At 40.0% G+C, this 144,179-nt stretch overlaps 2 protein-coding genes across 3 annotated transcripts in view; one reads left to right on the top strand and one right to left on the bottom strand.

The window, feature by feature from the left end:
- The first annotated feature begins 31,073 nt into the window (after positions 1 to 31,073).
- Positions 31,074 to 132,896, top strand: LOC135704042 (beta-1,3-glucosyltransferase). 2 transcript variants are annotated; one of them, XM_065225457.1, is made up of 9 exons: positions 31,074 to 31,218; positions 45,175 to 45,521; positions 100,071 to 100,177; positions 100,299 to 100,514; positions 117,817 to 118,149; positions 118,636 to 118,819; positions 119,052 to 119,214; positions 131,813 to 132,167; positions 132,270 to 132,896. In XM_065225457.1, exons 2-9 carry the CDS (start codon positions 45,362 to 45,364, stop codon positions 132,813 to 132,815), a joined length of 2,064 nt encoding a protein of 687 aa, XP_065081529.1. In that variant the 5' UTR covers positions 31,074 to 31,218; positions 45,175 to 45,361; the 3' UTR covers positions 132,816 to 132,896. The 2 variants fall into 2 exon arrangements, with proteins under 2 accessions (XP_065081529.1, XP_065081530.1); XM_065225458.1 differs by having other exon boundaries at positions 31,200 to 31,218; positions 45,182 to 45,521.
- A 10,772-nt stretch (positions 132,897 to 143,668) lies between these two features.
- Positions 143,669 to 144,179, bottom strand: part of mtm (myotubularin) — a 23,351-nt gene continuing 22,840 nt past the window's right edge. Inside the window, exon 5 of the mRNA XM_065225459.1 lies at positions 143,669 to 144,179. This exon is cut by the window's right edge and continues 666 nt beyond it. The gene's annotated coding sequence lies outside the window, so the exon portion shown is untranslated.

The following is a 144,179-nucleotide window of genomic DNA, read 5'->3' as shown; positions in this document are numbered from 1 at the left end:
AAACCTTTACTCAACCTCTTTACAAGCAAATCTGGTGAACTTAGTCAGCTACTTATGGCTGTTGGGACAGTTGGATCAAGCTCTTATTGCATTTCCATTCACGCTTCTAAACAGCTGTTATCTTGCTGTTTAGTTGTGTGCGAACTTGAAAGGCGCTTATTCAACCTTTTTCCGGTTTGGCTACTACACAGCTTTCTGTTGAAGCCGCTTTAAATATTGCTTACGCTTTTTTTTTTTGTTGGAAGAATTGATTGAGTCTATTATGCTGTGAGAATCAAATTAATCGAAATAAGTTATAAGCACACCGGGCAGCACGAGCCGGGCTCAACAGCCGGGGTACGATTTTCACGAAATCCGGTCAATTTGTATGCTTTGCGGACGACATGGATATTATCGCAAGAACATTTGGAACGGTGGCAGAACTATAGACCCGCCTGAAACACGAAGCAGCAAAGGTCGGACTGGTGGTGAGTGCGTCAAAAACAAAGTACATGATAGTAGGCGGAACCGAACATGACAGGATTCGTCTAGGAAGTAATGTCACGATAGACGGGGATACTTTCGAGGTAGTGGAGGAATTCGTTTACCTTGGATCCTTAATGACGGCTGACAACAATGTGAGTCGTGAAATACGAAGGCGCATCATCAGTGGAAGTCGTGCCTACTACGGGCTCCAGAAGAAACTACGGTCAAAAAAGATTCACCCCCGCACCAAATGTACCATGTACAGAACGCAAATAAGACCGGTGATCCTCTATGGACACGAGACATGGACTATGTTCGAGGAGGACCTGCAAGCACTCGGAGTTTTCGAGCGACGTGTGCTAAGGACGATCTTCGGCGGTGTGCAGGAGAACGGTGAGTGGCGGCGAAGAATGAACCACGAGCTCGCTGCACTCTACGGCGAACCCAGCATCCAGAAGGTGGCCAAAGCCGGAAGGATGCGGTGGGCAGGGCATGTTGCAAGAATGCCGGACAACAACCCTGCAAAGTTGGTGTTCGCTACTGATCCGGTTGGCACAAGAAGGCGTGGAGCGCAGAGAGCACGATGGGCGGACCAGGTAGAGCGTGATCTAGCGAGCATTGGGCATGACCGAGGATGGAGAGCGGCAGCCGCAAACCGAGTATTGTGGCGTACTATTGTTGATTATGTCTTATCTTAAATGTGATGTTGTACAAATAAATGTATGTATGTTATAAAGCACACCACCAAATTATTTACCCTGCACCGGAGAACCTGGAATCGAACTCGAGACGACCGTATTGGCAAACCTTGACACTACCAACTCCGCTACGCCAACACTTTGAACTGACGTAAACAAATATACATGCCCTTCTACAATAATATCGTTGAGTAGAGGCTTTATAATAGTGCACATGAATCACTTTGCTCGACTAGTTTCTTCAGCTTTGTAAACGAGCAGAGTAAAAGCTGTAAAACTGCACACGTCTAAAAATAAACCTAGCTGACTGTAAAAATGCTTCCGAAGTAGCGCTAACACAGTTTATTAGCTGAGTACAGATTTTTTAGTCGTTGAAAAAGCACTTTTGATGTTTATGTTATTCAGCAAGAGTGGTTGGTTGTATAGAAGCCATCAAATGAGTAATATATTCACTTTATTAGCTTTGTTTTGCAGCTACCAGTTGAAAGTTGATTAATATTTGCATAGAAGTGACATTAGTGTTTATTGGCTGCTGTTATTCAGTGCGACTGACAAATTGAATAATGGTTGTGACAAAGTTGAGTAAACGCTCTCCAAAACTATTTTGCTAGCTTCTGCTTTTAACTGTATCTGCAGTTTTTTTTTCTACTACTTCACTGCACCATGCTGGAAAAGTTGGCTTATAAAGCTGAAAATGTTAGTTGGGTACCGCTTCGGACGGCGTGACACTTGGTCCTGTAACAAGCAGGACCAAGTCAGCGGCTAAAGGTGGACGGCGTGATCACCTTTCACTATTAGGAATGAGCCTTGGGTCCCGTTTCACTAAACCGAAACGCGGAAAAGTTATATGTGCCAAACCGGTTCATGAGTTGAAGGGTCGATATGTAGGGTCCAGGTGAGGGAGTTGCCTCCCTGGCGTCGGTAGCATTGGTGCTCAGCACGGAAAACAAATCAAGGAAAAAAAAGTGAACCATAACCGAAAGATTGAAATACTTGAAAAATTTAAGATAATTTATAATAGTCAAAAATGCATGACATACATCAATTTAGCGTAGTTTTACGTCATACTGCGGCTGTGTTTAGGACACAACCCTTTAATTTTTTTTTTTTTCAGAATTCTGTATTAGCTGCAATGTAACATAGTAGCCATGGTTTTTAGCTCTATTCAACACGTCAGAAACACTGAGCAGTTGCTTGAGCATAATCATAAGACATTAATGACTTGAATCATTAATAACTTTTGATCCTCAATGAATGGGCTGTTCATAAACTACGTAGACAATTTAGTAGGGGAGTTTGACAACTATCCATGGCTCATACAAATTTAAAAAAAATGTATGGACAATTGTCTACGCATGGGGAGGGGGTGGGGGGTAAAGAATCCCAAAAAAATGTCTACATAGTTAATGAACAACCCCAAAGTTGTAGCTCTAACGGCGCCGGTGGTGTAGTGGTAAGCGTGATTGCCTCTCACCCCAGCAGGCCTAGGTTCAATCCCAGTCGGCGCCGCCGGGATGTTCTGAGTCATAACATCTCTGATCACGCCTTCCTTCGGATGGGAAGTAAAGCCGTTGGTCCCCGGTTCATGAGTTGATGGGTCGATAGGTAGGGTCCAGGTGTGGGAGCTGCCTTCCTGGCACGTCGGTAGCATTGGTGCTCAGCACGGAAAACAAGATCGACGGAAAAAACAAACCAAAGGAAAAAAAAAAGTTGTAGCTGTGAAAGTTTCCTACAAGCACAGCTATCAATATTTACAGCAGAGCAATAAGGTGAATTGTTAGGTAGATATGAACAAACAATTTGGTTTTCCCATAATAATTTCCATATAAACTTCAAATGGTTTGGGCGAAGTCAGTTTCTTACTAAATGACTTCAAATTTTTGAAGCCTAATCAGGACCCAATTTGGAACCGTTTGAACACTGTGGAGCGAAAAATTTAAATTTTGCATAAATCTAATGATCATAATTATACTGATTTTTTAAAATAATCAAAATTATTATAGCCTGCCCGCACTCGAATTTTGAAGAAAATTATTGTGAGAGACTTGTAACTTTTTGCATATCTTAATTTTTTTGAGCCTTCGGAATACTAAAAAAAACATCTTTAAAAATGTCTTATGCTTGATACTCTTTCATCTTATGTTTCCATTTCCTCACCAATATTGGCTACCTATGGATCGAGAAACAATCGATCAATTAATTTCAATGAAATTTATGAAATTTTAAAGGAGTTCCGAGAAACTCAGGCAATTTCCGAAAACTTCAGCAATGTTCCGAGGGGCTTATGCAAATTAAGAAAACGTAAGGAAAGTTACATTTACATTAGAACACTGTGAGAACATTTTATGGGAAGTTCCATGCCTTATAAAGGTAGTAAAAAAAAAATTAAAAATCGAGAAAATCAGAAAACTTTAATGCTAATGTTACAATAAATTCAAAAAAATTGTGAGAGCACTTAAGAAATTTCGTAACCTTCAAGAAAGTCCAGAGACATTCAAAGATGATTAGAGATATTGTGGTAGCCTCATTATAATCAGGGAAGTTTCGAGTACTTGGAGGACGATCAGAGAACTTCAAAACATGCTCATCAACTTCAGAAAAATTACAAGAACTTTTGAGGAATTCCGTGGAATTATGGAATATTCCTCAGTGCTTTTCAGGAATATTCGGAAAACTTCAGGAAAATTTGCTGGATCAATAGAACATCCCCCAGAAATCTTTTTCTTCCGGAATTATTTTCTTGTTTCTTTCAACTGTTCCGTAAGCACTCTGGCTTCCGACTTTCTCCAGAAGTTTTTGCCAGCGTCTCCAGGAAGTTTCTTCCGTCTTCTCCAGATAGTTCAATAAAACTTCTCCCAGAAGTTTCTTTCGTCTTCTTCTGGAAGTTTGTCCATAAACCAAAGGTTTTTTTTTCAACTTCTATTGGAAGGATTTTCCTAGCTTCTTCTGGCTTTCCCTGGAAATGGCTACCTCAGGAATGTATTTCCGATTTCCGAAACCTTGGTGGCCTCCTTTGGATGTGACATACGATTGTTTTTCTCCGATAAGTTCTATAAATTTTCGCCTCAATTCTTGTCTTGAGAGTTACCCGGATGTTTTTCTATGAACTTTGAACTTTCCTCAAACTTCGTCCAGGAGAGATTCTTTCTCTGTATGTTTTTTCAGCATCCTTTAGAAGCTAATTATAACAGCTCCCGAAGTTTTCTTCCAGAAATTTCCGATCATAGTCCAAAAGTTAAAATTTTAACGTTGCTCCCTAGGCCCATGTCACCCCGTCTTACGGGAATTAAAAAATATTCTATCATAGCTGACCAACCAAGTTATGAGCTACAATTTGACGTACAAACAACATCGTGATGATTTCAAACATTTGTCTCCGACTTTATCCCTAAAAAAATGTGACCAACCTCTTCACCGGATACGAATCTATCAGATCCCCCCATGAGAGGTGTAATGGCGTGAAAACCACAAACCAACAGGGATTGACAAATTCAAGGCAGAGGTTATCAAGAAGGGCTCTTCATCTTTGATGAAATTTTTGATTTTGTGTTTGTACATGTCGTGTTTTACTGTTGTAATGTTTTACAATTCTCTTCTTGTGAAGAATGTTTGACTTTAAATGTTTTAATTTGTTATTCTACACACTTAGAAAATATCATGTAAATTTAGGTGCTCTGAGAGTGACATATAGAGCGTCAATTTTGACATAAATTTGAGTCATAACAGACGCGAAATATAGCTCAATCAAACGTATATGTCGTCGAGCAACGAACATTTCAGTCTCGGAACACTTAATGACATGTTTGTTTACGTCTCATCTTTTATGTCAAACATGGATTCCGTCACGTGTAAAATTAGTTATTTCTAATAGCGAATTCGTTTATTATTCAGTTCCAACCTGGATCGGGTAACAGGATTGGGTCTGCTTGTTTTCTGACAAACGTCAGTTTGCTCGTTTGTTTTTAAAACCTAGCTCAGGTTGAGGTTCGCACTGACAAAAAGTTCGGTTTCACACTGACACCTAACTTAGCTTAACCTAACCTAACGTGATGATGATCTGTGGATCGGATCGCCTACATCAATCTCTGAACCTAGCGATGAAGTCAGCTCTCCGTAACTCCAGTGTCTGAAGACCAGCTAGGCGGTGGACCTCATAGTTTCTAGTCCGCGATTGACGATCATTCTCAGGATCTTATTCTGGATCCTTTGTAATTTGAGATGTTGGCTTTCTGCGCAACTCTCCCAGATTGGCATCCCGTATTCTATTAGGGGAAGGATGATTTGTTTGTAGACAGCAAGCTTATTTTTCGGGGACAGGGTAAACCTCCTGTTGATGAGTGGATACAATTATCTTATCAAGATGTTGCACTTGGTTTTGGTTTTGTCAACGTGCTCCCTGAAAATCAGCTTGCTGTCTAATATTAGGCCTAGGTAGACTACCTCTTTCGACCATTCTACCACTGTGCCGTTCAGGCAGATCTTATTATTATCCGACGGAACAAGTCTGGGAAATTTAGAGTGTGGAAAGATGATGACCTGGGTCTTTGCCGCGTTGATACGGATCTTCCAGTTGTTGAAATATTCAAACAGGACGTCCAGGCCTCTCTGAAGTTTGGCAGTCAGAGCTCCGATGACCCTATCCTTGTAGACGATGGATGTGTCATCTGCGAACAGAGACAACGATCCACCATCAGGGAGAGCCGGCATATCGAAGGTGAAGGTTGAATAGAATGGGGCCAAGGATGCTTCCAATGTTGAAAGCATCCGATGTGATGGTATTCAGAGAGACTCGGAACGTCCTGTGCGATAGATTGTTGTTTATTATCTTCACTAGGAAGATTGGAAGACCGTACTGTTGCAATTTGATGTTTTCGAAACAGACTTGTTCCGTCTGAGAATGTTTGTCACTCGAGTCAGCTGGTGGACGGTCGAACGACCTTTCCGAAAACCAAACTGTTCCTCGAGTAACAAGTTGTTTTCTTCGGCAGATGTTAGGAGCCGGTGGTAGACTGCTCTTGCGAACAGTTTTGATAACCTTTAGAGAAGGCTTATTGGTCGTTAACTTGAAGGAGAGGACGGATCCTTCAGGTTTCCGGATGGGTATGACTTTAGCAGACTTCCAGCACAAAGGAAAGTAGCCAAGTCGGAGGTACTAATTAAAAATCAGTGCCAGATGGTTGTAGAATCTGGAACTCAAGTATTTGAGTTCCAGATTCAGAATGTTGTCGAAACCTGGGGCCTTCATGTATTTAGATGATTTGATATAAGCCAACAGTTTGTCAGCAGAAATCTCGGATTTCTTCGGGAAAAATGTTGGGAATTTGATGAAGACTGGTTGCATTTTCAACAACCTCAGCTTCGTGAGAGCAGCTTTCTATTCAGGAGTTATCAGATGAACCACTGGGTCAGTGGTGGAATGGGTCTTGGCTTATTTTTAAGGATTTTCGTTAGTTTCCAGAAGGGCTTTGCACAACCTGGGAGACAGCGGATCTTGATAGCAAAATCCTGATTTCTAAGGTCCTGGCTTGGATGGTTTTTGTAAGATGGTTGCAATAGGTCTTCAAGACACGTAAACCAGAACGCTGGTATTGCCTTCGAGTGGAGCTACGGAGTCTGATGAGATTTTTGGTAATTCTATCAAGCTTCAGAGTATTGTTCACCTGTCTGGATACTGGCACGTGTTGTTCCCTGGCCCGGGATATCGCCTTCTCGATGGAACGCAGACACCGGTCAACGTTTTCGGGCGTCTCCGAAAGAACATCGTAGTCGACAGTGGAGTCGACACAGTGTTGGAACTGCTCGGTTGACGGATGATCCTACTTCAGCCACCACCGGATAGTGGTCCGGACTCAGCTCCTGGTGGGTCACAGGTAGCGAGATGTTGTCTCACATGTTGCTGATGAATATGTCGAGAATGGAGTGTACGCCAGACCGGCTCAACCGGGTGGGAGAGTCCGGCGCTAATATGGTGTAGCGAGCCTCATGCAGGTCGTTGTTTAGGATTGTGCCGTTTTGGTTACGTCGACTGTTGCCCCAAGCCTGGTGTTTGGCGTTTAGGTCACCCTGTACTTTTCGCGCCGTCGAGTTAGTCCGATGATATCCCTCCGTAGGTCTGCTGCCGACCCGTCCCTGATGGTGATTTGCTTGGGGCAGTAGGTCGCAATAGTGTAGACTTCTACCCCTAAAGCTAAAGCTGGACGCTCGGCAGAAAGCTACAGCAGATGTTTCTCCTTACAGCAATGGCCGCTCCTCTTCCCCCGGAGCTTGTTATTTAGATCATGTCTTAGAAGCCGAAAGTCAGGAAGGTAGACGTTTACCTCCGGTTTCAGGTGAGTTTCAGTGATGACGGCAATTTCGATGTTTCGTTCGTTGAGGAAGTGAACGAACTCGATGTTCTAGCTCTAGCGAGCAAGCGTTCCAGTTGGCGATCTTGATGGCTTCACGGTCCATAATTGTCGATGAAACGTGATGCAGCAAGAATCTGCTCGGTTCTGGTTCTGCAGGAGCGCTTGATGATGATTGCTTCTGCCAAATGAGTTCCTCTGTTGTGAGCAGCTCTTCGTATTCGTTTGATGGTGGGGCGTCATCTCGACGCCACGATAGTCCCGGGGGAGGGGACGAAACCGTAGTCGCATAGTACTGACGGCTTGGAATCGGACGCCGTTGGCTAATGGCGGGAACATTCTGCTCATTGCGTGCCGGAACCTTTTTCCGACCCGGCTAGTTCTGCGTGGAGGCCCTTTTGCGGATTTCCATGAATTCCGCACGCTTCGGACGATGTAGAAAAGCACCCGAATACACTGCAGGTCCTTCAAACACGTTGTGTTTCGCTCGAGGTGGACCAAATACTGGTCACAGTACCTACGAGAGACGTCATGCCGATTCATCTTGAAGACTTGCGACGGCTTTAGGCCGTTCTTCTTCAGCTCATTCGTTCAGTAGTCATCTTCAGCAGACGAAACTGGACTGGACTGCTTGATTTTTAGCCGGCACCATGCATAACATAAGCAGTTCTTTGATGTTGATGATCCAGTAATAATTGCAAATGCAGCTTGCCATCAAATTTAGAAAAACATATATTTTAATAATTAAACATTAGCAATTCTTTTGAAATTTGATGTTCAAGTTGTTTGTTTGCACAGCCAATGCAGTATGTTATAAAACTAAGATAAATTAGCATTTAAAATTTTACGATATTTTTCCTTCTTTTAAACAAGGAGTTTAATGTTCTAGTAATTATTGAGACAACAAATGCAGTATGCCATATAATTTAGAACTATTAAAAGTAAATGAATTTATGCGATTAATCCTTTTGTTCGGGAGCAGCGTGAATACCACCCACCTAAGAATACAACCCTGGGTAGACAAACTCTCTACTCTCTGCGGCGGACACCAACACTTAAGAAAATACACATGTTGACGATAGACGTCTTGCCGCACTAGAAGGACTTTCTTCGCTAGTAGATCACTAGCACCGAGACGAATTCTGCCCAAACCGAATCACTGATCACAAGAAAAATTTGTCATCGACCGACCAGAGAAACAGACGACGTAGGTACTGTTTCCTTCAACGTGTATTTTGTTACTGAACTATTTACATAAATTTGCTCGTCCCTTATCTCCTACTGTGGTAGTGACCATCAGCTATCTATCGGTCGGTATCGTAGTACAAAATTCTCTCCCTCTCTCTGCTCGCAATTCAATAACAGTCCGTATCATTTGGAATGGTAATTTAACACTTAACTAATTGGATTGATATTTCTTATTCAAATCTTATTCCTATCTCCAACAACACATCATCGATCGGTTTGGAGAGATCGGTGGCTTCATAGATTCATAATTACAGGGTGATCTGGTAGATCTTGGAAATTAGATAAATTGTTGCAATCTGCCTGGTATGGCAAACGGATCCTAGGGCCCTACTTGGACGCCAATATCAAATGTTTTATGTATAAATGTAAATACGTTGTGCGTTAAATTAAGTAGTTTTATTGTGAAGTGTCAGTGTAATGTAAAACCCGTGTTTTGTGTAACCAACGATGACCGAAACATTCCCGTAAGACACCAGGAAGGATAGGATTCACCCCAGGCAAAATATAAGTTCAACCAGAGGCTTTTACCCCCCTTTCGATGTTGTGGGTTAGATGGAAAAGGCCCCAACATTATGGTATCACCCACCCTGAAATCCCTGATTTCTGAACTTTTATCATGGCCCGCCTTGACTCTTGGTTGGTCCATCCGGTATTTAATCCACCCTTGCAATTTCCAATCCCTATCCTTGTCCTTGATCCTTGTTCCTTGCTATGTCCTATTCCTGTACTTCCTTCAATCTGGTTCAGTCCATCCACTCCTTGGAGATCGGAAACTACCACCCACCCACCTCTCGAATTGGTTTCAGCTGTGATTACTTGAAGATGGTTCGGTTGATTTCACTTGAATATGTCTACGCCAACTGCAACGAAAATCCTTAGCCTTCTTAGCCTTGTAGGTTTTTTGGTGTGGTATTGATCACGATCGAGTTATTATCGAGCGTTGGTTGGATCATATTGACATTCGTGTACCTATTATTCTGACTCCCATTGTCAGTAGATGAACCCATAAAATCAACCATCCCAAGTAACAATTCAGTAATTATTTAGCATCCACTCTACACGGATAGAAATCTCCTTATACCTTTTGGCAAATTTCTATTGCTGATTATTCATAAAATGTATAAGTCAACTAATAAGCAGACGCCTTGCAAAAAGTTAATGAAGCTCATATGTCAAATGAAATGTATAAGCGGTCACACATACCTTTTATGCATTCTTATAGGACCTATGTGGTTTATCTTATGGAATGTATAAGGCTGATGTTTTGGCAAAAATGTATAAGTGAAACACATGGATAAAATAATTGATTTTCGTTTAGTGTAATTTATGGTGGTTTTATAACGGCAATGAAAAATTCATTAAGTTTAAATATAGCATTTCAAAGTGTAAAACATTCCTGCTTAGTAATTCAGCTTTTAGCTGTTTTAAAAACCTTTTATAGCCTGGCAAGAATGTCAAAACTGTAATGTTTTAAAAATAAATTTAAAACAGTTATCAATCCCTCCTTAAAACTGTTCTGTAATTCAAGCATAAACATCATTAGCATTTTTTTTATTAATGTCTTGATAAAATACTTTATAAACGTGTTCTATCATTATAAAAGCAACCATAAAACCATTAGGTTTTGCATTAGAGCAAAAAGCATTTATTATCCCCAATTACTCTGTTTACAAATTGAGCTTAAAAGATGGTTCCTCATAGTTAATAAATGCCAAATTTATGACAAGGAAATCTCGAAGGATAGACTAAGTAGGATGAAAAATTCAAGTCGCAAAATTTACTTCTTTAGAAGAACCAGCACACCATCAACGACTGACCATGTGGTGGAGAAGCGTAAAGTGAGCGGGGCCCTCGAATTAATAAAACATTGTCGAAAGTTTTAAAACATACCAGCCTTTTCCAAATCTTGCGAATAGATAACAATCGAAATAACAACCGACAGCAAACCACTGAACTGCTAGTTAGTGGAGATTAACTGGTTTCCGATCCATAGCAGCGATTTTATTCGGCGAAAGAATCAACTCTTCGGAAAATTTCATTCAACCGTACATCCCTGCATCGTTGGATGGTGCACTTCTGTAACCATCCTGAAGAAGGGGATCTTTTTCGGAAACGGTTGCGCTTCCAGCTGTTCGAAATGCGAAATGTTGTAAAACAGTATCGCAAACTATCTGAGTAACTGCTCCCAATCCATTGGGAGAAAATCGCCTGGAAGAATCCTGGATCTCACAGCGCAACTATCGAAAGATAAACAAACTTTGACATTTAACTTTTTGCTGGCAACTTTTCCTCCATAAATGCTGCCATAAATCTGAACGGGTTAGGATCAAGCAAAATGGCTTTAGATAAATACAATTCAGCCTGCATGTTTTCTTCATAAAAGCCATTTCAAAACCTTATGAATTTGTTAAGGAATTCTTAAAAGCAAAACAACTTTTTCACAAATGACCCATGAAAATCAACTTTTATGCCACCGCCATGTTACAATAAGTTTGCTTGTTTTTTTACAATCTTCGATTTTCAATCAATATTTCCTTAGATATAACTTTGTTTGGTAATTTAGCAATGAGCAAAAAAAAAAAGTTTCGGCCAAGCTCGATCTGAAGAAAATATTTTTTTTTTCAATGTTAAATAATTAGTCAAATCGACGTTTTACGAGGGTGGACTTAATTTTTTCGATGTTTTCACGTGCATTTCACATAAAATTTAATATGGCACTTAAAACTAGGCCACTTTATGAGAACTATTGTAATAAATTTGGATACCATCAGTTTCTATTTTAATTATTTTGATAAGATCGGATTCATAAATCCTTTTCTATCTTGATTGATGCTTTCCTAGTGGATTCAGCATGCGGCTAGGGGAAATGGCTCGGAAAGGGTTTTTATTGTTGCTAAATAGCTTTTATTGTAGCCTTCCAATGGTTCTCAATGCGTTCGTCATACAACCTTTTGTAGCAATCTCAATCAATCTTGAAGAGCTTCGAGAATACACCCTTCAGAACTTTCTCCAGGGTGGGCCAACTAGACATATTCTAGTCTTAATGAGGTTTTGGTGGATGCATTAATGAAAAAATAGCCGTGATCAAGGTTTTATGAATGTTGTTTTATAGTTGCTTTGTAGTATTTCATAAAACTTAAAATGTTACTTGGGATGTTGTTGGTGTGTCCGTATGTTTTTCCTTGGTTAATGGAAGCCATGTACCATTGCTGTAGGAAGCGAACACGCCTAGTGTCCTGGTCCGTAGGTGAAGGAAACGGTCAGCCTTTGTGCCCGTGTACCATAGGAGATGAAAACAGACGCCCTTAGCGTCCGTTCGGAAGGGTATGGATCGGACACCCATTGTATACGTGTACCATAGTTGTGTATAGTGGATACTCATATGCCCACTTACCGATGGAATTGGAATCGGACTTTCCATGTCCGTAATCCATTGGATTGGAGTCTGACACCCTGTGTGCTAGTGACCCATAATAATGAAAACAGACACCTTGTGTGCCCGTTGTCCATTAGAGGGAAGTTCTTGGAACTGTGGATTGAAGTGGGAATCAATGGAACCGTAGATTTACTGCCAAATATTCAAGACTGCCCTTTGCGTGCTGAAACCGTTAGATGCTGAATGAAACCGAAGATCTAACCTTGCCAGTGTCCAGTGAAATGGTTGATTGGTTGACCTTGTTGTGTATTGGCGACCTTCCGTTGTGATGAGTTGCCCTGCACATCATCGTGAACCGTACAGTTTCTTGTCGTTGAAGTGTTGGAGTATAGGTGTTGGTGGCTATCGTAGCTGTGTCCAGCGTAACGTTGATCGTCGGAACCTTCCGAAGATGAGGGATGACATTCCTTCTATCCGTATTTGGTTTGATGTCTCCGAGGCGATGGATGGCATAACAGCCGATTTGGTTTGTATAAAAAAGAGAGGTGTGTATGTAGTATTCTGCCGAGTAGTCCTAGCTTGGCAAAGCTGCTTACCTTACAGAGAGGCACAGCTGGCCAATCTAATTTGATTTTCCTCCGTCCATTTGGGTTGAATAGTTGTGTTGGTGCTATTTCGGCAATCCGGGAAGTCCAAACGTAGTGGGAGTAAGTAACATTTAATACGAGCTGCTCCGAAGCTTGTTGATCCGAGATATTCCGAGGATGATTGATTTCAATAACCCGAAACTTCGTGAATTCGTGTACGACGTCATCCGACTTCGATCGAACATGAAACTTCGAGATCCAAGCGACGGTGACCGTAGCTCGTGGGTGTCCTTCCATGGTTCATTAGTATCGTTCCAACCGATGGATGTACTACAGTCAAGATTCCTATAGTACGGTTAAAAGGGATCGCACTATAGGAACCGGCATTAACGAATACACGTAGCATATGGGATTAGAGCTAATTGGGGACAAACTCTTATTGTAGGGTAATTCGAAGAGATAACTTCCTGGTGTCTTCTGAAAAGTTATTAAACAGAATATTTGCCACCTTTTGGGAACATTTAGCATCCGGAACGTCAAGAGCCTGATCCTCCGGAAGACCCGGAACATCCGTAAAAGTGGTCAATTCATGAATCTGGTCCTAGAGCTCCGCGGTTTTTTTCGAAACCACTCCTAGACATCTTATCAGAATTAATTCGGAGTTGTGACTGGAATATGGACACTGGAGACCATGGGATAGTCCACCAGAAGATCCGGAACATCCGTAAAAGTGGTCAATTCATAAATCTGATCCTAGAGCTCCGCGGTTTTTTCGAAACCACTCCTAGACATCTTATCAGAATGAATTCGAAGTTGTGACTGGAATATGGACACTGGAGACCACGGGATGGTCCACCGGAAGATCCGGAACATCCGTAAAAGTGGTCAATTCATAAATCTGATCCTAGAGCTCAGCGGATTTTTCGAAATCAGTATTAGACATGTTATCAGAATGAATTTGAAATTGTGAGTGGAATATGGACACTGGAGACCACGGGATGGTCTACCGGAAGATCCGGAACATCCGTAAAAGTGGTCAATTCATGAATCTGATCCTAGAGCTCAGCGGATTTTTCGAAACCCACCCATTCAAGTCAAAATTATCACACGGTTACATGTAACTACTCAAACGTGAATCAAATGCCACCTGATTGACATTATAAACACTCATATTAATATACCTTCCATATTTTTTTTATTTCCATTCATTTCTATAGTTCGTTTGGATAAGTCTGCTCTCATTGGTAGTTCAATAATTGAGATCTGGTTATCCACATTTGAGCTGAATTGATTTTATTAAATTTCAAGTACACATCGCTCTCAACATGAGTTGAACATCCACGTATTCTAGAACAAATGCACACGCTAAAATCGGTGTACCCTTTTTTGCGTGTTTTTTTTTTTTGCTCAAAAAAGTGCACATGATGGGTTAAATTTGTAATCTATAAACGAATAACTGTTACCAACAAATGAAATCAAAAAATTATATTCCATCAAATGAGTGATTTTTATCCCTAAAAAGAGGTAACAAATTACTCATTTGAGGGAGCAAAAATTTAAACCAAAACGCGAAAACTGAGGTACCAATTCTGCTTTTCACTGCACTTTTTGGAGAGATGCACACTACAAAAAAGGCATGTAAATTTCGGTGCTCTGAGACCGATACATGCAAGTGGCCCCTTTGACGAGTTGCATATGTTTCAGTTTCAGGACACTCAATTTTACATGACATGTTTGTTTACGTTGCATGCTTTACGTTAGAGATGAATTACGTCACGTGTAAAAATAGTAATTTCTAAGTGTGTGGGTACGTCTTCATACAAAATTCAAAATAGAGTATATCGTTTTTAGCGTGTATAAAGTTAGAAAAATGGGTTCAAAAATTGAGTATCTCGTTTTAGTGTGCACACCCAATTCTGATTTTTGTGTGGTACCCATCTATCAAAAAAGTTCACATACTCAATGTATGGCAAAAATGAATACCTGTTACCCACATTCATCAGCGTTCCTCGTGAAACGTATTTTTAAGTTACTCGAATGTCTTTGCGTATGTGGGTAACAGTTGCTCATTTGTGCGTTAATAATTATTACCCATCCATTGAGTATGTGCACTTTTTGGAGGGATGAGGTATTCCTCATACAAAACACAGATTTTTTGTTGCCTCAGTTTTTGCATGTGCACGCTTAACATGAGGTACCTAATTTTAGTCAAAGCTTGCATCGAAAATAACCTATAAACAACTTCCATTATTTTTATGTTGGGTACCGTTAAACGGGGCAATTTTAGTTTGGGCATTTTTTATAGTATTTTTTAAGCATATTTTACAATCATGGATTTTTTTGCAAATGTATTTTTTTTTTATAAACAAGTTCTGTGTATCCTAGAGTCAATTCATTAGTAATATGTGTAACAGAAATTATTGCTTTTGCAACATATTTTTTTTTGTCTTGTGACCGAACATCAGTTTTTTGTTTTGATAATACTCGATTAATGTAGAGAAAACAAGCAGAAAACTCAAGCAATTTAGTTGAATAAATATGAAACTTTAAATTAATACATAATCAGAAACATCACAAACAATAAGAAGACAACATTGAATTTGTGATGGCCACATCAGAGTTACATTTAATAAGTGAGTGTTTGAGTGTCTTTTAAAACAAATGAAAAACATAAAAAAAATTTCACATATTTGTAAAACATGTTACACAAAATATACAAAAACTCCATAGCATATCAAAGGTTATACCGTAAGCTACAAAATAGAACTAATGTTTCCAATTGGTAAATAGTGCAGAAGGTAAATTTAATCATTATATTCTTCTTTCAAAGTTACCTACATTTTACGGTACCTTCTTTTAGTGTCCACGTTACCAATTTTGTCGATTTTTTAAACCAATTGTACACGCTAGAAACGAGATTCTAAATTATTGCACATATTTTTTGATTTTTGAATAACAAAATACAAGATCGCACTATACACATGGCCACAATCTTTACAATCACAAGGGATCGGATGTAAAGTTTATCAATCATCTACTTAGAAAGGTGAAGGGAACCCATACTACTTATAACCATCTAAATATTGAAGAGACCATTGGATTGTGCACTTTTTGGAGAATTTGATATTTTTTTTAGAAATTGAAATAGTAAACATATTTAACAGATTTTACTATGGTATACTTTACGTCCATTTACTGGTCACAACTCTGAATTAAGAGTTTCGAAAAAAAAACCGCAGAGCTCTTGGACATTTTCAAGCATTGACCACTTTTACGGATGTTTAGGATCTTCCAAAGGACATCCCGTAGTCTCCAGAGTCCATATTCCAAACACAACTCCGATTTCATTCTGATACGATGTTTATGACTGGTTTCAAATACACCACGGAGTTCTAGGATCGGTTTCATGAATCGATCACTTTTCGGATGTTCCGGATCTTTTAGTAAACCATCCCGTGACCCCCAGCATCCATTTTCTGGTCACAACTCCTAATTCATATTGATAAGACGTCTATGCGTGGTTTCGAAAAAACCGTGGAGCTCTAGGATCAATTTCAATTATGGACCAGTCTATGAGTGGGTTCGAATTAAGCGCGGAGCTCTAGAATCTGTTTCGTGAATTGACCACTTTTACGGATGTTCCGGATCTTCCGGAAGACCATAGCATAGTCCCCAGAGTCCATATTCCATTCAAAACTCTGAATTCATTCTGATAAGACGCCTATAAGTGGTTTCGACAAAACCACGGAGTTCTAGGATCGGTTTCATGAATTGACAACTTTAGCAGATGTTCCGGATCTTCCAGTGAACCATCCCGTGGTCCCCTGTATCCATATTCAGGTCACAACTCCGAATTCATTCTGATGAGATATCTATAAGTTGTTTCGAAAAAACCGCGGAGTTCTGGGATCAATTTCATGAATTGATCACTTTTACGGATGTTCCGGATCTTCCGGTGGACCATCCCATGGTCCACAGAGGCCATATTCAGGTCACAACGCCGAATTCATTCTGATAAGATGTCTATAAGTTGTTTCGCAAAAACCGAGAAGTTCTAGGATTAGTTTCATGAATTGACCACTTTTACGGACGTTCCGGATCTTTTAGTGAACCATCCCGTAGTCCCTAGCGTCCATTTTCTGGTCACAAATCTTAATTCATTGTAATAAGACGTCTATGAGTGCTTTCAAAAAACCGCGGAGCTCTAGAATCTGTTTCATGAATTGACCACTTTTACGGATGTTCCGGATCTTTCGAAGGACCATCATGTAGTCCTCAGAGTCTGTATTCTGGTTACAACTCCAAATTCATTCTGATAAGACGTCTACGAGAGGTTTCGAAAAAATCACGGAGCTCTAGGATCAGTTGCATGAATTGACCACTTTTACGGATGTTCCGGATCTTCCGGTGAGCCATCCCGTATTCCTCGGAGTGTATATTCCAGTAACAATTCCAAATTCATTCTGATAAGACGTCTACGAGCGGTTTTGAAAAAACCGTGGAGTTCTAGGATCAATTTAATAAATTGACCACTTTTACGGATGTTCCGGATGTTCTGGAGGACCATCCCGTAGTCCGCGGAGTGTATATTCCAGTAACAACTCCAAATTCATTCTGATAAGACGTCTACGAGCGGTTTTGAAAAAAAAAACCGTGGAGTTCTAGGATCAGTTTAATGGATTGACCACTTTTTCGGATGTTCTGGATCCTCCGGAGGGCCATCCCGTAGTCCTCGGAGTGTATATTCCAGTAACAACTCCAAATTCATTCTGATAAGACGTCTACGAGAGGTTTCGAAAAAACCACGGAGTTCTAGGATCAGTTTCATGAATTGACCACTTTTACGGATGCTCCGGATCTTTCGGAGGACCATCCCGTAGTCCGTAGAGTCTATATTCTGGTCACAACTCCGAATTCATTCTGATAAGATGTCTAGGAGTGGTTTCGAAAAAACCGCGGAGCTCTAGGATCAGATTCATGAATTGACCACTTTTACGGATGTTCCGGATCTTCCGGTGGACCATCCCGTGGTCCTCTGGGTTCATATTCAGGTCATGTAGGGATAAAACGTCTATGAGCGGTTTTGAAAAAACCGCGGAGCTCTAGGATTAGTTTCATGAATTGACCACTTTTACGGATGTTCCGGGTCTTCCACAGGACCAGACTTGTGACTTTCCGGATGCTAAATGTTCCCAAAGGTGGCAAATATTCTGTTTAATAACTGTTCAGAAGACTGTTGTGGTTGTAGCAGTGCGACGTGAACGTTGCTCAAATGTTTTGAGTGCTCCGTGTTCAATTCCGAACCATTCTGTAATAGATGATCGAGTTGTGGATTTCCATGTATCCATTAGGATGACTGTTGTCGAACAGTGCGGTTGATCGCTCCGGATCGGTGAATTGCAGTAGATTGGAAATCGTAAAATTTCGTGTTAGTGTGGTATTCCGTGTAGCTGGACAGACACTAAATAATAGTTACCTGTGGAAACAGACATTCCGCCTGGGTTGAATCGGTCGGTTCCATATGCCGTGTGAGATCCAGCAAATGACGTAATTTCAATCCGGACGAATGTAGTGGCTGTTAAGTCATCGGTGTACGGTGTGAAGTTTGCCAAATAAGAATGGCTTGCGAGTTTCCTTAGTTCACAACCTTGCAGTTGCAAATGATGCCTTCAGTTTCTGTGATCAAATAACAAACCCGTTTGACGAAAAATAGTGTCCTCAAGCTAATCCACATGGATGAATCCAATCGCTCCTATCCGCCAATGCTATTCCGTAATGCCATCCGTATTGTTGATCGGTTCCAGTATCGGTGGAAATCGTGCAAGTGTCGATCGGGGTTGAATTTTTATTAATGATTAGTGGTATTAATTATTCAACGTGATCTTGAGTTGCCAGCGCCAATTGCATCCAATTAGTGTTGATTGGTATACAGCAATACCGATCGTTGCAGTAAGTCCCAAAGTTTGTTCAAATGGTCCCCGATGAGCAGTGTCTTTTGGTAGATTATCATGGTGGATTTTGCAATGGCTTTCCAAAGGTTAACGATCCCGAATAACCTTTCCTCGGGTTCGTCGACGTGATAAAGGTTTTCCATTTTTGGCCCATTGCACTATTCCATTGTGCAGATGCCGTTATAATGATGGCGATGGACGGTGATGTTGCCATGGCGACAGCCATTCTGCGCACCATCAGGTAAGTCCTATCGCACTGCATTCTTTCCGTATTGACTTGCATGCATTCCGTGGTTATCCAAATCGATAATCCGTTCCCAAGCCTAGTCCAGGTACACACTATCCGGCTGGAAGGACCAAATGTTGGGATGGAGTTCTTGGGGAGTTGGTTCTTTCGTGGACTGTATAATGTAGGTGGTGCTCTACTCCTCCAACACGATGGTGGTATTGATGGGAACGGTTGATGTAGGGAAAATACTGCACTCCCGCTGTACTCCTTAGACATTAAACACATAGGCAACGGTAATTATCCACTAACTATATTTAAACATGAAAAAACTACATATATTTACATTAAATTACATGTATCACAAGTAACAAAGAACCCGTTAAAGTTCTGCACGGTAGCGTATCTATCTTTTTTTGGAGGTCTAACCGGCACTGATGATCCTATTAACTACCTTGATCGTCACTGTCTTTGGATGCTGGGATGGCTTGGAGCGAGAGAACCTTGTTTCTCCCATCGCTCCTGTTGCCGATCGATGGTGATCGATGATCGGTGATCTTCTCCTGTCCTGTGATGTGTGAGTGCACCTCCGTTGCTCCATGTATGGGTATGTCCGAAGAACGATGCCCAAAATTCGTCTCGTAATCATCCCATATGGCACAGTGGGGTGATATATTCTTTGGTCGCGTTTCTTCAATTTGTGCTGGGCTACGCTTCAACATATCTATCACTGAAAATCATATACGTGATAATTAAAAGTGCATACCATAATGATGCCGGTGGTGAATTTTCCCCCGGATTACGGTCAAATCTTTAAATTAACTTCTGATTGTATGCCTCAATATATCAAACAACCGCTCAGCTCGTGGTAGAATGCGAATGTTTGATCGAAAAATGGCCATAGGATCTATTCAAAAAGAACCCAGAATTGATTGTTATGGTTAAACATTCACATTTGAGCCCAAATTAGGCCATATTTTTACTGATCCAATTAATTGCCTTGATCGTCGCTGTCTTTGGATGCTGGGATGACTGAGAGCGAGAGAACCTTGTTTCTCCCATCGCTCCTGTTGCTACTCTCAACACCTTTTTTAAAACATGACTAGGGCTGCCCATTAGACTGATGCAAAATTTTAAATTTTCGCTCCACAATGCTCAAACGGCTTCAAAACGGCCTCCAAAAAAAAAATCCCAAAATTTTACTCATTTGGTAAGGAACTGACTTGACACCAGAAATGCCAGATTTACAGAAATATTTGTGAATTTAAAGGCTTTTTTTTCACAGACATTTTTTTCGTTACAGACATTTACAGACTTTTTTGAATTGTTATAGATATTTACAGACTTTTGTAATCAAGGGAAAATTTAAAAAATATTTGGTTACACTGTTTTACATCTTACATTGAAAATGGTAGATGAACAGTGCATTACTACAACAATTGTTAAACAAATCGATTTTTTGTGTCCCAGCTCTTTAAAGTTACCCCGCTAAAAGGCGGACTTGCGAAGTAGAGGGTCAATTGTCCGTATCAAATGGACTGTGATGAACATCGTTTATTTTAAAATTTATTCTTAATCTGCTTGCCAGGTGGAATTATTCTTCAATCTCCTGTTCGCTCAAATGCAATGAAAGGTTCGTTCCTCAATGGCCCGGAAAATAATTTCGAATTAAATAATGATGCTGCATTGACCCATTTTCCTATACCTTCTTATGTTACAGAGCTGACAAGGCTAAAATCCTAACACCAATCGAAATATGCATATACCAAAACGTGATAAAGAATAATTTTATAATAAAGAATAAAATCGACTGAAAATGAGAACGGTAATGCAATTCAATTCATCTGAGAAATCAAGCTGAATTATTGAATTGAATGTGAACAGTGCCGACATTAACCGGGCTGTCAGCTTTAAATTGGATGATTGGAAAGTAGACTGAATGCAAATGAGAATAAAATCAATTTAACGGGTGGAGGAAAAATCAACTTAACTTCTCCTCAAAACCACCCGCATTTCTCCTTCCGACAAAATGGAAATTTTCACATTAAATAAGTACCAATCCATGAATCACTGTCTCCTCTCCGGAGAAAATCATAACCAAATATACATCTTCACCTACATTTACCCGCTCGAAATAAGGATCCTACAGTTTGCACTCCACAAAGGAATGAAATCGCATATCTATAGTAGGTACTTACACTCTTTTGCAATTCCGCACATCCTCCGAACGTGTACTGCTCGTGGTCTTGAGGCAAATAAAAAAAAGCAAAGATAAATGTTTATTTTATGCTTCATATTTTTCCATATTTACCTTGTCTATACAGAGCAGCATAGAACTCCTGTGAATCAGGTTCACTGCATAACATCCGGGTGGCTCCTTTTCTTTTACTCCATTCAACAGTACATGCTCCCGTTTGCTCCCAACTATTGGATGAATGGAGGAAAACGCCTTTCATCATTACTCTTTCAAAATCCGCCCATGCCGACTCGGCTCAGTTCATTCGGCGTTTTTTCCCCATCGGTATGAAAATTGATTGGATTGGTTCTGTTCTGAATTAACAACGTTCGTTGTAGTTGAAATTCTCTGCGAGCGGGGTGTCGATGGCCAGTCAACAAAACATTAAAGTACAATAAAACTCGAGAAGAGAAGCGTGATTTATTGCGGGAAAAGTTTTAATACACCTCCCCCCCCCCCCCTCCCACAAACAGAGACTATGGGGAAGTGTGCTAAAAGTCATCGGAAACCGAAGGCACTTGCAGTGATTTTCGGTATGTTGTCACGATCTTCGCCCAGGCAGCATAAGTGGTGAGATATAAATAATGGAGAATGTCGATAAAGTTCCTGCTCCCCTTCCCGTTCCCTCCCTGGAGGGTGAAATAGAAGAGCATGGTGAATAAGTAATTGGTGGAAACTGTGGAGGAAATGGCTGATAATTGATGCTTGGAGTGGAGTTTGCTTGGAGTTGATTTGTCCGTTATGTCTCGTTTCAATGACACTTTTTGAAGTTGCTCGAACACTGGGGCGTTCGAAAATTGGGAGCATATGTTTATGGGTTAGAAAGGCAAATTTTCTGATTCTTATGGTGTTAAAACATTTCCGCAAGAGCAAGGAAAACAGAAATCGGATGGAGCATAAATCAACGGAAATAATAGGAAAGATATGACGCTATTGCGAGTGGTTTACCTTGCATAGAGCTACTAGAATTACTTTTATAACCCATTGTTCTTTTACAACAAAGACATCCAGAACACACAAAGAACAACATGACGGAGTACAATAATGTAAAATGGAGGATAGGCATAATTTATGGCACAGAAAGATTGTTTCTTTTCACATCGACGCAAAAGATGCACACCGTCTGATGGAATGTTTGTATCTTGAGGCTCGAAATAATGAAATTTCTATTAATATCAACTATATGGGGAGAAGCAAGTCTATTTGGTGCTATAACCTCACTTTAACCAACTGTTTCCAATGCAATGCATAGAGTTTCGCAACTTACAACTTACATCGCTATAGGGTGTTCCAGAAAGTATCCGCATGGTTTAATATTGAAATAAACGCACTATTTTCAATGGACGTGTCCGGCGTAGTGATTAAAATGTAACCCTCTCACGCAAAATTAACAAGTTCAAATCGAGATATCATAACGAATTTATCTTCGTCAAGTTCATCGAGAGCTTTCATAAGTTCCTCCAATACAGTGCAGTTTTTAGTATCAGTCATTAACAGATTACAGAAACCAGTAACGCTGGTAGATCGACTTTTCCTGGTGTGTTACTGGTATAAGATCTCCCTCCAAACCCTAGCCCTGACAACTTCAAACTAGGAGAGCAGGATTTTTCGGGAAGCAAAGAACACATTCTAGTCCTTGTTACTTTCTATGTCTTGTTGATAGTGACAAGACTCGGATAGGTAGCCACAATACCTGTTGAATTGTGAAGTTTAAACCAAATTCAAAATCAAAATTCAAAATTCTTGAAACAAGGGATACTTTTGGTTGGTTTTGTATTAGGAAGTGCTATGCCAGGTAACAATTTGATGCTTAACAAGTGTTGTTCAATCGATTTTAGTTCAGCCTTAGTTTGAATAATTGTTGTACATAGACCACGTTAACTTTTGTTCAGCTTTTAAACATCTAAATCTGGTGATTTTAATCAGCCGAAAGCTTAACACTTAGCATTAAATAACAGTCTTTTCCAACCCTTGTTCAGCCTTCTAGTTTTATTTAGAAAAAAAATAAAATAATGGAAGACCGCTTCATATCTTATATATTTTTTTATGGGACTACAACAAGGTGCTGATTAATTGAATGTACATATTTGTATTGTTATTATAAGTCTGAAAATTACCTCTGCATTTCGGGATTCGGACCGGCAGTCGTTGATTCACAGGCATCAATCATACCTACTAGACCACTCAAGCATATGTGTGGCAAAATATATGATCATTAACTTGAAACACGTCAAATTTAAGTTGAATATTTAACAGCAACCGGAAGAGTATTATACAGCAATGCAGAATTGTAAACAACAATTGGAGACAGTAAAAAATTCCTCTCATTATCAAGTGTAGTTAACACAATGTGGACACAAGTGCCCGATTTATTTCGATGTTCATGTGGAAGCTATTTTAGTTCCATAATTGAGTTATATATTTGGAATGCTGTTTGAAAATTTAGTGCAATATATCAATTAAAACACATGAATACAAATGTTAATTCTTCCTACGTCGTCGCAGCCCACTTCTAGCTGGAGCTATTCCTGAAAAGCTCCCCTACTTTGTCTATACTTGTGCCGCTGTTTGAGATTAGAAAGGTAGTCAGTGAATTTAGAAGAACTAAAATGCCGGAAATGCAACGAGTGACACTGACTACATTTAACCAATTAGGCTATCAAAATATTTGTAGTGCATTGCTGATTTGTGGAGTAGCGTTAAGCTTAAATAAGGCTTGTTAAAAGATTGATTAGAACAGCTAATTTATTGAGGTTGAATTATGGGGATACAATTAGCTTCATGCACTACTAATCAACTATATATTCAGCCTGCTGTTAATCAGCTTTGTACACCTTTAAATCAACCAATATTCAGCTTTTGTTCTTACTGTTCAGCTTGAATTGTTACTTGGGCAGCAATATACATAAATAACAGTCTTTTTCAACCCTTGTTCAGATTTCTAGATTTATTTCAAAAATAATAATGGAATAATGGCAAATCACTTACATTCATTTACTTCATTTTCCTCTATCTTTTTTCATCAACATACTTCCGTAAAATGATGTTCGTGACTTTTGTAGAGTTTGATATTAGCTCAATCTTTTGTCAATGAATTAAATCTGTACATGTGCATGACGAATTACAGCGGACAGAACTTGTTATTAGTGAATAAACTTTACATTCACTGAAAAACAATGATGGGTTCTGTTCGCACTGGTTAATCATGCATAAGAGATGCAGATTTCAGTTGTATGCAAAAGTTGTAGCTAATATTAAAACCTACAAGAGCTTCATATACAAGTTTCCGTAATTCGGTTGATTAAATAAGTTAGAGGCAAATGAATGTAAATGAATGCACGAAATGACTGTAAGTGATTTGTCATGCCTGGACACAAGCACGCGATTTATTTTGATGGTCATTTGGATGCTAATTTAGTGCCATAGTAATATTTTTGGAATGCGGTCTGAAAATTCAGTGCAATATAAAGTAGTGAACAGTCAAAACACAGAAGTACAAATGTTAAAACTTCCGACATCCTCGCAGACCGCTTCTACCTGGAGCTATTCTTAAAAATCTCCTTTTCCTTGTTTCTACTGCTGCCACTGAATGCCTGTAATTAGAAAGGTGAATTTAGTAGAACTAAAATGCCGGACATGCAACGAGTGACACAGACACTGACGACATTTAACAAATCATGCTATCCCAATATGTGTAACGCATTGCTGATTTGTGGAGTTGTGTTAAGCTTAAATAAGGCTTGTTCAATCTTTGGATCAGCTAACCTATTGAGGTTGAATTAAGGGGATACAATTCGATTCATGCACTACTAATAAACTATATATTCAGCCTGATGTTAATCAGCTTTGTACACCTTAAATCAACCACCAAACAGCTTCTGTTCTTAATGTTCAGCTTGTATTGTTACTTGGGATGTTCCCTGTTTATGTGTTTTTATGTGGTGGTGTATATTTTTGACGTGAATGAAAGCGTAATATATTGGATAGTAGAAACGTTATCGAATCGTGAATCGTGGCTGTCCTCAAGGAGGCGTTCTCTCTCCTCTTCTATGGTCGCTAGTAGTAGATGAGGTTCTTATTAGTCTTGAATAGCTAGGGTTTGAAATTATTGGGTTTGCGGATGATATAGTGATACTAGTCCGCGGAAAATTTGATGAAATCATTTCAAGCAGAATGCAGATGGCATTAAATGTAACTACACTGTGGTGCAAAAATGAAGGATTGAAAAAAAATCCTTCAAAAACAACAATTGTACCCTTTACAAAAAGACGAAAAGTCTTATTTTCAAAACTTTCTTTGGAAGGAACAGAATTGAAGTATTCTTCGGAAGTTAAATACTTAGGAGTAACTTTAGATAGCAAGCTCTATTGAAATGTACATTTAGAACAAGTAATAAAAAAAGCAACCAATGCTCTTTGGATTAGTAAAAGGACGTTTGATAAGAAATGGAGACTCAAACCTAAAATGTTACATTGGATTTATTCGGCTATAGTAAAACCAAGAATAATCTATGCATCTCTAGTTTGATGGCCAAAAACAGTGCAAAAAACAGCTCAACAAAGACTTGAAAAACTGCAGAGGTTGACCACTACCTCAGACGAACAAAAGAGCTCTTTGAAGGAGATCTGAAAAATCATATGAGCATTTTGAAAGAGATTCAATTAAGTCCACTAATATTAAAGAATGAAGATGTTATGGCAAAAACACGTGAATTCAACCATCTATTTAAGGTATTTGATACAACACGCAACGACTGGAAGACTGGAGGGCCGTTGATTCGTCCTGGGTCTATAACATTCTACACGGATGGCTCAAAACAGGATAACATGGTAGGGGCAGCAATAACAGGTCCCGGAATTAACTGTTCTGAAGCAATGGGTAAATGGCCAACAGTATTCCAAGCAGAGATATTTGCGATTCTAGAAAGTGTAGAAATATGTTTAAAAAGAAATTATAGGAATGCAAACATATGCATTTTTTCGGACAGTCAAGCAGCATTGAATGCCCTTAAATCAATGATCTACACTTCAAAGTTAGTGTGGGAATGCTATAATCAACTTCAGAAATTGTCCTGTCGTAACAAGGTAAATCTATATTGGGTTCTTGGTCCTTGCGGCATTGAAGGAAATGAAAAAGCTGATCAACTAGCAAAGCTTGGCTCATCCCAGTAATGTATTGGTCCCGAACCGTTTATTGGTCTATAGCCTTCTAATCTGAAAATGGAATTAAAGAACTGGGAAAAAATCAAGGTACAATCCAAATGGAATAATACCTCAAAAGCCCGGCAATCAAAACGATTCATTAAGCCCAACGTTTTGAGTACGCAAAGGTTACTCAATCTTTCTAAAAAGGATTTAAGCACCTACACTGGATTAATAACAGGACATTGTCCTAGTAAATATCATTTTAAAAAAATGGAAAACTTAGCGACGATAAATGTCGCTTTTGCAATTTGGAGAGCGACAGCTCTGAACATTTATTGTGTGATTGCGCTGCACTATTTAATGGACCAGTATACCCAATAAAGTTGTAAACTTCATTCGAAGTGCAATTCCATATTGGGATAATGCCGATGATCAATGATGAAGACCACTCTACATAGTGGTTGATCATCAAAACACACGGCAAACGGTAAAAAGAGGATACACCACAATAGATCAAAACACTGGTCGCAGTGGTAAATGTCCACGACACGGAAAGAATTATGATTACGTTTTTTGGCGACATATTGGGGGTGCAATTTAAAAAAAAAAACCCAAGATCGCTCGCGTTACGAAAAGTGCACAGGTTTTTACCACTTATAACTCTGTCAATGGCGGATGGATTTTAATTCTGAACAAGCTAATCGACTGGAAATTTTTCTACCAATCTGCTGAAATGAACACTTTATCAATTTCCAATGAGTCACATTTGAAAATTACACAAATGTCCAACTGTTGCAATGGTGATCAAAATTATCACCGATGGCCTGCAAAAAGAGCTTTCTCTAGCACAGATTTCAAACTCTAATTTCATCCTGTCTCGCTGAACTCCAAGCAAGTGATGCACCGAAGAAGGAGGAAGAAGGCGCACCGCTACTGATCGGATTCAGTAGCTCTTCGTAGCTGTGGGCCATCTATGCCAAGCGCGACACCCTCGTTCCATACAGCATACAGCTCGCTAGCCTCATCCGTTTTGAACACCCTGATAGCTCAGCATTACTCAACCATCACGACAAAACGGTCCTTTTCAGGAGCAGCATTAATTATTTTTGTTTAAGAGTTAATTTTCATTAAACCACAAATTCCATTCCGAAAACGAGAGAAACGTGATGGAAAAGTGGTTTCCCACTGTCGCCGAATATTGATACCGAGCACGTAATCCTACGTCAAATCTACAGTCGTGTCTTGGATACAACCTCTTACTTTTCCTTTTCTTTCTTTTCGATTTTTTTTTCCAAAATTTGTTGAAGGTTGTGTTGGTGCTGCCATGGTGATTGTATTTGGTGAGATTGTTCCTGTTAAAAAGAATCCAGGACATAAAAAATCGTCATGTCGGTCACAACTTGTTATGAAAGCCTGAACAATGTGTAAATATCAAATCGAAACATTGAATGTCGCGTGCATGTGGAACTTAATGAAGGCTTAAATGCTTTTTTGTAGCCTTTATTTTACTTTGAAAGATTGTCGGTTGCATTAGCTTGCTTACTGATCAGAAAAATGCGGTTCCAAGTCCTTTCATATTGAAATAGTCAAATTACTTGTTTACCTGTATTTTTCGAAACTTGGCGTCGTCGACGGTGCCATGTTTGAATGGTATTAGCAACTCGAGTAACGGTATGATGTGATATGAGGGGCTCGATGGCCTTAGTGCGACCGTTTTTGCTTATTGAGCAAAACATCATGAGTCTAATGTCCGGCTTATTCGCATTCAAGATTCGTCAATTGTTTTATTTTTTAATATGACTACATGGTAATAATAGCAATTCAATGATTAAAAATGAGCTCATATTCCTAGAAGCAAACTTTTTTGCTTACTGAGCAAAAGACCGTGGGTTCAATCCCAAGCTCCTTCGCGTTGTATGATCGTTAGGACATCAATTCAGCTTATCGTTTACCAAAACGAACCCTAATGCAAAAAAAAGAAACTTAAGGGAAGATCTGAGAACTTCAGGAACTTTTATGGACATTTCGGTAGCATCTCAAATAAGTTAAGTTAGTCTCCAAAAACAAATGGAATTTCAGGGAAGTTCAGTTCCACTAGTTTCACTAAATTAGCGGGAAAGTTCAAGAAGTTCCCAGATTTTCAGAGAATTTAAGAGATGTTAAGAGAGTTATTGAAGTTTTCACATAAGTTTAGAAGTTCACGCAAGCTTATTTTTTTTTTTTAGAACAGTTCAATTAAATTCATGGTAGTACAACAAGCTTCATGAGAACTTCAAATTCTTTAGAGAAAATTCGAGAACTTCGAGAAAGACATTGATCTCGCTAATAAATCTCTAACAAAAAATATTCAAGAAAATTCAGATATCCTCTGAGCAGAGATAGTTCAGAGCAGGGAAATAACATGAATTTTAAACAAGTTTCGAGAAATTCAGTAAATTTTTAACACTTTAGAGAAATTTCATGATCGTCAGGAAAATTGTGGGAACTTTAGGAGATCCAAAAAAGTTTAGAGAAGTTAAAAAAATGATGAGAATTATTGCGAGTATCAGGCTAGTTTCTCAAACTTCAAAAGAACATCAAGGCAATTTAATTGACTTCAGGAATATTTTTGGAACTTTCAAGTAGTTCTGAAGACCTCAGAATAGTCCATTCCATATTCAACGGAGATTTCTCATAAAAATTTGCTTGGAGTTTACTATCTTAGGCTTTGGTTTCATATGAAGCCTAAAATACCATGAAAGCAGATTGCAGTTGATGTTTTTCTCATAGATTTTTTCCCCAGAACTCCCATGGAATGAGGTCCTTAGCAATAATAATAAAATTCCATGAGCCTTATAACTGTGCAAAGAATTTGACTTCAGAGTTGAGTTCTGCATCAATTATTTTGACGATTCGTTTCACTGTATTTTCCATCAGCGCCTGGAACTTCATATTATTGATGTTACATTGATTAAAATATGTTGACATCTTTTGTGTAAAAACTCATGCCCTTTTTTAAAGTTGGTCCTGAAATATTGAAAAAAGATTTAATTTTTAAATATTTTTTTAAATAAATTTCGCAATTGATTTTATTTTCAAACAGCTTTTAAGACACCCTTTCCTATTATGCATCTGGTAGTTATTTAAGAAATAGTGATTAAAATTTAATTGAACGGTAGCGTGATTTTGCGGCAAAAATCACACCTTTCTTACCTTTTTTGAATTTGACATAATAGCATTGTCTACGTTCGTCATCTGCAAAGTAATCTAAGGCTGGGATCCTTCTAAAATTTTCCAAGCCAACGATATTAAAATTTGATTTTGACCATTCGGCGTTATGTCGTGATAAATGTTGGTGTCTGTAGTAGAGTACCTGCATAAAGAAAGAGAGAAAGATCAGCACCCTAAAGGGTGTTACGATCAAAATTTGGTGAAACAAGAATGAGTGTAAATTGATTATTTTTCTTTGTTCATATAAAATACAGCAATAAATATTTAGCCAAGCTTCCGGTTGACCCGTTCCGAATTTCTGGACCTTAAGTTCAACTCCTGCCATCAGCTTCTGTACAGCCACCTCGTCCACTTTGTTCTCCGCAGAACGCAAGTTTGCCTTAAACTGCTTCTCGCTTCCAACAGTTTTTTGATCTTCTTCAGGTTCCGCTTGACGTTGGCTCAATATTTTTCGATTGGGCGGAGCTCTGGCGTACTGGGAGGGTTCTTGTCCTTGGGCACCATCTGTTGTTGACCTTTTTCCGTAATGGCAGGATGCCAAATCCGGCCATAACAGCACGGAACATTCGTGTTGCTTCAGGAAAGGCAGCAGACGTTTTTTTTCAGACACTCGTTCACGTAAATTTTCTGGTTGACGGTCCCCGTTGCAATATAAATGTCGCTTTTCGAGCCGCAGGTACAGATAGCCTGCCAATCCAGATATTTTTTAGCGAACTTCGACGGTTTCATATGCTTGAAAATGTCTGCCGCCTTTTCCCAGATTGTCTTACAAAACTGTCGGCGTGCAAGTAGTTCAGATTTTCGCGGGGGGTGTGTAAAATTTTGATTTGTTGCTTCTCTTGCTTGGACGCCATTTTGATAACTGAAGAGCAAGTGTCTAAAAAAATAGAGGCACCATTCTGCATGTACACAGCTACAAAATGAGGGGTGTTCAGGTTTTTGGTCGATTAAAAGAAATGCGTCAAGTTAAAGTCATCCAAATTTTGATCGTAACACCCTTTAGTAACATTGCAAGGTTTATGGAGGCTTTACACAATTCTTCAAGTCCAAATCAAGACTATGATAAAACCAAAATAGTTACTTGTGTAATTTCCTTCAAATTCCACTACCTTATTTGCTTCACCTTGGCAATGTGCAGACTGTCGAAATTACTAATCCTTCTCTCTTTTCGATACGCTAGATGAACATATCGATAGGCAATGAGCATAGAATCAAATCCACACAACGATGAATGTTATGCTCCCATATGCTCCGTTGTAAACAAACTTGCCTTTACGTAGTTTTCCCAGTAAACAACTGGAAAATCATTCCTTCCACACCACGTTGTATTGTTTTGGTTCATCCAGTCAACCGGCAACCCGAAGCATTCCCGCCTTACGGATTCGTGGCTTTCCAACGTCTGCGCATTTCCTGCCGCTCTGTAGCTAAATGCACCAAACAGAAGCGGCTGCCGTAAAAATGAACTCATTTGTTTACAAACGAATCGCGTTTTCCCATTTTTCCCGAGCCTCATCACTCTGACCAGCTGATTTTCCAACACAAACCCGAACCAGTCGTCGAGAAAGGTTGGTTCGGTTCGGACGCGTTTTCCGTTGCTCTCTTTCGAACGTGGTGGGAAATTCTGCCTTTTGAAAGGAAGACAACAGATTGATTGGCAGTGAAAAATTCTTGTGTAATTAAACGTGACTCCGGAACTCGCGGAATGCAACGCACTTCTTCTATGGGTTGACAACGTGTGTGACTTGGTTGTTGTTAGGTTGGAAAATTGTTTGCATTCGTTGTGCTGTGCTAACTGGCATTTACTGCCGTAAAGATACCGGATCACGCAATAGTAAATCGGTGTGGGATGCGATTCTCCTGGGATACCCATCGTGGCATGGGTGCACTTGCAGCCGCACTCACCCCTATTTGTGCATCTACTGCAGGTGGATGTTGCCGGCTTAAGCACCGGGCTGTTATTGTTGGCGGTGAAATTAAAATGTATATTAATTAAAAATGATTGTTAGCGGTGCAACAGGGCAGCGGTGGCGGTGGCATTCGTTGGAGCCAAACTGCGTAGTGGAGTGCGATGAGTGCGGGCATGGAGCACATCAGAATCATATTGCCGACCGGGTAGCGTTAGCTACAAAGCGAGAAAGTCAATTCGCGAACTCGAATATTGACTTATTTATTATTTACATATATTTTGCGGTGCAGGTACTACGGATGCAGGACCTTTGGGACTGTTCATAAACTACGTAGACCGGTTTTGAAAGGATTTAGACCACCCCCTTCTCCTGTGTAGACAATCGTCCTTACAATTTTTTTTTTTAATTAGTATGGACCACCGACATTTGACAAACCCCCTCCCCCCTAAAGTGTCCACATCGTTTATGAACAGCCTCCTGGCACGTCGTCCACCGTCACTATCGGAGTAATGTGATGTTGCTGCTCTAGTGGAGTGTGAATGAGTTAATTTGAAAGTGTTCCTACTGAAGTCGTACTGAATATTGGAAAAGCTTATTTGACGAAGCGATGTTGAAGTTCAGTGGAATTTAATTATTTTAAAAATAGAACCATAATTTTAAGCTTACCTTGATTACCGCACCGTAAAATGTTCAAATATTTATTTACAGATTTAATATTATAAACAATGCTGGTAAACCAAAACCGGCATTATCCTCGGATTTTAGATGCTGTGATACCGATCAAAACTGTTGTACCCGAGCACACTGAAAATGTATTTTCGTTATATCTCTGAAAACTGTTTCGTAAAAACTAAAAACTGAATATCCAGGGTTGCTTCCACTCACTTGCTATAAAAATTTGTTTTCCTGAATTATGAAATTATTAGATGATGTAACAATTTGTTGTACTTGTAGTAACTAGAAGAGGGTGTTAAAGTGTGTGTTTGACTCATACAATCTGTCAATTTCGCTTGCAGAGCGTCACAATCAGCGATCGTATGATTCGTGAGCGTTCACTCAGAATGAGCGCTCACGAATCGTAAAATCGCTGATTGCGACGCACTGAAAGCAATATTGACAGGTTTTATGTGTCAAACACATACTTTAACACCCACTTCTTGTAGCTTACAAGTACTAATTTTAGAATAAGAATGTGACATAAGAGAAATTTAAAAAAAATCTGCTTTCCAGCTGCACCGATTCTCAATCTGAAGTACCCGTCTCTCTTATTTGAGTAGCTATATTTGAAATAGTATTTGAGCAAACACACTTTTTCTGTACAAGTTCATTATAATATTCACTCTTATTCCCTATTGGTTTCGAAACGGATTTGTCACAAACATTTTTATTGAAAATTGGTTTCGATCAAAATAAGGTAGGTAGGTAATACATAAATAGATAGAGGGCCTTATTACGGGTGTCACTACACGGTGATAATGAAGTGATACTCAGAATAAGAGCCGTGATTGCCGTACAAATCAAATGAGAATCACTTCACCGTGACGACAAGTGACAAGTTTTCACCGTGAAGTGACATCCGTAATAGATAAGTGATTAATTTGAATCCATTGATCAAATTCAGTATTAGGCAAACATGTGAAAGACCGTGACATGTGTCAAAGCCAAGGCGTAAGTCACTCAGCCTATTGTGCCGAAATTATAGGGCCTTATTACGGGTGTCACTACACGGTGATAAGCAAGTGATACTCATAATGGGGCTTATTACGGATGTCACTTCACGGTGAAAACTTGTCACTTGTCGTCACGGTGAAGTGATTCCAATTTGATTTGTACGGCAATCACGGCTCTTATTCCGATTATCACTTACTTATCACCGTGTAGTGACACCCGTAATAAGGCCCAATAAGAGCCGTGATTACCGTACATCCGTAATAAGCCCCATATTCTACACAACTTGGGCAAATCCATCGGCACATTTTCGGCACACCTTCGGCACAATCTCGTAGGCATTAGATTGTTGTAAATAAAATGGGAGCACTGCTGGACAACTGTCATTTAAGTTGTTCAGAACATTACATGCTGTTTGACTGTATGTTCAGGAACATCTTCTAATTAAATATATCATAGGAACTCAGACCAGCAGTTCACTTATAGATCTAAATACGAAATGTAGGTTCTAGAGTGGACTCAAGAGGAAGAGGCAGTTAATCAGACCTCATTAGTACCCTTAATTCAAATAATGCCAACTCACACAAAACAAACTAAAGAAGTCTATTCATCACCCTCTATAGTTGGTCTCCAGCAATGCTCCCCACCGGTTCCAACTATTTCCGGCCGAAAGGCTACGTTTCTGGTCTGTCTTTGAGGGCATTATAAAACACTAAACCATAGGACTTTTATTACCCTATAGATCACAAAACACAGAAATTTTGTACACCCGCCACTTCCCGCGTCATCCTCAATCCGATAAATCCTTGCGATTTCAAACCAAAAGGTCAAGGTGTCAGAATACCGGGTTGCCGGGATGGGTATTTTTTTACAAACAATCGCAGCTTGCTCTATGACCGGCACAATCGGCATACTTGCGGCACACTGACAAAAAAGATAACCCAAGATTGGTGTGCGGAGTGACCTACTTCTTGGTCAAAGCTCATTTGCATTAGCTTCACAAAGCTGAAGTTCAATTTTGTATTAACAGAGTTTTCTTAAACTTACTGTTAGTGGAACGAGGACCGATTACTCGTGGCATGCTCGAGGTTAGGGGTAACAATGGGGTAAAAAGGTGGAAGTTCTCGGGGTTTCACTGAAGTCCCAATACAGGTCTGCATAGTTGACGTCCTGCCGTTTCCAAATTGACTCTGTCATCGTCATCATGTCCTCTTCCAATTGTGATGTAGCTTCAGACTTCAAGAGCGCTATGGTTAGCCTACCTGGAATTGTCAGTACGTCCAGCACCTTTTCACCTTTACAGGGAAATCACCAAAGCCCCGTTGGATGATGACTGCAAATAAAATATTTTATATAAAATGAATAACAGCAATAGTCAATTAAATGATATTCAAATCATCAAACTAGCTATTTTATCGTATCAGTATGAGTACAGTGAATAAATAGATATTTTACATACCGTACACGAGACAAACTCTTCGGTAGACATTTTGCAAAATTCACGTGTAATGTTTGACATCGACATAAAAAACAATTGCACTAGAAACCGATGTTGCAGCCAAGACTTACTATGACCAAAATAACGTCAAAATAAAAATATTTGAAAATACCGTAAAACGTAAAGTATATTCTAAATATTTTTTAAAGAAATGAAGTTTGTTTCAAATTTTATATTTTTAAAACAAGTACTGAGGATCCAAGAGTTTATTCTTTAGTAATTTGTTTAATGGAAATTGAAATATTTGCACATTTTTTTTTAGTTTTGTGGCCGAACTTCAGTATTTTGATTTTAGGCTACTTTGATAGTGCTCGATGAATGTAGAAGAACATGAGTGAAATTCAAACAAATTAGTTTTTTTTTTCCTTTGGTTTGTTTTTTTCCGTCGATCTTGTTTTCCGTGCTGAGCACCAATGCTACCGACGTGCCAGGAAGGCAACTCCCACACCTGGACCCTACCTATCGACCCATCAACTCATGAACCGGCGACCAACGGCTTTACTTCCCATCCGAAGGAAGGCGTGATCAGAGATGTTATGCCTCAGAACATCCCGGCGGCGCCGACTGGGATTGAACCCAGGCCTGCTGGGGTGAGAGGTAAAACAACAAACAAATTAGTTCTTTCAATATGAAACTTTGAATGAGTATATAATCAGAAAACATCATAAGGAAAGAGAATACAATATTGAATTTGTGATGACTATATCGGAAATACATTTCATAAGTGATGGTTTTAGTGCTTTTTCAAACAAACCAAAAAACACAAAAATTGTTTTTAAATATCTTTGTAAAATATGTAACACATACTTTATAAAAACTACACACGATATCTAAGGAAATACCCTTAGCTACAATACGGAGCCAATGTTACTAATTTGAAAAAAGCGCATCGAGTAAATTTAATATTTATATTATACTATCAAAGCTACCCGCGTTAACAAAGATACCCCGCACAGCAAAAAAATAATTTTGATATCACGTCAAAGTGGATGCACTACAATCATGTCGAAAATATGGTGTAATATTACTTGCTAAAAAGGACAAAATTATCATTAATACAATGCATGAACTGACATTACGCTGCTTTTACTGCATTTGTTTATTTATGTGATCATAAAAATTACATGAAATTTTCGACATGATTGTAGTGCATCCACTTTGATGTGATATCAAAATTATTTTTTTGCTGTGCGTTACGGTACTTAAAAACACATAAGAGGGATTTAACAATACTTAATGAGTTTTGGAACTAAAGTTTACAGTGGGATGCCCCTACACAGCAAAAAATAAATTGTATAGTACATCCAAGAGGATCCACTTCAACCACGCGAAAATCTCATATAATTTATATGACCACAAAAATGATCAAATGCAGTAAAAGCAGCGAAATGTCTGTTCATGCACTGTTTTAATGATAATTTTGTCCTCTTTGGCAAGTAATATTACACCATATTTTTGACACGATTGAAGTGCATCCACTTTGATGTGAAATTAAAATTAATTTTTTGCAGTGTAGTACAAATCAATTTCGTTGCAGAAAACAACGAATAAATTCGTAGAACAAATGAGCAATTTCGTTATATAAACGAAATTTTATTTTGAGTGTGCGTCCAAACTTTTCTTGTCACTTCAAGACCAACAATTGAAATGGCCTCAACTCCATTTTGTAAACAAAACTTGTAAGGCCATTTTCTCACGAAACGAAACCTGCAAAAAAATTTCAATATTACATCCAAGATTTATCGAAAATCTCGAAATTAGTCGAAAATCTCATGTAATTTTTATGGCCACAAAAATAAACAAATGCAGTAAAAGCAGCGTAATGTCAGTTCACGCACTGTATTTATGATAATTTTGTTCTTTTTGGCAAGTAACATTGCAACATATTTTTGACACGATTGAAGTGCATCCACATTGATGTGATATCAAAATTGTTTTTTTGCTGTGTAAAGCACAATCTGTTAGTTTTGTTGGCTTGCGTTGCGTTGTTATTTACAAAATGGAGTTGAGGCCTTTTCAATTGGTAGTCTTTACTTTGTACCCCACAACTTACGAAGATTAATACGATGACTAATGGAGCACGTACGGATGCGATGGACGGCAAACAAATGACAGCATCGACGCAGCGCAGGTTGCTATGATTTTCATCCAAAAATAAGTTAAAATACCTAACATGGCAGTTGAGTACTTTTAACTGAAAATTTAGTTCTTTTTTACTTTGAATTGCAGCGTGTTATATAATCGATAATGCAAAATATTAAGTTTTGAGCTGAACAATCTAGTATACTCTAGTATTACTCAATAGATTGTCGTGAACCGACGCAATCCACAAAAGCCGGCACTACACATGCCACACTACACGCAGCGTTACCTACAACATATTTTATATCTACAACATCTTTTATACCCCGTGGCTTATATCATGTAATATAAGCTGTCTTGCAATGAGCACTCATTCATCTAGTTTTCACTGGAATTCCTATGTATGAGTGCTCAGGGGGGGAGGGGAACCACTGTGCATCGGCTGCGCCATTGTCGTGAACAGACGCAATCCAAAAAACGCTTCCATCACACACTACATAGCCACTAAACATGCAACACAACACGCAGCGTTACCTACAACATCTTTTACAAGACTCACTCAACCGAACCATGCACAAGGAGAAGCACTCAACCCAGAGCCTCACTCGTTTAAGCAAGCATGTGTGCGTGTGTGTGTGTGTAAGTGCACGTTTATTTACATCATACTACACGCTGATTTGATTTCACTCAAGTTTAGAGCAGATCGAGTAGATCAAGTTATCCTGATGAATGTGGGCGTCTTAGTGGAAGTGGCGTCTCGTGAGAAAATTCACTAGTTGTGCACCTATTTTATTTATATTTTGTCTGTAACAGTAGAAGCCAATTTTGATGCAGAATAAAAAAAACGGGATGCAAATCTTTCGACGGGGGTACCTGTATAAAAAATACATGAAATGATGATGATGGGAAACAGTTCTGCTACCAGTTTCGCTTACTCTTGCATAGAAACATTGATTTTCTTTTTAAGTCTCATGTTTATGATATTTGTAGTAGCGTAGAGTTGACACCAATTGCAATTTCCTCGAAATGCTCCACTTCCCACGTAATTTCCTCGAGCATGACACAACCAACAATTTCCACTTGTCCATTTTCGGCAAAGTTCTGCGTTATGATTTTACCATTTCTTTTACATGTCGTTTTCAAGTTGTCCAACTTTGGCCGTGGGACGTCCATTCTCGCAATAAGCATTTTTTCCTTCATGGATCTTCTGGCATATGGTCTTTTCAGGAGGTCATCAACAATATCCTGTTCCATGATTCCTATTTATGCGCTGAGGCTACTGAATAAAATGCAGCCAGGTAGTGAGAAAATTTAAAAATTTAAAAATTCGATGTGTGCGTGTATGTAGGTATACAACGAATGACGGCTCTCCAAGATTCAATCAATTCAGAGAGAAACTCAAATGCGACGTTGCCTATACGTGCCAATTTATTCTCTTCTCTTTAAACTGTGCAAAGATAGAAGTGCACAAAATAAACACTAACACATCGGCAATTATGCTTACGGGACTTCAATACATATACAACTGATCTGGTTGTAAATACGAGCGTTTCTGGTGCACAAGCAAAAGTGCTCAGACTGGGAGAACTAAGCATGCGGTGGCTTTGGTAGAACGAAGGCATATTTTCCTTGCGTGTTTTGTGTCGCATATTCGTCACACCATAGAAGCCCAAAATGAGTTGTCTGCACGAGGTAAAATCCCAGCGTACCCGTACGTGAAAACAAGCTCGCTATACATCGCTTCTGTGTTTACTTACTTTTCTTTCAGTGGCGGGTAAAACGGAGGTTGAGCAGCGATGTGGTAAGCAATTCAGCTACTATCCAGTGATGTGGTGGACAATTCAGTTACTATCCATATGAAACCAACAAATAGGGGGGACAAAAATGGTTTTGATTGAGCATTAAATTTTTGTCTCTTAAATTTTATGAAATATAAATTTTACTTTTTGAAAATTCGAGACTGTGCGGTGCACGAGGTGCACATATGGACGAGACGCCACTGGGAATAGCTGTTTAAAGAGAGAGAGAAGGATTAGTAATTTCCATTTAAATTCACTACCTTATTTATTTATCCTTGACAGATACGCGTATTTCGTCTACAATGTGTGTCGGGATTTTCTGATGCATAAAATCTCTGATCACGCCTTCCTTGGGAAGGGAAGTAAAGCCGTTAGTCCCCGGTTCATGAGTTGATGGGTCGATAGGTAGTGTCCATGTGTGAGATCTGCCTCCCTGGCGTCGGTAGCATTGGTGCTCAGCACGGAAAACAAGATCGACGGATAACAAATCAAGGAAAAAAAAGTGTTGAAAATCTCGGAACATTATTACGTCTGGTTAAAATTTATGTAAGTCTGGGTAAGCTGGAGACCATTCAGCCTAGTGACCATTGAGCATAATGATGTTCAGCTCAGTGGTCGGACACCGTTTCATGTTTTATTAAATTTATGTCGATACATAGTTTGTTACAGTTCCCCGGTAGCGGTAGAGCAGAACTATCATAGGGCGGACCAATCATAAACACTTAGGGCAATGTGCACCAACAAATCAAACAAAGTCATGAGAACATAACTTGTCAACAAACGTGTATTCTCATTGCCCACATATTCTCCCCTCCTACCCGAGCAAAGTCGGTTAACAAAATGCAAGCAAATCGATATTAAAGTTTGCAGTTACTATCATAATGAAAACTTTCAATTGTCGCGACAGAAGTCTCATATCATATTGTGCTTTCATTATGCAGCCAAGAACTTTTAAATGAAAGCAACTTAACTTCAAATTCTGCTGTTAACGTCTTGTTGAAAGTTTAATATAAGTTCATCTGTCGTGTTGAACTAACAATTATTGTTAATTCGTTTTGTTTAACACATTTTAGGTCATTTGTGACTTGTCCGGGTGAGATTTGAACTCAAGTCTTTTAGCGTGAGAAGCATGGATGCAAACAATTTAAACCAGACCCGTATTCAGTTAAATATTATGAATGCAAAATCAGTAATCTAATTGATTTCATTGAAAGCAGGATCAGTTTTCCTTTTGATTCAACAATGTAAAATTTTGCTCTCAAGTCAACCAAAATGAGATCAACTGGAGTATTCAAAATAAGTTACATCATAACAGCACATTTTGATTTCAATTTGATCTCCAGCTTTGCTCCTCTCTCTCTCTCTCTCTCTCTCTCTCTCTCTCTCTCTCTCTCTCTCTCTCTCTCTCTCTCTCTCTCTCTCTCCTCTCTCTCTCTCTCTCTCTCTCTCTCTCTCTCTCTCTCTCTCTCTCTCTCTCTCTCTCTCTCTCTCTCTCTCTCTCTCTCTCTCTCTCTCTCTCTCTCTCTCTCTCTCTCTCTCTCTCTCTCTCTCTCTCTCTCTCTCTCTCTCTCTCTCTCTCTCTCTCTCTCTCTCTCTCTCTCTCTCTCTCTCTCTCTCTCTCTCTCTCTCTCTCTCTCTCTCTCTCTCTCTCTCTCTCTCTCTCTCTCTCTCTCTCTCTCTCTCTCTCTCTCTCTCTCTCTCTCTCTCTCTCTCTCTCTCTCTCTCTCTCTCTCTCTCTCTCTCTCTCTCTCTCTCTCTCTCTCTCTCTCTCTCTCTCTCTCCCTCTCTCTCTCTCTCTCTCTCTCTCTCTCTCTCTCTCTCTTCTTCTCTCTCTCTTTCTCTCTCTCTCTCTCTCTCTCTCTCTCTCTCTCTCTCTCTCTCGCCCTCAAAAGGCTTTCTATTAACATCGACAGAGACAATACTTGTGCCGTGGAACTCACTCTCGGATCGGTACGCTTCTTTCTCCTTCCAATTCAGTCGTTTTCCGAGCGGTCCGTGTACCGACCGGTTCATCACTGTTACTGGCTCGAGCCGATTTGAAAAGTGCCTAATTAAAACGAAGACGTTAGAATCATCGTCCCCATCTGCAGCAAATTACCTTCGACTACGCTGAGTTCCTGACCAAGAGTCCGTTTCATGACCAGTGCGTGTGCACGTCTTCTGCGGGCGGTTTGCCGTTGGAAGTGGTTTGGCCGGCTGTTTTTTCCACCCGGCCTACTGACACCCGTCTACTTTGTCGGCACTCTGCACTCGTACCGGAACTTTTCTACCTGTTGTGCCAGATGCCACTATGGCGCACCACGTGTCAAACACGAGAGATTAGCAAGACATTTTCTTGTGTACTTACTTTTTCAAGCTGTAATATTTCAGGGCTATAAACTGGCGTACTACCCAACAAACAATGTGTGCTGATTAAAGGCTGAATAAGCAATTTTTTAGCAGAAGCAGCATATTTTTATCTGAATAAGCTCTTATTCCGCTTCCAATGTTTGTTGGGTAGTGCCAAAACTGACACACAAACCCTTAACTGTTAAACAGCACTCAATGTTTTGACGTAGCACTACGTCTGTGATTTCTATATGGGGGTACACATTTCAATAATGTTATCACCAATCGATCAGAAATATTTAAACGCATCTGTTTAATTCAAGACTTTATCATTTTTCAAAATGTCACTATTGAAAATTGCATGAATGTGCAACTGTTGCTATGGTAATAAAAATTATCAGCGATTACCTGCGAAAAGCGATTTCCCTAACACAGATTTCAAAGTTGAATTCCATCCGGTCTCAACAAACGGCCCGAAAAAAAATTACAACAAAAATACATTTTAAAACAATGTAACAATAAGACAAAAAATATTGTCTTAACAATGATGTATATTATATTTACCTTGATTTATGTTCTATAAAACAGTAAATTTCATTGTAAATGGAAAATTTTCTAAAAAAAAAAGGCGGTTTGTTAAGTATCTTAACAATGAAATTTTTGTGATTTCCCCATATATATTTTTTCAATAACATTATATATTATTGTTATTTTACTGTTGGTTGGCGAATTTATTGATTAAAAAAACAGTGTACTTTAGAGTGTATGTGTTGGCTTGACAGATCTACTTTATCGACTTTAAAAAGAAAGGGGTGGTATGTCTGTTACGAGTGAGTCCTTTTTTACTGGTTATGGATTGAGATTCGATCCGGAACTTGTGATAAATGGAGGCCAACTCTCCTGCACTCGATCTCCCTACATCACGTCTCCTTGGTGGTTGAACGTCGTTGATAAGTTAATGCATTCGACTGGAGAAAATCGCCCATGAAATATGCTTCCACCTGAGAGTTCCTTCCTGACATCTTCAAGTAGGGAGTTTTTTTATTATTATTGTATGATTATTGATTGCACGGAAAAGATCTGTATTAAGCGGGATTTAGATGAAGCAGGTGAGTTGAATTCAACTCAAACCGATCTGGTCGTAGGCGTTCAACTGACTTGGCAACGAATAGAGCAAGTCCGATATCGGTCAGATTTCTGGACGTTCATTTCGCAGTTCAAGTGAGTTGAACGCTGAATTGAACCATCTTAACCCAGCTTTAGAGAGGGTCTAGGATAAGAGACGCGGACTGGCTGGTTTTGAGCCAAACGAACTGTCAAAGCCAGAGCCATACGAGCAGCACCTATCTTGATTTCATTGGCAGTGTCGCTGACCCTCTCATAGTCTGCATGCTTCAATCAGATTTATTTTTATTGTTCGTGAAGTAACCCACAATGAAAACACACCAATATTTAATGTAACAACAATTTTTATTGTAATAGAGTTGTTCATTATTGTTCATGATCGAATCATGTTAACAATAAAATAAATGAAAAATACCATAAAAATCAACAACATTTTATTATGAACATTCATTGTACATCTAGGTAGCAGTTTTGCCGTTTTCGGAAGGGTACAACATTATAACAATAATTTTTATTGTCGACAATAAATATTAATGTTAGAGCATTGTTTCCAGTGAAAATTTCACTGTAATTTTTTTTTTCGGGGTGTTTATTCAATCACCGCGTGGTGAAGGGTGGTATTCTACAGTACACAACTAACGTACACAACTATTGATTGGAATCAGTAGCTCTTCGTAAGTCGCTGTGGGCCATCTTTGTCAAGCGCGTCATGCTAAAGAGTACAAATAGAGAGAACCCTGCTCAAATTCCTATTCCTACACTAAACACAAGCTCTTGCTGCAGTTTTTTTTTTTTTTTCCTTTGGTTTGTTTTTTTCCGTCGATCTTGTTTTCCGTACCGACGTGCCAGGAAGGCAACTCCCACACCTGGACCCTACCTATCGACCCATCAACTCATGAACCGGGGACCAACGGCTTTACTTCCCATCCGAAGGAAGGCGTGATCAGAGATGTTATGCCTCAGAACATCCCGGCGGCGCCGACTGGTATTGAACCCAGGCCTGCTGGGGTGAGAGGTAATCACGCTTACCACTACACAACCGGCGCCGTTAAATCTTGCTGCAGTTAACAAATAAGATTTATTATATAAGATCACGTAGTCCTACATCACCATTGCGTACAACCTCATAGGGCTGTCCCTGGTAGTTTTTGAGTCCCTTATTAACATTCATTTTGTGGCTCTTATGCGACACATTTGTAGTCGAGTGTAAATGTTCCGAACTGGTCAAGACCAAGACCCTCTCTGACCTAAAGTATTTTCCAACCCATTAATCTAATATGATTCTGAAGCCCTGGCTTTGGCCTACTACAGTCCGACCGTAAAGTCGAAAGTTCCAGTATAAAGGGTTATACGGTCAAAATTTGGTCAATATCAACTTGACGTATTTCTTTCAATTTTGCATTTAAAAAACCTGAACACCCCTCATTTTGAAGGTGTGTATGTGTAGAATGTTGCTCCTATTTTGATTTTGGAATTCACTCTTCAGTTGTCAAAATGCCGTCCAAGCAAGAAGAGCAGCGTATCAAAATTTTGCTCGCGCATCGCGAAAATCCGAGCTACTCGCACGCAAAGTTGGCAAAATCGCTAAAAGTTGCTAAATCAACCGTTACAAATGTAATTAAAGTGTTTGGGGAACGTTTGTCGACAGCCAGGAAGTCTGGATCGGAGGGAAATTGAAAACCGGAAGCCGCTGAGACGACAAAGAGAGTTGCCGGTAGTTTCAAGCGAAACCCTAACCTCTCTCTCCGAGATGCCGCAAATAAGCTGGGTGTATCGTCTACAACCGTGCATCGAGCCAAAAAACGAGCAGGACTATCGACTTACAAGAAGGTAGTGACTCCAAATCGCGATGATAAACAAAATACGACGGCCAAAGCGCGATCCCGGAGGCTGTACACGACGATGCTGACGAAGTTTGACTGCGTGGTAATGGACGACGAAACCTACGTCAAAGCCGACTACAAGCAGCTTCCGGGACAGGAGTTTTATACGGCAAAAGGAAGGGGAAAGGTAGCAGATGTTTTCAAGCACATGAAACTGTCAAAGTTCGCAAAGAAATATCTGGTTGGCAAGCCATCTGTACCTGTGGCTTGAAAAGCAGCATTTTCATAGCTTCCGGGACTGTCAACCAAGAAATTTACGTGAAAGAGTGTTTGAATAAACGTCTGCTGCCTTTCCTGAAGAAACACGGTTGTTCCGTACTGTTTTGGCCGGATTTGGCATCTTGCCATTACGGTAAAAAGGCCATGGAGTGGTACGCCGCCAACAACGTGCAGGTGGTTCCCAAGGACAAGAACCCTCCCAACACGCCAGAGCTCCGCCCAATTGAGAAATACTGGGCTATTGTCAAGCGGAACCTAAAGAAGACCAAAAAAACTGCTAAGGGCGAGCAGCAGTTCAAGGCAAACTGGCTTTCTGCGGCGAAGAAGGTGGACAAGGTGGCTGTACAAAATCTGATGGCAGGGGTCAAGCGTAAGGCCCGGCAATTCGGATTTGGGAAAGCGGAAGCCTAACTGAATATTTTTCCTGAATTTTATACTAATTGAACTTGAAAAAGAAATTTAATTTGATTTTTTAAATAAACGATTTCACCGATTTACACGCGTTTTCCCTTGACCAAATTTTGACCGTATCACCCTTCATGGTACGCCACATCATCCGTTCGAAAATATCAAGGGCGCGTTGGATCTCCTCGTGGCCATAGAGGACTACCTTCTACAAAGTGACGTACAAGGCATTATGGTCCACTTTCACTTTTTTTGTATTTTCTAATTCTGCACATCAAACAGCGTTTACTGATGCAAAAAAAAACATTATTCATCATAGGAAAGTTTGTACGCCAAACGTTTCTTTGTCAATTTTAAGGAAGTACTCAAGAAGACTACTAAGTCAACACTCAACATTCATTTGGAGCACCTAACAAGTTCGGTGACCGAATACCGTGGCAGCCAAACATGCACCACCAATACCGACCAGCGTTAAAAAAAAAATACAAAGATCGCTCATTAAAAAATAAATGCGATCCAGATAAGACCTCTATGCTACACAGTTCAACCGCGTGTTCGTTTTCATAGATAACAAACATCATTACCCGGCATCGATCTATTGCGGTACCGCAGTAGAACGTAAATAATGTCACTAGTCGCTCTTTAGTCGCTAGCCAAAGTAACAGCAGTTCCGCCGTGATGATTTTTTTTTCTTTCGACGAATGCAAACAATTTCACGGCAACAAATCAAAAGCTTTCACCAGAACAACGACGAGTGATTTTAATAATTCATTAGTTCCCAGAAGCAGCACTGCCGGATAATAATGGAGAGAGGCGTCTATTAATCGGTGTGCCATCGTGAAGCACCAACCTATTTAGCTTCTAGAGAGTGCTGAAGGAATGGAAAAAAAAGTGGCAAACAAACAGAACCGAAGAAATGTACTCGAGTGAATCGTAGCCGAAAATGAATCGACGACTGTTTAATGAAATTAATTATGTATCTGTCAATGTCAATCTTTCTGCAACGAGCAGCATCCCCATTGAACAGGGCAATGGCACTGGTGGCAGTCTTGGCTACTCTAATGCTTCCAGTTGCGTCAGTTCCTGAAGTGACGACAGCCTCCACGGGTGCAGCAACGTTGGGTAAGTGTTGAGCTTGAACAATATTCCGGAATCGTTTCAGTGTGACGTGTTTTTCCGCACCAACAGAACGAAACTAGCTGTTTTTTGCTCTGGGGGAGCAAATTAAAAAAAATATATATTTTCCCCCATTTAAGTGACCGTTCTGGCAGCGAAATTAAAATAATTTTCATTTGGTTTTTTGCTTAAGCAAAACTATCCAGTCAGCTAAAACTCCTATCGTAGTCACAGAACAATGCATTTCGCATACACATTATTCAGATCATTAGAACTAGTCGCTATTAATTTGTTCGAAATTTAAATGAATTCATTTTCCATGCTGGTAATCCGCAAACACAGCACAAAGCTAAACACCATAGTTTCGGCTCCATAAATCAAAACAACCCGAACCACTCTCGCACCACCATTAAGGATGGGATTCACGCCGATGTTATCTCTTCCCACCTCGGACGTTTGCAATTAATTTAATTTTATTTATACTACGAATTATGGTTATTATTCATGGCAATACACGCATGTATGGCATCATCGCCTCGACCAAAGGATAAATTACGGACCTACTACAATGCCACACTAGGGTGGTTCAATTTGGTAGATTTCTAATAGCCCTAGAGGGTGACCTCTAAACCTTCATCAATCTTTACCATTTTTGCACAGACTCATATTTCGGGGTAATGAATCAAACTGTAGCGTGGCCTATAAGAAATCTAACACCTTTTTCCATAATGTACCACCCTATGCCATTCGTTCCTGGTTTACGACGAACGAAGCTTACCACCTCTCCCATATTTCCCATTACCTTTGATTGCACTTTTCCCGCACATCCCACCTCACCCCCGCAACGTCCCCCTTAAGTATGGGAAATCGAGTTTATAGGTACCTAACGTACATGATTTTTCACAGCACCTCACCAGAATACATGTTACCCACCATCATTGCACATATCCTCTGACAGCCCCAAGCCTCATGTGGAAAACCCATTGACAGGCGCCATCAGCCGTTGGTCCCAGGTCGTCGCCTGTCGTGATGAAAAACATGATAATAAATTTATTCAAATTAACATTTACCGGTTAAAATACCTTTTTTTCTGTTGTTGGAAGGCTGGTTGGTTGCATGCAAAATGATGTTGTTGCACTGGAAAAGTGACGGTACTTACGAGGCATTCATTCTGCGGGAGGCTAACGGCGGGTGGTGATGACATTGTTTGGATAATGCACGTGTCATTTTAAGAAGGAAAAAAGACATTCAATGCAGCAGCGGGAAAGTGGTGATGATCCTTTTTGAATTTAACAACCTTGCTCGTGATTGCCTACAACGCTTGAAAATGTCAAAGTCCAATTAAAGAAACACACACATGTAACCATACACTTTCCAATACAACAGGTAATTATAATCCCTGGCTCATTCCACTCTATGATTATCAATAATGTATGGTCAACCGTAATCGGATGCCCACAGCTTTACAACCGTGATTCTCAATTCCATACATCCTCGTAGGTTGGGATGTAATAAAAATTATAAAATAAAAATTAAGGAGAATTCTTTTTTTTTTTTAATTTGCATAAATTAGTGAACATTTACGAAAACTGTTAACTCACGCCATATTTTTTTAGATACACAAATACATCTGCCAAATACATGCCTTCGCAATGCATAAGCATGAGCATGATTGACCGCCCACAGTTGCCACTCCGTTATTGCCAGATCGGCTTCAGCTACACAGAGAACCAACGGATGATGATATTTACTTGGGACCAGTGCTGATAAATATCATTCCTTCTACCTACCAACTACCTGCATGAATCTGAATATTGAAATAACAACATTCTCTTGATCAAGGCAACCTATGAGTATCGTATTTAACATTTCTAGAGTACCATTTGAAATGGGCCTATGTCCATAACGAAAACAAAACAGAAAATGAATTTTAAATTTTGATCGCCACTATTCAATTCTTCTTCTTTCCTTTATTTAACGTCGGTCTCTGTTCCGCAACTAGTGCCAATCACCGACGGACATCGATTGCCATCCATTGACGGCAATCGAATGTGCAGGAAGGCAGCTTCCACACCTGCGTAGGATATCGCACCCATTCAACACACATGGGCCGGGACCAACGGCTTTACTTCCCTTCCGAAGGAAGACGTGACCAGAGATTTTTATGCCTCAGAAAAATCCCACCGACCTCGGCTGGTGATTGAACCCAGACCCATCGGGGTGTTAGAAAGCAGTTACGCTTACCACTACACCACCGGCGCCGGCGGCTATTCAATTCATATTTAAGAAAATTGAAGTATTTTTGGCATTTATATTGTTCACAACAACAATAGTAACTGTATCTCAGTATACAACATCCAAAATATGCGAAAAGCTTTCGATAACAATATAATTTCATAAATTAATAAGCCTTTTTTGTGAATCTTTCAATGGATAGGCCCTTTTTGTTAAGCCGTTGTGCTTGTCATCAGAAATGGTAGGCCCTCTGCTAAGCCTTTTTGCAACGTTAAATAAATTTAAAACAAATCATCGGCCCTGCCTCAAGCAGTAGGGCCTAGCTTTGGTTTGAAATTTTTCAATCATCGGCCCTTCTACGTCACTAGGCTTATCAATGAAATGAAATAAATTAATGGTTGGCCGTTTTAGCGTGCGGGCCTATTAATGAATCGAAAAATTTTGTTGATCGGCCGTTTCGAAAATCGAGTTATTTTTAACGATTTTTCTCGATTATGCGGAACTTTCCTACACGATTAGTAGCTATCAAGCGGTGCTAAAGAATGGTATCAAAACCCGATTTGTTTACGTTTTGGACATAGGCCCTTTTCAAATGTTACTCGAGATTTGTTTTTCTTCATTCGTGGCTGGATGTTCATTATCGTTGTTGTCAATATTAATATTCGTCTTCATCTTGGTGGGGATGATTTTGAGGATCAAATCAAACATGATTATTTTCATTTTATTCAAAATATAGCGCTGGAGAACGTGTCGTGTTAGTTTTTACACAGTTCGAAAAAGTAGTGTAAATTTCTGTTCAATATGATGCACATTAATGGAGCGTTACATATCATGAAAGTTTACATTATAAATCATGTAAAGTTCTGAGACATTTCATGCAATGTAGCAAATATTGTATACAAAAGTGCATCTTTGTAAACAACATTGTTTACAAGTTGCTCGGTTGCATGAAATTAAATACAAGTTTACGTGAATGAATGTTTACATTAATTAAAATTCAGAATTTTTATCTGTGTTCACACCAGTGTTCGGAAAAACTCAAAAACTCAAATCTCATGCATGCGTTTATGTGCCTATGAGTTTTGCCTTCCAAAATGTAACGTCGCAAAAATCGCTGATGAGTTTTCAGGTTCAAAAATTCATGTCTGTATATGTTGGCGCTTATAATTGTTATTACTATTGTTTGTGCATCAGGGGTTGGCAAACTAACACAACCTGCATAAGCATGCTGTTCGCGCACGAGGCGAACGTTTTGTGTGATTTTCTTGTATTCATTCCTTTTAGTGCTGATTAGATTGATCCCCATTCTCCGCCTCATATTATCTGGCAAAGTCCCATCTCGGGGAGCCGACCGCGGGTAATCGGTCACCCCACTAACTTCAACCCTTTTCCTCTTCAACACACGCACTACCGAAAGTGAGCATGTTGACGCAAGCTTTGGCTCCTCCCACTAGAAGGATTTCATAGCTTAACACAGCAGCCACAATAGCAAAAGAGGAAAATAAGAAGAAGAAGAAGAATTTATCATATAAAAGTAGCCACCTTTCACGCAAAGCGCATACATCATTCTCTGCTTGATCGTCAAGCAGTTCAGTTCGGTGTTAGCTCGCTCTCTCGAGTTGTTTGAAAAGTTCGTGGCGATAGTGTTCGCGCTCTCTCTTTCGCGATTTGTCGTGCGTGTGTGTGCCCCGAAATGGGGAAGCATCGGTCGCGAAGCCCGGCGAAGGTCCAGAACCCCGGTGAAGGAAGCTCCGGTGTGCCTACCCAACAAACATTGCATGTTGAATAGGAGCTTATTCAGGCAAAAACAAGCTTCTTCAGCTTATAAATAGCTTATTCAGCTGTTGATCAACTCAAATTGTCTGTTGGGTACCTCGAACAGGTTTGCTGTTCTCCCCATGGATGAGAATATCCAGCCAGCTGTGTTGAAAAAACGCAGCAAGAAGAGGAAGAAGAATCGAGGCCAGTCCGATGTCACTGCGACGAACGCCAGCGACATCGGTGATTTCGGCGACGCCATCGGCAACGAAAATTCTGCCGGCCCGAGTGCGGCAAAAGAGAAGCTACCTCCATTGGTAGTGAAAAATGCTCATCTTAATGGACTCATCGCAGATCTAGCGACGCTAGGCGTTAAAGCCGAATACAAGTTGGGCAGAGTCGGCACCAAGGTGGTGCTCCGTACCAAAGCGGAGTATGACTTGGTCGTCGCCCACCTGAGAACTTCCAAGGTGGATTTCTTCAACCACGACATTCCCGGTGAGAAGCCATTCAAGGTCGTCATTAGGGGCCTACCAAACTTCGACCCGAAGTTTATCGAAGCTGAAATCAGAGAACTTTCTGATCTCGAGAATTAGGTGCATCCTTCCACTCTTGTGTAGTGTTCTTGATACGACGCAGGAATGCATCACGGTTGTTATGCCAAGACGACCCTGGTTAGCTAGTTTATCAGCAGACTCATTCTCTGGTATACCTGCGTGTCCAGGTACCCATACAAAGGCTATGTTAGCGTACTGTTGCACCTCTAACAGCCACGGGTGTCCAACCTGCCCATGCTCAAGGGCAGAGAGACAACTCGCAGAGTCAGAAAATACAACGGCCTGAGACCCATTTGCTAGCCTACAAGCTTGCAGGAGAGCATAGGCCTCAGCTGAGAAGATACCACAGAGACCGGGTAACCGGCCGCAGCGGCTTATGTCCTCCCCAGACACCCCATAACCAACCTCCTCTTCGATTAATGAACCGTCCGTAAATAGCTTGAGCCTTCCCTCGTATGAGGCAGCAACCTTCCTACATGCAGCTTTCGCCACACTAGAGCTAGCCCCCGCCCCGCACATAGCTTTAACCCTCCAATCAACTTTCGGGGCAGTAGCATCCCATGCCCGTTGCCACAGCCTAGCTCGCCTCGCTGGGCTAACGTGGGAAAATCTACTCCCGTCAAGTCGCTCCACCATTCTCGCGCCCTTGCAACCGTGGGCCTGTCATTGAGAATGGGATCCCTTTCTAGGAGCCTTAGCGCCTTGGTGGCCAGGTCTTCGGTGACAACATTCACCAAAGGAACCTTTCCATTCTCCACCAACAGAGAAGCTATCGGTGAAGACCTCAACGCTCCGCTACAAATTCTGTACGCCTCATTGTACTGAGGTTCCAGAATCTTGAGCAGGGAGACACCACCCCTGCTCCACAGTTCCGCCCCGTAAAGGATGCTAGGGACAACCAGAGCCCTAGCAACCTTGGTTAATGTACGGCGAGAGGCTTCAGAGAAGCGACCATTTAAGGTCCGAAGGATATTCAACTTGTTGTTGACGTTATCTTTCACCAACTTGGCGTGCTTAACAAATCGGAGTTTGTTATCAATAGTCACACCAAGCAGTTTCATCTCGCGTACGGCCTTGACTGCATGCTCAACGATACTAACATATGGCAGGCTTGGTCTGTGATGATGACCAAAGCAGACGTGCAGCAGTTTGGACTTCTCGGGGGAAATCACAAACCCAACACCATCTGCCCAGTCAACGACAGACTGAACTGCATCCTGCATCTTGTGCCTAGCCACCCTACCGTATTTACCTAACACGATAAGGGTAATATCATCGGCGTATACAATAATGTATACTTCCTTGGGAATGCGTTCAAACACTGAGTTCATCGCAATGAGAAACAGTGTAACCGAGAGTACAGACCCTTGCGGGATGCCATTCTCCAGCAACCTCGAGGAAGAGGTTGCGCCAGCGTTCAATACTCGGAACCTACGGTTCTGTAGAAAGTTTTCTACGTAGTTAAACATACATCCTTGGAAGTCCCAGCTCTTGAGGGAAGTCAAGATAGGAAGCTTCCATGTCATATCATATGCCTTGGACAAATCGAGGGAGACTACATCTACATGCAAATCTTCCGACGAGGCCTTGTCCAATAAATGATCGAGCTCAGAGAAGAACGTCTCCGACCCATAGCCGCATCGAAATGCGTGTTGCCGTGGGTGGATCCGTCCTTGCCTCTCCAGCTCAGTTGACAGACGACGGTTAACCATCCGCTCGAGTGTTTTTCCCATGCAGCTCAGCAGGGTTATCGGTCGATAACCCTCTGTTAGGGGTTTATCCTTCCCAGGTTTGGGAATAGGAATAACCAACCCTTCTTTCCACTCGTCCGGTATCTGGCCGAAAAGCCAGACTTCGTTCATAGTGTCAAGAAGAGCCAATCGGCCGACAAGGGGTAATCTCCTAAGCAAGGGATACCCGATGTCGTCAGGGCCCGCAGCCTTACCAATGCCGCGGCGTAGGGCCCAGTTGAGCTCTTCAAGCACGAATACCCTGTTGTAGTCTTTAACTAGACTACACTGCCTGTCACGGGAGTAGCGGTACTTCCCCTCAGCCAATGACTTTACACGCAGGAACTCATCACTGTGATTGCTGTTTGCCGACACCTTGGCAAATTGATCAGCAAAGGCCTCACTGATAAGTCCTGGGTCTTTCGTGTAATCGCCATCCAACTTAATCACCCTCTCAACATGTCTAATCTTACCACCGACAGACTTTACCTTTCGCCATAGCTCACCAGAGCTAGTGGTTTCCGATATGTCCGCGGTGAAAGCAGACCATGTATCCCGCTTTGCAGCTTTGATTACGCTTCTAGATTTAGATCGGGCAAGCTGAAACTCCCTCAATCTATCGGCCCTAGAAGGATCGTCAAGCTGCAACCTACGCAGCGCCCTTAGATATTTACGTCTAGCCTTAATCGCTGTATAACTTCTGTCCCCCACCAAGGGACAGTTTTCATACCTCCTCTCCCTCCAGCCTTTGGGATGTGACGATGAGCGGCCTTACTCAAGATTTGGGTCCAGTCAGCTGGTCTCAATATCCTGTCATCACCAGGCAGTTGGCGACAGACTTCTTTGCCAAAGCTGTCCCAATCTGCCTTCTCAAGGTTCCATCTAAGTCTTGTCACAGTAGACGGGAGGTCTACAGCCTGTGACAATGAAATAGGGAAATGATCACTTCCGTGTAAGTCATCGTCAACCCACCAGATACACTGGCTGGCTACATCCCAAGAGGCTATGGCCAGATCAATCACGGACTCTACCCCGGTGGTGGGATCGAATCGAGTCGGTCTGCCATCGTTCAGCACTGAACAACCCAACGTTTCCAGTAGCTGATACAACCTCTCACCACGAACGTCAGTCTTATGTGATCCCCAGGAGGGGTGATGCGCATTCAGATCGCCCACTATCACATAAGGGACAGGCAGCTGCGAGATAAGATCTTGCAGTTTGCCGATGACGTTCACTTCCTTGCCAACCCTAGTCCTCGGAGCCATGTATAAGCTAACAACAGTCAGCTTATACGGAAACTGAATGGTGACCGCGGTGACCTCCAATTCAATATCCAACTGCTCTACCTTATGCACAGCAAAAAAATAATTTTGATATCACATCAAAGTGGATGCACTACAATCATGTCGAAAATTTCATGTAATTTTTATGACCACATAAATAAACAAATGCAGTAAAAGCAGCGTAATGTCAGTTCATGCATTGTATTAATGATAATTTTGTCCTTTTTAGCAAGTAATATTACACCATATTTTCGACATGATTGTAGTGCATCCTGTAGTAGATATAAGGGTTTTGGAATAAAATTATTAAAATTTGTTGGGCAGTTAATTATTCTTCTTGTGAGTTATTGTAGTAATAGATTGGTCTTCCCCTTTTTCCTTTTCGATGCGTACATACCTCTCGCCTCTCGCAGAACGCACAACAGAGAAAACGACATTCTATTGGTGGCTCTTTTAGAGAATGAACTACCAATAGTGAACAAGCAGTAAAAAGCTGCAGCAGACCGACGGTATATAAGAAACGAACAGCGGAAGCAACAGTCATTCGATTGACAGATTTTGCAGCGAGCAGACCACCTACGGAAAAGCAGTTTACCTTTACCAGCGAAGCGAGCCGAGAAGAGTCAGCACCGGCGTGGCGGACCAAGCCGTATCGCAACCATGTTGGGTTACGACACATCCATTTTGACGTGATATCAAAATTATTTTTTTGCTGTGTGTGGTAGGGTATACGTCCCTAACCTCGGTCTAATATGCAGCCATAGATTACGTTTTTAATCATAACTCATCAATTAATTTACCTGCAAACGATATTCTACTGCTAAATGGTATGCTTAGATATGCTTATCATGTCGTTTGCTATCAGGAACCGCAAAAAGTTGAAAAACTTACTTTTTTTAAGACAAAAACTCACCAGGGAAATGTATGTAATATCGGTCTATTGTCCCCAAATTGGGTCTATTTATGGATGCAACTTCGTCCTATCCTGTTTGATTCTCAAAAAAAACGCTCTTGGTAACGTTTTCTTATGTATTTTTTTTTTATCACTATCACTGTTAACTTAATACTCTTCATTCCTCAAAACATTTCTTAGAGAAAATTTTACGAAAACTACATTAAATCACTCAAGTTAAAAATTAAAAATTAAAAATTTCGCTTATCGTCTTTCGACCGCAGAATATCTAAATCAAAACATTGTGATGTTCATTATACAGATTTGGCAGAAAAAATCTCCCTTCCTGTTCGTTCCTTATCATCCAAATGCAAACCACATTGTTGACGTTACTCTTATTGCTATATGCTGTCAAATGAATTTCATGGGCCAAAGTTAGGAACATAGAAAAGAAATGTGTCCCTAAAGTTGGGTCCATGATTTACTTGTGAAAACGTTGTTAAACAATTAAAATAAACATAAAATATTCAAACAGTAACTGTGAGTTTTACGTCTAGTGTGTATTATCAGGTAATTCCATTCAATAAATGCCATAATCAGGCCATTTGATGATCGTCAGTGCAACCTTCCCATCTTAACCTTAGAAGTCATGGCGGCTAAAAACTCCGAACAGAGTGATATTCTCAACCAGTTTTATTACTTACGAGAGCTGAAAATGTATTGAAATGTTGTGATATAAATTGATTTCTGTGTGTGGTACACATTTATCAATCATCAGTGATCAATATTTTCCTTATTTTTTGTGTAATATTCCTTAATTAATTATTTATTTGCGTGATAGGCCGAATGAAAGGACTAGACCCACATTACATACCGTAACCCTATATCTCTAATAGCCAATCCAGTGCCGTGGATGTAGGCATAAATGTGAGGCTTAATATACCACTTATATCTACCACCGAGATAGTTTGGAGGTAGATCTGCTACCTTGGCCATCGTTTCTTGGAGAGCGACGACACAAGGGTTCAGTTTCTTTGTCAATAGCTGGATCTCAGATAACTTTGATCGCAACCCATGGACATTCCATTGCAGTATTACGTTCGATGGCTCTTTACCATTCTGTTGTGGGACATCAGACATGCCCCCCTATTCTGCGAGTCACGTGACTCTCTCTCACCGGTGAGGTGACAATAGTCACCTCGTGTGAGGTGACTCTCCATTTGATTTGCATGGAGAGTCACCTCACACGAGGTGACAATTGTCACCTCACCGGTGAGAGAGAGTCACGTGACTCGCAGAATAAGGGGGATGGTAACTACCCAGATGTGCCTGGTGCCGATACATCCGAACGGAAACATTTGGAAAAAAAAAGGTTTTGGTGTGGCAAGCCATTTGATCCTATGGCTTGAAGAGTTCTTCGTATTTCACAACTCATGATTTATTGAGATAAAAGTAAAATTTTGTAAAGTGATATTCATATGGATAGTAATGTCAAAACCGTACCGCCGGATATCATGCTTTCTATGAACATCAGTGTCGGTAGTGAAATTCAGTGCTGGACCAATATCTTACGTCAATTGACATTGTTGACAGCACGCAGCACTGCCTTCAATAACACTTCAGTGCCAACATTTCAAAGGGGCGTAATTGCATTTGTAAACAATGGCTTTAGCCGTCGATTTTTCGGAAATAAAAGCTCATGTAAATTTTAGTGGCTAGAGACCAACTCGGGGGCAACTTGACAGTTCCAGTATATTGCCAGTGTACCCCGACAATTTGGTGCTGGTGGTTCTGTCAAACTCACAAATTTCAGAAGTGTTATCTGAAAAGGGCGAATGCTGAAATGATGTACAGTAAACAAAATTAAAGTTTAAAATTCATCTTATTGCCGCGCGCTCACCAAACCAGACACGCGACTATAGCGACACAGGAGCTCCAGTGATGCCAGCTAAATGTTTCGTTTTGATTCTCAGTAGTATGCACAATACATAATCAGTTTATGAAACTTTTTTTTTTACATTGAGTAACATATGTATTTGAGGAGTGCAAAACCAAAAGCTTAAACATATGATTTGTAAAACGAAAATATATGATTGTCATCGAATCAATTGGAACAAATAAGAATTGAACAAAGATACTTTCAGTGTTTTTAACGCTATTGCTATTATCGTCGATAATCAACTAAGAAAGAATGGTTTGCATTGAGTAAGAGTGTACTAATTATACGCAGCTAGTACTGCAAAATGTACAATTTGAAGTACTAGCATACAAGAGTACAACGTTAGAGTGTGATTTATTATTCAATTTGACTGAATTTTAAATATCTTGCAACAACGGATCTGCGACCATTACTCATGTGCAAAAATCGCCAGAGCTCAGTTTTAGCTGATATTCTAGAAAACACTACATTTTTCAGAGTTCTTCATGGTATTTGTGTTGTCATTGTCACTTTGCCCATAACTGTGTAACTAAATAATATAACATACAAATTTATGGACTCATCTGTTTCTTGAGGCTTCAAGTTTGGTGAGGAATAACGTTAATGATAGGGTGTTACAAAAGATTATCACTTTAATTTATTCGTTTAAGATGCTCAATATTATTTTTTTGAGACCGTTATTTGATTTAGTTCATTTAATTGTATGTATATCTTCAATTTTAAATGGATCTACAAAATGTTCCTCATCACCCAGCAAAGCTGCTACTCATCGCGAAATATAATAAAATTTGTAAGTTTTTGCGGATAGAATTCTTCATTCTTCCAAAGTTTTTGGCATATTCTTCTAGCCGGATGTTGCAGATGCTCAGGATTCTATTTTCAAGCCGTTCGTAATATCTTCCAACGATGAAATATTTGTGGTGATTAATGAGTATTTACAGTTTAGTTTCAGAAGTCTTGCATGTTAGAAGAATATACAAGATCACAAGAATAGAGAAACACAGGAAAGTAAATTTTTTGTTTATTCATACAGCCCATGGCAAGCCTTTATCGCACCACTATAATAAAAACAAATCTTTAGGCTGATAATATTCAAGAGCAAAGTAAAATAGAAGACAGCAAAGTATTTTATTGTTATTTGATTATTTAAGAAAATGAACCTTCTTCAATCGGTTTCAATTTGTTTGGATTATTTCATTTCACCACGATCAAAATAAATTCGCTCTTATCATATACCATTCTTGCCTGTTGTTTGACATCCACACATGGAGAAACAAAAAGTTGTATTCCCATAGAGAAATGCCATTACGGCGGTGAAGGACAATCCCTTTGTTTATGTTGTGTGGCGACATCGACTATTTGCAAGTGGGTACGTGAAACTAATAGCGAATTCGTTTATTATCGGGGTTGGAACCAGTTCCAACCCAGTGCGAAACCGAACTTTTTGTCAGTGTGAACCTCAACCTGAGCTGGGTTTTAAAAACAAACGATCGAACTGACGTTTGTCAGAAAACAAGCAGGCCCAATCTTGATACCCGATCCAGGTTGGAACTGAATAATAAACGAATTCGCTATAAGGTTATCTGTCATCTTGCCGGGGACTTGCTAGAGACCGACACGTGCAAGCGGCCCTTTTGACATAAGAATCGGTTGAAAAGGACGTCGAGTTGCATATGTTTCAGTTTCAGGGCATTCAATTTTACATGAAATCTCGATGAACATTTCAAATGGTCCTATCTGCTTTGATCGATTCTCTTCATCGACTTTCTCTTTCGTTAATAACTCAGCTGCAAAACCTTTCCCTGTTGTATTTGACGTTTTGGACGCTAGATAAGAACCTCCTTTATCAAACTATGTGGTAGAATTAGCGCGAAATCTGTTTGCATAGCAGGGGTTATGAAAAGAGAAAGTCGATGAAGAGAATCGATCAAAGCAGATAGGATCATTTGAAATGTTCATCGAGAAATGTTTGAGTCAATATTAGACAATATTGAGAGTAGGCTGTGCGTGTGTTCGAACCTGACGTTTGTTTTTTTTCCAAGGAGGTTTTTTTAATCTATAATCGGTTGCTGATCTGACCATAACCAGGCCCAGGAGACAATTTCTAGTTCCTCATTCTAGGTCCCTATTATTTGCCGCTGAGAAGCTGTTCCGAAGCCAAGTAGAACCTCCACGTAGCGACCCATCATTCGTCCCATAATTAGTTCCATCATTCGTTGAGTCGCAGCGTTGAACAGTCAGGTTCAACGCTGCGACTAGTCAGATTGGCCACGAAAAGGCTTGCCAATGCACATCAAAAACCGACTACATACATCCGATTTGTTTATATCAAATCAAAGGAAGATATTCCCAGCAACTACCATAAACCGGACTAGTTCATGTTGATCTTCGTCAAGCTTCGTCTGCAATTTCGGCTTCTACATCAACACATGTCAGGCAGCCTTCAGGTTCAATTGGCTAAACTTGGTGAGTTCGTTCCATTTTGTAAATTTTTATCTTTTCAAACCAGTAACGTTGTGAGATCACCCTTTTGTGGTGCGTGACTGGTATAAGATCTACCACCAAACCCTAGTCGTTACAACTTCAAACTAGGGAAGCAGGATTTTTCAATAATCAAAGGATCACATGTTTGTCCTTGTAACTTTTTATGACTTGATAATAGTAACAAGACTCGGGTCGTGACCACCGCGCCGTTATCTTCTTCTTCTTCTTCGCATTTCAAGCTCATTGCATATCGCATATTAGCTTATAGCGTGCTCTCAACTTAGTGTTCTAGATGCACTTCCACATTTATTAATTGAGAGCTTTCGATGCCTGTACCATTCTTGCATTGGCATAATTGTGTGGCAAGTCCAATCATACTTCTATGCCCAAGGAAGTCGAGAAATTTTCCAACCCGAAAAATTCCTAGACCGGACCGGGAATTGAACCCAGCCACCTCCAGCATGGTCTTGTTTTGTAGCTGCGCCTTTACCGACTGAGCTAAGGGAGGCCCCGTGCCGTTATGCATTTCTATATTGTGTATTTCAAATCAAAAATATTGATTATATTCATAGATTTCACATAACCCTTTTCCCTTTGTCCTTCTCCTTTCCTTTTTTTATAGTCACTTTAACACTCTTGGATCATTCGTGACTTGTCCGGGGGTGAGATTTGAACTCGTGACTTTGGCGTGAGAGGTATGGATGTTAACCACTACGCCGGGGTCACCCCCTTTCCCTTTTCTCTTTTCAGAAAGCGATTAATGGTGCTATAGCCATAAGTCATAAAAGGCTAGGACAAGAGTTAGTGCTCATGCCCCAACCGTCAGAAGTAATTGGAACATCTTTTAACCTTTCTAGCTTGCCTTGTAACGTGGGTAGATCACCTTTTCGTGGTACGTTACGGGATGTAAGATCTACCACCGATTCCTAGTCCTGACTTCTTCAAGGGGACAAGGGGAACAGGTTTTTTCAGTAATCAAAGGAACACATCTTAGTCCTTGTTACTTTTTATGCCTTGTTGATAGTGATAAGTCCTCGGGTTGCCTGGACCGAGCATGATCTTGAAAGAAGGAAAAAATGAGTTAGTTAGTATTAACCTATGTATGTGATTCCTAATCTTCTATTCGTTGTTCCCTAGTTTGAAGTGGTTAAGACTAGGGTTCTGATGCATGGTCATTATCGGTTTCATAGCTTGTTTTTGTTGTTAAGGAATCCAATTTTAACTGACAAAGGGGCGCGCCTTTGGAGGGTGTTTCAACACTCCGAAGGGTATAAATAGCGGAACCTTTCAGTTAGAATCGATTCCGTGCGATGAAGGCAAGAATGACAACTGTATCAAAACCGGATACTTCATCATTTCTCAATAGTGATGGAGTTAAACGACATGCACTAAACTAAGGACACGGGATATACTACAATAGATCAAATTACTGGTCGCAGTGGTGTTATGTCCCGAACAGAGGAAAAAAAAAACAACCTTTCTAGCTTTGATGCTTCCAACGACCAACCAATCATATAATTACCAAAATCGGAACGTACGGTACGAGATGTCCACGTTTCATTCATTTATTGGATTCTGAAGCATCGTGTTTAAATCTTCGATTTAATCAGGCCCGATGTTTTCTGAATCATCTTGCCCCTTAAATGCTGCACAGTAGGCCTGGCCGTTTTGATATGTGTGACGCATCTTCGATGTGAAACATATATCAAATAGACAAGAAAAATAATGTAGGTATACATATCATTTTCCAGGATGCTTTCAAGAACAGGCTGTGTTGGTGTTAGATTAGATTAGATTCAATTTTACATGAAATGATTGTTTACGTTCCATGATTTACCTCAAATCTGCATAACGTCTCGTGTAAAATTTTTGAGGCTTTTTGGGTTCAATTTTATGCCATGATGACAAAGAAAAAATACTTGTAAATTGTCTTAACAAAAAAAATTAAAAAAAAAACTGAGTTTATTCGATTTTCGATCCCTAATAAACGGGTACCATACTCTAACGATATCATAGATGGTACGACTATCCCACATAAAGTTGGAATGATATCCCGAATTGGTGGTTAGGCGCTTCTTATGGTTATTTTTTATGCGGGATATCTTTTCTAGTATTTTTAGAATAAACAAAACTCAATTTTTATTCGAGACGACAAGCATCCCCTTCGACCTAAATAAGTCACATACATTCATTGAGGTTAAATTTTAATGGATGGACATATCTTTTTTTAGCGTTGGGAGGCATTTTCTCAATAATGTAGCCTTCTTCTTCTTCTTCTTCTTCTTCTTCTTCTTCTTCTTCTTCTTCTTCTTCTTCTTCTTCTTCTTCTTCTTCTTCTTCTTCGCATTTTAAGCTTGTTGCTTATCGCATATTAGCTTATTTCGTGCTCTCCACTAAGTGTTATAGATGCATTTCCACAGTTATGATTGAGAGCCTTCGATGCCTGTACCATTTTTGCATTATAGAATTATTGTATGGCAAATACAATCATAATTCTATTCCCAGGGAAGTCGAGAAAATTTCCAACCCGAACAATTCCTAAACTGGACCGGAAATTGAACCCAGCCACCTCCAGCATGGTCTTGCTTTGTAGCTGCGCCTTTACCGACTGAGCTAAGTCAACGGTCACACTCGATATGGATTTTCTAAAATTCTAATCCAATTCACACCGGGAAATCTGGTGCACGAGCGATTCAAATTGCATCAACCAGTAAATATGCTCTATCCGCCTTCCGCTTGGTGCATCTGCGTGCCCGCCCAATGATGACGGGAGGTTCTGCAACGCGATGATGCTCACGCTCCATCTACATGGCACTATTCCACCTGTTATGCAAATTTGCATGCCAACATTAATTTTCACGGAAAAGCTTTCAAACCCGTTACAATTGCAACAAGACCCCCTCCCGTGGGTTCTACGAAAAGCTACACGTAGAATTCCTGTGCAGTGGAAAAACGCACCGGGAGTGCTACTCGAACCATGCGAAATGGTATACAGCTAATTATACTTTTTTAGTTTTAATTACATATTTTATTACCCGCCATAATTAACATCATAAATGTCTGCCGCAACGTGGATACGAGCGAGCTTTGTACTAGTTGGCAGATTGCAAACCGCAAGCACACATTTGACGGCATCACAGAAAGTGGATATCCACCGTGGAATCAAGTTTTATGAGGTTTTCCAAGACGGAAAATTCAATCCTATTCGTCACTATGTAACAATTAACAACCCATGCCTTGGAAGAAACGGCTAACGACTTAACTGCAACTGCAAATTTGCAACAACTCTATTACGTTTATCGCTGGTTGAACCGATCCTTCCTTCGGGCCAGACTGCAGTATAGATTTAGACCCTTCAATTAGATTCCGAGCGATAAAAGCATGTTTCCGTCACGAGGCTTACACAACTTAACGAGCGTTGATTCCTGTCATCAAACACATATGTACACTCGGAAAATGGGCCCACACGAGACCCGCCGCCACGCTAGGTGAAAAGTGTTTATATCCGCGCAAGGCTTTAAATCAGAGCCTGGTCATATTTCACATCGGCTTTATGTCTCTCAGCAAGGGCATGGTTTTGCGGCAACTCTACCGTAGAAGCTACATTCGTGCATTCACTTGTCGACGGAACACAAAAGCTATACCTACCAGTGTGGTGTGACAACAATAGCAACAGCTACAACATGCTACAGTGACTGCAAGCTTATGATGGTGGTCTATTTTGCATTTAACATGATTGCATGCATCCATACACACTCGCATGCGGGGGATGAATGCATGCGCCAATTCTATACTGGAGCCTGAAAGGACTACCAAGTACCACCTAGAATGGAGCCCGTTTTAATTTTAATAGGAGACGAGTGCCCCGCTGAACGCCTAGGTATCCGCAATGAGTATTATCGGTAACAGCATCAATGCAATTGTTCGGTATTTGCTGGAATTGATGTTTGGCTAAATTGCAGGTGGTCGAATCTGTGGGTTTTCCGTAGAGCAAACGATTAAGATTGTCTATATTTACTGAATCGGTTTACAACGTTTGATAGAGCAATCATTTACAGGCGTCGGTAGCATGGTTGAACGATGACTTGAACGCGGGGAAAATTGACGAAAGGCTAATTTATTTAGAATAATTACACTGCAAGCATGCACCTCCGCTGTACACTCTCAGTTCTTACCCAGTGAGTAGTTTGCTCTTCACACCTGAACTTCCATGAAACTTCTATGGTTGAAGAGCTTTTTTTGTTCAAAATTCAAAACAAATTACATTTCATTTTAACCTAGGTGCTCCAGCTACTACAGTAACTTACCAGCCTTACTTGATATGATATATATCTAAGTGTTTTTACATTGTTCGAAATTCTATTCTCAACTGGGCGGAATTGAGGGCAATTGGGTGGATTGACGTCCTTTTCGAAGAAATCCACCCCGTTGTCTCGATACCACCGTATAATTTTTCCGCTGTAGTGGCAGCTTGCCAAATCAGGTAAAAACTTTATAGGTCCATTGTGAGCCTTAATGTACGAAAGAATGCTAGGGGCATCCCACTCTAAACTTTAGTTCTAATAGCAATTAAGTATTTTTAAATTTGTCATGTGTATTTTTAAGTATTTTAAATCCTGCATAATTTTCATCGTAGTGACCGGTTGCTAGTTTAGTTGTTTGTTGTTTAAACTTGGACGATTTATGTCTCGAATTTTGTTGAATAGATACTAATTTTACCCTGTTTTAATTTAAATTTTATGTGTAATCATGTTAATTAATGCGTTTCATTTCAGTTTACCAGGCAGAATATTCATTGGACTGTTTTCATTTATCCGATTCGAATTTATTGACGTTGACGGCACCGTTGAAAAATCGTCTCTTCTAGCAAAAATTGACAGTATCTTACGGAAAATTTCATTCGAGTAAAGAGATAGTACAAAAGCCGCCATGTTTCACGCACAGTCTGACGTTTGCTTGGGTGATTTTCCATAGGAGTAAAGAGCTACAGAGTCGCCGTCAATGCCAATTCTAACTGGCTGTTCCATGCGCTACCAAACATTTAGTTTCCGAAGGCATTAAAGGACGTCAAACTGGCACTATTCTAACCTGTCCAATCAAATCACCAAAAGTTTCCTTCATATTATTTCGCCTCAGAATTGTATAAGTTCTTGACAATGCTCAAGCAGATCAAATCAATCGAGGCTATGCTGCTCATTTGCTAGGGAGCCACGATAGTACCATTTACAGTTGCTGCAGCATGAACTATTCGTGGGGATGGTGGACCTCCCCATAGTGCCACTATTTGAGGAGTATATATTGCTGGATTACGCCGTACTGGCGAGAAAAGATAGTATCCTACTAGAAGTCAATGATTTTTTTAAACTCTACGTATATTTCGTTTTTTTTTTAACTCTTTATTTGTTTCAAATTCAAAATAAATTACATTTCATTTTTAACCTAGGTGCTCCAGTTACTGCAGTAACGTACCAGCCTTAATTGTTATGATATATATCTAAGTGTTTTTACATTGTTCATGTCTTGGCAATTAAGTATTTTAAACAGATTTTAAACCTGCATGTCAGTATAACAATTGATATCTTGAAACTAAAAACTAAAACTAAATCTTATCTAAGTATAAAGGGAATTAATCGTTGCAATTGAGGATTGCAACGATTTTTGCCTGAAATTATTCATTATTTTGTTGGACATTTGTTCTAAAGTCTCAACATTCGAAATTCTATGTACTTCGGTAGTACTGTACCAGGGAGGCAACTTCAAAATCATTTTCAGAACTTTGTTTTGAATCCTTTGAAGTGCTTTTTTCCTGGTCGTGCAGCAACTAGACCATATTGGCACAGCGTAAAGCATGGCCGGTCTAAAAACTTATTTAAATATTAGAAGTTTATTCGTCAGGCAAAGTTTGGATTTCCTGTTTATAAGAGGATACAAACATTTAATATATTTGTTACATTTAGCTTGAATGCCCTCAATGTGATCTTTAAAAGTTAATTTTTGGTCAAGTATTAATCCAAGATATTTCACTTGGTTTGACCAGAAAATTGGAACTCCGTTCATAGTGACTATGTGACTACTACTAGGTTTCAAAAACGAAGCTCTAGGCTTATGTGGAAATATTATAAGTTGAGTTTTGGAAGCGTTGGGAGAAATCTTCCATTTTTGTAAATAAGAAGAGAAAATATCTAAACTTTTCTGCAGTCTGCTGCAAATAACACGAAGACTTCTTCCTTTAGCGGAAATGCCTGTGTCATCAGCGAACAAAGATTTGTGGCAACCCTGAGGCAAATCAGGGAGGTCCGAAGTGAAAATGTTATACAATATAGGCCCAAGAATGCTACCCTGAGGAACTCCTGCCCTAACAGGTAGTCGATTAGATTTGGAATTTTGATAATTTACTTGAAGAGTTCTGTCAGTTAAATAATTTTGAACTAATTTCATAATATAAAGTGGAAAATTAAACTTTTTCAATTTAGCAATCAAACCTTCATGCCAAACACTGTCGAATGCTTTTTCTATGTCTAGAAGAGCAACTCCAGTTGAGTGGCCTTCAGATTTGTTTGAACGAATTAAATTGGTAACTCTTAAGAGTTGATGAGTAGTTGAATGCCCATGGCGAAATCCAAACTGCTCATCTGCAAAAATTTAGTTCGTATTGATGTGAAGCATCATTCTATTCAAAATTATCTTTTCAAAAAGTTTACTTATTGAAGAAAGCAAACTTATTGGACGGTAGCTAGAAGCTTCAGCTGGATTTTTATCCGGCTTCAAAATTGGAACAACTTTTGCATTTTTCCATTTAACAGGAAAGTATGCCAAATGGAAACATCTGTTAAATAATTTTACCAAGAAAGACAAGGTACTCTCTGGGAGTTTTTTGATGAGGATATAGAAAATTCCATCATCACCTGGAGCTTTCATATTTTGAAACTTTTTAGTTATAGACCTTACTTCGTCCAAATCAGTCCCCCAGGAATCATCAAAAATATTTTCCCGAGAGAAAATATTCAGAAAATCCCTAGCAACCTGATTCTCAATAGGACTAGTAAGACCCAAACTGAAATTATGGGAACTCTCGAATTGCTTAGCAAGTTTCTGAGCTTTTTCCAAATTTGTGATCAAAATTTTACCACCTTCTTTAAGCGCTGGAATAGGCTTTTGAGGTTTTTTCAAAATTTTTGTGAGTTTCCAAAAGGGTTTGGAACTCGGGTCTAATTTAGAAATATTATTTTCAAAAGTTTTGTTCCTCAGGGCAGAGAATTGCTTTTTAATTTGTTTTTGCAAATCCCGCCAGATAACCTTCATGGCAGGATCGCGTGTTCTTTGATATTGTCTCCTACGGACATTTTTAAGACGGATCAAGAGCTGAAGATCGTCGTCTATTATAATTGAATCGAATTTAACCTCGCATTTTGGTACTGAGGCAGCTCTTGCTGCAACTATAGAAGTAGTCAGAGATTCAAGAGCATAATTAATTTCATCTTTGGTTTGCAAAGGAATGTTTGGATCGAAGTTATATTCCATAAATGTTCGATACTGCTCCCAATCAGCTCTATGGTAATTGAAAGTAGAGCTGTTGGGATTACAAATTATTGCTTGGTATATTTCAAAAGTTACTGGAAGGTGATCAGAACCGAAGTCAGCATGGGTAACCAGTTGGCTACAAAGTTGACATGAATCAGTTAAGACCAAATCAATAGTGGAGGGATTTCTTGCAGAAGAAAAGCATGTTGGGCTGTTTGGATATTGAATAGTTTAATAACCTGCAGAACAATCATCAAACAGAATATTACCATTGGAATTGCTTTGAGCATTATTCCATGAGCGGTGTTTTGCATTAAAATCACCAATAATGAAGAATTTAGACCTATGACGGGTAAGTTTCTGGAGGTCACCCTTGAGAAAATTCTTTTGCTGGCCTACGCATTGGAATGGCAAATAGGCAGCTATAAACGTAAGTTGTCCAAATTTTGTTTCAACAGAAACTCCCAAAGTTTCAAAAACTTTGGTTTCAAATGATGAAAGAATTTTATGTTTGATTCGTCTATGAATAATGATGGCAACGCCACCACAGGGTCCATCAAGACGATCATTTCTATAAATCAAGTAATTTGCGTCCTTCTTAACCTTATGGTCAGGTTTAAGGAACGTTTCAGTTATAGCGGAAATATGCACGTTATGAACTCTCAAAAAGTTAAATAGCTCGTCTTCATTATCTTTAAGAGATCGAGCATTCCAATTTACAATATTTAATGCTTTAAAATCCATTACTGAATTTTAAAGTCATGACAATATTATTTGCAAATTTTACTCCAGTTTGAATAGCATCAAACATGGAGTTAGATTTAAGCATATCAGAAATCATGTCAATTAATGATTTCTGTAAAAATTCCATTTTAGAGGCAGTAATGCTTCCTATGTCAAAATTGTCAAAATTTCCGTTAGAATTACTTTGGTTAGTATTTTGATTTCTACCCGCTGCAATAGCAGCATAGGTAGCTCCATTAACTCGCTGAACATTGTTAGCAGCGAGGGGAGTAGGTACAGATGAAAAATTTGAAGCAGGGGTGATATTTGTACCTACGGGTACGAATGTAGAATTTGTTCCTCGCTGACCGTTGTTAACAACAGAGGAATTTGTACCTGGCCGGAAACGTGGAGCGTTTCTTACCTGTCGGTTAGAACGAGATTGTAGGATCGCTTTGCGAGTCTTACATTCCCAAAAATTGGATTTGTAGTTTTCACCACAATTTGAACATTTAAATTTCTTAGGATCTTCCTTCACAGGACAGTCGTCTTTTGCGTGAGAGGAATCACCACAATTCATGCATTTAGCTGGCATGTAGCAATTTTTAGTTCCGTGACCCCATCCCTGGCACTTACGGCACTGAGTGAGGTTTTGGAAATTTCCTCCAGTCTTCCTGAAGTGTTCCCACTTCACTCGGACATGGAGCATAAGGCTAGCTTTTTCTAAGGCCTTAAGGTTGTTTAGTTCACTAGACTTGAAGTGAACTAAATAAAAATCATTAGAAATCCCGTTGCGCGAATCGCCAGGACGGGATTTCATTTTCATTTTGATTACTTGGAGTGGCACAACTCCAAGTAATTTTGCCAGTTCATCTTTGATCTGATCCAGGGATTCACCACTGGGCAGTCCTTTCATGACAACCTTGAACACACGTTCAGTTTTGGTGTCGTAAGTAAAAAATGTGTGCTTCTTCTCAGTAAGATACTTGAGAAGACATTTAAATCCGTCCAAGGTTTCAGCCAATACACGGCATTCACCCCGACGTCCAATTTGTAGAGAAAACTTAACTTTCACGAAGTTCAAAAGTTCCATGCGAAGAGCATGGAAATCGGAAGTGGTTATCACAATAGGGGGAATCTTTTCCTTCTTGGCATTAAGCCGGGAAAGTTTACTAGAATTTTCATCATCCGTGAGCAAATCAAATTGATTACTCAAATTAATTTCATCAGAAGGGGGGTCAAGAGTTTGCCCCTTTCTTTTGCGTTTAGGCGCCATGGCGGCAGTAAATTTTTATCCAAATCGACTTCCAAGCAGATTACTATAAGAATCTGAAGGATCGAAGAGGAATTTTCCAAATCGATATCCAAGAAGGATTACCTCGGGTAGGGTCCAAACAAGGATCGAAGAGGAATAAAGTTGAACAAGGTAGAAATTTTACAGGTTGAGCACTGAAAAGTGCTGTTTAAATTTGTTGTAGCTTTAGGTAGTAGTAACACTTCCTTCAGCAAAAAGCAAATAGATCCGCACGGCAAGAGAGCACGATGCGGACTGATACGTATATTTCGTGCTTTTAGGTTTCGGATGACGATTGAGGATTGCAAAACACTCGCTTCGTTACCCTTATGTTCTATAGAGGCAACCAGATGACTCGTGCGACACGATGAAATAAAGAAGAAGTCTGTCCAGTTTTTCAAGGGGGAATTCACATTTTAATATTGTGAAATAATAATTTATGCATTTCTCACAATATATTAACATACCACAACAGTTTCTGAAAGTTGACAGCAGGAGCATGCTCACTAGACTGATGCAAAATTTGAAATTTCCGCTCCACAGTGTTCAAATAGTTCCAAATTGGGCCCTGATTAGCCTCCCAAAATTTGAACTCTTTTAGTGAGAAACTGACTTGGCACAAACCATTTGATGTTTATATGGGAATTACTATGGAGAAACCATAATTTCGGTTCATATCTATCTCAAAATTCACCAGTTCACTCTACTTTAAAAAATGATAGCTCAGCTTGATGAAAAAATTTTCAGCTACAAATTTGTCGAAGACCACTTTTCGATCAAATGTAAGGAACAAAAATTATTAATGATTCAAGTCACTGATGTCTTATGATTATGCTCAATCAACTGTTCAGCAGGCAACATTGGTGTTTATGGCGCGTAGAATAGAGGACACAAATCATGGCTACTACGTCACACTGCAGAATACAGTGTTGCCCACAATACAGTTGCTTAATCTTGCCATAAGATTATCAAGCTCTTGAACAATTAATAACTATTTGATTTGACGTTTGACTGAACAATGATTTTCTGCAAAGTTGTAGCTGATAAAAATCCCCATAAGAATAGCAATAGAATTTTTTAACAGTACAAAATGTAAAAAGGCTAGAAGACAATGAACAAACAGTTTTGTTTTCCCATAGTAATTTCCATATAAACTTCAAATGGTTTGTGCCAAGTCAGTTACTTATCAAATGAGTTTAAACTTTCGGAGGCTAATCAGGACCCGATTTGAAACCGTTTCAACACTGCGGAGCGAAAATTTCAAATTTTGCATCAGTCTAATGCTCACTGATCTCATATACGCGGTACACAATTTGAAAACCTAGGGCTTATAGAAGCAGTAATTATTCCAAAATTATCAAAAAAGGGGATATGCCGTTTCAATCTTGTCCAGACTTGATAATCGTTTCGAACATCGATTCTCAACGTTGCCCCACCGATCAGTTCGGTCTAGATCGCCAAATTCCTTTTCGTTCAGTGGGGGTTCGCGAACTCTAGGTTGAAAATCGATGGTTTAGAATAAGAGCGTCGAAGGTTCCAAATGCTATAAATTATTCTCCACTTTAAGATAAACACATTCGGCTGGAAGCTATGAGATGTGATTCTCGGGATGCTAAAGTAAGGTGCGAATGGTGTGGAAAGCCTCCACAACTTCTAATTCAGCTCCGATCAGCCTAAATTACTTCAGTTAGTGTCACACTGTCAATAGCCTAATTTTCACCTATTACACAATGATGGAATTCAAATCAACGAGGAACGGGTGGAAGATTCCCACGACTATCAGCTAGACAGAGCTAGACCATAACGGGAAAAGTTTGAGCCCTACTGTGTTACCTGACTTATAACTATTATACGTTGTATACGAGTACCCCGAATATAACGTACAGTTCGTCTATTTTTACATTGCAAATGCTATGCACAATTACACGAGTCATACGTTGTATTCGGGGTATTCGTATACAACGTTTATTCGTTATAAGTCAGGTAACACAGTAGCATAATGCTAGCATTATTCAATTTTTTTCGAAATTGAAGCCATAATCGGGATAACATTTCGTCACTTCAAGGCATTAGAGTGGGATGCCCCTAGAAATAATGCGTTTTTTTTCAAGCACTCCTGCTCGTACATATTTTTTTTTTGTTAATTACTTTATTTGTACAGGCTTAATCGAATAAACTTTACAGAGCCAAGTTATCATTTTTTTAAATACATTATAAATATCTTAAATCTAAAATTAAAGGATTTGAACCGATTACTCGCGCTCTTCTTGAGGTTAGTTGATGACAACTGTTTGGATCGGGAGAGGGAAAAGGAGATTTGGAATATGATTCATGATTCAAAAATTTCACTATTTCTGAAACATATACTTAATCCTATCGACGTTATATCAACTCTGTAATTATACAATTATTACAGAAACAAATATACAAAAAAACACACACACACACAAAATACAAACTAAACACAAGGTTAATCAAACTTACAATCTATGGTTAATATTCTTAAAGAAAACATACATGAGTTGCATAAACTCCAGATCGCGTCTAGCCAAAATATCCCGAACTGGAACATTAGGTTGTCTACCTCGAGCCAGAAGGGAATCGTACAACTTGGATCTGACTCCACGGTGCTCAGCACATGACCAAATAATGTGGTCTGCGTCCTGGTAACCTTGTCCACATTCACAGAGATTGCTGTCCCCCAGCCCAACACGGAACAAGTGAGTGAATAGTGATTGTCTCGACCCACCTCCAAACCTTTGAACCAAGGACACTTCGACACCTTAGGGATGATTGAATATAACCATCGTCCCAAACTCCCTTCACTCCATTTATTTTGCCAGCTGGCGAGTGACTGTTGACGATAAATGAAGAAAAATTCGTCGTAAGCATGCTGGTACATTTTGGAATCTATAGTCTTGTTTGTCACGAAAATCTGGGTTTTTTATCCGCAGCTGCAAATACCTTGCCAGATCATAATCTTTTTTGCAAATTTATCGGTAAAAACAAATTTGAACTTGCAAGGAACATCACCTCGACCAGTGGCTTTCTAGAGCTTTTGTCCGGAAAGCTGCCCACAATCAAAGAAAGGAACAGTAACTTTATGCAAACGCTGATCCAGAAAGTGTTTACTCTGATGATTGAAAAATCAACATGGATTTTTTCGTCCTCAAACCATTTTATATTCAGCGTGTTCGTTTATGCCAATTTAATCTGGAATAAAATGGTATAATTTCTGACTACGTTTTGAAATGATCGTTTGCTTTACAGTTCATGTTTTTTTGTATATATGCATATGCAGGAATTTCTAGAGGTCCTGCAGTCATCTATTAATTTCAGGATTCATTCGATATTCAAATTAAGTAACAACAGTTTTGCAAACATGCTTCATGCTATTTGTGCCAAATTGTTTAAATAAAAATGTATTCTCTTCTTTCTTTCTTTTTTCTTTGGATATTATGCCCCAAATAGAACTTTACGCTTGCTCTCAACTGAGGGTATTAGAGGCAAAAGGGTGCAATTGGTTGGTTGGTTGCCTTTATTAAGGAGATTTTCAGCCAGACGCTGATTCATCGCCGTAAGGTGCCATTGATTTTGATTGATTCTCTTCATCGACTTTGTATTTCGTTAGCAAAATATTCTTTGATGCGTTTGCTATCCTGCATGACATATGATAACTTCCTATATCAAACTATGTAGCGGAAATAGTGTGAAATTGGTTGGTAAAGCCGTGATCAGTGATGCAAAATATCATGACACTCACGTAACACTCGTCTACGCATCAACCGACTATCGCTGACAGAACGTTTTGTCACGCAGTGAAAGGTAGAGCCATGACCAACAACAATCACCAGTAGTGGCCGCTGCTCACAAGCAAAACGTTACACTCGCTGCTGATAATGAAACGCAAAACGAAAACAGTGGAGACTTCTGCAGTACGATCATGAGAAAAAGCGAAACGACAGAAGAAAATGAAAACAATGCCTACGCATTCCAAGTTCGTCTCGGCAGGCGCGACTGTGTGAGTTACAAACAAAGCAGGCAACATTAAACGGAAGCTGTTGGGCTCACTCACCAACACACTCACATATGCAAGCAAAGCAGCAACTGCTTCAAAAGAAGCACAGATGAGTGTCGTGATTGTCGGGAATGACCAGATCGGTGATGGATCACAACCGAAGACGACATTCACCAGTTGCTTTTTTACTTCTTTTGTCAACTTGATGGATGGTCATGGAGAGAGCTTCGACGAGCACGTTGATAGGAATGTACAAAGCGTTACTACCATCAGCTGTTTGATGATCGTGATTGTGATAGGTCGCAACTCTGGCCGTGATTATCAAAAGAGAAAGTCGATGAAGAGAATGGATCAAAATCGCTTGTACCCCTTTACCTCTGACCCCCTCTTAGTGTTCTTTGAGCACTTCCATTGTTGTTAATCGAGAGGTTTCTTAACCTGCACCATTTATGCATTCGTGGATATTGTCGGGCAAGCACAATCATACCCTATTCTCAAGGAAGTCGAGAAGTTTTTCAACTCGAAAATTCTTTGACAGTAACAACAATCCCAGCAGTGAAAGATTTTGCAACGATATAACAAAATGGTGAAGAGAATCGATCAATGAGACGTATTGAAATGTTTAATACAAAGATACTGTATTCGTTGAATTAGCTCAGTAAATCACAGACCAAAAGGCGATTCAAATATAGCACCCACTATTTAGGGAGAGGGGCGCGGTCTTAGAATTCAGGACGGCACATGTAATAGGTATTAGAAAAAGCGTGACGCAGTGGGAAGGGAGGTGATAAAATTGATATGTATGCGGACTTCATTATTGAATCACCCTATTATGATAAAGTAACAGTTTTTGAGAAATTTGAGACCCCTAAAATAGAAGACACATGGTTCCTGAAAGTTTTCGGAATCCTTGGATCATTAACTTGAAACTTGAGTATCCCTAGAAATTCCTATATATCATGTTTCATCATGTGCCTTCCGCGAAGTTCCATGCGTGAATCTAAACGTGGAGTCCTTTTTGATATTTTTTGGCCCATTTAGTTGCAAAAGCAAAAGTTTTTTTTTTTTTTGATGATGAAACGAACAAAGCGCTTTTTTAAACTAAAACTCAATCATAAATTCGATGAAACTCTTTCCACTCCGATGCATACCAATACCACCATCAGAGAGGGAGTTGGAGTACCAGGAGGTTCGATGAAGCGGCGTTTGATTTTTTTAAATATAAAAACTCGGTATGAAAAATCATCCTTGATTTAATGTTATAGATAGAGCATTTTACAAGATGTTTGTGCTCAGCAAACTTTTCAATTTATTATTAATAATTAGAAATTTCTTCTCGCTACCGATCAAACTAAGAATAACATTGCAATTTGGAAAAAAATTTGTTATTTACAAGAGAAAATAATAAATGTTTAGAACCGAAACTAGAAATAGGATCGTTTTCTTTGTGCAGCTAGACTTTTGTTTTCATTGTGCTTTATTTTCGTCGATGGACTGTCAGCTGCAGGATCAGCAACCAAAACTATATGCCCAGTTATTTGTGTTCTCGCAGCAAACCAGAGTAATCCAGAGTAACTATGAGTAAATCTGAGTACAAGAGGTACTCTAATGAAAGCTGACTTCCCCTCGGTAAGATCCATTAAAAATTTCACACGGAAATGAGAAATTGTCAACCAATTATGGATCGTCACAGTTTCCAGACACCCCCCCCCCCTCGTTAAAAGTTGGGCATAGATAAAGGGCTGTTCAATAACTACGTAGACAGTTAAGGTAGGGGGAGGGGTTGGCAATTATCCACGGCCCATACACATTTTAAAATTGTTGTATGGACAATTGTCTACGCAGGGGGTCAAGAAATCCAAACAACTGTCTACGTAGTTAATGAACAGCTCCTAATGTACTTTTTCAAGCGGAATAATTAAATTTAATCGCATTGTAAAAAAAAGTTTCAATGATTATTTTTCCATAAATTCTAAATGAAGATACCATCAGAATTTTGGAACAAATATTTTTTTCTTTAGAGTTAACTACTTGGTACATTAATGGCGGCAAACTCCAACCCGGATTAACTTTTAATACCGTCCCTGTTTGGAAAATGTGCTAAATGTTTGCCAATGATTGTATTGATTAACACCAACGTCGATACCAAATAAACCTGACATTTGAGATCGGGATTTAAAAATTGTCGTTCCTCTTGAAAGCAGGGAAATCAGACTATCGAAAAACGATGTTTTCTTGTTTGTAATCACCCAATGATGCGCTAGTCAGTGCACTATACGTTAGGTTTAACGTATAAAATAAAATCAAAGTAAAACATTTTTCGTTAGTTATTTACAGCTTCCAAGTGGAACGACAATACCGGTTGAAGGTTACTGCTATATCCATGTTTCAATTCGACAGATTGTACAAATACAACGTTTTGCCAATACAGTGCATTTTGTCTGACGTTAAGTTTTACATACAGATCGAGAGCAAAATCAATTGGCCCGTGTCGGAATTTTCGGTTTTCTACTTTACCGTATACGTTACTATACGAAAGAGTTGTATTGGTAGAAAAATATTTCATTTTTTTTACAAAACCGCTTTAAAGCAGCCAAGCTGTACTCGTACCTGTCATTGAAACTGGTATAATGCTACGAATATTTTCCGTGTAAAAAGCGTATTTTCCACTGGGGGGGGAAGTGCTGTCAAATCAGCCTACTGATCATCTTGTATGAAACTGGTTCCAAACGTAAACAAACGCTGTAGGTTTCTTATGGCTTGTTTACGTTTGGAACCAGTTATGCGAGGTAGGCGACGATTGTTCGTATTTGACAGCCACCTCCCCCCCTTGGTTTTCCACCGCTAGGTGGCACTCTAAAGTACATCGATTTTTTTTCAGCTTCCTTTCTTTGCCACAATCCATCATCACGTACGTTTCGTCGTCCATGAGGATGCATCCTTCGTTGGACTGGCCAACAAAAATAAAAGTTCTAATTTTCCACGGGCCAACCTCTAGATTTGTGCCTTTTGGTGAGAAAATCATTTTCTGTAAGTTTTTGCTCATTTGGTTGTAGTTTGAATTTTGTATGGGGAATTTGGATAAAATACATGAAAAAATTACACTCCTACACTCTATCGATCATAAAAAGTTTCCTTATTCTCGATTTGATTCAGATTTTCAAAAATTGTAGTTCAATTAATGAGTAACCACTTTGCTGAAGATTGCATCATGAATCCAGTTAGCTTGATTGAGATATTCGCTTTTGAATGTACATGAGCATTTTGTATATGAAAATTTCAACCAAATCTCCTATATGAACATCAAACATAAAGCGCCAGCCCTTGTAACGTCAAAAAAGCTGAAACATTCAGAGAGTGGTCATCTCACCTAAATACATGAGTCTGAATAATGGTCTGCAAAAATATGAACTTTTATGTTTAGTGGTTATCTAATTTAAACGTTGCCAGTATTTTGTTTTTTTACGAGCAAAATGCACATATTAGTAAAATAATTAATATCTCTACAATACTAACTTGAATCGTGATGCTGTCTTGAGCAAAGTTGCACCTTATAGTTCAAGCTACTTGTACTGAAATTCTGAGATAAATCGAGTTAGCTGAACCAGCTCAATGCACGAAAGAGTGAAGTAATGTTATTTCTCCATGCATTTCAACCAATACCCATATAAATTGTAAATCAAAAGCGCCAGCTCGTGTTACATCCGAATGAGCTGAAGTTTTCAGAGAATGGTTTTCTCACCTAATGGCACAAATCTGGGGGTTGACCCGATGAAAAAATTAATAAAAAAAAAATTTCCCATATAAATGTGGGCCAGTCTAATCCTTCGAACTTTATAAGAACCTCATTGTACAACTTCCGGGCACGTCTTTTGGCCACTAGATTCTACTTCAGTGTTCTGTTTGAATGCTTGTTGGTCCGAAAAGATAGAAATCCTTCTGACCGTACTCAAAATCTTCAAATGCAGCTTCCGATCCTTAGTTCCACTACGACGCTTGGTATGATCCTGCCGCTCACGTCAACGTTTGAAAACACTGCACAAAGCCGATTTACCCAATTTCAACGTCTTCGCGATTTTATAACCTGACCACGTTGGATTTTCCAAGTGGGTGTCCAAAATTAATTTTCGGTTCGCGGCTTCCATCAAGTATAACTTCTTTTAAACAAAATGAATCATGACGAACTTTTCAGCACTGAAAGAAGAAACATTGCAAACCCAACTGCTGTCAAAACATTCCAGATCCGACCGCTAGGAGCACTGCAGTAAAATAAACAGTGCGTCCGGATATTAAATGACTCAAGCTTTCGGCTATATTGGCATGGCCGGTCTAAAAACTTATTTAAATATTAGCAGTTTATTCTTCCGGCAAAGTTTGGATTTCCTGTTTATAAGAGGATACAAACATTTTATATATTTGTTACATTTGGCTTGAATGTACTCAATGTGATCTCTAAGAGTAAATTTTTGGTCAAGCACTAATCCAAGATATTTCACTTGACTTGACTCCGTTCTCCGTTCATAGTGACTATGTGACTACTACTAGGTTTCAGAGAGGAAGCTCTTGGCTTATGTGGAAATATTATAAGTTGAGTTTTGGCAGCGTTGGGAGAAATCTTCCATTTTTGTAAATAAGAAGAGAAAATGTTTAAACTTTTCTGCAGTCTGCTGCAAATAACACGAAGACTTCTTCCTTTAACGGAAATGCCTGTGTCATCAGTGAACAAAGATTTGTGGCAACCCTGAGGCAAATCAGGGAGGTCCGAAGTGAAAATGTTATACCATATAGGCCCAAGAATGCTACCCTGAAGAACTCCTGCTCTTAACAGGTAGTCGTCCAGATTTGTAATTTTGTTAATTTACCTGCGGAGTTCTGTCAGTTAAATAATTTTGAACTAATTTCATAATATAGAGTGGAGAATTAAACTTTTTCAATTAAGCAATCAAACCTTCATGCCAAACACTGTCGAATGCTTTTCCTATGTCTAGAAGATCAACTCCAGTTGAGTAGCCTTCAGATTTGTTTGAACGAATTAAATTTGTAACTCATAAGAGTTGATGAATAGTTGAATGCCCATGGCAAAATCCAAACTGCTCATCTGCAAAAATCGAATTCGTATTGATCTGGAGAATCATTCAATTCAAAATTATCTTTTCAAAAAGTTTACTTATTGAAGAAAGCAACCTTATTGGACGGCAGCTAGAAGCTTCAGCTGGATTTTTATCCGGCTTCATAATTGGAACAACTTTTACATTTTTTCCATTTATCAGGAAAGTATGCCAAATGGAAACATTTGTTCAATAGTTTTACCAAGAAAGGCAAAGTACTCTCTGGGAGTTTTTTGATGAGGACATAGAAAATTCCATCATCACCTGGAGCTTTCATATTTTAAAACATTTTAATAATAGATCTTATTTCATCCAAATCAGTCCCCCAGAAATCATCACACTGAAATTATGGAAACTCTCGAATTGCTTAGCAAGTTTCTGAGCTTTTTCCTCATTTGTGATCAAAATTTTGCCTCCTTCTTTAAGCGCTGGTATAGGCTTTTGATGTTTTTTTTTTCAAAACTTTTGCGAGTTTCCAAAAGGGTTTGAAACTCGGGTCTAATTTAGAAACATTATTTTCAAAAGTTTTGTTCCTCAGGGCAGAGAGACGCTTTTTAATTTGTGTTCGCAAATCCCGCCAGATCACTTTCATGGCAGGATCGCGCGTCTTTGATATTGCCTGCTATTACATTTTTCAGACGGATCATGAACTGAAAATCATCGTCTATTATAATTGAATCGAATTCAACCTCGCTTTTTGGTACTGAGGCAGCTCTTGCTTCAACTATAGAAGCTGTCAAAGATTCAAGAGCATAATTAACATCATCTTTGGTTTGCAAAGGAATGTTTGGATCGAAGCTATATTCCATAAATGTTCGATATTGCTCCCAATCAGCTCTATGGTAATTGAAAGTAGGGCTGTTGGAATAAGAAATAATTTCTTGGGATATTTCAAAAGTTACTGGAAGGTGATCAGAACCGAAGTCAGTATGGGTAACCAATTGACTACACAGCGGACATGAATCAGTTAAGACCAAATCAATAGTTGAGGAATTTCTTGCTGAAGAAAAGCATGTTGGGCTGTTTGGATATTGAATAGTGTAATAACCTGCACAACTATCATCAAACATACTATTTCCATTGGAATTGCTTTGAGCATTATTCTATGAACAGTGTATTGCATAGAAATCCCCAATAATGAAGAATTTAGACCTATTACGGATAAGTATTTGATGCTCACCCTTGAGAAAACTCTCAACGCCACCTCCGGCTCCATCAAGACGATCATTTCGATAAATGAAGTTATGTGCGTCCCTTTTAACTAGTAATCCTATACAGGGTGTCCGAATATAATCCGTACAACAAAATGGCGTTGAAATTATCTTTTATTGACAACTTGCATAATCAATATAAATTGTTTCTTATAGCAATATTTATAGAAGAAAATAGTCTTATTTATTCATTTCAAAATGGCCACCCTGTGCTCAGATACACGACTTCAAACGTTTCGGGAAGTTATCCACGATGGCCACAAGTTCTTCTTCAGATAGTTCTTCGAAAACCTTTAGAAGAGATGCTTTCAAATGTTCCAGTGGTTTATGCGGGGTTCTGCAGGCTCTTGAATCCAAGATAGACCATACCGAATAGTCCATTGGATTCAAATCCGGTAAAGGCCATTCCTCTTTTGTCAAAAAGCTCGGAAAAAAGGCGTTCACATAGACTAATTGCCCCATGAGCCGGTGCCCAGTCTTGCTGAAAAATCAAATCCAGGGAGCTACAAAGTCAGTCAGCAGCTTCTGATACACTGCTTGGTTCACTTTTACCCATTTGTCTATGAAGATCAACGAGGTTTTATCGGTGTGAGTTATTCCAGCCCAAACCATGACGGAAGCAAGATGATGACTCCTTGAAATACTTCCTCGATTTTTAGAAGTAACAGGAAGCAACTGCCGATCATTCTGGTGGTTGTGGTGCTGCTCGATAGTGAAAATTTTTAAATCGGTAAACAGCACTGACCGATGGTGGCCCTCGGACAACCGGTTCAGAAGAATCTCAGCTTTTCTGAACCGATTTGTTTTCATGGTGTCATACAAGTAGTGGGTTTTGCATAGTTTATATGATTTAAGCTTCAAGTCATCATGAACTATGACATCAGTGGAAGATTTAGACATTTCCAGTGATTTCACCAACTTTCGGATGGAAATTGTTGAATTTCGCTTGACTCGTCACCGGATTGCCTCACGCATTTGTGGAGTTCGAACGGTGCGTTTTTTCCTCTAGCGTTCCAAGCTCCTGGAATCGTTTTATTAAGTCACTCACAGTAGATTTCGCCATATTCAGCGTCTTTGCAATCTCTAACACAGTTTATTTTCGACGAAAAAGTTCAATAACAGCTCCGCGCAAACTATTCGGCATTATTTTGCAAGAATTTGAAATCGAAAACTTTACCAAACTAACTGCGTATAAAATCATATAGGTATGCTTAGTTTAATCCGTTTGGTTGTATAGAGGCATGCTGTCAAAGTCTATACGGATAATTTACAGACACCCTGTTGTAGTGTATGTGATATGATTGATATAAAATAAAAATTAATTTACTTTCATTTCGTGTGAAGTCGACAAAGTGCATTTGGCAACACTGGGAGTCGACATAACTAGACGATTCATATACGTTTGATCGAAGTGTTTAAACACTTGATTTTTTAAATGCACAATCACATTTACTTTAAGTGTATTTCACCTTGGTTCAATGTGTTATACACGTTAATTTATAGTGTTTCAAATTTTGAAATGTTGAAAATCTTTCACTATCTATTCAAGTGTATTGCACATTGAATCACACTACTGTTCAAAACAGATGGATTTAAATTGTTTTGCATTTCAATGCGATGTGAATTGCTTGCTCAGAAAGGTAACATCGAAAACAAGACTTGTGACTTTATCCTATCAACCTGCCTCATATATGAGAACAACCTTGGCACAGTGAGATCGAACAAAGAATCCGGTAGCAGCACACCCCAACAGTCCATGATCGAGTCCCAAATCAGACCCATTAAAAAGATATGTGAAAGCTCTGGCCTCTGGCAGTTTTGTTTATATATTTGTCGATTCATTTTTGTGGTCGGTAAAGTAGAAGTCGATAAAGTAGAATATTGAACTATGATGTGCAAAGCTATTGATATCACCAAATGAGGCACATAGAATCCAAGCGTGTCACAATTCAAATCCATAGTGTTCAGGCATGATTCATAGCATAGGATTCACACATGAAATGGATGTGTTTCACAATAAGCGCAAAATTAAGTGTGATGACGTGTGGAATTTTTTGAGTGTACGTGCCAAGAGCAGTTGAGTATGAGCTTCACAGCGAATTTGTTTATTATTCAGTTCCAACCTGGATTGGGTTTCAAGATCGGCTCTGCTTGTTTTCTGACAAACGTCAGTTCGATCGTTTGTTTTTAAAACCTACCTCAGGTTGAGGTTCGTACTGACAAAAAGTTCGGTTTCGCACTGAATAACGAAGATCGGCTTCGAGACGACATCAGACATCAATCGAGGGAGATAGAATAAATGATTGTTATGATGCTCTGGGATAGAAGAGTGCAAAAGGATGGATCAGTGAGCTGGTTCAGGCTGGCTAGTCGAGTCGCTCGTCTCGCATTTTTGTGTTTAATTTTAAAGCGGATGGACGTATGTAGCTGATGAGCGCGGGATGGTTTGGCTGGCGTCGTTCCAGTGACAAAAGATCGAGGCTTGCAACCTCGATCTGAATTCACGACACCTGTATATAAAGATTCGCGGAACTATTCTCAGACGATCTGGCACCGTTATTTGTTCTGTTTACAAAAGTTGCCAACACTTGCGTGACTTTATCGTTGTTTTTTTTTTTCCTTGATTTGTTTTCCGTCGATCTTGTTTTCGCCACGGAGGCAGCTCCAACACCTGGACCCTACCTATCGACCCATCAACTCATGAACCGGGGACCAACGGCTTTACTTCCCATCCGAAGGAAGGCGTGATCAGAGATGTTATGCCTCAGAACATCCCGGCGGCGCCGACTGGGATTGAACCCAGGCTTGCTGGGGTGAGAGGTAATCACGCTTACCACTACACCATCGTTGTATACGTTGTTTGAATTCTCTGTGAACTGATGAACTATTTTTGCCCAAACCACGGTCGTGAAAGTGCAACGAAGTGTAACAATGTAAGTTTTTTGTCCGGTTTCCGAAAAACGCTGAACTTCGCAAAAAATGGCTGAAATTTTGTGAAATACCGTCTGATTTTTCCCCAGGAAATTCTGTGCGTTTGTGAAGTGTATTTTTTATGATAAATATTTAGTTAGTTATCTAGTTATCGCTCGTTTATGGTATTTTTATTAGGGTTTCCAGTTGCAGATGTAATCAGCAATATTAACCGAACTGAAAAATCTATAAAAAAAAACCATTCACAATTTATTATATAATTGTTAATTATGCTTAAAACTCTCGTATTTTAACATACGCATTTTTCTGCTATCATTCTTCTTTATATATGTACCATTGATTTGAATTTATTTCATCACGATTACAATACTTTTCAACTGAATAAGAAATCCTTTGAATATTTTCTCGTAAGAATGCTGGTTTTTCTTATATTTTGACAGTTATCGCTGCTCAATTGTCTCAAAATGGCCGCTTCCGCGAATCTCTATATAAAAAATTACTACTTTTAACCATATGGTCGCACTCATAGGTTTAAGGAACGTTTCAATTATAACGGCGATTTGCACGTTATGAACTCTCAACAAGTTAAATAACTCATCCTCATTATCTTTAAGAGATCGAGCATTCCAATTCAAAATATTTAATGATTTAAAATCCATTACTGAATTTCAAAGTCATGACGATATTGTTCCCAAATTCAACTCCAGTTTGAGTAGCATCAAACATGGAGTTAGTTTTAAAGCATAACAGTAGTCATGTCAATTAATAATTTCTGTACAAATTCCATTTTAGGAGCAGAAATGTTACCTAAGTCAAATTCATCAAAATGTCCGTTAGAATTATGTTGGCTAGAATTTTGATTTCGTTTTATATCAGCTGCAATAGTAGCATAGGTAGCTCGATTTACTTGCTGAAATTTTTTAGCAGCGAGTATAGATGAAGAATTTGAAATAGGGCAGTTGTTTATGCCTACGGGTACGAATGTAGAATTTGTTCCTCGCTGACCGTTGGTAACCGCAGAGGATTTGTACCCGTTCGGGAACGTTTCCTACCTGTCGTTTAGAATGAGATTGTAGGATCGCTTTGCGAGTCTTACATTCCCAAAAAATTGATTTGTGGTTTTCACCACAATTTGAACATTTAAATTTCTTAGGATCTGCCTTCACATGACAGTCGTCTTTTGGGTTAGAGTAAAAACTACAATTCATGTATTTAATGGCATGTAGCATTTTTTGGTCCCATGACCCCATCCCTGGCACTTACAGCATTGGGTGATGTTTTGGAAATTTACTCCAGTCTTTCTGAAGTGTTCCCACTTTACTCGGGTATGGAGCATAACGCTAGCTTTTTCTAAGGCCTTAAGGTTGTTTGGTTCGCTAAACTTGAAGTGAACTAAATAAAAGTCATTAAACATCCCGTTACGTGAATCGCCAGGACGGGATTTCATTTTCATTTTGATTACTTGGACTGGCACAGCTCCAAGTAATTTTTCCAGATCATGGAAATCTGAAGTGGCTATCACAATAGGGGGAACATTTTCCTTCTTGGCATTAAGCCGGGAAAGTACAGTGGAATTTTGCCTGGATGATGGATCATTCTCATCATCCGTGAGCATATCAAATTGATTACTCAAATAAATTTCAACAGAAGGGGGATCGAGAGATTGCTCTTTTCTTTTACGTTTAGGCACAATGACGGTAGAACCAAATTTCGTCAAATCGATTTCCAGGCAGATTACTATAAGAGCCCGAAGGATCGAAGAGGAATTTTCCAAATCGATATCCAAGCAGAATTACCTCGGGTAGGGTAGAAGAATAATAGTCGAACAAGGTAAAACATTTGCAGCTAATATTGAGCACTGAAAAGTGCTGTTTAAATTTGTTGCAGCTTTAAGTAGCAGTAACACTTCCTTCAGCAAAAAGCAAATAGATCCGAACGACAAGAGAGCACCATTTGGACTCACTTGCAAACTTCTTCAGTGTCTCATCATATTGATTGATTTTAATCAAATTGGTGCCTTCAAAGCCCCTTCTGCTACGTTATCTGCTTTGAACCGCTCATATTTTAGATTTTTTCATATTTAGGCATGCTGAATCTGAAAAAAATAGTCACGCCTGAAAATTCTGAAGCATTATCAGGACTTTCCCTTGTTTGATTTGAAATTAGACATTCAAATGCTTATACCAATACACACAAGATCAGCTGCTGAGCAACCTTCAAATCAATTGCCAGTATATCAACATAATCCTATAAAGCTATCCTTGCAACATCAAACGTCACAAATAGCACGCGCTTCACAATCATCCATAGTATAATTTGCCTTATGAATGGTAATTAAATACATCACAAAGGTTGTCTCATACACCCCGTCACGGTGGAAAACTGATGGCACACGCCATATACAAAGTTTCGTGCACGGGAATCAAACCCGCATCACATCCTCCCACGCTTAGCGAAGCAAATTATTATTATCGATAGAGCATAATTATTATTCCTCGCGTGCCACTCGGTTTGAAAGCAAACGATAGTTGAATCATCCACATCCAAACGAATGAACGAACGAAGGATCGCTTCGGGACAAATAGGATGCAAAGTTGCCCCCCACACCCCCTCGCCGCCCTTCACCATTCAATATCCAAATTTGCTCTTCTGTTCTGCTTATAGCAGTGAAGTGATGGTGAAGTAGATAAAATTATCATTTCGCTTGTTGGTTCGTCCTGCTGGCAATGTAGCTAAACGATGTCACACGACACGATGGTATTGGTTTTGATTGTACACTTTTCGGTTGGGGTGAAAATTCCGTTGTCCTTTTGCGGGTGGTGGTCGCTAGTGAGAAGCGCTCAAGGCGGGGTGGAAAACGATCGTCTCTAAAGCGTGTATTAAATAAGCTTAAAAGTCAAACGAACCGAGAGTCCTGGATGCAGATGAGCTGAACGCTGGTGGAATTATCGATGAGTTTGATGGGAGTCGCATTAATAAATTTGACATTGAAGTTTAAATTTCTTGATTGGATTATGAATGACTGCAATTCTCTCGAAATCGTGTTTGCACCACCCTGGTTTTAACCACTGCGCCGGCATATTCCAACAAAAGGAGTTACTTTCAGAGAAAAAAAAACTGCCATGTCAGTAACCGTAGCGACCTTCCTGAACGAGTGGATGAGCGAAAACTTTTCAAGCGAGCATTACCCAAATTACGAATCCTGCCGCGAAATGATATGATCCATTCGAAAAACTGACAGGCTACAAAAGTTGCAGGCAAATCCTCAGCCTAGGCGCACCCCCGTGTGATCATTTGGATTCATCCTGGATGGTAGTCGAGATTGGATTATGTTACCATTTTTGTTTGTTTGACTGTTGAAAAAATTCAACAATTTCCCGTAATGGATTAATTTTTTCCCGGAGCTCCGTTAGCAAATAGTAATCCTGCTGCCTGGAAAAAAAATGGGAAAATGGGATTGAAATGAAATTCTCGAAAAAGCTTTCACGGTACGCTGCTGATTTGTGCCCACCAATGAGTAGGTAATGCTCATAATCTTTATTGATTCATCAAAGCAACCCGGGTGGCGGGATTAGTGACTCGTCAGAATCCATTTCCGAAACACAAGCTCACTAATTCCTCACTGCTACATGTCCTCATTGAGATCATACCGTAAGCGAGCGCTGCCATAGAACGAAAGGCGAACGAAATGACAAATTAATTCTATTCGGAAAATTATTATCAGCATCATCAAGGCAAGGGAGTAGCTTCTTCCACTCACAGGTTCACTTTGCTATACGTGCCAGGATGATGCCAGGAAAAATCCCTTCAGGCAAGTCAAACCCCCGTCCGTCCAAACCGGGTAGATACGTTCGTTGCGTTGCCTTCGAAGCGCACCACAGACTAGGTATATTCATATTATAAAATATCAATTTCAGCATTGTTCTCATTAATGATTTGCCGGGGTATAATATCTGAGAATTGAATATTTTATTATCTCGTTTGGCCATTAACGAACGACTTGTGTCAGACAGAACCGGAACGAGTCAGGCGGGCAAGCAAACAACGAACGCTTACAAACGAACGAGACGGTGATGTGCCTTCGAGGGACGACATCCCATCACGGTGGTAATGTATCACAAAAGATGACATTTTGAGCCGGTGACGCGATTGGGTTTGTAGCGAAGGCGGTAGATGTAAGCCTCCGTACTTGCATGATATCATTTCAATTTTGAATTGATCTAGATAGGGTTGGGTGCACAATTTAGGACTGCTCGACATTGCTCTTTCGGTTTCTATTGAGAAGTCAACAAACTGTCCCACATTTTTAGGGATTTTGATGTGATTGGCCACAAGGAATATAAGCCGAATGAAGGCAGGTATATTATTGAGCACTCATCAAATATCACCAATCTATCCAGAAATAGAACGTGTAAGGCAAAAGTTTGTTTTGAGGTTGCCCGTGCAAAATAAAACTCATTGATTTGACACTTGTTGAGAAGATCTTTTAGAGCCAGATTATCTCCAAAAAAAAACAAAGGTTGGTGATATGTATACATGAAGTTTGAGCAATTTTAGTAACATGCTTATTAATTGACTATCCTTTTCCAAACTATTATTTCTTTAAATACTGAATCAACAGAAATTTTGCACATTTGTAGTTCAAATATTGCACGGTGCACACTTCGAAATAACTAATTTTACACGTGACGGAATCCATCTTTGACTTAAAAGATGAGACGTAAACAAACATGTCATGTAATATTAAGTGCACCGAGACTGATAAGTTCGTTGCTCGACGAAAAGAACGTTTGATTAAGCTATTTTTCGCGTCTGTTATGACTAAAATGTATGTTAAATTGACGCTCGTATATGTCACTCTCAGAGCACCTAAATTTACACGATTTTTTTTCTAAATGTGTGTCTCTGAAAGAAAACCTTATTATTAAAAAAAATCACTCCCACCACACGAAAGCTTATGCTCACCCTTTTCATATGAGTCTATGTGTGTGTGTGAGTGTGTGTGTATTTCCTCTAACCCCCACTGACTGACCGGCAGTGTTATTATGGAAGAAATCTCTCTACAATGTCGCATTTATGGTCATTTTAGACAGCTTTAGTTCGGGAGTTAGAAGGTGATAGCTCTATTGCAGATCCAGCAACCCATTTCATGAATAACGAGAAGTCTACCGCGTTTAAACAGTTTCGTAAATACGGTACCCGCGAATACTTTGAGCGGTATACGGAGCTAGAGAAAAAGTTTAAGAGCTTGGTCAGGGCCAAAAAACGCGGTTACTGGCGTCGGTTCGTGGAAGGGCTATCGCGAGAGACTTCCATGCAAACGCTCTGGAATGTCGGCAGGAGAATGCGTAACGCGGCATCGTCGGTCATCGAGGACAAGGAGTACTCTAACAAGTGAATTTTCGACTTCGCGCGTAAGGTTTGTCCCGATTCGGTTCCGGTTCGATGCAACACTCGCGATCCGCCGCTGGAAAACGATGACATGGACTCCCCGTTTTCGTTGGTAGAATTCTCAATTGCTCTTCTTTCATGCAATAACTCGGCTCCGGGAATGGATCGAATCAAGTTCAACCTGCTCAAGAACCTCCCAGACGTCACAAAGAGGCGATTGTTGAACTTGCTCAGTCGATTCCTGGAGCTCAACGTTGTTTCTTCGTCTGGACAAGTGGGTCGAGGCGAATGGCTTACTCTCAGATACGCAATTTGGATTCCGTAGGGGCAAAGGGACGAACGACTGCCTTGCGTTGCTTTCAACTGAAATCCAATTAGCCTATGCTGAAAAACAGCAGATGGGTTCAGTTTTCTTGGACATTAAAGGGGCGTTTGATTCTGTTTGCATCGACATCCTTTCGGACAAACTCCATGCGAGTGGGCTTTCTCCGATTATCAACAATTTCCTGTTTAATTTGTTGTCCGAGAAACGAATGAGCTTCTCTCATGGCAACTCGGAAATTGCACGAATCAGCTACATGGGTCTTCCACAAGGCTCATGTTTAAGTCCCCTCCTGTACAATTTCTATGTCAAAGACATTGATGAATGTCTGGCCGAAAATTGCACGCTAAGGCAGCTTGCAGATGACGGCGTGGTTTCCGTGGTTGGACCAACAGCACCGGACCTGCAAGGACCATTGCAAGATACATTGGATAATTTGTCTACTTGGGCAATGAATCTGGGTATCGAATTCTCTCCGGAGAAAACAGAGATGGTTGTTTTTTCTAGGAAGCTTTATCCAGCACAGTTTCAGCTTCAACTTATGGGTAGAACAATCACTCACAGCATGTCGTTTAAGTATTTAGGTGTCTGGCTCGATTCCAAGTGCACTTGGGGAAAACACATAGCGTATCTGAGGCAGAGATGCCAACCGCGAATCAATTTCCTTCGTTCCATTACCGGCACTTCATGGGGAGCCCATCCGGAAGATCTGATAAGACTCTACAAGACCACCATTCTCTCGATTTTGGAGTACGGTAGCTTTTGCTTTCAATCGGCGGCGGGGACGCACATATTGAAGCTCCAAAGGATTCAATATCGTTGCATTCGAATCGCGCTAGGTTGTATGCAATCGACCCATACCAAGTTCTTGCGGGCGTCCTCTCCTTAACAAATCGTTTTGCGGATTTATCGTTCCGGTTCCTCATCCGCTGTGAAGTCATGAACCCGCTGGTGATCGAAAACTTAGAGAAGCTGCTAGATCGGAATCCTCAAACACGATTCATGAGCTTGTACTACGAGCACATGACTCTGGACATCAGCCCCTCCTCGTTAAACCTCAATTGAGCTGTCTCCCATCATTTCAGCTATTCTTTCGTGAGATTCGATCTCACAATGAGGCAGGAGATTCAAGGAATTCCAGAGCCTCACCGTTCCCTGATTGTCCCAACTATTTTTGCGAACAAATACCGCCACGTCCCCACCGAGAAGATATTTTTCACAGATGGGTCGGTGATAAATGCGTCCACTGGTTTTGGAGTATTCCACGATCTTCATAGCGCCTCATACAAGCTTCAAAAGCCGTGTTCGGTATACGTTGCTGAACTAGCAGCTTATCGTACACGTTAGAGCGTATTGGCTCACTTCCACCTGACAATTATTTCATTTTTACGGATAGCCTAAGCTCCCTGGAGGCTATGCGTTCAATGAGGCCGATGAAGCACTCGGCGTATTTCCTCCAGGAAATACGATCGTCATTGAGTGCTTTATCAAACAGCTCGCACATCATCACTTTGGTTTGGGGCCCTTCTCATTGCTCTATCCCGGGCAATGAGAAAGTGGACTCGCTGGCCAAGGTGGGCGCTATTGAAGGCGATATTTACGAGCGACAAATCGCCTACCACGAATTTTTCACGATTTCTCGTCAGTAAGTCCTCGCCAACTGGCAACAAAAGTGGAATGATGGTGATCTGGGAAGATGGCTACATTCTATTGTCCAACAGGTGTCGATCAAACCCTGGTTCAAAGGGTTGGATATGAGTCGTGATTTTATTCCAATCACTGTTCGTTAAACGCCCACCTCTTCCGTATTACGCTTGCCGACAGCAACTTGTGCACCTGTGGAAACGGTTATCACGACATCGAGCATGTTGTTCGGTCCTGCTCCTTGCATCATGAGGCGAGATTCGTTCTGTGTGATTCCCTTAGGGTCCGAGGAAAACAACCCTTTAAGCCAATTAGAGACATCTTGGCTTGCCGTGATATCGACTTTATGAAGCTTATTTTTGACTTTCTTAAAGCTGTTGATGTATGTGTTTAATGTTTTGTGTTTTAGTCATCCTTTACGTTTAAGTTTTAAATTAGTTCAAAATGCTTTCCCTTGTCCTCCCTCCAAATGATCAATAAATGTAATCCCTAATCTCGAGTAAGCCGTGAGTAATCGGCCCCCGTTCTACTAACATTAGTTGTAAGAAATGATATTAATGTAAAAAATATTCGGCTCCGCAAAGCTAACGCATTTGAGCCTTGACAAATAAATGGATTATAAAAAAAAAAAAACCTTTTCAGAATGTCTGGAGAGTCACCCCCATGCCGCGGTTACTTCTAATTATTTACAATAAGCCCCGCGTGTATGTGCTACCGATATATTAAATATTAAATTAAATAATGTATTACCGATACATTGAATATTAAAATCGGGTTTCACACGCCTTGCCGCCTATGACCGATATAGCGATTAGAATGGGTCATCGTTATATGGAAAAACGCAAACTTTACCGCACCAATCGAAAACAACCCTTTTTTGGTTCCATTTGGAGTCCCAAACCACTGTGCAAAATTTGGGGACGATTGGTTGTAACTCCGCTTTCCGCATTGCGTTTGAAATTTGTATGGATATTAGTATGGGAAAACCAACTCTATTGCATTTTTATCCCTAGAGATCACAATTTTGCATGAGCCGTTGCTACTAAGTATGTACAAATATAGTCCAAGAAGTGCCTAATAACTTTGTTAAAGGAAGTACGGTGCTAGAATGTATCTAAAAAAAGTAATAGCTATTCAAATATTTATGGTTTGAATTAAACCCCAAAAATAATTTTTTCTGCCAACACTGCCGGTGTTCCAATGGGAGTCAGATTCCAAACTGAAATATTTTCGGAGTTTCTTATCTTGCCGATTTGGTATGTTCAGATGAATTATTCAACAACAATTGCTCTATCTCATATGTGTAGTTGGAGAGGGAGGGGGGGGGGGTTAATAATATACCCCATCCATCCATCCATCCATCAAAACATTTGCTCAATCTCCTAAGCGTTGTTGAACAGCGGGGTGGGGGAGGGGGAGGGCTTACTGTATGCAGTTTTTAAAACCGAAATTGTTGTAGTGTAAATATTTAATATCCACTTGTCGGTTCATTAGTTAGTGAGGAGATGTTGTTTGGATTATTAGCAGCTGGGAAATTTTAAATTTATATACTAAGCTTTATTTGAAATATAAAACTGCCATTCGGGCCATCCGCATATAGAAAACACAGAAGTAGTCGTACGTCAATAACCAAAAACAAGAGAAAATGAAAACTGTCTTCACCAGTTTCGTCTCAGACACAGGTACAGTCGGATTCCGCTTGTTGGGCTAACTTTAAGTGGCCTAAGTTTCAGTTGGGCTCCCAAGCCAAACGTCACTTCTAACAGTGCTGATTCCTTTTCAAAATTTCGACCGGCTTCATGCAAGAACCGGCAAACGAGTGGAGTAATAATACAGATTATTTCAATGCGATACAACGAGTTGCTTTCTTGATGGTTGTAAACGGTATGGCTGAATGAGGGGTGAAGCTAATTTCTGACTTATCAAGAAATCTACTCGAGACCTAGTTCAACAGCAATATTTGCTTCAAGGGATAGAACAGCATCGAAAAGAGTACCCTGAGATATCGTAGAATATATTAAAATTAAATATAATCATTACAATCCAATGACATTTGTGTGAATATATCTGACATTGTATATTGCACCAAAAGAGTAGGGAAGAGAATGGTAGTACTCGTTTTACAACTGCTCTTACGAGTTTAAGCAAATGTTTTTGAATAACCCATCCGAACAACTCGAGAGATGGAAAACTCCAAAGTTATTTCAGTCTTTATCTTTTTTTTTTTTTTTTCCTGTGTTGGGGACCACCGCGACCATAACTTTGATCTATTGTATCCTCTTTTGATTTTTCCGTAACGCAATGGCAAGATGCTATTTATATGAGCAACCACCACTACTGTTGTTGGCAATTATCCCAAACAGGTAATGCATTCCTTATGAAATGTATAACTTGATTGGGAGAAGCAGCCCAGATTTCCCAGGGTTCCATAAGCCCCTTATCTAGATATATACGTCGTTTGTGAAATAGTGCAACGCAGTCACACAGCAAATGTTTAGAGCTCTCACTCTCTAGTTTACAAAAACGGCATCTGTCTTCATCAACTTTTCCGATAAGTTTAAGGTGATATTTACTAGGACAGTGTCCTGTAATCAAACCAGTATATGTACTCAAATCGTGTTTCGATAAGGTCAGCAGTTTTTGTGTGTTCAAAGCGTTGGGCTCTATGAAACGTTTTGATTGCCGGGCATTTAAGGTATTATTCCAGTTGCACTGTACCTTTATTCTTTCCCAGTTATTGAACTCCATTTTAAGAGCACAAAAAGATAATCCTAAAAATGGTTCAGGTCCAATAAATTGCATTGATGATCACACTTTAGCCAATTGATCAGCTTTTTCGTTCCCTTCGATTCCGCAATGACCAGGAACCCAGTATAGGTTAACCTTATTACAGTAGGACAAATGCTGCAATAGCTTATTGCATTCCCAAACCAGTTTTGAAGTGCAAGTTTTGGACTTTAGAGCATTCAACGCTGCTTGGCTATCTGAACAAATACATATGTTTGCATTTTTGTAATTTCTTTTTAAGCAAATCGTGGCACATTCTAGGATGGCATATATTTCAGCTTGAAATACTGTTGGCCATTTTCCCATCGGCACCGATAGGCTGATCCCAGGACCACTTATTCCAGCCCCAACCATATTAGCTTGTTTCGATCCATCTGTATAGAATACTATTGACCCAGGACGAAAAGATGGCCCTCCTGTATTCCAATCATAACGAGTCACTTCAGGAACTTTGAATTGGTGATTGAAGTTGTTACGCTTTAACATCCAGTCTTCATTCATTAAAATTAGTGGACTTATTTGAAACTCTTTTAAAATGCTCAGATGTCCAAAAAGATCTCCATCAAAGAAATTCATGGACCGTTTGAGCCTCAGAGCACTTTTCATTGCATCCATTTGAATAAATTGATGTAAAGGAAGAATATTGAGTAGAGCATCTAATGCCTTCGAAGGAGTACTACGCATTGCTCCAGTAATGGAAAGAGTAGCAAGTCTTTGTAACTTGTTCAATTTAACTTGTGCCGTTTGTTGTCTGGTCGCATTGTCAAATGCACCTTCAATATCCAGAAACGCTGCTAATATAATTTCCTTTGCTGTGAAGGTTTTTTTCTATTTTAGTAACTAGCATATGAAGAGTTGTTATGGTGGATTTGCCTGACTGATAGGCGAATTGGGCTCTACATAGTGGGTTACCACGAAGAACATCTGATTTGACATATTCATCTATAAGTTTTTCTATTAACTTCAAAAATATTGATGAAAGACTTATTGGTCTAAATGATTTCGGTGAAGTTTTGTCTTTTTTGTTTGCCTTAGGTATGAGCACCACCCGGACTTGCCTCCATATTTTTGGTATGTACCCTAGAAGAAAGCTCGATTTAAAGAGCTTGATTAAAATAGGAATTATTAAGGTTTTGCACTTTTGGATATGTGCTGGAAAAATTCCATCTACACCTGGGGATTTAAATGGGCTGAAAGAGTCTATTACCCATTCAATTCTAGAGTCTGTAAATAGAATGTTTGCTAGATTGACAGCCTCCTTGTTGAACACTACTAGTTCACAAGAGTTATTCATTCTAGTAGTACCATTTTGTTCTTCACATCAGTAGTAGAACTCGACCCTGGAAAATGAGAATGCATCATCATTTCCAAAGTTTCTGTTGCATTTATAGTAAAAGAGCCATCAGCTTTTTTAAGAGCTCCCAGGCCATAAGAATGGTCCTTTGAGAGAACTTTATGAAGCCTTGCAGTTTCAGGAGTGCTTTCTATGTTTTCACACATGTGCCTCCAGTCTTTTCGCTTGGATCTTCTTATTTCTCTGTTATACTCACTTAGAGCCTCTTTATACTGAGACCAGTTTGCTGTGCATTTGGCAGAATTGAATAGTTTCCTAGCCATTTTCCTTAGTTTTTCTAATCTATCATTCCACCGTGGCACATTTCTGTTAGTCGTGCGCACCTTTGCAGGGCAACTAATATTATAAGCCTGATTTATATTACTTATTAAGCAATTAGCAACTTTTTCTAGCTTAGAAATTGAATCAAAATCCTGTAAAATAGGCTCATTTTGACTCTGAAGACTGAAGCTGTATAGTTTCCAATTTGTTTTACGAGTATCTCTGTAAGTTTCCTTTAATACATCATTAACCGTGAATTCAAACATAATTTGCATATGATCAGATAAAGAAATTTCATCCGATACATGCCAATTTACTATACACGGAGAAAAAATACTACCCAAAATTTGAGTTCTTTTTACTTAATATTGACTTCAGCCTCTCACTTGCACTCGTTATTGTTGTCAAAAAAGGAACAAGAGATTCGACCCAACGATATAGTTCAGCCCAATAACCTACTTTTGAGTAAAATGCATATACTCAAATTTACGTGAATTAAACTTAATTTTGGGTAGAACATACTTAAGAGTAGGTATTTTTTTTTTGCTGGTGTTAAATGGAAACTACTATATGCGATTTACTCAAATTTGGGTTATTGGGCTGAACCCCGGAATTGAGGGAAAAGTACTTAATTTTGGGTAGTTTTTCATCTCCGTGTACGATCTGAGATTGTTGGACTGCAAAGTATTAGATCCAACACCTCTTCCCTTATTGAATTAATGAATGTTGGCGAATTACCCTTATTACATATATCAATATTTCGCTGAGAAATGAAATCAAAAAGTGACTCACCCCTTTTGTTGATCCCCGAACTACTCCATATCGTATGATGGGCGTTGGCATCACATCCGATGCTAAAGGTTTTATTTTGCCTTCTGCAGTATGAGACAAAGGCTGCAACATCAAGAGGAGGTACATCATCAACGTCGCCAGGAAAATAAGCGGATGCAATGAAAATCTCCGTTTTTCCTTTCGTAGTTGGCACCTCTAACGAAATTGCAGCAATATCTCTGTTGATAAATTCTGTAATAGATGTAATTTTAGCATTACTGTTCACAAGAATTGCAGCTTTTGGTACAAGCTGAGTATTGTCATAGATTAACTTACACGATTGTGTAGGCATTCATAAATCCTACTTTTATATGTCCAAGGCTCTTGAAGAAGCGCTACGTCCAGTTTGCCTTTGATGAATGTCTTACATAGAATTGCGGAAGCTGCCTTTGCATGATGAAGGTTTTCTTGTATACATTTGATACTTGTTCCGGTCATTTCTATTTCTGTGAGTTACTATTTTTACCAAAACTGGCATTATTGTCTGCCTTTATTACAAAATCAGGTCGATTACCCAGAGGATCCGTGAACTTGAAGCAAGAGGTGGGCAACACAGAATTTCCATTATTTGTTGCTCCACGTCAAACTCAACATCTGCAGAAGCATTACAGCTTTCACCACTAGCTTCTGTTCTTTGTTGGTTAGTATCACGCATCTCAGCGTCCTCAGTATTTACACAGATTGTAGAACTTGAACAGGACTGTTCTGCATTGCCCTTACTCTTATTGTCATCAGGTTTTTCCTCTTTGAGACCTTGTTTATCGCTTGTATCATCTGATTTCGTGGAGGATTTTTCCCTTATATAGGCAACTCCAAATTTGTAATCCACAGTAAATTTGCAGTCTTCCAGAGTCTTCATAGAAACAGCATCAACAGTGAAGACAAGCTCCACGTGATGCTGTTTGACCGTGTATCTCTTAATAATTCTCCAGGATTCAACCATTAACCCTTCATTTTGACTTTCCACATATGCAAGGATGTCCTCATTTGTGTCCTCAACACTGCGTGGAAAGAAGCCAAGTAGTATTTCAGGCCGAGGAATATCTTTCTCATCGACTGCAATGAGACGAGCTTCTTCCCATGGCTTAATACTGTGAATTGTAGCCTTTAACCACTTGGCGGTATCGTGATTCTTACAGATGATAATCATGTGACCCGACCAGAACAGGCAGCTTCCGAACTTTGGTTTTGTTCTTTCCTTCCTTTGTCCAGCTACTTTTGTTAAGATTGCCTTTTGGGTGGCAACTAATTGTTGTGTGGTTAACTCAATGCTTGGATAGCCATCGGGCAGAATTCCAATCCTAACAAAGTTTAATGCCTCACTGTAAGACGGTTTTGGGGAGCCATTGTTACTTGTTGGCTCCTTTATGTTTGACGATTCTCGATTGCCTTGTTGTCTGGCTTTCTCCAGCCGAGACTGAACCGAGGACTTTGCATTTCCTCTATCAGCGTTTAGAGCAATCCTTTTAGGTGGATTGGTATCGCTACAATTGGATTCGCTTAGCTCTGCATTTCTGCGACGCTTGTTTGGATCCGAATACGGTACTTTGAAAGGCTTCTCAGCCAATACACGAGCATCATCATAGGAATGACCATGAGTATTTGAGCCTCTTTTTAGCAGCTCCATTCAGACGCTTGGCCTTTTTTGGGACTGTAGCCTCAATCGGTGATTCGGTATCAACTTCAGCACAGTTACCGCTAGCAGCAAGCATAAGAGGAGCATTTACCTCCTTTCCAACTTTACCTTCTTGATTCCAACATTTTCCTCGTTGGATTCAGTAGTAGCAGCTGTCGACAACAGAGTCACATTTATGCCGTCCTCATAATCGTCGTCATCATCGTAGATGTCATCGTCATCTCCATGTCCGGAGGAGTTAAGGATCGAAGAGGAACATGAATTTACTTCCTCCCACGAATTATCTCGCAGCGCAGCTGATCCTCAACTTCCATCAATTCTCTATTAGTCTCCAATACGTACTTAAAGCCTATAATAAAGGGAATAAAACAGTTTTTGACACCCTTAGATCTTGGCATAAAGCAATCATGGTTGCTTGATATGTTTATACTAAGCGATCTCAATTATTTAAGTGAGATTCAAAAATGATAAAGATAATACCAAAAAGGTGAGAGGCGAATTGGGTAGATATTTTATTCAGAAATAAAACTATAATATTTCAAGAACTTATTTTCTAACTATATTCAGCGTCATGCATGTTCAACCGAAGTGAATATTATAAGGCACACAAAAGATAAATCTGAGTACAGTATGCACCATTCAGGATCTGACCCTGGTGCTCCGGAATAAATTATCAACTAACAGCAAAAACATAATTTTACTAAAATACTCCATACCCTAGTACAAATCGTTCGTGGCAACTTCTATACGACTGGTATCAGTCATAATCAGGCTGCTTCAACTTTTCGAGATGGAAATGTGCTACTTGGGTTGAGTGTGACACGTTAAATTTCCATAGCAAATCAAAATTATTAAATATTATTACGATGCCAATATAATATGATCCTGATGATTACTGCCACCTGCCGGGATCTGATTCAAAGGCCTCTTTGGGGAAGTCGAAATTAATCGTTTTCCATACGATCGCTTGTATGAAAGAGTAAATCCCTGTAAATCATTCCAGATCAAGAAATCAAAAATATCTACAAATGACAACGAACCGAATGATAACGCTATGTCATATGTGGAAAGCAATAATGATATAATCTTCTTCCTTCTTTTTCATGACAAGCAGCCCGTGCGACACAGTTCACTCGGAGCGGTAGAAGGAAACGAGCGAATTGTTGGCCAGCTGCTTCACGAAGTAAAACCGAAGATGATACACGTGTGTTTATGGGAATTTTTTTGTTATGGCTTTTCGCGATTCAGATCAAGCTATGTCCTCATCCGTGTATATTGCAACAAAGCAGGCAAGCAATATTTCATTATCCTTCTACCACTCCGATCGAGCTATGTTACAGAGTGAGTTTGTCATGGTAGGCGTAGCAACAGTTTTGTCTGTATCGTTGGTTGCTTTATGTGTTTGGATTCGCTGTTCCAGATCAATGAGTGCGCCATAGAGTGCGACACATCAAATCACTATAGAAAGTATATTGTCTATTGTGAATATTACGTTTGGTGAGCAAAAAGAGTGAATCATGGATTAAACCTGGCAGAATATTGTGGAGCGTAGAGAAGCAAAAACCGGGTGAGAACCAGAGGAGCCAACAACGAAGCCTGTCAACGGTAGTCAGCTCTAGAGAAGGAAGTAAACCACAATTGCAGACGGGACAAGCGAGTGTGGGTGGACTCCCTGACCGACGAAGGAGATAATGCCGCAACAACCGGCGATATGCACCTCCTCTGCGATATATAACGACGTCTGAATGGAGCAAGGATGAATCCAAAGATGCCTATGAAAGATGCGATTACTGACGCCAGCAATAAGCTGAAACGTTGGAATTGTAATAATCACTTGGGCTTGTTATGTTGCACTCCATGGAATATTTCAGCCAGGACCATGTGTGTGTGTGTGTGTACAATCTAACCCCTACTGTCCGGCAGTGTATTATGGAAGAAAACTGCTTTTTATTACCCTTAAATTAAAGCAGGTTTAGTCCGGGAGTTAGAAGGTGTTAGCTCTATTGCAGCTCCAGTGACCCATTCCAGAATGCCTGGTAATTCACGACCACTCCGAGGTCACTTTTACTTACAATAAGCCCCGCATGTTAACTCTACCTTTATCAAATGGATATTGGTATCCATTGGCTCCCACACCTGAACCCTACATATCAACCAATCAACTCATGAACCGGGGACCAACGGCTTTACTTCCCTTCCGAAGGAAGGCGTGATCAGAGATGGCCTCAGAACATCCCGGCGGCGCCGACTGGGATTGAACCCAGGCCTGCTGGGGTGAGAGGTCATCACGCTTACCAATACACCACCGGCACCGCTACCTATCTGCGTCAAAATTTCAAATCAAAACTCCTTGCTCACCCACGCAAACTAACACCAAGAAATACTTTAAACTAGGTCAGCGTTTTTCAATCTTCCTTTTCTTCTTTTTCATATTTTGAAATTTATCGATATTGAATATAATTATATTGCATGCGTATACATATGACTACCTGAAACTTAAAAACAGATTGACATACCAGCGCACAATGGGGAAAAATGGAAGGAAAAATACATTTAATTGTGTATCACTTAAATTCGCTGGATCAAAAATATAGTTTTTATCATTTCTGTAGGTAAACAACTTGCGGGATCGAATGGAAATGGTTTCATCCTGGGGAGAATACAGGAAGTTTGTGTTTTTTGCTTTTTCATCCTAAAAAAAATCCCTTGAGAATAAAAAAAGCAAAAAACTCACACTTCCTGTATTCTCCCCCGGATGAAACCATTTCCATTCGATCCCGCAAGTTGTTTACCTACAGAAATGATATGAACCATATTTTTGTTTCACCGAGTTTCGGAAATGCTACAAAATAAAATGTAGTTTTCCGTTCATTTTTCCCCATTGTGCAGCGGCTTGAAAAAGACAAAATTCCCGGGCTCCATAGATTCAGAAACACTGCCCTAGGTCACAAACCTAGGTGTTAGTTTCCGCGGGCGAGCTAAGAGTTTCTACAAATTGACGATTGAATCTATAATTACGTGATTACGGACAGTGTCGATTTTTTTTTAAACTAACACTTGACTCACTACACTTTAATACCTAGAACTACTGACTGGGCATCCTCAGTGTGTGGTTGCTGACGGTTGGAATTTGTCATCGTTCGATCGTCGATTGTTGTTAACTCCGCTCGGTACGAAGTCCGGTGTTAAGTCTATTTTTAAAATCCAGATACACCCTTTAGAAAGTTCATCCTTGAATTTTACAAAACACGCCTAAATGATTTTTAAAACTCATAGACCAGCGACCCGTAGCTTGTAGCCCAATTCAATAATTCAATAATGAAATTTCCACACAGGGAACGCCAAACCAATCCAATAATAACCGGCATTCCAAACCATCATTACCATCCCCATCGACGATGGTTAAAAGTTTACCTTCCGAGTAGAAACAGTGTTGTAAATGTTTGCAAAACTAAATCCCTGCACCGACCCTGTTCTGTTTTGAGTTGTTTGAATAGCAACAGCAACTACTAGAAAACTGTAACTAGTACCAGAACAACTTACTCAATCCCTGGTTCCGAGCGGAGTTTGAAGGGGAGAACTCTCTGGTGTGCACTTCCTGTGCCTCTGTGCTACATTTGTTCAGAGGGCCCGCGCCATCAAGCCACATCGCTGTTAAAATGCACAAAATGTGTTCGTATGTACGAGCGAATCGACTTTAATTGGTTAAACTTTTTTCGACAACGACTATTGTTTCGCCAACTAATTTAATGTTGTATCCAATTCGACCGAGAAGCAACGAGCCAAACTTTAATGGTGCTTTGCAAACAGTAGTTTCTAGGTTGTTTGTTCTGTTACAACATATGGTACCTCAACCGCGAGTGGGAGAGTGGGGGAGGGGGGACAACGAATTCTAAATAGTTTAATCTGGGGCCTGGACAAACAATTCCGTCCGTTGGGTGAAGATGAGACTGGAAATTGAGTTACCCCTAGCCTTATTACCCAGATTGCAACCTTGCAGAAAGACAAACAGTGCCCATCCGACCCGACCAAACCAACCAACCAACCGACCAACCAGTCAGCGTCAGTGCAGCAGCAGCAATAGCAGGGCAGATGCAACAAACGAGATTTACAGCGTTTCCCTTCTGGCGGAGCATCGAAAATTTCTCAACGAATAAAAGTTTCCACATTTCAACTTGGCACCAGCGCAAAGCCAACATTCGCATCCTCCTGAAGCCGTTGGCATGTAAAGTTTTAGCACCAGTGACGGTTTTAAACACCTCCGGTAAAGATTTTCCACCCAAATCCCTCGGAATCCCCGACGTTTGACGGCGGTGAGGCTTGGGAAAAGTTAACTTGGCTGGTGCGAATGCAGTTGCAGTTCAAGTGGAACATCGCTTTTCCGGTAGAATGGATAACTGTGCACTTTCACCTGAACCCCAGTAAGACCTTGAAGTCGTAAAAAGGTAACGATGGTGGCTTTTGGCTATCAGACAATTGTAAGGTACTTTACCAGTTTTCCCATATAAAGTACCTATGAGTTAAGTATCTTAAAATGGAGTACCTGATTAATCTTTGAAACGCCGTGAATGTTACCAAACTTTTAACACCCGAATGTTTTAACCTATTGAGCTTGATTTGTAAAGTGATTATTGTTTCATTCCAGATCCCCATCAAATCTCCTACCTTATACTAAGTCAATCATCCGCGCTTCATTTCAAACGGGCAACTGTACTGCGAAGAAGTATTCTCGAACAGCAATTGAAACTAAATGTAAGTAACCCAGTTGACAAACATTGCCAATCGATACCGCACTCTTGAATTCAGTGCACCGACTGTTTCCGTATATGCAAATCGACCCCATGTAATCTTTATTTAACGAAAAAAAAAACAGTCTCAACCACCCACCAGCGAGAATGTGCATCTATCACACGAGATTTTCGCCGACCACGAGGGCTCCTGGGCCATCACACCGATGCTGAGGCACATCCGGTCCAGTATCCTGAAAGCGACGCAGGCCGGCACCCGCTGGTTGATCATCTGCGAAGAGAACAGCCACGTGAACGTGAGTCTATTAGCACACCATTTGGGAAAAGAGGATTATCGGCAGGTGAGTATATACCTATATAGGCAATTCCCTAGCTGCTGAGGACAAGAAGAAGCGATTGCTGTTGCGGCCAATTCGGGTGGATGCATGGGCGGAGTCAGAGGGGGGTATGGAGGGCCACTGCCCCCTACCATAACTTAGCTGCAAAATTATGTATTGTTAGTCAATTACCATGTGTTTTAGAAACATGATGCTTTTCAATGGCCATAAGATCGAATGTTATTGGGCTGCTTTGGTCATGAGACCCCAGATCATGATGATTGATCAAAGGTTTTGTATAAATCCTTGAATTTATACAAATGGTTTCCTGGAAAAACATTTTGACTCATTGAAATATTCGAAATAGGAAGTGGTTACAACAATAGGGGAATCTTTTCCTTGTTGGCATTAATCCGGGAATATTGAATGGAATTTTGTGTGGATGATGGATCATTCTCATCATCCGTAAGCATATCAAATGAGCAAATTTCTTCAGAGGGGGGATCAAGCGATTGTCCTTTTTTGTGCTTAGGCGCCATGGCGGTAGAACCAAGTTTCTTCAAATCGACTTCCAAGCAGATTACTATAAGAAGGATCGAAGAGGAATTTTCCAAATCGATATCCAAGCAGAATTACTTCGGTCCAAATCTCAAATCCAAATCTAGTAGGGTTTAAATAAGGATCGAAGAGGAATAAGAGTCAAACAAGGTAGAAATTTTACAGGTTGAGCACTGAAAAGTGCTACCTAAATGTATGTAGCATCCTTCAATAAAAAGCTAATAGATCCGAACGGCAAGAGAGCACGATGCGGACTAAACAGGAATTCGCTTATTGAGATTGATGCTGGTCAACATGCAAATTTGAAAAATACTTATGCAGTTTGACAGAAATTTCAATTTCGTTTAAATGACTCATTTGACCTAGTGAACACATTGGCCTAATAGCGTTCGGCCCAATGGGATTAAGCTTGGCCTAATTCTCCCCCTCCCTATTTCTAAACCTGGCAACGCCCATGGGTGGATGTTTTACTTGCAGGGCCTGGTCGTTGAATCAGTAATAGCAAAATGCTAAGTTAAAAAAAATGATGCTATCATCTAAACCTTCGCATCGTTCTGCCAGCGGATGGGAGGCTGTAGGTTACCTATCATCAGGAGTGGCTGCAAGCGCAAGGCATTTTAACGCCCCTTTGGTCGAAATCCCTCCGATCCCTTAACGTTTCCTGATAAAGAAGACGTTGACGGTGCTTGAGAAGAAAGCATAGTTCGAATATGTTTTTTTTTTTATAATTCTGATTAATGGCTTATCATTTTTCAACTGAAGCCTTAACTAACCTAGCTATTATTTCCCGAGTGGACGGCTAATTGCCTGGACACATCTTTGCCCAGTTCGGTATAATATGGTTTATAAAACCAACTGCCTCTCCAGGATTTGCAGACAAAATGTCACTAAGTTGTAAGCTAATTTAGATCTACGCTTGTGTAATGCACCACAACTGCAGAGCAGATGTTCCGAGCTTTCACGTTCCAAATTACAGAAACGACAGATATCACGCTGAACCCGACCAATGTTCTTCATGCGATATCTACTAGGACAGTGCCCAGTTACTAGGCCAGTGTATATACTAAGAGCTCTTTTATTGAGCTCTAAGAGCTTTTCTGGGTATGTTATATTAGGAGTTATAAATCTTTTCGACTGATTGCAGTTTGTGACAGTCGTCCAATTGAGTTTGAGCATTTGAGTTCCATTTTTACCGAACAGTATGATATTCCACAGAATGGTTCTGGGCCAAAAAACTGTGGATTGGAACCTAACTTTGCTAGGTCGTCTACCCTTTCATTCCCTACAGTGCCACAGTGTCCTGGTACTCAATATAAGTTTACTGAGTTCCGTTGGCACAGTTGCCGAAGCGAGAGATTACATTCCCAGACGATCTTTGATGTACATTTGTAAGCACTCAGTGCTTCCAGCGCTGCTTGACTATCAGAAAAAGTACAAATATTTGAACATCTGTATTCCCTCTTCAGACAAACATGTACACATTCAAGTATGGCTACAATTTCCGCTTGAAACACGGTTGGAAAATGTCCCATCGCAACTGAAATATTTGTCCCGGGGCCAAAGATTCCTGCACCAGTTCGTATTCCAATTTTTGAGCCATCTGTGAAAAATATGATTGAGCCTTGACGAACGTTAGGACCACCAGTTCCCAATCCGAACGTGCCGTTTCACATACGTTGAAGGGAATTTCATAGTTGTCCTCTGGTTTCATCCAGTCTCCACATTCATACTCATCACTGGTCCTCTTTGAAAGTATTGTAAGATGCTTAGATGACCAACAAGATCACCTGGCATGACTTTTTTTAGATCTTTTGAGCCTTAGAACACTTCTAGTTCGCTTCTAGGGGGGAGAGGTAGCTCATCGATTCTTCCGGTTCGCCTCCTAGCATCGTGCTATAAGGTACGATAGCTCGCTGACGTCATTTCGTTGGTGTCTACAATGGGAAATTCTCATAGCAGGCGTTGACGATGGGACGTTGTCGAGTTGTTGAATAGCAACTATCGTGGTAACTCACCGATTACCTGTCGATCTGCCAAATTTGGAAAGACGTCTGCATTGCATTGTCTCATATAATAATATTCCGCCCACTATATCACAAGAAATTGCGAGTAGCTGAGTGGAATGGAGATAAGTTAAGCATTGGGTACAGGACCAAGTCTCCCCTGGATGGTGCCAGAAGATGAGCGCAATATAATCATCAAGTTGCCATAAGGCACGGAATGAGACTATTGCATGGCTGGGTAGTCAAAGTCTTCCATTCGTTAGTCATTTCAGGTGGATTAGAACAGGTTTAGGTGGGCGTTGGCCAGATTTGGATTTTTCAGATGTAATCCTGGATAAAGGGTGATACGGTCAAAATTTGGTCAAGGGAAAACGCGTGTAAATCGGTGAAATCGTTTATTTAAAAAATCAAATTAAATTTCTTTTTCAAGTTCAATTAGTATAAAATTCAGGAAAAATATTCAGTTAGGCTTCCGCTTTTCCAAATCCGAATTGCCGGGCCTTACGCTTGACCCCTGCCATCAGATTTTGTACAGTCACCTTGTCCACCTTCTTCGCCGCAGAAAGCCAGTTTGCCTTGAACTGCTGCTCGCCCTTAGCAGTTTTTTTGGTCTTCTTTAGGTTCCGCTTGACAATAGCCCAGTATTTCTCAATTGGGCGGAGCTCTGGCGTGTTGGGAGGGTTCTTGTCCTTGGGAACCACCTGCACGTTGTTGGCGGCGTGCCACTCCATGGCCTTTTTACCGTAATGGCAAGATGCCAAATCCGGCCAAAACAGTACGGAACAACCGTGTTTCTTCAGGAAAGGCAGCAGACGTTTATTCAAACACTCTTTCACGTAAATTTCTTGGTTGACAGTCCCGGAAGCTATGAAAATGCTGCTTTTCAAGCCACAGGTACAGATGGCTTGCCAAACCAGATATTTCTTTGCGAACTTTGACAGTTTCATGTGCTTGAAAACATCTGCTACCTTTCCCCTTCCTTTTGCCGTATAAAACTCCTGTCCCGGAAGCTGCTTGTAGTCGGCTTTGACGTAGGTTTCGTCGTCCATTACCACGCAGTCAAACTTCGTCAGCATCGTCGTGTACAGCCTCCGGGATCGCGCTTTGGCCGTCGTATTTTGTTTATCATCGCGATTTGGAGTCACTACCTTCTTGTAAGTCGATAGCCCGGCTCGTTTTTTGGCTCGATGCACGGTTGTAGACGATACACCCAGCTTATTTGCGGCATCTCGGAGAGAGAGGTTAGGGTTTCGCTTGAAACTACCGGCAACTCTCTTGGTCGTCTCAGCGGCTTCCGGTTTTCGATTTCCCCCCGATCCAGACTTCCTGGCTGTCGACAAACGTTCCCCAAACACTTTAATTACATTTGTAACGGTTGATTTGGCAACTTTTAGCGATTTTGCCAACTTTGCGTGCGAGTAGCTCGGATTTCGCGATGCGCGAGCAAAATTTTGATACGCTGCTCTTCTTGCTTGGACGGCATTTTGACAACTGAAGAGTGAATTCCAAAATCAAAATAGGAGCAACATTCTACACACACACACCTTCAAAATGAGGGGTGTTCAGGTTTTTTAAATGCAAAATTGAAAGAAATACGTCAAGTTGATATTGACCAAATTTTGACCGTATCACCCTTTAGGACCCTGTCATTGAACGTCGCGTGAAAGTGGAACTTAATGAAGGCCTAAGTACTTTTTCGTAGTTTTTAGTTTTCGGATTTGAAAGATCGTCGGTTACAGTGGCCTGCTTACTGATCAGAAAAATGCGGTCCAAGGTCCTTACATATCAAAGAGATTTATGGTAAAATCGCTTGTGTATCGTGTGTTTTGCGAAACTCGTTGTTGTCGTTGGTTCCGGGTTTGAATGGATACACAAATTTGTGTATTATGTGATATGAGGGGCTCGGTGGCCTTAGAGCAACCGTTTTTGCTTACTGAGCAGAACATCATGAGTCTAATCTCAGGCCCATCCACATTCAAGATTCGTCAATCGTTTTATTTGTTAATATGACTACATGGTAATAACAGCAACTCGGTGATTAAAAAGGTGCTCGTCTGCCTAGTGGCAAACGTTTTTGCTTACTGAGCAGCAGACCGTGGGTTTAGTCCCAAGCTCCTTCGCGTTATATGATCGTTAGGACATCAATTCAGTTTATCGTTTACCAAAACGAACCCTGCTGCAAACCCAACCCTCTTATCCAACATCCCAGTGATTCCTCGTAGAAGTGCAGAGGTGTTCTCGGCTTCCATCAAAGCGAGTGTCATGTCAACACAATCCTTCCCATTCCTTTATTGACCTGTGTTCGGGCGCGGCCGGCGCTGGTATTGCCTAATTTAAGATCACCAGTTTTTACACATTGAGGATGATTGCTAGTCCCAAGCATCGTCTATTGGTTCTCTGTGTAATTACAGCTGATCTGGCAGTAACAGAGTAGCAACCGTGGGTGGTCAATCAAGCTCAAGCTCAAGAAAGTTTAGAGCACTTCTAGTTCGCTTCTAGTTGTACATGTTCATGCAAGGGCAGCAGATTGAGGATTGCTTCTAATGATTTTAATGGGGTGCTACGCACCGCACCCGTTATTGCAACGCATGCTAGATGTTGAAGTTTTGCTAGTTTCCTCTGTGCAGTAGCCTCTTTTGATATTGGCCACCACATTAATGAAGCATACGCTACTTTCGGACGGATTATTGATGTTTAAATCCACAATGTCATTTTTGGTTTCAAACCCCACTTTCTTCCAATAGTTTTGTAGCATGCCCACAGGGCACTGATTGCTTTGTTTATCACACAATCAAGTTGAGCATTCCAATTCAACTTGGCGTCCAAAATAACTCCTAGGTATTTAACCTGTTCACTATGATGGATCTGCTCTCCTCCAAGATTGAATTATTTTAGGTTAATCTTCCTTTTTCTAGTAAAGGTGATGATTACGATTTTTGATGGATTAATACTTAGGCCCTCTTTAATGCACCAAAACTGGGTAAACTTTAGGGCCTCTTGCATTCTTTCAGAAATGATAACGTCAAACTTTCCTCTTACTAATAATGACTATGTCATCCGCAAAGCCCACACCTTCGAAACCTTTTGCTTCCAGGCTTCTTAGAAGATCATCTACAACTAAAGACCACAGCAGTGGTGAGAGAACTCCTCCTTGAGGACAACCTTTCGTTGCCTTCACTGTTATAGATGAGCTACCCGGAAGTGATTTCCCTTTTTGCAAGCATAGTCTGAATCCAGTTGACGATGCGCCTATCGAAGTTGCTTGCCTTCATGGCGTAAACCATAAAGGAATAGGATGCATTATCAAAAGCTCCTTCAATATCCAAGAAAGAGCAGAGTGCAATTTCTTTAACTGAAAGAGATTTTTCATTTTTTGTTACTAAGGTCTTTCCGGATTGATACGCAAACTGAAAATTAGATAATGAATGCGTGAACATGTAAGTTGAATTGATGAAATCATTCAACACCTTTTCCATAGCCTTTAACAAAATTGATGAAAGACTGCGATGCGTTTTGTCGTGCTCTTGGTATGAATATAACTCTTACCAATCTCCATTTTGATGGAATATAATTTAACCTTATACTTGCCTTAAAAATCTTAGTTAGAGCCGGAGTCAGCACTGCTTCACCTTTTTGAAGTAGCGCTGGGAATATTCCGTCCACACCTGCAGATTTAAAACGGCTGAAAATATCTCACCGCATTTTCTACTCTGGCCTCAGCTTAGATTTCATAGTTAGGGTGGAACTGAAAGAACAGTTATTTTTCTATAATTAATAAGATCTACCACCGAACCCCAGTACTGACAACTCAGGCATAACATTTGATAACGGCACAAAAGCATTTGTAAACAAACTTTCTAGAGCCCTTTACACGCGAGCCAAAGTACGCTCACGCAAACCAATACCACTTTCGGAAAGGTGATAGTTGCCCCTATCCGATGATGTTGTTGGTTTGCGTAGGCGTACTTTGGTTTGCGTGCAAAGGGCCTTAGAACGTTTGTTTACAAATGCTTTTGTGCCGTTTTCAAATGTTATGCCTGAACTTCAATCTAGGGAAACAGGATTTTTCAGTAATCAAAGGAACACATTTTAGTCATTGTTTTTGTTTATGCCATTTTAATAGTTACAAGACTTGGGTAGTGACCACCTACGATATGTAGGGGAAATGTCGGCTTCAGCAATACCTTTACCTATTATCGTCAGGGGGTAAACAAAGTCCTAGAGCACTCAAATTTGACCAATAGATGCTTTGAAACACAATGTATCCACATGCCAAAATTGAGCTCTCAAGGACGTTGTTTAACCCCCTGACGATAATAGAATAAGGTATTGCCGAAGCCGTCTTTTCCCCTATTTTTATATTGTAAATTTCTGTGTTGGTGTTAGATAAGATTAGATAAGATTAGACTCGAAACGAAAAATCAAATTGCAATATTGTTGAGTAATTAAAATGACATGAATGACTGATGGCAATTCCATACAAACATTGCAAGCAGAACAAGAGCTTAGTTAAGCAAAAATAGGCTTCTTGATTTGTAGCAGGTACACCAAATGTACATACATGTTGTAAATAGTTAATTAGCCAAAATTAAAATAAGAATGAAATAGATCTAATCCATACGCCAAAAACTATGCCAGTAGCAAAACGACACTGGTCGATTTACTATAAAAATAGAATGCCTCGTGAGTAAAGCCACTCGACCTTGTACAATTTCTCCCAAGGCCGAGTCCAGTGAAATCTTCGGGAAAGTTGGGAAAAGAGAGAGTGTGGCTACACCCGACTTTGAACGAAGGATCAGCGATCGGAATAATCTCTCGCATTACCGATCTCGTTACAAGAAGTTCGCGGGAAAATCGAACTTCCGTTAAGTTCGGCCGAGGTCACCTTCCCTAATCTGAGGTCACGGTTTCGCTTCACTTTCGTCCGAACCGCAGATTGCAGTGGAAGTGTTTCATTTTGTTCGCATGATTGTTACGTTTTGTAAAGTGAGTTTAAGCAACGTGGTTGTACTTTTATACTTCAATTCTAATTTCTCCTCGTCGTTTGTTTAGTTATAGCTATAAATATAAACGTAGTGTGCGGCTTAGGCTACTTTGTGTGTGCGAAAAATAAGCTAGACCAGGTAATGTGCTCGTTAAAGAAAATCTGTGCATTGTGCTTAATGTTCTTTTCACCTACGTTTACGTTTCATTATCTGCATCCCCGGGGCGAATAATCCCGGCAACCGCCACCTTGTCCGGTGGAAAGCGATCCGTATCTACATCGCTGAGCGGGGCTTTGTGGTTCGTTCCACCCACGTGGAAATCGTTGGCCGTTCAAACACCAACCAACGGTCGAACGCGCATCGATTGAAGGTAGCATCGTCGCCGCGCCAGTAACAGCAGCGCAGCAATCATCAGCAGCTAAACCAACTGGTGAGTCCGTTCTGTTTTTTTCGTTGAGTGAGGCGTCCGGCGAGGGCGCCACGGAGGACATTTTTTGCCGAACATAAGGTCGAAGAGCATGAATTGCTAACATATGGAGAAGTCCAAGAATTGTAAGGTTGGGTGTCGGCAAGACAAACGTGCGCACGTAACGTCATACATGGATGCCCACCCAACCCATCAAAAGCTTTGCCGGTCCCCGCTTGCCGCATCGTCGTGGGATTCGTCAGGAAGAGACACAAGAGCACAGCACAGATAGGTAGTTACGCACACAAGAATTGGCGTTGACGGCACCGCCGAAAAATCGTCTCTTTTAGCAAAGATTGACAGTTTCTTTTGGGAATTTTCAGTGGAGTGAAAGGATAGTACGAAGTCCGCCATGTTTCACGCACAGTCTGACGTTTGCTTATGGATTTTACCACTGGAGTAAAGAGCTACAGAGTCGCCGTCAACGCCAATAGGACTAGATAGAGAAATAGAATAAAGAGGAGTAGGAAAATATACAAACAATGGAAATTTCGTAAAAGCATGCTTTAGTTAATAATAAAATCTTAACTTACCGTTTTCCGTTGTGAAATAAATGTTTGATTTGAAATTGATGTAATGTTGTTTTCGGGTCCGTGTAATTATGTTGTTGTCTTCCGCGTGGTCGGAATTTGACTGTTATGTTGCGTACCTCTTTTGTTGCAGTTGCGCCTCTGGCGGAATTTAAGGGAAACTTCCGATGAGGAGAACTTGACGTGGAACGTCGTTTAGGGTTTGTGTATTCTCTTACCGGGAGCTTTTTGGAGTTATTTCGATGTTGTGAGAGATTATGCTGTTTCGTAATAAAGGTTTCTAATCGATAAAATTAGGTAGTAGTCAAGCTGGCTCGATCTCTTCTTTCTAGGAAGATTTTCACTTGGATTCGCCCTGGGGCAGTCTCATCCGGGCAAACTCAACGTGGCCTGCGGTCTCCTTTACCGGAGTGGCGCTTAAGCCGCAGGCTTAACCGAGATCGGCCAGTGTCGGCTTCACATTAAAAAAAGACGGCTATCAAAACGGTCTTTCTTTTGATAAAGACTGGCGCTGTTTCACTAATTGATTTTAAAACACTGACGTCACAATTTTACCAGTTGTCAAATTCACTGGTTTTTCCGGTTACGTTTCAAATTCTCAGTTATTTTCCGGCTTTCCCAGTTTACTGGCCACCCTGTCAAGAATCACATTTAGCTCACAAGGGAGGCGCTGGAGGTTTGAAAAATTTCTCACAGCCAACAAAAGTTTGAGAACCGTCGTTCTAGAGTGCAACAATATTGTGGAAAAAATGTCTAAAGTCTCTGTTGTACAAACGCAAAATTACGTTTGAATAATTCTCAAAACATCTCTGATGAAATTCTAAGAAAATCATGTTGTTATTTGCAAAGAAACCCTGTAAAAAGAGATACAAGGAAATTTCGAGAATGGTTTCATGCTCATGGGCAGTGTTTGCGATGGTACGCAAGGAGTAGCGCTTCAACCCAGTGTAGATGAATTGCGTTTGTTCATGAGTTCATTATACATCAGCGAATATGCGTTTGTTGATATTCAAGAGTGTTTAATTATCCAACCCAACATTGTCAAAATCAGAAACGATCCACAAGAGCAAAATAATCAAAATTATTATTTTGAATACTGTCGACCACACTGCCTAAAATCTCGATATCATCATCAATTTAGCATGAGGCAATAGTTTTCCGTCGACCTGTATTTAAAAACTAACACGACACGTGCTTCAGCGCTACATTTGTGAGAAATGAAATTAGTTTCATGTTAGATAGAATTTCCAACCAACTCTGAAAATAATCCTTTTGCATTTGATCCTCAAAACCATCCCCACCAAGATGTAGACGAATATTAATCTTAACAACAACACAGACAGCGGCACCGGTGATGTAGTGGTAAGTGTTATTACCTCTCACCCCAGCAGGCCTGAGTTCAATCACAGCCGGCGACACCGGGATGTTCTGAGACGTAACGGAAGTAAAGCCGTTGGCCCCCGGTTCATGAGTTGATGGGTTGATAGGTGTGGGAGCTGCCTCCTTGATGCTCAGCACGGAAAACAAAATCGACGGAAACAAATCAAGGAAGAAAAAAAAACAAAACAGACGATAATGAACATTCAGTCACGAATAAATAAAATAAAATGTTGATTTCAGAGGTTGCCTTGATCAAGAGAATGTTGTTATGTCAAAATTTAAATTCATGCAGGTAGTTGGTCTACTTGATGAGGGTGTCTTCAATTTCATCTACACACTAAGATTTTGTTTCCGTGTTCGTTAAATTTTACCGAAATCAGAACAGCTGAACGTTCGGTTAAACTTTGACCTTCATTTTAAAGGCTATTTAATTTGACAATGATATCAAAACATGTTCAACCTTGTTTAAATAATCAAATTTTGTCATTTTAGTCGAGATTTAGTTTCAAAGTAGCTGCAAAGTAATTGAATTGAATTGCATAAATTTTACCGGAAAGTTCAGCCGTTCAGGTTTCGGTAAAAATTACCGAAGTCGGCGATAATTTCTAAGCGTGTAAGTTGACTGTAGATTAAATGATTTTTATCAGCATTTTTTATGGGAATCCAATTATATTTAAGAAGAACTCCAAGGGAATTCATCAGGAGATGTGAAGAAAATGCTGTGGATTATTCCAAGGGAACACTGAAGTGAACTACACAGCAAAAAAAAATGTAATATCGATCAATGTAATTCAAGCTAATGTATGAAATAATGATGTAATAGCAAAAAGCAGATACAATATTACATCAATGGATGTAATTTTGTTCGCAAAATCGATGTACATCGTACAACGTCATATTACACAACCGATGGATTGACCTGGTTGCAGCAGTTTGGATGTAATATTCAACAACTTTTTTTTCTGTGTATGAGAGAAATTCAGCAAATGCATGTGAGTACTTTCAATAATTACCAAACTGAATAAGAATAAGTTCATTCAAAGTGTTTTTGTGTTACTTCATACGCGAAGTTAACGATTTTCAGAGTTGGTTGGAAATGCTAACATGAAGCTTTAGTGTGATGATTTATTAGCTAGATAATGATCTTTAGAAGAGGGTAGGTGGATAGTTCCGTTAGAGTACGGCAGTATGAAAATTGAATAGAAGTTGAAAATGAGCGAAGGGCCATTAATGTGACAGTTATCTTGAAAACTTCTCTTCAACTTCTATTCAATTTTCATACTGCCGTACTCTAACGGAACTATCCACCTACCCTCTTCTAAAGATCATTATCTAGCTAATAAATCATCACACTAAAGCTTCATGTTAGCATTTCCAACCAACTCTGAAAATCGTTAACTTCGCGTATGAAGTAACACAAAAACACTTTGAATGTAACAACTCAAGGCGGGAGTAGCCGTCAACAATGCTGATGATGGTACAGCACGCAACAACCACCCTACTGCTTTCTCTCTGAGATGATCACGTTGGTCATGACGAGAGGAGCAACACAATAGTTGGGTAAAGAAGAACTGCATTATAACACACCATCGACTGGAAATGCTCTCGCAACGTGGGGCTTTAGGTAGTGATGAAAACGTCGCTAGAACTATTCCACAGCCGCAGTCAGTTTATAAGCAACAAGAGGGACGCACATTTTTGCCTGTGGACTTGGAGACATACTTCAAGTCCCCTACATCGTACGGGTTAGGCAAAAATGTGCGTCTATCTTTAAAAACTGTCGCATTAATGGCCCTTCGCTCATTTTCAACTTCTATTCAATTTTCATACTGCCGTACTCTAACGGAACTATCCACCTACCCTCTTCTAAAGATCATTCTCTAGCTAATAAATCATCACACTAAAGCTTCATGTTAGCATTTCCAACCAACTCTGAATAAGTTCATGTTTTAGGAATAATGAAATATTTGTACCGTAAATCATATATCAAACCTCCTTCTCCCTCTCCCCATCCATAAAACTGGAAATCTCTACTAACCTCGAGACGACCGCGAGTAATCGGTTCAATTCGTTTAACTCTAGATTTAAGACATTAATCATGTAAAACGCAAATGATAACTTGGCTCTGTTAAGTTTATTCGATTGAGTGTGTACAGATCAGAACCCCAAAAAGTCACTTTAAATTGAAAATCTTCAAGTGCCGATGAAGCTCTAAACCATCACTTTCAATTGAAAGTCATTCTGTCTTCTCTTCGAGCAGATCCCCGTCAACATCAACAGAACCACTTTCGATCGGTTTTCATGCTGTTTGTTTTGGCTTGACTCGTGTTCATTTCTTCTTTCATTGTCAAATGAACTTACTTTTGCATTGAAGCGAAGCTGTTTGATCCAAATTCGCGCAGTTTTTATGACTTTTGTTGATTGTTCACTCGGTTCATTTAAGCGTGTGCGCATTGATCTGTACACATGGTTGTAAAATTTATCATTGTTGGGTGGTTTGTTTACCATCAATATGGGTACTTTTTGAATCGGGGTGACATCTAGAGATTGAAAATTGATATGAGACGCCATTTTTAAATCCAAGATGGCGGCTTCCAGTTTAAGAAAAAGTTAGAAATGCTGTCAAATACTTATAAATAAAGGTATTTTATTAATCGGGATAATGTCTAGAGGATGAAAATCGATATCCGACGCCATTTTGAAATCGAAGATGGCGGTTTCCGATTTACGAAAAAGTGGAAATACAGTCAAATACTCATCAATATTGGTATTTTTGTAATCGGTATGAAGTCTACAGATCGGAAATTGATATGCGACGCCAATTCGAGATCCAAGATGGCGGCTTCCGATTCCAGAACAAGTGGGAAATATTGTCAATTACCCTTCAATATAGGTATTTTTTGGAATCGCGATGATGTCTAGAGGCCGGAAATCGATATTCGACGCCATTTTGAAATCCAATATGACGGCTTCCTATTTCAGAAAAAAATTGGCAATGCTGATGCCGTCCCATCAATATGGGAATTTTTGGAATCGGGGTGACGTCTGGAGATTGAAAATCAATATCCGACGCCTTTTTGTAATCCATTAAATACCCATACAAACGGTTTTTTTTTAAGAATCCGGGTAACGTCTAGAAACCGGGAATCGATATCCGACGCCATTTTGTAATCGAAACGGCGGCTTCCGATTTGCGGAAAAGTGTCGAATACCCTAAAATGTGGGTATTTTCAGGATGGGGATGAGACATAGATGCCGAAAATTGATGTCACGCCGTCTTTTTTGGAATCGGGCTGACATCTAGAAGCCAGAAATCGATGGGCGACGCCATCTTGAAATTCAATTTAAGAAGAAGTATCAAATAGCCTACAAATGGCATCGAATATCGATTTTCAGCATCTACGCGTGGTCCCCGTTCCGAAAATACCCAGATCTTAGAGTATTTGATACTTTTGTGAAACCCTATGGCTGCCATATTGGATTCCAAAGTGGTATCTGATATCGATTTTGGCATCTACGCGTTGTCCCTGTTCTGAAACTAACCATATTGTAGGGTATTTGACACCTTTTCTGAAACTCTATGGACGCCATATTGGAGTCCAACATAGCATCGGATATCGATTTTCGGCAGCCACGCGTTGTCTCCGTTCCGAAAATACCCATATCTTAGGGTACTTGACACGTCTTAGGAAACTTGATGGCCGCCATTTTGGATTCCAAAATAACGTCGAATATCGATTTTCCGCACCTTCATGTCGTCTTCGTTCCGAAAATACTCATATTGTGGGGTGTTTGAGGCTTTCCCTGACCCCGATGGCCGCCATCTTGGAGTCCAGAATGGCCTCGTTAATTTAATTTTCGTTCAATATAAAATAATATATTATTGTTACACCTAATCTGGACGCCTTCTTTATCGGCAACCTATATTGTGCGGATACTATCCGGATACTATACTTTGATGCCTGCGTCGTCAGGTCGTGACAAGTCGAATGAGCCCCGAATTGAAGTGAAAGTGGAAAAAACGAAGGAAGCAGTTTTCGAGTCATTCATTGCGTCAATTGAAACAAGTCTTTGCTTCAAATGAAATGAAAAGAAGCACTCGACGAACGAAATAAGTGATAGTCCTGTCATGTTTGAAAAAAGGAATGTTCATCGTGACTCGATAACAAGAAACACGATGACTTACACGAAAATGATATTGCTCGAAATGAAACGATTTTGAGGAGAGCTGATTTTCTTTTCTTTGTTTCGAAAATGCAGAACCCTGGTACGGATAAATTAATGCAAAAAAAACTTTAATTTATAAAAAAAAAATATTAGGTAGTTCAGTTTGAAATCTTAAGCCCTGCTTTATATTTTTCAAAGATAGTCCGGATAGTTGTGAAACGCTTGTAAAAGGCAGTAACCACTGTCAAAACGTCGGAAATCTAATCAAAGCAGTCGTTTGATTCCACACTAAGACGCGGTCATTTTTATTTAAAAAAAATATTATTACATTCTTCTTCTTCTTTGCATTTCAAGTGGCAATAAGCCTAGCGCTTATTAGCTTATTGCATGCTCTCAACTTAGAGTTCTAGATGCATTTCCACAGTTATTAATTGAGAGCAAGTACAATCAAACTCTACACGGTGAACAAATTATAGCAGACACAATTATTTTTCCGGTCAAAATAACTATATTGTTCAATTGTTTTAGAGATAACCCGAAACTATAGTTGATTTGACTATATATAGAGGGCAACAACTATAGTCCATAGTTGGCTCCTCGGTTGGCTCAACTATATTTTTCAGAAGATGAACAAACGTCAAACTCCAAAATACAACTATGCTTTAGTTGATTCAAGAAAACTATGGTTAGGAAAGCAACATTTTACAATGTTTATTAGACGAACTGCTCTTCATTATCGACATATCAAGGAAGTTTGTTTTGCTTCTTTATCGATCTCAAAAACACAACTGCAAAATCATAAAAAAAGTGACCAAGAACATTCAACTTAGATTTGAACCGTGTTCATCTGCGTGAGAGCCAGCTATCTTATCGCCTGCTCTACGCATCACAAGTTAAAAGTGTGTGGATTTATGATGATCACTTGAAACCAAAGTATATAAATAAATTACATTTGGCGGTTGCTATAATTGATCAAAGTTATAGTTGAATTGAGTATAAGATGAACAGTTGAATCTATTAGGTAGATATGATTGAGTTGACGGTCGAATTAATGTTGAAATAACTATAGGTTTCTTTCAAACAACAATATTTTTCCATGTGAAAGTAACTATTAGGATTGTTATCTTAACTTAACGAATTTGTTCTCCGTGTATGCCCAGGGAAGTCGAGAAATTTTCCGACCCGAAAAAATTCCTAGACCGGACCGGGAATCGAACCCAGCCACCTCCAGCAAGAGCTTGATTTGTAGCTGCGCTGTTACCGACTGAGCTATGGGAGGCCCACACTAAGACTGCACTGCCTACAAAAGCATGCCTTATGGATGGGACTAGAGAGGGTCTAGTATAAGAGAGCAGAGGATTCAAAACAATGTGACTTGGCAACCTATGTCTGGGTGATTTCTAGCAACACTGCCAATGCAATCGAGATAAGTGCTGCTCGATTCAGCGTTGCCAGATATACCGATTTCCGAACTAGATACCGATGTACAGATAAGGTTCCTCAGAATACCGATTTTTGAGGTTTTATACCGATTTATACCGATTTTTTTAAATAATCAAAATGATTATTGCCTGCCAGCGCTTGAATTTCTGAGAAAATTATTGTGAGAGACTTGTATCTTTTAGAATTTTGAAGTTCTGAAACTTCAGAAAAGTTCAGACTTTTAAGACTTCTGTTAAAATTCTAAAACCCGGAAATTTCAGGAAAGTCCAGCGAACTCCAGTTAACTTAAGGAAACATCATGAATATTTTGGATACTTCACAAGTACTCAGTCGGCGCCGCCGGGATGTTCTGAGGGAAGTAAAGCCGTTGGTCCCCGGTCCATGAGTTGATGGGTTGATAGGTAGGTGTGGCGTCGGTAGCATTGGTGCTCAGCACGGAAAACAAGTTTATAATCAGGGAAGTCCCAAGTATTTAAAAAAAATATCAGAGTGCTCCAAAACAGCTCTATTAACTTAAGGAAAATTACATTACAGGTATTCCGAGGATATATGTAATATTATATTATATTATAAGTACATTTCAGGAATGTTCCAAAAACGTCAGGGGCATTGCGGAGACTTCAGGGATGTTTTATGACCATTTGGATTTTTTTTTTATCATTGGAACATCCCCCAAAAGCTCTTTCTTCCGGGATTATGTCCTTGTTTCTTTCAACTGTTCCGTTAGCTGGCTTCCGACTTCCTCCAGATTTTTTTTTCCAACATACCTTAGGATGTTTCTGCCAGCGTCTCCAGAAAGTTTCTTCCGTCTTCTACAGGAAGTTCAATAACTTCTCCCAGATATTTCTTTCGTCTAGTTCTGGAATTTTGTCCAGCTGGTTTTTTTTTTACTTCTATTGGAAGGTTTTTTCGAGCTCCTTCTGGCTTCCCCTGGAAATGGCTACTTCTGACATTTATTTCCGATTTCTGAAACTTTTCTGTCTTCCTTTGAATGTGAAATCCGTTTTTTTCTGAAAGTTTTTTTTTTTTAATTTTCGCCAGAAGTTTCTCAATTTATATCTTGGAAGTTTCGCGGATGTTTTTCCGACTTCTCTCAGAACTTTCCTCAAATGTCCTCCAGAAGAGCTTCTTTCTTCTTTCTCTGAATGTTATTTTCAGCTTCCTCCAGGAGCTAATTCAAACATTCCCGGAGTTCTCTTCCGGAAATTTTCGATCATAGTCCAAAAGTTCAAATTTTCGGTTTCAAAAACGGCAAAAATATAAAATTAATTAAAATAGTAAATACTGAAAAATACCGATTTTTTAAAACCTTTAATACCGATAAGCTTTAACACATTTTGGCAATGCTGGCTCGATTGGCTCTGGCTTTGACAGTTTGTTTGGTTCGAAACCAGCCAGTTCGCTCCACTCTACTAGACCCTCTCTAGATGGGACAACCTAGCTTTGATATTTGTCACATTATTTTCGAAACAAAATATGTAACTACTAGTGCACAGTGTAAAATGCCGGTTCTAATGGCTAACTCATTTCTAGCAAAATACACATGCGACTGCTATGCTTCTATGGACGGTGCATTGCACTGTCGACCACTTAAAATCTCCCAACAGCCTCAAATAGTTACACCGTCACCTAAAAAAAATATTCAAAAATTCCACCCGATTGGTCCACCGTTCGTCCTCAGCAGCCCTTTTACCCGGAACGATTTCGCACTAATGGAACGGTCATTTTTCTCCTTTCTAAACCACTCATTCCCCTCCGTCACCGCCATCACCGCCGGCTCCTTTGTCCCGATAGGAGCTATTCCTGGGTTATCCGCTGCACGACCGCGAGGCAACCATTATTCATCATTTTGCGTTTTTCAAAAATCCATCAAGCTTCCTCTATCCATACCTGCGGGCCGGGATCGCTCTTACCGTCCCGCTGGTGGATCGCCTCCTGCAGGTGCTATCGAGTGCGGGCACGACGCTGACGGAGTTCTTCATCGATGCAGCCCACGAGTTTGCCCTGCTGGCGTGGAATCGAGGCACCGGAAATCGTCTAACACCGGCCGCTTACTTCTGTGCCCACCCCGCCGAAGGTTGTGCCGTCTACGCCAAACCACTGACGCTGCTGCCGGAGGAAACATGTGTAAGTTTTCCCATCAACACTTGCTGTAGGTGCCTGTAGTAGAGAGTGAAAGTCAGAAAGGAAGCGCGTTGATGCACGGATGGATAGCTAATCCAGCACAAAGCAAGATCCTTTCTACCGTTTGTCCGATGTAGCAAAATGTATGCAACCGCAGTTAGCAACGGCCCCAAAAGGTGAACATTTCATTTTTCTGGGCCGCGCTCAAGCTTGAATTTATGATTGATTGATTCAAAGGCAAACATGCACAGGATAAATAAGTGAGAAATATTGATTTTAACCATTCGAAGAAGCAAACTTTTTGCAACTAGCTTTCAGTGAGAGTAAGGGGAATGACAAATTATTTCAAAGTTCCTTCAGCTACGTAGCATCGAATCGATTTCCTTAATTAAACATTGCTCACCATCGCATCGATTTCCAGCGAATTCCACGTGTCTGCGACCGTTCGATTCAATAATGTACAACCCATTACGTTTTTCCATTTCCTAGAACCATCACCCACCTGTTGCTGGCAGTAGTGGAACAGCAGCAGTGCCACCAACGGCATCGGCCCCAGCCCCAATTCTGTTTGCCGTGAAAACGTGCGAAAAGTTCCACGAGGAACGTGTCCCAGTACTGTTACACACCTGGGCACGCTATGTAGAACATTTGCGGCTGTACAGTGACACCGGTGGTAAGTTTTGCGCCAACCGTTCCGACACCAGCGTCGTCGTCCCTTTTTCTCCCGTAACCTTCGTCAAACACAGTATTAAATATTGAAAAATATCGATATCAAACTTTGATTGCATAACTTTCACATTTTTCATTCTCGCCATCGCTTATCCTTCGTGGGTTCGCTCGTCTCACTGCACTGGTCCCGGTTGGTCACACACAAACACATCGTATCCACCGCGGCGTCCCGACAGATGCCAACATACCGACGATTGCGACTAACATTCCCAACACCAGCATCGGTCACTGTGCGAAAACGTTGGGAATACTGCAACTGGTACACGAGGAGATGTTTCGCAACCCCGCGCTAGCCGATGTCAGATGGATTATGCTGGTGGACGATGATACCATTTTGAGGTAAGTGACGGGCGAAAACGAGGGAGGGGGGGGATTCCATTGCAAAATGTGGGTTTGTCATATAGGTGATGTGACTTGAGTCAATAAGGTTTGAGTTTGTGTTTACCAGCCCTGCTAAGAAGATCTGTTGAATGGCTGAAACAGGACTAAGATGGTCTGGGTAACAACCATATATTTTCCTCCACATGATAAGCTAAGGTCTGTCAAAGCAAGTTAAGAAAAGTCAGCGTCAAAGATAATTTAAAAAAATTCCTTAGCAACAGTGCGCAATGGTCCAGAACCCGTATTTACGATTTACGGTTTAGCGACTTGCAGTCAATTTAATTATTTGTAAGAGAGTTTGAACATACTGAGAGGTTAGCAAATATCATCGGTAAGAGACGTGTGTGTGAGAAAATTTGCGAAAAAAATCCGAGGGGGGCGACACATCTAAATCTCAAGTTTAGATGCTCAACAAATCTCACACTAGCGAATCAATCTTCGAAAAATCTTCTTTCATTTGTCGCATCTACTTGCGTCGCTCATCATCTTTTTGCTGGAAAGCTTCAAAATCGTCATCAATCTTCTTTCTATATACTCAGCGTGCGCGCAGCTAGCCACAGCAAAACACAATCTTCTTTGCATCGTAGATAGAGTCGTCCCCCTCGAAAAAAAATCTAAGGGCACCGGTGGGATTCGAACCCACCATTCTCATTCAGTACACGGGTGCATTGCCAATTATATAACGGTGGACCTATATGGTCTATGGATGTATTTGGTTAGTGACATTTGAGTTTCGAATCCGTTTCCCACCCTAGTCTTTTTTGCGCAAGCGTTCTACACAACAATCGTCTATTATCGACGATATGTGCTTGTACCGCAACCAATAAGTATCAGTAGAAACCAGGGGATGGATATGGCTGTCATATCGCTTAAGTTTGCTGCGTACCGAACATCTGCAACGTTGTCAGCGGTACCATGATATGTTTTGTTGTTTTGATGTTGAGTACGTGTATTCAGCTATATGTCAAACCCCTGGTAGAAACACTGGAATAAGAGACCAGCAGAGAAAAAATATGAATTCGGCAACAAGATAAACATCAAAGCAATCCTGGCATCACTTGCATTTGTAACTGCTTGCGAGTGACTTCGCCAATGCACCGACGAGCGGGTTCATGAGTGATTGTTAAACGATTTTAATACTCCTCCCTAATTGAAGCAAACCATTTGTAAACATTGCAGATTGGAACCGCTTTTGACAGTTCGATTGGAATCATACCCAGGGTTCCTTCCATTCATTTCGGCTAAAAAAATGTTTTATTAAATTATGGAATAATAAGATATTATGATTATAATTGGTTTGCGTAAGCAACAAGACAAGAGTGTAAAGTTTGTGTTTGACACATAATACTTGCAAATTTAGCTTTGACAGAGTCACAATGAGTGGTTTTCTGATCGCCTTTTCGCGAAGAGTGAAGAGCGAAGAGTGGGTGAGATAAATGACAAAATCGCTTATTGCGGCTCTCATGTAGCAAAATTGGCAGGTATTATGTGTCTAACACAAACTTTACAATATGTTCTTGTTGCATACGCAAACAAAATATTATCTTAATATCTTATTATTCCATAATTTAATAAAGCATTTTTTTTGCCGAAATGAATGGAAGGAACCCTGAATTCATAACAGTGTCTCCGCTGCAAACTGGGCTAGAACTGTGAAAAGACGGTCATGAATCTTGCATTTTAGACTAGTAGTGTCTTGAGGAAAGTTTCTGGATATAAAAATGCCCGTCTTTTGAAATTGACAAATAAATGATTAATCCTCCTAGAAGTGAGATTCAAAATTTAGTTTTCACAAAATTCCATATGCCGGTTCGGTGTCTTCGGCAAAGCTTTAGAAAATATCAAATCAAGAAAGTTTGCTGAAGACATTAGGTGGCTGTTTCTTCATCTCATTGAAATATGGAACGTTTTTGGTGGAAAACATCCTAATAATAGTTTCTACTTAATAATTAATTTCTTTAAACTTCTACTGGTTTGATATGTTCAACAAAATTGTTCAAAACATTAATATACATAAGTTTGATGAATATCATAGCACACTAGATCGCTAAATAGGTGCGTTATTATTGGTTTTTCTCCAAAAATATAATTTTTAGCCACATAATTACGATTTACTACCATTTCCCACCACATCCCACGACAAAACCAATAGGTATAGAATGTGTTTTCTTCAAAACATTCAACATTTCTTACAAAAACACGCAGAAACATGAATTATATGTGAAATACTGCAATGGGATGTTGTTTTTTATGGAAAACCCCTTAAAAGTGATTTTTTCTTAGATACAACATTCTTTGAACCTCTACTGCTTCGAAGTAGTGTCCACAATTGATCAAAACATCCGAACCGGCACATGAAGCAGAATTCCGTGGCCAAAAAGCATGCAAGGCTCTTGTACGAGCGTGTTTTGATAAAAACACAAGGGCTGTACTTTGATCGATGACGAAACATACGTCAAACTCGATTTTAAGCAGCTTCCCGGTCAATGTGCCGGGAAGATTCAAGTTCGTGTTTGCCGACAAGTTCGCGAAGAAGGCCATGATTTGGCAAGCGATTTGCAGTTGTGGCCTGAAAACGGAACCATTCGTCACATCCTTGACGAGGACATCCCAAGTTTACATCGAAGAATGCCTGAAAAAGCGTCTATTACCGTTCATCCGGTAGCATAGGGGCAAAGTTATCTTTTGGTCCGATTTGGCCAGCTGCCACTACTCCAAGGTGGTTCTGGAGTGGTATGCTCCCAACAAGATCGATTTTGTCCCCAAGCTAATGAATCCTCCGAATTGCCCGGAATTTCGTCCAATCGAAAAATACTAGGCAATTTCAAAGCAGCGACTTCGACGAAGCGGCGGGGCAGTCAAGGACATCCAGCAAATGCGGGCACAAAGGAAGAAATGAACTGATTCCGTGCCCGTTTCCACTGTGTGGGCTCCATCAAGAGGATGGTTCGAGATTTCGTTCCAACTGGAGAAAAGTAACCATCTTATGCTGTAACTTTGAAGTTTTAATAAAAGTACTGTAAAGCAACCATTAATGGACTTTTTAAACTTATTGAATCACGAATTACAGGACTTTTTGTGCGTACCAATTTACTGTTAGTCAGCCTTTATGATGGCAAAACAAATGCTATCATACATTAAACTTTACACGAACTATACACCCAACCGGGAAATGTAAGATTACATTTGCAAGAAAAGTATGCAAAATTTGCAATGTTTTTTAAATATGTTTGTAATATTTATGATAGCTTATTTTTCAAGTAAAGTTTGCTTCCCCAAATGCATTGTGTCTAGAAAATAATCTCGTGAAGGTTTATATATCAAATTATGCATTTTGGAAAAACTTGCTTGTATGCTGCAGTCTAATCCAAGCTTACATTCGATGTAAGAGAAATTCTGTTTAATCAGACCTCGAAACAGTGTTGTTAATTTTCAAATCATTCGATTGAAAATGAACCAATACAACCATTGAATCAATTCTGTGAAAACGAATTCTCACATGACCATCATTTGAAGAGCCCCTTTTTCATTCGAAGCTCATCATCACTGTCAATGGTGTCATTCACTATCATTAGATATACGATAGTGGAGTATGGAAGAAACCCAGCCAAATGGTCCCGAACAGACAAGTCGACCCGATGTCGAATCAATGTAAGGCAAATTTTAGGTCGATGTCGACCCAATATCGTGTTATTGTCAAGTCAATTTTAGGTTTATGCCAGGTCAACATCGGGTTGGTGTCGTGTTGGCTTAGCTTTTTCGCCGCAATGTCGACCAGAGCTCCGTTTATGTGTAGGTTACACTCAATTGAATTATAGTTTTCCCCGAAGAACGCGTTACCCACTGAGTTCCACCCACCGCTTTGTCACGGTGGGTTTTCAACCAAGCGCTCTGATTTTCTGTGAGTGACTAGTTCTCCATTGGCACTACTCACATGCAAAAAATCAGACCGACTGGTTGAAACCCCGCCGAGAAAAAGCGGTGGATGCAACTCATTGGTTAACTAACGGCGGAAAGCTGTCCTAGCTCGCTGTCCTACTCTCTATATGCAATTTTCACACTGCCGTACTCTAAACGGAACTATCAATTCTATACTTTCATCTCCTCCTCATCTATCGTATAAAAATTACCACTTTAGTCTGTTATTTGAAATTAGCATCTTCAACTATGTAAATCGCTGACTTCACGAAGAAGTAATACTAAACATATAGTCGAAGTGCCGATCCTCTACCACCACTGGAAAAGTATCGTTTCTTTACCGAACTAATCTACAAAAGCGCATTAGAAGCTCAGAAACGATGTGTTCCAAGTGCATCCCTCAAAAGAAGACCCACCACTCCTGGATAGGATGACGAATGCACAAAGTTGTATCTTGAGAAATCCGATGATGAGATTATCGTAAACATGAAAGATCAGAGCTTTTTGAAAAGTATCTAAAGCTTGAAAAAAGCTTAAAAACTTACTAAAAGCAAAGAAACGAAATTACTGGCGTACTTTTATCGAGGGACTTTCTAGAGAAGCCTCGATGATAACGCTTTGGAAAAAGGCTCGCTATATGCGAAACCGCTCATCTTCCAATGAGAGTGAAGAATACTCCTCCCAATGGATATTCGACTTCGCTAAAAAGGTTTGTCCAGATTCTGTTCCAGCACAACCAACTTTACGGGATACAGCCCGAAGTAACGGTTCTCTGGATGAACCATTCATAATACTGGAATTTTCAATGGCACTTCTTTCATCGAATAACTCTGCTCCGGGAAGCGATATGATGAAATTCGACCTTCTAAAAAACCTCCCCGATATCGCTAAAAGACGATTACTTAACCTATATAATTCGTTTATGGAATTCAATATAGTTCCGACCAGCATGGAGACAGGTTAAAGTAATAGCTATTCAAAAGCCTGGGAAACCAGCGTCTGATCACAATTCTTACCGTCCGATCTCTATGTTGTCATGCCTGAGGAAATTATTAGAATAAATGATCCTATTAAGACTTGACCATTGGGTTGAATCAAACAATCAATTTGGTTTCCGAAAGAGTAAAGGAACAAACGATTGTCTAGCGATGCTTTCATCTGATATTCAACTGGCCTTTGCGCACAAGAAGCAATTGGCTTCAGTCTTTTTGGATATTAAGGGCGCATTTGATTCGGGTTCCATAGACATACTGTCAGACAATTTGCAAAGTAGTGGATTACCCGGTATTTTGAATAATTTCTTGTATAATTTTCTGTCAGAAAAACAAATGACCTTCAATCTAGGTCAACTGGCAACTTCTAGAATTAGCTACATGGGCTTACCCCAAGGTTCCAGTTTAAGTCCCCTACTTTATAATTTCTATGTCAAAGATATTGATAACTGCTTAGATAATCTATGGTAGCTTAGACAGCTTGCAGACGATGCCGTGGTTTTCATGAGAGGTCCACGTGCGGAAATCTTGCAAAAACCATTGCAAAATTCCCTAAATAATCTGTCTTTCTGGGCAAGAAATTTAGGGATCGAGTTTTCACCGCAAAAAACTGAATTGGTAGTGTTTACAAGGAAGCGGTTTCCAGCCCAACTGCGTCTAAATCTTTTAGGCAGAGACATTACCCAATCTTTAACCTTCAAATACCTTGGAGTCTGGTTTGATTCAAAATGCACTTGGGGTACCCACATTACGTATTTGAAACAAAAGTGTCAACAAAGGATCAACATTCTGCGATCAATTTCCGGGACATGGTGGGGTGCTCACCCGGAAGACCTAATTAAACTGTATAAAACGACTGTTCTTTCAGTTCTTGAGTATGGCTCTTTTTGCTTCCTCTCAGCAAGAAAAACCCACCTAATTAAATTGGAACGCATTCAATATCGTTGTTTACGTATTGCCCTTGGCTGTATGCATTCAACACACAATATGAGCCTAGAGGTTCTAGCAGGAGTAAAACCCCTGCAGAACCGTTTCTGGGAGCTCTCATTAAGAATATTGATCAAATGTAGTGTCAGTAACAACCTTGTGATTGAAAACTTCGAAGAAATGCTCGAATTGAGCATCCAGTCTAGATTCGTGTGAATCTATCTTAATTATATGTCATCGGATATTGGCCTTCCTTGCTATAACCCCTCTCGTGTATGCTTTACTAACTACAGTTCCCTCATTGACTATGATCTCTCCATGAAACAGGCTATTCAAGGAGTTCCAGATCAACTTCAACCTATCTCAATTCCCCGCATTTTTGCTGAAAAGTACCAACAAGTCAATTGCAATAGAAGATTTTTCACTGATGGATCACGCATTGATGGATCCACTGGCTTCGGCGTCTTCAATGAATACTCAAACGCCTTTCGGAAACTTCAGGAACCTTGTTACGTTTATGTTGCTGAGCTAGCAGCAATCAACTTCGCATTGGGGATGATTTCCGATATGCCCATAGACCATTACTTCATCTTCTCGGATAGTCTCAGTTCGATTGAGGCTATTCGGTCGATGAAACAAGGTAGGCACTCATCTTATTTCCTTTCAAAGGTAAGGGAACAGATGAGTTTGCTGGTCGAAAGATCATATATGATTACCTTTGTATGGGTCCCCTCACATTACTCAATCCCAGGCAATGAGAAGGCAGACTCTCTCGCAAAGGTGGGCGCACAACAAGGCGAGATTTATGATAGAAGAATTTCACATGATTCATTTTTCCCATTAGTACGTCAGAGTTCTATTTTAAGTTGGCAAAACGATTGGATAAGTAATTCTCTTGGGCGGTGGTTACATTCCATTATTCCAAATGTTTCTTCGAGAGCGTGGTTCAAAGGTCGGGATGTAAGTCGAGGATTCATTCGAGTGATGTCAAGACTTATGTCCAACCACTACTCGCTAGACGCACATCTCTAAAGAATAAACCTCGTTGACAGCAATATATGTAGGTGCAGAACCGGTTATGATGACATCGAGCACGCAGTTTGGATTGCCCGGGTAATGACGCCTCCAGAGCACGACTATTGGAACCCTAGAGGCCCGAGGTAGACAACCCTTCCGTGAAGTAAGAGATGTATTGGGAACACGTGATCTTCCCTACATGCAAGCGATCTACGAATTCCTTTGTTTGTCTGATGTTAGAGTTTGATGTGACCATCCCCTCCTTTCCAAACATTTTCAAGCCATTGTGTCCCAGTCTTATTATCCTCCTGTTCCTGTGCTACTTGCCCCTACCCAGCCAGGATTTGGTCAACCGTCCGAGAGTAGTATCTGAAGGAGGCAACAGAAACCAGTTTCCTACCTAGCTCCTTCCAATCGAAATTGTTACCCATTAACCTCGAGCCCGCCACGAGTAATTGGTACCCAATACTAACCTAGAACTACTGCTATTTAAAATGTAAATTCAAACATTACTGATTTTGGCTCCGCAAAATGTCACACACGACTGAGCCTAGTCAAAATATAGTCAAAGTACTTCAGAGTAGTTCTGAGGAGAACTTCAGAGTAGTTCGAAGGAGACTTTCAGAGTAGTTCTGAAGAGAATTTCAGGGAAGTTCCGTGAACTTCAGAAAAGTTCCATTGGCCAGTCTGATCATGAGTATTTATTATGGTCACCAGTGTTCTTTTTTTTGAATTCTAATGTAGTTTGATGTGTCACATGAGGATGTAGCTTCAAGTTTCACTTCTCCGGGGGTATCCGGAACATGTTAGAATCTGGCAAACGTGGTACTGAGTACCTAATATGGACACCAATGATCTTATGTATGTGTCACATGAGGGTGTAGATTCAAGAAGAATGTGGTAACTTCCCCGGAACCCGGAACATGCTCGGATCTGGCTATCGTGGTCTTCAGTACTTAATATGGCCACCAATGATCATATTTTTGAATCCTCATGTAATGTAATGTGTCCCATGTGTCCCATCAAGAAGAATTCGACCACTTCCCCGGGGGTACCGTAAAACGTATCTTTGATATTGCGGGTAACTTTGATAGTATGATATAATGATTTTCTGAATTAGAAACTTTGGTATTAAGGTATTTCCGTTGATATCATATGTAGTTTTGTATGTGTTACATATTTTACAAACATATTAAAAAACAATTTTCGTGACAGTTCAGCTTCGAACCTGTTCGGATACGGTTGTGCATAAGTTTGTTTCTGTTTTGTGCGTGCGTTCGCTGATTTTGCCAGATTAGCGCTGGCACTCTGCCTCCCGGACGGTTATACGTGTGTGATTGGTGGTTTTCTCGCTTTCCGAGAAGTTTTGGAATCGAAAAAGAAAACGTGATGCATCATGTTTGCAGGCATCAGAAAAGATGTCGCTATCTGCGTTGTTTGTTTTTTCTTCATTTGTGCTCCCGGTACAGAAATTTGTGGCGTCGCGTGTCATAGTTTTTGATTTCAGTTTGTTTACGCGTTGTATGATTTTGTGAGCGGTCGCTTCGTGTTCGCGTCATGGAGCAATCGACTACATTCGACCAGAGAATTGATCCCCGTAGGGCGGGTCTATGATCGGAGCTACTACACCAAGCGTGACATAGCTGCTTGCAAGGGATTCAGTTGGACTGATTTGGTGAGATTGTTCAATTTTTCTACTTTTGTCTATTTAAACTTAATTTCTATGAATGCGTATCGTTTGGAATCATTTGATTCGGATGAGACTCTTAACTTTTATTTGTTTACATTGTGTTTCAATCGGTATTCTTAAGAACTTCACAAAATAAGGTTTCAATATTTAAATTGAGCAGCTCGACTAGTCTGGTGGCTGCCGCTTTTGCTTACTGAGTAGAAGACCGTGGGGGATCCACATTGTAAAGATTCCCTATTTTCAGCTTTTTTACAGGCTGGAGTTGTTGTTTGAACCATTTAGTTTATCAATTTAATTTATCTGTATAACAATTATTCACAAGCATTCTTCCAGGTCAATTCAAGAATAGTTTGATGATGATACATCTTCCTAATATTCACATTACAGTTATGACCCGATCCTGTCAATCTCTGCGCGCATCAGACTGTTATTTTTCAATAATTCCACATAATTGTAATTTCATACCTTCCTCCTTCAAGATGAATGTTTAAGATACACATACTTTGCTAGCTGACAAAAGGGGGTCATTGCTGTATAATTATTCTCTTTTTGCAGCCTTCATTCAGACTGGATCTATTAAATTAAATTATTTGAGTTTTCTTCCAGCTCTTTGAGGACGGAACATCATTAGATTTATACGGTAATGATTCACTCTTACAGCTTTCACCCTAGATTTTGTCTGTTGATTTGATTTGTTTGAATTGGTTTTCAGCTCTTTGGTGTTGGCAGTCGCGGGCGATCAATTTTGCTCATGCTTATGCTCTAAGTTTATTTTCAGCATTTCGATGATGGAACGTCTTCAGATTTATATTATAATGGGGCTTATTACGGGTGTCACATCACGGTGAAAAGTTGTCACTTGTCGTCACGGTGAAGTGATTCCCATTTGATATGTACGGTAATCACGGCTCTTATTCTGAGTATCACTTGCTTATCACCGTGTAGTGACACCCGAAATAAGGCCCAATGATACACCATTTGGTTTTGGCTTCGGGCAAATCCAAGTATAATGCATGATAACACTGATTCATTTAAAACCATGGTCGCATCACTTATCAAGGTGAATCCTGATCCAACGAACCCAACTTACTAACAAAATCTCCTTTTCTGTGTCTTTTGTTGGGGTGCAGAGGTAAACACGGCCCACAAACAACAAAGGTCACTGTAACATCTTCGATTTTCACGGGTTCAATAGGTCACTTTCACTTTAATCACATTCGTTGTGATCTAATCACAGTGGTAATTATCTTCGAGATAATTGCTTCCTGTCCACGAACCGCACTATCAACGTCACAGTCCCTTCTTCGTAGAGTAAGAACACGGTACTTGTGAGGTTCAAAAAACAACTGTTCTTGGCAATGGTTTATTTCCGACTAGCTTTGCATGCGAAATTGATTCCCTTTGAACTCTTATCTTCTCTATCTAAATCTCTTATCTCTCCTCTCACGATATCTGCGGGAGCAGATCACCGTTGCAGAGTGGGCCGACAAATGAAATTGTTGATGCAAATTTATAACTGTTATACTCTACTTTACAGTCACTCTAATATTCCTTCCCTACTCCCACCTGATTGCAAGGACGTGGCCGGCGCCGTTATTGATCTACAACATATAGAGTCACTGAAACTTGTACAATGAGAATGGACGGTCACTCCCAGCCCCATTCAGTTGATTCATTGTACAATTTTACTGATTCTGATCAATCACGGAGTAACAACCATTGATATGTGCAGTCAATCTAAGCTAAGCTAGCTATTGGTTATCGTATATGTATAGTGTTTATAGTACTACATATCTTTCATTATTGACTTTACATCATTTAATATTATTGTAAATTACATTTTATTATACTTAATTCTTAATCTTAGCTATTATGAGCGGCTCCAGGGAAGCATAGTGCCAGCTTGAAAAGAAATCTGAATCGTTCATTATCTGTTTTGTAAAAATCTTGTGTTTATTGTATCTTGTTACATGGCATTATAACGCATTTTCAATATTACATTACATTTAAATAAGTATTAACCCGGTTACACACATTTCAGGTCATCCAGGTCTTAAATAAGATGGGATCCGTTCCTTTTATCAACAGTTGTGATATTGCATCATATGCTGAAAATATATGAATTATCGCGTATTTCTGTTGTTCATTACATACCAGGTGAGGGCTTAATCATGTTTTGCCATCTAGTGTTTTGGTTTTGAGATGCTCGATAACCTTAGAGGGATCGGTTTTGCTTAATGAGCAGAATATCATGAGTTTAATCCCAAGCTCTCCCACAACATAACACAACACAAACATATTAAGTATCATTCTAGCTAAAAATATTTATTTGCATAATATAACCTGGAAATTTCAGGGTTACATCTTCCTTATTGGGAGCTGAGGAGACATAGAGCTGCATCATATTGTATGTAAAATAATTATTATTTTCATTGCAGAATACCAGTTTTTTGTATCCATATAAATGTATTTTCATTATTACGTATTTTAATGTTCTGATATATTTCATTTCTCCATTACATATTTTTACTAGATATATAAATAAATACTGGGTTGGGAGGGAGCATCAGGGTATCATTTGACTTGGAACTGGACGATTGGAGTGGTATGACAACCGGAGTCTAGGAGGGAATAAACACTATCATTTTCTTTATCCTACCGATTCGATTGTGATGGTGTGAATTCTACTCCAACAGTTTCATGGAGATTGACGCGCCCTTCTTAACAAACCATCCTGTAGGAAGCTTAATAAGTATTGCGAATTGCGTTATTCGATTTGTTGGATCGTATCGTTGGAAGGAGATTCTTAAACTCCCGTGGATTTCGCGTAAGTGCCTCTGCTTACGGGTCCACCCCACCGTTTTTGGCCCTTCATACAGCGATATTGTGAATTCAGATTGGTAGCTCAAATTGATCTTGCTATTAAGTGGAGCTGCATACAAGACAAGATCTTCGAAGGGATGGTGGCTACCTTACATACATACATACATACATACATATTAAAAAACAATTTTCGTGTTTTCGCCTGTTTGAAAAAACACTCAAACCATCACTTATGAAATGGATTTCCGATACAGCCATCACAGCCATCAAAAAAATATTCTTATTGCTTATGATTTTTTTCTGATTATATATTCATTTAATGTATCATATTTCAATCACTAAATTGTCTAAGTTTAACGCATTTTTTTTTCTACACTCATCGAGCATTATCAAAGTAACCCCAAATCAAAATACTGATGTTCCGTCACACACTAAAAAATAGTGCAAATTCTTTAATTTCCGTTAAAAATTATACTAACGTATTAACTCCAAGATCCTCAGTACTTATTTAAAAAAAATTGAAAAACATTCATTGCTGTAAAAAATATTTAGAATATACTTAAAAAAAAACGTATCTGAACAACGTGATCCTGAGTACCAATGATCAATTTATATTTTTTTAAAATTCTGATGTAGTTTTATGTGTCGCATGAGGGTGTTGGCTCAAGAAACATCTGACCACATCCCCCGGGAGTACCCGGAATTTGTAGGCCTTTTAAATTTTTCTAATTTAAACAAGAATTTCCACCGCCAAAGTACTAGAACTTTCGAAACTATGGCACGTTAGTATCGGCAAGGAGTCAAACTAGGAGCATTGACTGAACCAACGAACTTACGTAAATATATGCAAATTATGTTGATCCAGCTAAATAACCATCAAATCGAATCAAGATCCTCACAACGATATGACTTCCAGAAATCATTCATCCACTGCGCCGCTGATAGAATATTCATTGTCCAATCTTAATTTGCTCTTTCTTGGCCTCATTATACCCTGCCAAAGAACAGTCCACCTCCCCCAAAAACGTCACCCCCGTTCGAAAGCGTGGAATCGTAAATCATACTAGCCACCCCCTTTGACAAACCGCTCCGGAAAACGCACACGTTTCCATCATTCCTCACAGGAAAGCACGACCTAATAAAATGCTCAATTTTATTTCCCTATCCAACGGTCTCTGTTTTCTTGCAGCCCTTCGGCACTGGCTCGCTTCTTGACTTGCTTCGACCCGGCACAGGACGTCTACATTGGCGAACGATACGGGTATCATTTGCTCGCCCGAGATGGCCAGGGCTACAACTACGTCACCGGTGGGGGCGGAATAGTGATTAGTGTACGGATCCTTGGCGCATTGCTACACTCGTGCGAGTGTCCTTCGGCATCCTCACCGGATGACATGATCATTGCGGCTTGCCTGTATCGACTCGGTGTACGTCCGATTCACTCGCCACTGTTTCACCAGGCGCGTCCCTCGGACTACCCACCGGAAACCCTCGACCCGGCTAGTATCTCCTTCCACAAGCACTGGCAAATCGATCCCTATCAGGTAAAATGCGTGGATGAATGTGTTTTTCGTGGGAAATTTGCTCTAACGATAGTCCGCCTAAATGTAGTCCTTTCAATATACCTTCTACATTTCTCCCCGCAGGTATACAACAGGTGGTTCCGGAAGAACGACGAAACCTGGTGGCACCGAGAACGACGAAAGTCTATCCCTCTTCACCACAACGATGACCAACCTACAGCCCACCCAACAGAGACCGATTCCGGCGGCAGCAAGCCACTGCTCCAACCGAAACATATCAGTAGCGATAACGATAGCACACGACAGGAGCATAATCATCAGCCTCATGGCGCAGTAAATGTGGTCTCTTCCCAACGAGGAAAGCACAATCAAGCGCCCACCGGCAACGGGCATCCCACGGAGATGGAAACAGATGCTGCTGCTATCACTACCACAAGCAGCCGCAGTAGCAGCAGCAGCAGCAGCACTGCCGCTCCTACCGTCACGATGATATCGAATGATTATCATCGTCGTTATCAAAGCGAACATATCAGCAAACATTTCTGCGAGAATAATGAGCTCCAATCAAATAGCAACTTGCTGCTGAATCAGCAGCAGCCCCATCAGCAGAACAGTGCCGGCCGAGGCAGCTTCCAGGAACAGAACATAATCAAACACACCGAACTGTGAGCGAGAAAAAGGGGATATTTTCTTGGCTTCACCCTTGAATGTCTACGTGAAAAAAGCAGAAAAAGTTGAAACCGTGTAAGCAAGGACCTGTTTGCACCTACTTTGAAATAAACAATATCGGTTTGTAATATTCTAATCGAAAAGTTTTCTCGTTTGTTACACTTTCACATTTCCTTACCGAGCGAGAGTTTCGACCATTGAACACTGTGTTTCCGTGGATGGGTAGACAGAGGAATTGAATTAACCCAAATTTCCCCCCTTGTTTGAATTTAAGCTTTTACCCGCAATTTGAAAAGGTTTGCATTTAGCAGCTCCAACTTTGGCATTACCTACTAACAATTAGGTCCCACAGCTAATTATTCTAAGACTGAAGCGAATCGAACTCTCGGCGTTCAGATAAGATTATCGGATAATATGAGGAGAGGGTTGTCTTGGGCGGGTAATGGGCTTCGTCCTAATTGAATGGGCTGAACACGTGCTCTAGGGATTTTGCAAATTGGAAACAGTTCGTTCTGCACAAATAAGTACTTATTTTGCTTTTGAATCCTGAACAAAGTCAATCCGAATTCCTTATATTGTACATATTTTGCATTTGAAACTGGACTCTTCAAAAGGGCGGAATCACTTATAAAAGTGCGCTTTTACGTTGTATTGGCTTGGTGTCTTCTGCGCACATATTCCTTATGAACCAAGAAATAAGTGCGATGAAGACACCAAAATAATTTGACTTAAAAGCGCACTTTTATAAGCGTTTGCGCACTTAAGCAGGACCCATAATACTGCGTCACCGTCAGCGTAGATGAAGGGGTACATCCGTCAAATGACAGGTGTAACGCATGTCAAATTTCTTCTCCACCGACATTTCTACTTGGAGACTTTACATCGACACTACGTCAGTTCGTTAATTTGGATCAGATTCAAATTTGACGCTGACGCTGATGGTGACGCAGTATTCTGGGTCCCGCTTTATGGTTGCACTTATAATGTGCGCAATGCACAATAACATCTTGAAAGTAACATTCTGTACTAATTGAATCGATATATGACATTTAATTAGGCTTGCAATAGCTCATTACAGCTAAAATGCTATTTTTCGGAATTATGAAACTATGAGATACTATTGGCGAATGAAAGCAAAGCCAAAACTGGTCATGCGACACCTAGTTTTAAGATCCGCAATTACAAAAATGATGATGTACTAAAACAAAATGTCATGCAATTCACCCACTCGGCATCTGTGAGTCAATCGTCACTTTGATTCTTCAATAATGATAATTTGTATTTGTAAGAAGCAAGAATGGGTGGTAAAGTGTGTGTATGACATAGACAATTTATCAATTTTGCTTTCAGAAGGTCACAACAAGCGATTTTATGTTCGCTCATCGCGTTGCTCATCGTTACAGCACAGACAAACAGACATAACACTCACAATCACATTCATCGCAAATAATGTTTTAGTTGGGAATGTGCTTGCATTTGTCATGGTGGCACCACTGAAGCATTGAGCAAGCCACCACATTTTGAACTTATCAGTGATGCCAGTTCTTTTCCACGTCTAGTTAGTAGATGTCAGCTCTTGAAAATGATAAGTGATCAAGGCATCCCACTGGAGACACGTACCACATCTGACGAATATAGAAAAAAAAAGTTGAATATTACATCAAAACTGCTGCACATTAGTCAGTCCGTTCCTAACATTACGTTGTACGATGTACACAAAATTCGAGAACAAACCATGTTGATGACTGTAATATGCTATCAACTTTTACCAGTTATTGATGTTCAATACTTCACCATGAATGTCATTGATTCATACATATTACTTTGACACATTTACATTTAGAAAGGGCACTAATAAGTGATGCATTATCTCGTTTAAAAACTTGTTTCCAGCAAAAGAAAAAGCACAATAAACGAACAAAACAAATCCCTAGAAAAAATCTTAGCTTCTGTGAATTTTTCCTACGAATCCGTATTCAATCAATTCTATAGATCTGCGGAAAGTTTCGTAGAACCGACATCACTGACTTCCATCTGTTTTGTTTTTATTCAACACAGCTGACGCGTTGACAGAACGAGGGAAAAGCAAGTAGTGACAAAATTACATGAACGAGAGATGCTCCGGTTGCAAAACAATGCTTGGGAATATGGATGATAGACGGTGCTAGTGCGCATACAAAATACGCTTGACGATATTTTTTGAAGAATTTTCTTCTAAGTGATATGTCTGTTTGTCTGTGGTTACAGCTAATCGCTATTGTGACCCCCTGAAAGCTAAATTGACAGGTTTTATATATCATACAAACACTTTACCTTCAATTCTTTCATCTTGCAAATAAGAATTATCATTAAAATATTTTATAGCTTCATAGATCCGAAAAAAAACAAAATTTTAGCTGTAATGAGCATTTGCATTGAATTGTGTTAAAACAATTCATATAGGTATCAAGTAATCATTGGTTTTTTGCTGACAGAAATACAAGAAAGAGTCCGAAAACGGCTGTCTGATGCCTGAATTACAATATCTTTTCAAATTTTCCAGAACGCCAATCTTGGAAACTATTGCGATTTTGTTCATAAAATTGCTACTCCATTTTTGCTAAACGGTCTATGAGACTAACTCAGAGAGAGAGAGAGTCAGTTTTACTCAGTTATATGCAGGGTGTCCATTCAAATACCATTTTTCAATTCCCGGCGGTCAAAAATAACCCTATACGGTCAAAATTTGGTCAATATCAACTTGACGTATTTCTTTCAATTTTGCATTTAAAAAACCTGAACACCCCTCATTTTGAAGGTGTGTGTGTGTGTAGAATGTTGCTCCTATTTTGATTTTGGAATTCACTCTTCAGTTGTCAAAATGCCGTCCAAGCAAGAAGAGCAGCGTATCAAAATTTTGCTCGCGCATCGCGAAAATCCGAGCTACTCGCACGCAAAGTTGGCAAAATCGCTAAAAGTTGCCAAATCAACCGTTACAAATGTAATTAAAGTGTTTGGGGAACGTTTGTCGACAGCCAGGAAGTCTGGATCGGGGGGAAATCGAAAACCGGAAGCCGCTGAGACGACAAAGAGAGTTGCCGGTAGTTTCAAGCGAAACCCTAACCTCTCTCTCCGAGATGCCGCAAATAAGCTAGGTGTATCGTCTACAACCGTGCATCGAGCCAAAAAACGAGCCGGACTATCGACTTACAAGAAGGTAGTGACTCCAAATCGCGATGATAAACAAAATACGACGGCCAAAGCGCGATCCCGGAGGCTGTACACGACGATGCTGACGAAGTTTGACTGCGTGGTAATGGACGACGAAACCTACGTCAAAGCCGACTACAAGCAGCTTCCGGGACAGGAGTTTTATACGGCAAAAGGAAGGGGAAAGGTAGCAGATGTTTTCAAGCACATGAAACTGTCAAAGTTCGCAAAGAAATATCTGGTTTGGCAAGCCATCTGTACCTGTGGCTTGAAAAGCAGCATTTTCATAGCTTCCGGGACTGTCAACCAAGAAATTTACGTGAAAGAGTGTTTGAATAAACGTCTGCTGCCTTTCCTGAAGAAACACGGTTGTTCCGTACTGTTTTGGCCGGATTTGACATCTTGCCATTACGGTAAAAAGGCCATGGAGTGGTACGCCGCCAACAACGTGCAGGTGGTTCCCAAGGACAAGAACCCTCCCAACACGCCAGAGCTCCGCCCAATTGAGAAATACTGGGCTATTGTCAAGCGGAACCTAAAGAAGATCCAAAAAACTGCTAAGGGCGAGCAGCAGTTCAAGGCAAACTGGCTTTCTGCGGCGAAGAAGGTGGACAAGGTGGCTGTACAAAATCTGATGGCAGGGGTCAAGCGTAAGGCCCGGCAATTAGGATTTGGAAAAGCGGAAGCCTAACTGAATATTTTTCCTGAATTTTATACTAATTGAACTTGAAAAAGAAATTTAATTTGATTTTTTAAATAAACGATTTCACCGATTTACACGCGTTTTCCCTTGACCAAATTTTGACCGTATCACCCTTTACAATAACGAAAAAAGGGGACCAAATAGTGACTTTAAAACAATAAAAAAGTGACCAATAGTGACATTTATTGATCGGAAAGATATTAAAGATATAGATCTAATTTGTCGTTTGACAAATATTATAAATTCCCAAACCACCATGAGCATTTTACAAACTTTTTTCAAAATAAAATAAATGATTGAAGCATCTTATAAATTTGTTTTCGTAAAATCAGTATTAATTGGATAATCAATAGGTTAATTTGTAACCTCCATTTCCTCACACAGTACTCATTTTTCTGGCACGATTTTTTGGAAACCAGCCGTTGAAAATTTAGAGCCAGATCGCGAATTGGTTGAATTTCGGGATGTGAAAGATTGAACATAGAAATCATATGGTACATTTCTAAAAACGTTTGTTACTTAGCGCAGAATACGTTTTTAGAATTTTCTAAAACAACTGAGTAAAAGCGACCTCTCTTTCTCTGTCTAAGTTAGTCTCATCGGCGGTGTACACAGAGCAGGGTATGCCGAATGTGCCGAAGTGTGCCAAGTAGTTAGCAGCAGAAGGTGAAAGAAAAACTGGAAGCTATCAAACCTATACGGTGTTGAAACAAACACGACCGTTCCTCAAGATTCTGACTCAATGTCAATTTGAATGAGTGAATCCTTGCAGGTGTGCAGAAACGTAGTCGTAACCTGATCGATGGAGATAAAAAATGCCACCAGCATCCATTGAAATCCTCTCCAACTAAAGTAAACAAAGAACTCGAACGGACGGAAAGATGAACGAAGGTCATGTAAACGACGCGTGGAGTACCTAGTGCGGACCCAGAGTCATCCATGCAAGAAGATAGCTCGTAATCTCTGGATGAGCCGCATTGGAATCCGGAAATTTATTTTGCACGATGGGCTCTTGCTAAACAGCAAATTGCTTAGAGTCGTCAAACGGAAACAACTGAGTGCACCGAAACTCACTCTGCCGCGAAATTCAGCATGGCCTTCCAGTTGACCGATCAGGCCACCAATCGCAACGGGGCCTCTTATGATGAACAAGTTCAATAGAAGGATGATGACAGAGATGCATCTGCAAATGACGGATCATGTCCAAATCGCGGAACAGACTGACTGTATTAATTCGTCCCAATGAATTCTATACTATTCCGCATAGACAATCGTCGATCGGCCCAGATCTGATGGAATATTTGGAGTTCATACATATCAGCATCTCCCAGCAAATCCTGTGGATTTCTCATGACAATGACCAATCACCCCTATTCTGTAAGTCGTGTGACTCTCTATCACGACCGAGCGGCGGGCTGGAAGTGGAAGAAAATCGAAGACAGCTGACCCTGTGAAGGCCCGGAAGGTGTTGGATTATTTCAAGCGTAATCCGAACCTTTCGATTCGCGACGCGGCAAATTCGCCAAAAAAATACTTGCTCTGGCAGGCCATATGCCAATGCGGTAAACTGAGTAAACCGTACATCACAATGGGTACGATCAACAGCGAAATTTACCGCACCGAGTGCCTCCAGAAGCGTCTGTTGCCCTTCCTGCGGTCCCACGAAGGCGAGACATTATTTTGGCCGGACCTGGCATCATGCCATTACGCGCGATCGACGTTGGATTGGTACAGGGACAATAACGTTGTTTTTGTACCAAAAACCGCCAACCCCCCAAATTCACCAGAGATTCGTCCGGTGGAAAGATTTTGGGCCATAATGAAGGCCAAAGTTCGAAAATCGTCCAAGGTGTTTAAGAACGAGCTGGAGTTGAAGAAAGAATGGATGAAAGTGACCAAAAAGGTCGGCTCCACCATTGCACAAAATGTAATGAGGGGTCTTAAGGGAAAGGTGCGGGCTTTCGGCGATGGAAAGGAAATTGAATAAAGTAATAATGCCGAAAAACTTTGGTGAACACTTTTGTCTGGTGCATTTTTTCGAGTACAGGCCTTATGTTCGTTCAAAAAATATTCCTCTCCAAAAAAAAAAAAAAAAAAAACATTTACCTAATACGTTTTTTTATTTCTTTTTCTAAATCCATGTAAACAAACCACTGCCAGATGTAAAAAAAAAGTGAGGTTAACTTGACGGTGCAGCTCCCTATATTGAAGGAATCGACTGCGGTAGGTTCATTTGATCTCAATTTACCAATCTATACCTATATATAAAATTCAATTTCTATCTGTCTGTCTGACCCTTATAGACTCGGAAACTACTGAACCGATCGGCGTGAAAATTTGTATGCAGGGGTTTTTGGGGCAGGGAACGGTTCTTATGATGGTTCAAGACCCCTCCCCCCTCTGTAATGGGGAGCTCCCATACAAATGAAACAGAAATTTCTGCATAACTCGAGAACTAATCAAGCAAATGGAACCAAATTTGGCATGTGAAAGTCATAGGAGGTAGCCCCTTAGATTAGAGAGGGGAGGGGATACGTACAATATAGCATCCTTTTTTTTAATTGGCGCATAAACTCAAGCTAATATTGAATCCCGAACAAGGCCGGACACACTCAGCTAGTTTACCTATAAATTTTACTGTTGAGCATTTCCATGAAACGTAAATGGTTGTGGTTGTAAAGGTTGAACACGAAAAAATAGGGCCATGAAAATCTTGTTGGTGTTTAAAAATGCGTTTTATTTTTCAAAGTTCAATGTAACAGCTATACATCAGTATGTATTCTGCTTATAGTAAGACCATTGTTCAGTCTTCCTTCTTACCACACAGCTAAAAAAAAGTAGTGTAAATTTCCGTTACTATGATGCACATAAATGGAGCGTCATATATCATGCAAGTTTAGATTATAGATCGTGTAAATTTATGAGACTTGTCATGCAATATCCCATATATTGTATGCAACTGTCCACTTTTGTTTGCAACATTTCTTGCAAGTTGCTAGTTTACGTGAAAAGGAAGTTTACATGTATGAATGTTTGCATGCATGGATGTTTACATCGCCAGTAAAATTCAGAATTTTTTGGTGTGCATCATAGGCCATGGCTCGAACTTTTATTTGCACGATCATCTTTTGCGCGAGCTCTATTCCCACTTGTTTGGATGCCGAATTCCATTTCCGCTTGAAATCCTTTAGGTCAATTGCAGTTCCACCCTTTTTCATCAGTATGTGATTCACAATTGACCAGTATTCCTCAATTGGCCTTAGTTTCGGAGTATTGGCCGGATTCATCTCTTTGGGAACCACTGTGAATCCATTTTCGCTGTACCATTGTTGGGTGGAATTTGGGTAGTGGCAGCTTGCCAAGTCCGGCCAGAATAGCCAATCCACCTTATGCTGCTCTAGAAAAGGTACACTGAAGTCTTTTTTTACACGGTTTTTTTTACGTGATTTTTTTTCCACGATTTACACGGTACGTTTTTAACGATTTCTCGACAACGATACAACCTATCGACTTGATTCCAATCACATTATCCGTTTCAAGCTATAGGTAATCGAATGGCATACTTAAAAAAAATCACGATTTTTGGTGTAAATACAGATTTTTTTTAAATATGTCTATATGGACCATATCATGCTTTAATTACAAATGGCATCAAAATTCGATTTTTTAAAAACATTTAAGCATGCGAAAAATCAAAATCTCGTAGGTTTTTTTTTACACGGTTTTTTTTTACACGGTACGTATCCCCCGTGTAAAAAAAGACCTGAGTGTAGTAGTCTCTTCCACAGACACTCCTTCTGGTATATTTGCTGATTCATAGTCCCAGAAGTAACGAAAGTTTTGCTTTTCAGCCCACAGCTGCAGATTGCTTGCCAGACAGGGAACTTTTAGGGAATTTCGACTTCTTTTTGATTTTACATTCTTCCGGGGCACTCTTCCGCTCAACCGAAGTATAAAATTCCTGCCAAAGAATTTGTTCAAAAACTACTAGGAGCGAATAAACCGGGATTTTCGTTTCAAGCCTGCAGGATCGGATCGCGCCGTGCTTGCTACAGTGAAACCACGTTGGAAACAAATGAACTAAAGTCTGGAACGCGCAAAAATTGGTCAACTTCAAATTGGTGTATTTCTGTTGAAAATGCATTAAAAAAAACCTGAAATGCTGCACTTGGAAGTTGAGCGTATATACAATGGTTGCTATGATGAGTTTTCACCGTTTGCTCTCCAGTTTTTAAAATGACGATGTGGCCAAATCGACCGTGACAAACGTTTTAAAAAGTGTTCGGGAGCGTCTGTCGACCGCCAGGAAGCCTGAAAGCGGCGGCAATCGTAATCCGGACGTGGCAGCGACGACGAAGAAGGTGGCGGTGAAATATAAGCGGAATCCTAACCTCTCCATCCGGGACGTCGCTGGCAAGCTTAATGTCTCCCATACTACTGTACAGCGGGCCATGAAACGAGAAGGGTTGTCGACGTTTAAGAAGGTGGAGGTGGCGAACTGAGATTACAAACAAAACACGTCGGCAAAGCAACGGTCCCGAAAGCTTTATACGAATCTGTTCACAAAGTTCGACTGTGTCGTCATGGACGACAAAACATATGTGAACGCGGATTTCAATCAGCTTCCGGGACAGGAGTTTATACCGCATCAGGTAAAGGGAAGGTGGCTGAAATTTTCAAAACCATCAAACTACCGAAGTTCTCGAAAAAAATATCTCGTCTGGCGGGCCATATGCACGTGTGGTCTAAAAAGCGACATTTTCATTACTACCGGAACCATCAATCCAGAGATCTACGTCCAGGAGTGCCTGGAAAAGCGGCTGCTACCATTCCTAAAGCAACATAATAGACCTGTGCTGTTCTGGCCGGACTTGGCGAGCTGCCACTATGGAAAAAAGGCAATCGAATGGTACGATGCGAACAACGTGATTGTGGTACCCAAAGACCACAACCCTCCCAACAGCCCAGAACTCCACCCTATCGAACGGTTTTGGGCGTTGGTCAAACGGAATCTAACAAAACTAATAAATCCATGGAAAACTAGCAGCAGTTTAAATCTAACTGGTGTTCGGCGGCGAATAAGGTCGATGAAACTATAGATACTATAGATTCCATATATAAGCGGAGGCAAGGTGTAATGTAGCCAAACGAACTGGCAGTTAGTGTAGTCAAACCAGTATTACGTCATCATGGTGTTGTTTAAGGGAGAAGTATGCCCCGTAACGTGGGTAGATCACCTTTTCGTGGTACGTTACGGGATGTAAGATCTACCACCGATTCCTAGTCCTGACTACTTCAAACTAGCGGAACAGGATTTTCAGTAATCCAACGCATCTTAGTCCTTGTTATTTGTTATGCCTTGTTGATAGTGACAAGACTCGGCTTTGTCTACCGAGGATGATCTTGAAACAAGGAAAAAATGAGTTAGTTGTCTTCATCTATGTGATTCCTAATCTTCTATTCGTTGTTCCCTAGTTCCTGACTACTTCAAACTAGGGGAACAGGATTTTTCAGTAATCCAAGGAACACATCTTAGTCCTTGTTACTTTTTATGCCTTGTTGATAGTGACAAGACTCGGCTTTGTCCACCGAGGATGATCTTTAAACAAGGAAAAAAATGAGCTAGTTAGTCTTCATATATGTGGTTCCTAATATTTTATTCGTTGTTCACTAGTTTGAAGTGGTTAAGACTAGGGTTCTGATGCATGGTCATTATCGGTGTCATACCTTAATTTTGTTGCTAAGGAATCCAATTTTGACTGACAAAGGGGCGCGCCTTTGGAGGGTGTTTCAACACTCCGAAGGGTATAAATAGCGGGACCTTTCAATTAGAGTCGGATCCTTGCGATAAAGGCAAGAGTGGCAACTGTAAAAAAAATGGAATACTTCATCATTTCTCAATAGTGATGGAGTAGTACGACATGCACTAAACTAAGGACACGGGATATACTACAATAGATCAATTTACTGGTCGCAGTAGTGTTAGGTCCCGACCAGAGAAAAAAAGGGAGAAGTATTGTAATATTATGAGCACAAAACGCTTTCCACGCTTCACATTCCGATTTATTTCGCGGACAACGGAAGAAGGAAAGATGAAGCAAACCATTCCTCGACTCATTGTTGCAAACATTGGCTTTGCACTTCATTTTGAACACAACGAAGAGCTCTATGATGGCATGAACTTTTTTCACGGATGTCAGTAAGATCATTTATTTTTCATGGCTGCCAATACAACATTTTGTGCCTCCGCTTATCTATGGAATCTATAGTATCTATAGATGAAATCACTGTGCAAAATTTAATGGAATGGGTTAAGCGGAAGGCACGGCAGTTCGCATTTGGCAAACCAAAAGAATAAACGAACATGTTTTCCTTTAAATATATGAATTGAACTACCAAAAAAAAATAAGAACATTTTTGTGATATGAATTTTGACTGAAAGAAACGATTTTTTGTCGACCAATTTTTGCGCGTTCCAGTCTTTAATCCTACTAAAAAAATACTCAAAAAATGCTTTAATGGCAGCGTTTTTAATTTGTCTGATTTTTTTCGTGTGTGGAAAAACAGCACTACTATGTAAAATGACATACACGACCGACAACGGGGAATGGTCGATTTAGCAATTGTTATGTTTTATTTAAAGTGGCTATTTTTGTGTTCTATTTAAAGTGATTTTGTGATGCGCCAATAGGCCATATAGGGAATCGAATTGTTGAAGGACGCAATTTCTATGCAGCTACAATCTTTAGTACGATGCTGTTAATGCTGGAAACTAGTTCGTTCTCTCCATTCAACAGTGTCTCAAAATGTTCCTTGCACCTATCAGCAGCATTAATCGAAATGTAGATGAAAATTTATGATCCCAATTGAATCATTTCTGGTCATGAGGTTATATCAAAGAAAAGGAATGTCATCAAAAGTGGCAGAAGTTTCGGATTTCAATGAAAATTTACAGCGCTACTTTTCTTTAAAATAGAGTAGTCTTTATTAAACAGACTTGCAAAAAAAAACCAAAAAGGTCGGTAATGGATACATTGGAGCAGAGCATATACTTTCAGATTCTTACCAACTAAAACACATTACGCGTGCTTCGTCTCTCTTCGTCTTCGCAGAATCATTACCGTCAGTTATGCATACTAGTGTTGTTACATAGTAAGGTTACAGAATGGGTTATGGGTTATAATAGACGTAATAACATTGTTTTAATAACTACTACAAACTTTTCGCTGCTGCCGTATGGCGCTGCGAATTCACCAATAGACGCGTGGCGTTTCCTCAGTGCAAACAGCGCCCGCAGTGATGGTTTGTGAGAACTATTATTATTAGACTCTCGTCTACACTAGAGCTAGTTATATAAGGATACTTTGTGTCTGGAGACTGGAGCAAACTTCTTCCCTATCGCTAATTCAAATCTAATGATCAGCTTTAGCGTTCATACATTCTCGGCGAGCATCCATTTCCCCGACCACGCA

Source organism: Ochlerotatus camptorhynchus, unplaced genomic scaffold (genome assembly GCF_037179485.1).
Source record: "Ochlerotatus camptorhynchus isolate MF236.1 unplaced genomic scaffold, CSIRO-AGI_Acam_v1.1 ptg000229l, whole genome shotgun sequence".
NCBI lineage: Eukaryota > Metazoa > Arthropoda > Insecta > Diptera > Culicidae > Ochlerotatus > Ochlerotatus camptorhynchus.
Note: the sequence above shows the minus strand (reverse complement) of the source record. Positions and strands in the feature narration are given on the sequence as shown.

Coding starts and splice junctions, on each gene's coding strand:
- LOC135704042 (XM_065225457.1), top strand. CDS start 45,362: ATGAAATTAATTATGTATCTGTCAATGTCAATCTTTCTGCAACGAGCA. Junction 45,522..100,070: donor CACGGGTGCAGCAACGTTGG/GTAAGTGTTGAG, acceptor GTTTCATTCCAG/ATCCCCATCAAATCTCCTAC. Junction 100,178..100,298: donor AACAGCAATTGAAACTAAAT/GTAAGTAACCCA, acceptor AAAAAAAAACAG/TCTCAACCACCCACCAGCGA.